The sequence below is a fragment of the Aedes albopictus genome, chromosome 2 (genome assembly GCF_035046485.1).
Source record: "Aedes albopictus strain Foshan chromosome 2, AalbF5, whole genome shotgun sequence".
Classification (NCBI taxonomy): domain Eukaryota; kingdom Metazoa; phylum Arthropoda; class Insecta; order Diptera; family Culicidae; genus Aedes; species Aedes albopictus.
The window spans coordinates 229,718,674-229,862,852 of record NC_085137.1 but is presented as its reverse complement, the minus strand read 5'-3'; the positions used below and the strand labels follow the sequence as shown (position 1 = coordinate 229,862,852).

The window sequence follows — 144,179 nt, the reverse complement described above, 5'->3', positions numbered from 1 at the left end:
GATAGAATAGACATGGATGAAACTGGAATTCCTGGCAACGACAGTCGGTGTGCAAAACTGCGTAAGCTTTCAATCAAAGTTCTATGAATCTTTACACTGGAGCCATCCATAAACCATAAAAAGGGGGGGGCGGATTCAGTGCGCGGTCCATACAAAATTAAAATTGTATGTATGAACCACGCAGGGGTGGAGGCATGGGTGGAGGGATTCAAAATATCCAGAAAAATGGCTACGTGGTTTATGAAGAGCCCCACAGGGTTCATCAGTGAAAAGTGTTTCTATTCGTATGACCCAAAAACAGTATCAATGAATATGAATATCAAAAAGCATCAACCTTTATTATTCATTTTTAACAATTATCTCCCGGTATAACCATCGGTGGCCTCCACATTGAGTGTCGCGTTCCAAATGAATACTTCGGTGCAGTCGTACCGGGTTTCAGCTCCATCAGACCGTACTGGTTCGGACCCGGTTTTGGACATTTATCTCCCATGATCGGATACGTTTGCCGCATCGTGTAACGTGGATTTCGCTTGTGCGTAACGTTCCGGTCCAAGTCGCCGTACTTGTTTGGACCAGGTCCTTCCAGAGCGTATGGTTGAGTTGTTCGCTCTCGCATACTGTAGATCGGATTGCGGTTCTTGTAAATATTCAAATCATACGCATACCGATCTGGGCCTGGAATCATATCGCGAGAAGTTTCCTTCAATCGCATTCCTAAGGAGTACGCTGGAGAACGGTTCCCTTTCATGGACGGCACTTTGTCGTTGTTGTGTGCACCAGGTCCGGGAGTATTGTCTGGTTCTGCTCAATAGTAGAAAATAATTAATACTGAGCTTTTAGGCTCTGCATACAGAAAAACTTACTGAACAATGAAAACCGTTTAGCTAGCGAGTAGCTCGGATTGTTGGGTCGACCGACGCGGGTCATTTTGCCGAGTCCGTAACGGGCTGGACCAGGGCCTAGCGTATCGTATCGAGTTATCGGTCTGCTCCGCATGCTGAACATTGGTTTCCTATCCTTGCGGACGTCATGCTCTGGGTAGCCAACCGTTGGCGGAAGTCCATAGCCCGCAGGTCCGGGTCCTAAATAAGGAAAAGCAAATAATTGAATGTTTTTTTTCACTTTTTCGCAACAAGATGACTTACCAATTCTGGACATTTGATACATGTTTATGTGGTTTTCTTAGTGGATTTTGAGACTTCAACTGGAAATTTTGCTTCCTCTCATCGGGGCCGAAAAAAACAGAATGACATATTTTCATTGGTATCCAGAATGGCCTTCTTTGTTTCCCATATAGAGAAAAAAAAGAATGCTTTGATGCAAGGAGAATACATTTTACTAAGGTGGCGCAGATAAACATTGCAAACCGCTGGTTGTCTCTTCCATTCTTCTGGTGTTCTTATGGAACTGAAATAGTGACGTCACTATTTTAGTTGCATAAGAACACCAGAAGAGTGGAAGAGACAACCAGTGGTTTGCAATGTTTATCTGCGCCACCTTAGTAAAATGTATTCTCCTTGGCTTTGATGCACCTAGGTTCAGACAAGTGAAGCCACAATTTTAATCTGAAGGAATTTTGTCTAGGAGATTCTTAGATGACCTGTGGCCGAATTCCGTCGCACAATTTCTTCGAAGAGAAGAATTTTTCTGCCATTGCTCACCAGTAAGACTGGATTCCTTGAATCAGCTCTAAAAGCCTTTATATCCATGACTGCGGCTATCATTGGTTACGCATGTTACTGCCGTTCTAAGCATAGTTGTCCCATGCTTGGTCCCATGTTACTTTTTGACGATATTGACTTGTTTGCACTAAGTGCTCTATTTTCATATATATTTTCATGAAACATCAAAAAATAACATACTTTGTTCGAAGACTCTATGAATAGCAGATCAAGTAAAATTGTCCCATTGTTGAATTTCTACACATGCCTGTCCCACAACTGAAATTCTACGCATAACAGTCCCACTATAAAATTTCTACGTAAAACCGATGCATTAAGCATTTTTTGTAACTTACTTCACCTAATAGCATTGCTATTTCAATACTGCATGGTATAACCTCTTCTTTTAAATTGTACGTATTGATTTATTTTAGACCGAAGTCGATATGTGAAATCAAATATCTCCAACAAAAGTCCGCCGAAGTAAATACGTCGGCATTCTAATTGAAGCGTCGCCGACCGTCGCCGACAAAGGCAATTCTTATCCGTCGGCGAACCCCAAATTAGAATGCCGACGCCGAACTTCGCCGAAGTTTTGACTTCCGAAGTTCCAACTTTCTCTCGCATCATCAATATTGGCATTACGCTCCAACTGGAACAAAACCTGTTTTCCAGTTATTTCTTCGCAACTTGCAGTTTCAATCTAAATTTAATTATTGTTACAATGCATAACAAACATGAACTTTTTAAACTTAATTAAGAGGCTCAAATGTCGTGAAGCATGATGAAGCCGATCCAATATAATGACAAAAAGGATGCTGAATTGCATGACTGGTATATGTGAAAATGTTCAGAATTTAAGCAAGCTTGAAATATTGTTGGTAAGTAAGATGATGAGTTTCACTTTTTTATTTCAATGTGTTATCCCAATAATTTGATTGAAATAGTGAGTCGGTAAGTAAGTTGCTTAGTAATCGCCTATTTTTCTATAAATAAAAAGACACTTTTGGGTTTTGGGCGGTTTTTTCCGCAGTCAAGTTCGCAGATTGTGAACAATCCTCGGTACCCAATTGCGTAATTTATGTTTAGTCCTTTACTGTCAGAGCTGTCAGATCGGTGTAACACGCTAAATGTAATTTACACGAAAGGCAATTTACACGGAAAAAATAAACAGTGATGAATATAATTGGGTACCGGACTGGACACACAAAATTTGATGGTTTTCTTTAGTACATCGAGGTCTTGAAATTAGTCTATGACGGTACCGTAATTGCTTGTTTTCGGATAGAATGAATATAGAACTGTAGCATTACCAACGGCATTCTGACCTTTTATATTCAAACTAGCTGTACTCGGCAAACTTTGTCTTGCCTACTGCGTTTTTTGACGTTTCAAGTCCCTAGCCAAGGCCAAGTCCCCGTTCAAAATGTATGAAAAACAGATTTTCAAAAACTCTCTATTTGTCCATGTTTTTTGCCTCATAAACCTTCCTTGTAAAAACCAACAGAACAAAACTCAGACGACCCAAATCGGACCATCCGTTCGCTAGTTATGCGCGGTCCCACGTATGCCACTACATTTTTATATATACACTAAGATTCAGATGTTCCAGCTCAGTAATTTTTTCACTGAGTTCAGTATTTTTTCCACCTTTTACTGAGTTTTCAACAGCAGATTTATCTCGGTACACTCGGTTATCGTATTTACCGTTCACCAGTAACGATATTTACCGTGTATCAGTAACTTTTGACAGTTTGTTATCTGAGCTCGGTAACTCATTTACAGAATATCCGCAAAAGAAACAACCGAGCGTACCGAGTTAAATCTGCTGTTGAGAACTCAGTAAAAAGATGGAAAAAATACCGAGCTTATCTTAGTGTGATATAAGATAAAGATACATGAGGCAATTATAAAGACGCCTGCCTCTAATGGTAAATCACTCCCAATCTTTGCTGGGGTTTCTATTCATATGACCCATTCAAGCAGAGGAAGGCATGGTGCAGAATGTTTTGAAAACTTAAGCTGTTGTATTTCTAAACATATTTTATTGCAATGATATATACATATTTCTTGTCCTTTTAAATTAATACAAAAGCTTATTCAGTTGTATGCTTTGTTGATCATTAGGCAAAATAGGTCTTTGGGCCGCAAAGGTCATTAAGGCGAAACTGGAAGCATTTTCTCATTTTTTTTTGGTTTTTGATTTTTTATTAAATAACGAAGCAATATTTTTAAAATCGGTTTTCGTGCACATGTAGGTTATGGATCAGGGTATCTTCTGATTTTTTTACGCGGTAGAAAATGTTTTTTGTTTTTGCAGAAACCATTTTTTAGTGAATTTTTGTTCAAAAATGGTTTCTGCAAAAACGAAAAACATTTTCTACCGCGTAAAAAAATCAGAAGATACCCTCATCCATACTCTACATGTGCACGAAAACCGATTTTGAAAACATTGCTTCGTTATTTAATAAAAAATCAAAAACCAAAAAGTGAGGATTTGCTTCCAGTTTCGCCTTAAGCCGAATGATTGAGGTATAGAACAAGATCATTTGGTCAAGACCTGGCCAAGACCTTTTCGGCCTAAAGACCTTTTCGGCCTAAAGACCTTTTCGGCCTAAAGACCTGTTCGGCCTAAAGACCTTTTCGGCCTAAAGACCTTTTCGGCCTAAAGACCTTTTCGGCCTAAAGACCTTTTCGGCCTAAAGACCTTTTCGGCCTAAAGACCTTTTCGGCCTAAAGACCTTTTCGGCCTAAAGACCTTTTCGGCCTAAAGACCTTTTCGGCCTAAAGACCTTTTCGGCCTAAAGACCTTTTCGGCCTAAAGACCTTTTCGGCCTAAAGACCTTTTCGGCCTAAAGACCTTTTCGGCCTAAAGACCTTTTCGGCCTAAAGACCTTTTCGGCCTAAAGACCTTTTCGGCCCAAAGACCTTTTCGGCCTAAAGACCTTTTCGGCCTAAAGACCTTTTCGGCCTAAAGACCTTTTCGGCCTAAAGACCTTTTCGGCCTAAAGACCTTTTCGGCCTAAAGACCTTTTCGGCCTAAAGACCTTTTCGGCCTAAAGACCTTTTCGGCCTAAAGACCTTTTCGGCCCAAAGACCTTTTCGGCCCAAAGACCTTTTCGGCCTAAAGACCATTTCGGCTTAAAGATCTTTTCGGCCTAAAAACCTTTCCGGCTTAAAGATCTTTTCGGCCTAGACATTTTCGGCCTAATGACTTTGCGATCTAACGTCCTTTGCGGCCTAATTACCTATTCGGCCTAATGACTTTTGCGGCCTAATGACCTTTTCGGCCTAAAGACCTAAAGGCCTAACGATGTAATCGCTTATTTCGATAATACTGTATACATATATTTCGTCGTAAACTGCGGTGGAAGAGCTATTTGAGTAAAAAAAATGAATCAATTCGCGTAATAAATACATTTAAGTATCCCCGACTTATTTGTTTGAGTGTACCACACCCAGTGACCCAGTGAAGAATTCTTCGTTTGATGGCAAGTTTTCTCAGACTGAAGCAAGAATCTAAGCCACACTAAGTGGATATCAATACGCCTAAATGACTGGCGCTGCAAACCGCATGGCCACGAAACCAATACTTAGTAACTCGTTTACTAACTCACTACATAATTCACTCACTAATGCACTCACTTACTCGTACGGAACAGATCTCACATACTCATAAATCAATATACTCACTTACTCAATATGTCACTCACTCACTCACTCACACACTAAAATTTACGGGGCAACTCCCTGTAAGCTGTAACTATCCTTAGGGCTCCCCCAAACCGACGCGACTGTCGCTGGCGTCAGCGATTTTTCAGGTGTGTGAACATTGAAGCCCTGTAGTGCATTTTCAAAGGTGCATATATTACGAATATTTTGTATAGTTTTTCTTTCGTTGCGCAATTTGCGCGCCGGGCAGTTACGCGCAGCTTCACTCCAGTTGCGCGCTGCCAATCAGGAGCAAGGAAGCAGACGACGTCGTTGCGCGCCAAAGCTACTCGCAGCACGTTTCTATTGTCTGCGACCAAAACAAACATCGACGCTCGCCCACCGGCTGATTGTTGTTGTTGATAACTGGAGTGAAGCTGCGCGTAACTGCCCGGCGCGCAAATTGCGCAACTAAAGAAAAACTATACAAAATATTCGCAATAAGTTAACTCATTATGGTCCATTTCAAGATTGTTTTAATGAAATGGAAATAAAACAATATTTTCTGGAATTGTTACTGATTCGATTGGTTGTGCCATTATTTGTTGCATTCAGTCTTGTACTGATCGAACGCGGTTGATACCGGTTGGGTGTGTTTTAAGTAATGCAAACATGGATACTGCCCATGATATAAGATTCACCCTTGCGCACAACTGACTGACAGATCGGTAAAAGTGTGAAACTAAAATTTTTCTTGCTAAGCGCAATAGGAAAAACCGAACAACGTTTCGTGCTAAAATTTTAAACGATTGATTGCTTACTGGTGATAATCAATCGATAAAATTTTCAGCACGATTCGATTTCCCAATTCTGCTGTTGAAAGTGCAAAGTTCGGCTTCAATGAAAATTCGCCCGAAACATCGCTGTCGCGGACGATAATCGCCTTGGTTTGGGGGATACTTTATTCGTAACTAACTCACTCACCAACTCACTTAATCTGGGAGCACCTCACATTCACCCTCTCACTAATTCACTAATCAGCTTCTTATTCACCAACTCACTCACCTAGTTCCTACTTACCCGATTATTAAGAAAGTGTTAAAATGTGAAGCCACTCTTATGTCGTCTTTCGGCTCCGTTTTGCATCGAGACATTTGAGCCATATGCATGAGAGTCTTATAATGTTGTGAGAGAAGCTAACATTGTTTTTTACAAAAATATAACAAAAACGTACAGAACAGACCACATCGAGCGTGAATAGAGACGACTAATTCTCATGGGACTGATATGGGTAGAGATATCGCCAATAGGACCACATTTCTAGGTATAACAATCCCACTAATCATTTTTGTGCTAAAACACTATATTTATAAAAATATTTGATTGGAAATACTTCAGGCACGAAAATATAAGCAATTTCTAACGATTCAAGAAAATTTAAATCCAATTTGTTGCACCATTCGGAAAAAAAAACAAGAAAAACCTGTTTGAAACTTGAATCGTGATTTTCTCAGTTTCAAGTTTTTCAACATGGGACAACTATGCGTAGAACGGCAGTGTGGACGTAAATGCTAAAATTTTAAGAAATTGTCGAATGACTTAGAAATTATTAGGTACAAGCAGTGCTGAAAATTTCATTTCGTCATATCTAAATTCAACCACCTACAGCTCATTTAAGAAGCTGAACCTGAGAATATGGTATATGAAAAACTTGTGCGGCTAGACCACTTCTGCAAGAAAGTCACGAAAAAATCGCTATTTTTCGAATATTTGATGTAAATGTCACGGACTACGTTTGAAAAATGCCAAATGATATTCACCGTGAATATCATTGGGATTTTTTGAAGGTAGTCCGTGACATTTACCTTAAATATTCGAAAACTAGTGGTTTTTCCGTGACTTTCTTGCAGAACTGGTCTAGCCGCACAAGTTTTTCATAAACCATATTCTCAGGTTCAGCTTCTTAAATGAGCTGTAAGGGATTGAATTTAGATATGACGAAATGAATTTTTCAGCACTGGGTACAAGGTGAGATTGGTCAACCAAATGGCTCGATCGATACCTACGTATAATATCAATAAGGGCAGTGTTGCGAAGTGTCAGTATCAACCGACATTTCAAGCCGAAATTGAGATTGATAACCACTCATTTTTCCATTTATAAATACCATCGAAATATTAATTAACTAGCCTCTGATCAGATTTGTAAATACACGCTGACCAGAAGTACCCTCATATCGAAAACTATGAAAGAGATTTATGAGTACGATCGCTTTACGAAAATGTCGTGTAGAGCGACTGTTCAATCTCTGTTTTATCTTTCAGCAAATTTTTTTTTTTTTTTTTTTTGATTGAACGTCGCGATCACCAAGGTAATCTTTGATTATTTCATTCTCAATTTCATGAAACATTTCAATAATCAGAAAATCATGGCTCACGCAGTAATCTGTTTAGTGATTCCCCTAAATATTTTCCTTTGTCTGAAAGCTTTTGAATTTATTTGCATTCCATTGAACTACAGAAGATGATTCAAAAGCTTAGTATTTCACGAGATAACATCAACATCGATCTTCGACGAATCGGCGCGTTACTCTACGATAATCCTCGGGTATGACGATCATAGCACAAGCAAGCAATCGGGGCGGCGGCGGCGTATCCACAGGGCCACAGTGCTAGCAATTAATTTTCATTAATTTCTCTCCCCATTCTCCGTATAGGTATTTTCGGTGTTTGCCTTTGTCATCGTCACCTGTGCGACGTGCGTGTACACCGTGATCAGCGTGGTCTCGATGGTTAAGACCTTTCGTAGACATCGTCCCCATCCATGCATCGTCGTATTCGATGAGTCTTCGGCTGTCGGCGCGACGACGACGCGACGGCCATGCCTGCCAGTGTTAGTTTGGCCGTAATTTTTGGTCAAATCAGATGTCGCCCTTGCCACATTATGATCGTGCTCGTGGTGGTCGTTGTGGACGAGCATGAACGCGCGAAACTTTATTGTTATTCGATCAAACGATATCGCGGGATCAACATCGGCAAGCGTGCGGAGTTTCGCGGTGGACAACTTTCGGTTGTTTGGGGAAAGCTGCGCGCGGTTCGGCGATTGCGTACTGTGACAAACGAGTTTATGTTTGGCAATTAGCAAGCCAAAGAAAGTGAATTTGGACAGGTTTTCACGCATTGCAATGAAGTGTTTAATAGCAATTTTATTTGGTTTGACGTTAATTTCCTTGATTGGATCAGGAGTGGCTGCTGTCGAAAGTGCGAGCAGGTCGAGTGTCGATTCTCTGGGAAAAGCAAACACTAAAATCAGTTATGTTGAGGACTCGAATGAAAACGTTAGAGATTACGATGATGAAGACGAAGAAGATGTCGTATACGATGAAAGGCAAACAGACGGAGAAACAAACATCAGACTGCACATTAAAAATCTTCAGATCCAGGTTCCTGAATCGTCGCTTAACACTTTCCAAAAATCCGATATGGCGACCATGATACAGCAGTCAATATTCAAATTGTTTGGAATACCGTTCGAAAAGCCCACTGACCAATCTCAGCCAAGCCAGCAAGACCTTGCCGAAGAACAGCAAGAACAACAACAGCAAACAACGTCTAACTCGATGCTGCAGGTGAACGGAAACAATCTGCCGGCAAAGTTTTTCCTCGAGATAAGTGATTTCCTGATGAACAACCGTGACAACGATGCGGTAGATGACAAGCGCGTGGAGACGAACCACAAGCAAAATGCCGAAATCTACGCTACGGAAGAGATCAAGATCGAACGACTAGAGAATGTGAACAATGTGAAAAACGAAACAATCACGATCAGCAAAAAGCGTTACAGTCAGTCGCCCCAGTCTGATCCACAAAGTCTTACCACATTTGAAATGACTCATAACAAGTTCAGCAATAATGTGACGTTGAACAACACCGAGAAGGAGGATCGCTTCCAGCAAACGCGTCCAATACGACTGGACGCTGTGGTGATGCAGGTGGAAACTGACGCCGGCGGACGGCCGAAGACGCTGCGCGAAAAGGTCATCTGGCGAACGGACGGCGACGGCAATGTTGGTGATGACGAAAATGGTAGCCTTTTGATCCGTCCAATAAACGGAAATTGATTGTATCTAAACAAATGATTCAGCATTTTTATGATAAGATTTGAATAAAATAGGCATTGTTGTACGATTAGGGGCATGTGTTTCATTCCAAAAGTGGATTCATTATTCCAATCTCGATCGAGGCGTAAGCAATGCAGCGTGATAAGTGTGAAATTGAAAAGATGATTCGATGTATTGTTGTGAAGCAAATAACGCATGACAGACGAAAATATTTCTTTTTATGTAATCGATGAAGGTAGGACCGAATATTTATTCAGAAATTTACCTACTGTTATTTATTCACTTATATTTCTTTATTGCTCGTTCGATATTTTGAAGATACCATGAACCAGAGTTCAAATTTGGACTTTGCATGAACGTTCGAACCACAACATTTTTGTATTTTGAAGAATACGTGTAAAAGAAATTACTTTGTATAATATTTTTAGAGAAACATCTTATAAAATTATTTCTTATATTCTCTTTGAGGAATTTCAACAGATATTCCACCAACAGATTATGCCAAAAGTAATTCCACTGTTGCACTATTCAATGCGTTATTAGTTGTTCATTATAAAGAGTACAGATACAGGTATTCTTCGATATAACGTACCCTCGATATAGCGTACCCTCGATATAGCGAATTCGATATAGCGTACATTTTGCTTCGATATAACGTACAACATTGATTTTTTTTACTTTTTTCCAGGAATAACCCTCAGACAAACTACGAAATCACTTAAATTAATGTTTTGTTGCAGCATTAGCCTTTTAACCAAAATTTGCGCAATTTGGGGAAAAATTTGGTGTACGTTATATAGAAGCAAAATGTACGTTATATCGAAGCACAAAAAACGAAATGAGTTTTTCATGAAAACTCATGTTTTTCATTATTGGTTTTGTGAATTTCACCGAAATCATTAATTGGGGTTAATTTCACGTCGAATACATAAACTTTAGCATAAAAAATATTAAATTTTTCTCTGCTTCGATATAACGTACACTTCGATATAACGTACAAAGAGAATTATTTCTTGTACGTTATATCGAAGAGTACCTGTAGTTGCATTACCAAACCCGAGTCAAGTTTTACGGACCCGCCTGGCCAGCTTCCCCCTGCGGGAATAATTTTGGAATTTGCTTTGGAAGTTCTTCCAGGTATCCTCAAATATTTATTTAGATTTTGTTTATTGCTGTGTGCATTCGAATTGAAAATATCAAAAGCGGGAACATCAAATGCAGTAAGATTTTCTAGCAAATAACCCGATGTCAGTGGGAGCGTTTGGATCCTAGGGTGGCGGTGGGTTTGACTATGGTTGCTAAGTTGCCTTTGGTGACACTGTGTTACCGCGTTTGAAGCGCATTTGGGCACCGTTTGCATCTTGAACGCACACAGCAATACAATAAATTGGTTAGGCAAGTTCTTTAGGAATTTCTTCGGTTATTCTATAGGGCACCGCATGAAATTCTCTCCTTCTCTTTCATTCTTACAGAAATTTTGTAAACAACAAGGCCAAGAAACGTCAAAACCCCATATAAAATCAAAGCAATGCAGTGCCCTATAGGAATTTCTTCCAGTATAATTGCTTTGAGACATTCTTGTGTAATTACAGGATGTCTACTACCTGGAAAAACCTGGAAAACCTGGAATCCTCAGGGATTTTTTTAACAGGGAAAAACCTGGAATACTCAGGAAATATCTTGAGTACCGTAATCCGGGGTATCATTGATCAGCGGGGTAACATTGATTAGCTTGACCCACCTCATGAAATGTTCAAACAAACATTTTACATTGAATCAGTTTCTGCTATGGAATGGTATATCGTAATCTGCTATCATTTAGCTATTAAATGACATGCAATTTATGAAAATTGAATTTCATAAACATTGAATTAAATCGATTTTTCCATAACTGTGTTTCGTAGCGCAATGAGATACATTGTCAAACATTCATGCTTGGCGTGAATACTTAGATACAATATGAGGTTCGAAATCACTGTATTACTTCAATATGATATCCTAGAGTTGGATTTAATAAACGAAACTTTTATGAAAATGCTATTTTTCAGTAAAATATACGGTTTATTAAAAGTCAGCTATCAATTCCTTAAGCCATTGCCTACCTTTAGGCGTTATTCGTGGTTTAGAGGATTTTAATGCTAAAATAACCTAAAAAGTATATCATTTGTAAGAATTTGGACAACATATTCGAAATCAGCGACCCCGAATTTAGTAAGTGTATTTTCAACACAAATGAACATTGATCACTGACATGATCAATGTTACCCCAAATCAACACAATCAAAAATTAGATTAAAAAACTTATTGAAACATGTTTTAAAGTTTTACAATACTTTTTCGAGTAGCTTAACACATACTCAGAGGGCCAGTACTTGTTTTAAAAATATAAAACATGTAACGTTTGCTTTAACAAGAGAATTATTCAAGAAAGATAGAAAATTCTGATCAATGTTACCCCGGATTACGGTACTCAGGAAATTTTTACTTCGATAAAAAAAACATTGGGTCGCATGAATAAAAACCTGGTAGTAAAAAATTATAAAGAAATTACGCTATAAGGATTTTTTCCAGAAATTCTGTCAGGGCTTCTTTCTGAAACTTCTTTAGAAATATCTCCTGCAATGTCTACCAGGATTACTTATAAAATTTCTTCCGCATGTTTAACGCTATTTTTTTCTTTTTCTTCTAGAAATCTTCCTAGGATTTCCTAGAATTTATCCCTAATAGTCTATACCGTCTACCCCCGTTGGCTTGAACGACAACTCATGCAAACCAACGGGGTTCATTTTTTAATTTGTACTTCAAGTAACCCTGTGGTCATCGAAAAACACAATGATGGTAACCTCTTTTGCTATTTTGTTTTGATTCTGCGTTTCGTTTCACCCCGTTCCATGACCAGAATGACGTTTGAACCATTTTTAGTTTGAACGAAGTGCAGATTAGAGGGGGTCAAATTAAAAAGTGTTCAGGGTAGATGATTACGGTATTACGGTACTCAGGAAATTTTTACTTCGATAAAAAAAAACATTGGGTCGCATGAATAAAAACCTGGTAGTAAAAAATTATAAAGAAATTACGCTATAAGGATTTTTTCCAGAAATTCTGTCAGGGCTTCTTTCTGAAACTTCTTTAGAAATATCTCCTGCAATGTCTACCAGGATTACTTATAAAATTTCTTCCGCATGTTTAACGCTATTTTTTTCTTTTTCTTCTAGAAATCTTCCTAGGATTTCCTAGAATTTATCCCTAATAGTCTATACCGTCTACCCCCGTTGGCTTGAACGACAACTCATGCAAACCAACGGGGTTCATTTTTTAATTTGTACTTCAAGTAACCCTGTGGTCATCGAAAAACACAATGATGGTAACCTCTTTTGCTATTTTGTTTTGATTCTGCGTTTCGTTTCACCCCGTTCCATGACCAGAATGACGTTTGAACCATTTTTAGTTTGAACGAAGTGCAGATTAGAGGGGGTCAAATTAAAAAGTGTTCAGGGTAGATGAGGTCAAAGCAACGGGGGTAGACAGTAAGAGTTTCTGTCGGGATAAATCATAGAATTACTTTCGGCATTCCTCATGGAAATTTTACACGATTCCTTCCAGTGTTCCTCTTGGGACTTCCCCAGAATTTCTTTCGGAGTTGCTAAAGGAGTTATTCCTGGGGTTTCTACTAAAGTTCCTCCATGGCAGGGTTCCTGAAGGAGATTTCACGAATTTACTGCAAGAGTTCCTTAAAAGATTTCTTTCATTTTTTTTTTCCTGTTATATTGCGGATTTTTAGAAAAATTTCCACTCTGCGGTAGCCGTCGAGCTCTACCGCAGCTGTCAAAGTCCTACCGCAGGCTTGAAAATCATTCTATCATTGAAGCTGAAGGCTAAATCAAAGCATGCTTGCAAGGTGAATTGAACTGAAAACCAACAACAAACAATGATCATCGGCGTCGTATCCAAGGCTATCCAAGGCATCGCTAGGGCTCGCTAGGGTAGATCGATGATACATCCGTGAAAATCAGTAGTCTGACAGCTGCGGTAGCTTTTCGTTCTACCGTAAAACGGAAAGTTTTCTCTAAATTAGCAATATCTTCAAACAATTGCTTTGGGCTTTCTTCAAGATGCTCTTCCTGGTCTACTACAGAAATTTCTTAAAAGTTTTAGCGAGGTTTATTTTGAATTATTACCTGAGATTTCTCTCGGAGTATCTCCTGGAACTTCTTCAGAAGATTCCTTCCGATGTTGATCATGAGATGTCTCTCAGAGTTTTTTTTCTCAATTTACCTTGGACTTTCTCCTAAGATTCCCCGAGTGCCTGCTGGGATTTCCACAGGAATTATTGCTGTTATTTTTCATTGAATTCTTCTCTTGCATTCTTTCAGAGCCATGCTGTTCCTTGTAGTTGTACCGGATTTCTTGCAGTGATCCACCTGAGATTTTTTTTACAGATATTCTCTGCATTATTCCCAAAATTCTTCTCGGAATCTTTACCAGAAATTGTCCCAAGATGCTGGATACTCCTATAGAGATTTCTCCCAAAGTTATTGCTGGGATTCTTCTACGGGGTTTCCTCGGAATGTCTCCTGCGATAACGTACGAAATACCTTATATTTATGAAATTCTTGGAGAAATATTCGAGGGAATTCAAATAAAATTTTGCGAGAAACTCCGCAAAGTGTTATTGAAGAAATCTCGACAGGAACTTCAGGAAAACCCTGAGAAAAAATGAGTCATCTCGAAAAAAGTTCTAGGTAATAGTAATCCCGAGAAGAAATATTAAGGACATCCAAGGAGAAATTCTGAAAACCTCATGGAATCCTGAAAGCAGCTACGGACGAAGTTCCGCGAGGAAAACGTGAGAAATATCGGAAAACTATCGGTAAAAATCCCGACATAAACTATTGGATAGCACTAAAACTACTAAAAAGACACGGACACTGGCTTCAGCCGGCGGCTGTACCGATTGAACGAAACTTAACACGGATAAAAAGCTATTCTCGTGAAAAATTTTCATCGCTCGGAGCGTGAATCGAATCTTCATCCATCCGGATTCTAACCGCATGGCTACGAGGCTAAACCAATGAAATTCTTGAAGAAACTTTGAATAGTTTTGGATGGATCTTCAGGAGGAATCCAACGATAATCTCTGGAAGTATATCGGAAAACCTTTGCAAGAAATATCGGGACGTACTCAAACAGATATCTCGTGAAAGAATCTTGCGGAAAGCCAGGAAGAAACTTTGGAAGAAATTCCAGAAATTACGCTCAGAAATCTTGAAAGAATTTATGAAGAGCAGGGGAACTTACGTATTTTCGGCAGTTTTGTTCTTTTCGTCATGGGGTTTTTTTAAACCTGCTGAACTCAGAGTTGGCATCAAATCCTTCCCAACCAAGCTGAATATGATCAAGTTTCAGGCAATTTGGCCGACATAAATCCCTCATTACGAAGATAACAAACCTGCCCATGATACCCTATGTCACCCTTTATAATTTTAAAAAAATTAGGGTTATTTTTTTAATTATAACTTTTAAATGTTCATCTGGAAAAACCTGGAAAACTCAGGGAATTTTATTTTGGATTATGACTTGAATTACTTTGTGGAACACTTCAGCATTTTATTTATGTAGAAAGCCCTACGGTATATGTTCTTATAGGGCTGTTTGCAGATCAGAAGGAATTTCTTAGCCTATCTTGATGCATGGGAAATTCCTTGCCTGAATTGCCTGAAACCGTTTTTTCTTCGATCGCAGAAGCAGTTGCAAAGAAATGACAGTTCAAATGGCAGTCACAGTAGAAATTTTCTGCCTGGAATCGGTCAAGAATATTCTTGAACGATTCCTGTTGAACTCGAAACTGGGCTTATGGAAGTTCATTAGGCAAATTATTTAGAAATTTCATCTGTAATTTTTAACGATTCTTTTGCAAATTCCCCCATTATACAGATTTCTTTTGAAGTTTCTTCGGTGATTTCTTTTGAAATTCCGTCGCCAATTTTGTCGAGATTGTCTTCGGTATTTAGTTCCTTCGGGAAATCCTTCGGCAGTACTTTAGAAATTCTGTCCGCATTACATTTTTAACAGCAATAGGACGCAATCAACCCCTAGAAAACCTTTCACATAGCCAAGAAGAATTAAAAATGAATGAAAGATGACAATTCCCAAGTAACAATATTAATTCTATTTGGTTTTATTTGTTTTTATGATAGTTTTATCGGAACATTGCATATTCTAGTTGATCTTATCGGAGTTTCAGCTGAGCACAACTATTCTTCATCAATATGTGGTTTTAAAAACACCTCCAAGAATACATGAGGTTCAGTTCATATAACCATAAACACAACAAGAACTGTTGAACTTATTTTCAGGTTTATAAGGTTCTTGTAGTTATCTTCAATCATCCGTTCTTGATCAAGAGCAACTGTTCTCGCATAAGAACAGTTTGGTACATGAAAAATACAAGAAAAAACTCAAGCATCAGATTTTGATTCTCATTGTTCCATTATTGCTGCCAATCAAGAACACCTACCCGGAAACCCAACCGCAACGCGGTGCAGTGCCAAGTTCTTCCGGTTGTAGCATTCGAAATGAGGTGGGTATGGTCATCTAGGACGTCGTTTCCCGTGCAATCGGGGTTCCAATAATCGATCTTCAAAATCAACAACTACTTACCTGTTGGAAGTGCTGACCGGAGGAATGAGGCACTGCACCGCATCAAGGCCGGTTATCGAAAAAGGTCTGCCTGGTTGGCAACGGTACCGGGCTGATAAATCAATTCATCGGACGAGATTCACAAAATCCACCGCGGTGCGATGATTTATTGTTTGTTTACAATTTGGCGTACATGTTTTATGACGTTCTTGGCGGAGTTTACATAAACCTACATCAAGAACGTTATAAACCTGAGTACTCAGCACTAGCCCCTCTCTGAAGCAATACCTTCTTGGTGGTTCCGGAGAGACGTAGGGTTTGGCGACCATAGGAATGTGTTTTAGTGGGTCGAGGAGAGAGTAGTCCTGGCTTCTACCGGCATTGTAGAAGACGGCCTTAACCCCACACTACCCTAACCTTCCTGTTAGGGTGTCTGATGAGCAGATTTATCCCCCTATGGTTTAGAAGGAAAAAAAAACCTGAGTACTCTTGAGTAATACTTCTTACTCTTGCATAAGATGAAATAAATTTAAGACGTTCTGGATGGAGGCCAACCAAGCTGCATTGAGAACGTTATAAATCCTAGTATTCTTGAGTTATGCTTTTAGCTCTGGCATGAGTTGAAAGAAATTTAAGACGATCTTATGGTGATGTTGATTAAAACCATCGATGATGGACCGACCACCGGCCTAGATTTCAATGGAAGCCATGTTGAGAAAACTCATGAACAATATTCGCATGACCAGGAATAATATTTTTAAATATTTTATTAGTGCGTTATAATGGAAGCGCGTTGCAATTTTTGGAAGTATCTTGCAACATATATACGATGAATTTTGCTTGGCATTTGGCATCCTTGTTACACTACGGAAATATTTCCAATTTGTGTAATAAATTAATCCCGATTACAATAATGTGTCATTTTCATTGTGTTTTTAATTTCAATTTTATTCACCAAACTTTTCTGTCGACATAAAAGCTGCATCAGCAATAACACTGACAAATTTATTATCGTTTTATCGTGCACTTGAAGAATTCTACAAGGAGAGAGCAATTCGCCTTGAGGACAACTTGGGAAGTACAACAAGTTTTATGAGAAATTTAAAAACAACTCTCCAAGAGCATCTTAGGATGGGCCTCTTTGATCTTATGGCGGGTTTATGGTTGAGTTGATGTCGTGTTGCAGAGCAATTTGGTTTATGCATGGTTTTATAGAACAGGTGTTGAAGAATACTTCAAAAGCATTATAAAATTAATTTTGTATTTTGGGAAAGTTATCAACAAATCACTTTCCCATGTTTTACGAAAGTGACCCTAAACATTTGACCGATACATCATTCTGAGGGGTGACCCCAAACTTTTAGTCGATGACATCAAGAGTAAATTTACTTAATAACTTTTATTCAAAGATTTTTTAGCTAAGTTTGGTAAAAAGCAGTTGAAAACTAATAGAAAATAGGTTACATTACCGCTCTCATCTTAAAATTTTGTCAACTCAATTTCCAGCGACGGTGCTGTAAGATTATATTCATTTTTTGGAAAATTTGGCAACTTTGGGTTAAGTTTACTACACATATTTTTGTAAAAGTTTCACCAAAATCATGATCAAAGTTACTTTGACCTATTATCTTTTGAATGAGACCTAGGGTTTTGAAATCGGACGCAAATTGGTGGAGATATGGGCCAAAACAAATGACATGTTTTTGAGGGCCTGACCCCAAACTTTTGATCGGTAATGTACTATTCGATAGAAAAAACTGATTCAATGTGAAATGTTTGTTTGAACATTTCATAAGGTCGGTCAAACCGATCCATGTTACCCCGCTGATCAATAATACCCCGGTTTACGGTACTCCTTTTTTATTTATTTTTTTCGCGAATTGCTTGGCAACTTTATCGACACTTCTATTTAAGCACAGAGAACAGACATCCAGGCTACAACAAATTTCATTCAGAAAGTTGTGTAAGGATTTGAATCTTCACTTGAGTAAGGATGCAATCCAATACACAATGAAAACACTAACGCCTTCAAACACCATATTGCCACAGTTAGTGATGAATTGAAACATTTCAAGTGGTGGTGTATTATATTAGCACAGACAAACAGACGTCGCACTCTACCCACTATCCATCCCAGCCAGCAATTTGGTTGCTATATCGAAAATGCAACTGAAATAGTCACACATATATAGCACCAAAGAAATCGTATTCAATGCACGAAAAAGGCATATACATTAGAGTGGGTCATCGTTTATATGGAGCGGCCCGGAATTCACATCGTTGTTGGAATCTATGCATCACTTATTGGAAGTCATCTGCAGTATATAAATAGTATGAAAACCTATATATTTGGTTGAAATTATTGCTACCATGGTTGGAATGTGTCAACATCAACAAAAATACAAATTTGAAATAAATACCTTTTTACTTTTTCTCCATCATACAAATATGCAAACAAAACCATTTACGATTTTCGAGATTGAGATTCGACTATTAAAAGTGCAGTAACAATCATATACGACCGTAAAAACGAATATACGATTGCTACGATTCCATTCACTTCGTATACGACGCAACTGTGACGCAAACGATCAATATACAACATTGCTATAGTTGTATTCGACTTCACCGATTATCATCATACCTTCAGATAGCAAGCTCGATTTAGCAGATTCATATACGATGTGAAGCGACGATTTCCACGATTCAATGAAATCATATATACGATGCTAACGGACTTGCAGCTTGACACTAAAAATGTATATTTTTTTCACGATTCTATCCGATTTTGTGCGATTCTACCGATAGTATCTCGCACCTTTTATGATCGCATCTTTTATGTTTCCCCGTATTTTTGCAATTAATAATGAAGTGCAACTTACTAAAATTACACTATTTGGCATGAGCATGAGAAGAGTCACAATAAGTAACCATTTCATTTTCAATTCGTATAGCTGTGGCCTATGTGAGTAACTGGTTGAAGGCAGGCCGACAGTAGCCAGCTACTCGTATTTTTGATTGGCTATAAAATCATTATTTCGTTGATATGATTACTTTTTAGCACCAGAATAGCTAAATTATCAGTGAGCAAAAATGTGATCATGAAAAAGCGGTTTTTCAACCAATTTGTTGCGTTCATTATTTGGGTTGATAAAATAGTTCATTGTTTTATTATTTTGCTTAGTTCTTGTTCCAGAGTAATGACTCTAGCTCAAGAATGGAAAGCTTCAAGAAGTTTTTAAAGGAGAATTAATCAGTTGAAATGCACTTGGATAAACGAAGCATAAACTTTTAATAAAATACAGAGGGTGGCCAAAATGTTTGGGATAGGCAACTTTTTTTTCTCACACAAAAACGCTGTAACTTTTCATAGAGTGTATAAAAAAAATCTCAAATTTTGACTGTTTGTTTACTTACTATATGCGCATCATTGGTACAATTTTGAGCTCGATTGGATAATCTTTCACGAAGCTAGAATTGTTCTCGTAAAACACTATTTTTAGACCACTTATATTTGAACTGTCATATCTCGGAAACCAGTGAACCGAATTGAATGAACTTTTGAACGTTTATAAACAATATATTGATGCTACTCATGTCATTAAAACGTAGCTACTTTTTGAACGTTGAAAAAAGTTATCATGGATTGAAACTTTTTGAATCTTTCTTGAAAAAATCTAAATTTTTCAAATTAATGTCATTAAATGTTAGTGTTGATATCCAAAGATTTTCTGCATCTGTTCTCAAGATATCTCTGATAAGATGTATTAGAGCTAGTATTAGAGCCTATTAGGATTGAAAGAAAAACACATTTGGTAATTTTTGTATGATATTGTTAATTTGACTTATTTTCCTCTATATGGGTGAAAATGATAAACCGGTACATATAACTTTATTCATCGTGAGAAAATATTACATTTTATAGCGTCGTATCAATATATTGTTGATAAACGTTGAAAATTTCATTCAATTCGGTGCTCTGGTTTCCGAGATATGACAGTTCAAAAATTAGTTGTCTAAAAATAGTGTTTTACCAGAACGATTCTAACTTCGCGAAAGATTAACCAATCGAACCCAAATTTGTACCACTCATACACATATAACAGGTGAACAAACAGTCAAAATTTGAGAATTTTTGATGCACTCTATGAAAAGTTACAGCATGTTGAACATTTTTGTGAGAGAAAAAATGTTGCCTATCCCACACATTTTGGCCATCCCCTGTATGTTGATGTTATGTGTTAAAAATAATTTCAAATACGTCTTAAGATTTATTATAAGATTAAATGCTCTGGTGAATCTAGTTGTTATCTGCTCGAATTTTAAAGTTAACTTGAAGACAACTTAAAACCGCAAACGAACGAAGATTGTTTTCTCTTGATAAAAACAACTACAAATGTTCCATGAATTGATCATGCTGTGATAAAGCTTCCATAAATATAATCAAATCTAAATGAAATTGTTACTTGGGATCAGTGCTGAAAAAATCATTTCGTCATATCTAAATTCAATCACCTACAGCTCATTTTAGAAGCTGAACCTGAGAATATGGTATATGAAAAACTTGTGCGGCGAGACGAGTTGTGCAAGAAAGTCACGGAAGAATCGCTATTTTTCGAATATTTAAGGTAAATGTCACGAACTACCTTTGAAAAATGCCAAATGATATTCACCGTGAATATCATTGGGATTTTTCGAAGGTAGTCCGTGACATTTACCTTAAATATTCAAAAAGTTGCGATTTTTCCGTGACTTTCTTGCAGAACCGGGCTAGCCGCATAAGTTTTTCATATACCATATTCTCAGGTTCCGCTTCTTAAATGAGCTGCAGGTGATTGAATTTAGATGTGACGAAATGAATTTTTCAGCACTGCTTGGGATGGATAGGGGATATATTTAGGTTATAGATTGTGTGTTCATTACTCGGAAAGAGAAGCGGCACAGTTCGCTTGGTTGCATTACTTGTAGGCGTTATATGATAAATTGACACCGTGCTATGAAAGTTGAAAAAAAGGAAAACGGTTTTTTAAACCCGTTTCTGTTCTAGCGATGACTATGAACTTATGAACACAGAGAGGTCTGTGTTATGAATATACATTAGTTGAAGTTTTCTTGGGATTTGCTTCAGTAATTCCTGTGGCAATTGCAGTAGATATTCCTCCGGTCCAGTGTACCATCTACCTCAAGTTATTAACTACTGGCTAGGGTGGATTTACGAGAAGTCTTTTATGAAAGAAAAAAAAATGTACGCAAGCCTTTTCATGTTGATGACAATGTTGATAGAGATTTTATAGTGTACACTCATTCTCACTGTAACTCAATTTCATAATGAAGAATATGACGTCCACCATTTTTCGAGCATTTCAGACCCGTTTTCCCCCCTCTCTCTGTCACGCTTTTTCGTATACTAAATATATGAAGGGTCAAACTTTTACAGACCCCCTCCCCCTCTAAACGATGGTCGTCATATTTGAATGACCTCTAACATGATCAGCGTAGGCACCAACAACCATGTTGCTCCATGTGTTCCTTAATCTCCTTTGAAACACTTGGCTGATGACAAAATCACCAAAACATCTTAATTGCAAGCTAGTTTTGCCATTTTCTATTGGGAAACCAAAAGAGTTTCCGTGGGTTTGAATGCCTCTGGTTTCCAAAAGGATGTTTTATACAAACATATCTTGACACCATTCACCAGTACTGCCGTGAATCGTAATCAGTCCCATGTTTGCTGGTTTTCCTATGAAAATGGAACAGTTATGCGATTCACGTAGTAAAGATCAAACCACATTAACCTTCCGCAACTCACGCGCTCATGCTGAGACAAAAAGCGGTATTTTTTTCAACGTGTTGTACAAAATACAACAGCGCGATCGCTCGAGGGATAAGGAATGATTTTATGAGTTAGGCCTTTTTTACGCCTTCAGTGCACTTTGGGCCTCCTAATTCAGAGATTTGAATCTGTGGATAGCTTTGGTTTTCAAGTGTTTTTTCCTTTCGGGCACTATCAAATTCACCCCCAACTAATTTGCCGATTCTTTTAATTGCAATTGATAACTAAGATCCCAGCACTTGTTTGACAAATGTAAAATTAAAAAAAAAATACTGTTACAAAAATACATGAGAAAGTTTTCTGAAATTAATCCTATTTTACGGCATAGTAAAATTGCTTATTTTATCGAGAAGTAGAATTCCAATTAAAGTTCCATTTTAAAAAATCGATCTCCGGCTAGTCACGAACCTCAGAAAAACCAACGAAAAGCGCCAAAATGTAGGCAACGAAATGCTTACTTTACATGGCAGGAAAGAGAATAAAGCAAAGCCCGGATATTTATTTCATCAACGGATATTGAATAGTTGGCCGTCAACGAAAGACTTTAGATGCTATTCAATGTGAAGTTCCGGGTAATGTTGATTTTAATTACCTTAATAGAGTTGGCCTTTCTCTTTTGAAAAAAAAAATCATATAAACATGCTTCAATAGAACAACTGTTATTATGGATAGGAAATTAAAAAAAAATATAGCATGAATCATGAAAAAACTCATTTTGAACAGAAGGAAATTATGTCATCAAATTTATTTCAATTAATACTGCTTACTGATAACGTTGTACGGGAATTTTGAGAGAGCATTTATCACGTTATAGTAGTTTACTGGTTTAGATTTGGGTGCAAAGTATGTTCTGTATTTTACTATACTAGTGAAAAATATTATCTTATAAATTAAGATGAGAGAAAAACCCTGGGCTTGAATTATATCTTCCAGGAAGCTTTGATTCCAGGCATGTAACCGAAGTACTTTGCAGTAATGATTGGAAAAGCTGAATATATAATCAATGGCAATGATTGATTCTTACCTAGTAGGGGTACTACAAGACCACGCGGACAATTCGATTACAGGCTTAATTGGGGATAATATGTTTTTCAGAACTGAAAGAACATTTTTTCCGGGTCGACTGGCGAGTCGGAGAAGGTAGAAGTTTCCGTTTGTTATACCTAATTGACAAAATAAATAATCGGGCTTTTTTTTCTATGACTTGCTTGGCATTTTGTGGATTATTGTTTTTTGGTTTTGGAAGGTATGCGATTCACTATTGAGCCCTAAAATTATTTAGCATCTGAATAGCATTGATATTGTCAAGTCTTTACCATCACCCTAATCCCACACCAAGATACCCGTTTCCTATCCCATGGCGTTTATGTGGTCAGCAAAGACTATTCAGCCATTACCCCTCCTTATCATCGGCTTTGGACTGACCTGCGCTCTCATTGCCCCACCAAATGCTGCAAAATGAAATGAAAATGAAAATGAAAATGTAATAAATTAAGATGAGAGAAAAACAAATGGTAATAATTGGACACGTTTGAAGAGATGTCTTTTACTTTGAAAATTGTTTGTGATTGCATTGAATTTATTGTTACTACAATTATAAAAACTGTTCAAATATTTAAGAGAGTTTAAGGTGTCTCTATGTTTCTTATTTTATCTTGCTAAATGTTTAACCTCAAGCCAGTTTATCTCGGGACCCACAGCTTTTATATGAAGAGCTCACATTTGATATCTTTCAGACATATTAAACTACTCGGGTCACCATATTGAAACAACGCAAAAAATCATCGAAACATTAAGCAAAAAAAGTATTTCCTGTTGGCCCGATTCCGCGATTTCTGTCTTTCCTTCTTCGTGAATCAAACATTAGCCACAGAGAGCCAAGTAGAAGGCACGAGACCCGTCCAACAGGTTTCCAAACAAACTTGACCTCGTTCCTCATCGTCTTGCCATTTCTCCAGGAGAAGGCAAGCGGTGTTAATTGGCGTGAGAAAAGGATGGATTTCTTTCGAAAGTAGGAAATATGGAGCTCATTACGGACATTTATGAATATTAAAGATTTAATTTAATAAATACCCTATCACAAATTTGCATGATGCTCGGTTTTACGCTAAATATGTCCGTTGCAGCATTGGCTTCAACAAACTGGCAACTCTCAGTTTATATCTGAAAATTATAAAAGAAAAACCTTGAAAACGTGAGATTATTGAAGAACGTTTATAACTTACCGCCGTTTGTGCTTGGAGGACTTCTTTGGCGGCTCTGTTTGTGAATCCGAGTCTTCCGTTGAATCGTGTTCCGCATTGCTCTCATCATCTACTGCTTCTTTCTTCAGCAAAAACAAGCTCGGTTGGCCGCCTTTTACTGGTTTCAAGTGAGACCCTATTTTGATGGGGATTTCCGCGCCTTTATTGAAGAGGAACGACAAACTCTGACCTAGCAAGTTCACCGGAACCAGTTGATCCTGGAAAGTGGGTGCGGCAGTAGTAGTCGTGGTCGTTGTGGTAGTCGAAGTAGTGGTCGCTTTAATGGGCTCCTCTTCGGAACTATCACTATCCAAGGAACCGACTTGGGAGCTAAGAATATGCAACAATGCACTGCTGGCAAGTGTGGGGATATCGGATTGACTCGGCGGCGCTGGCACCGCAATCATAATTCCATCAACCGACAAACGCACGTTTTCGGTTCCATTCTGGCGCTGATCGAAAATCACATCGTAATCATCTTCTGCACTGTTATAATCGTCATCGTAAAGCACCGGAAAGCCACAAACTAGACTTAACGCGCCCACCCAACAAAACCAGAACAGTTTACTATTATACTTGCACATTACGTTTCGCGTACGCTGTTTCACGACCAATTATGCGAGACCGCCCTCCGAAAACGATCCTACGTTGCTCAGAACTAGCGCAGAAATGAACCTCGCTGGCTGAGATCCAGCATCCCGATCGTCGGAGGTCTGCCTGTGGGTCCCGTCCCGATTCCCAATTTGCTGTCTCGCTCTTATCATCATCATGCTGCCACCGCGCACCATTTGCAGATGATGGTGGTGCTTGCTGTTGAATGTTGGTGCCTTTGGTTTGTTTTTCTCCTTCAATTGGTAAATGACTTCTTCAAGTGTTGTGCCTCACTAAAGTACCCCCCGCGAGTTCCAGCTCCAAGCAAGCACACACCCTTCCGGTTGCGAGCCAAAGTGTACACTTTTCGATCCATCTTGAACGCTGCCGGAGTTGTTTATGTGCAGTACGAAAGTAACCTATTCATGGTGTTTTAGGTCATTAGAAGCACTTCTATGTTTTACCATCTTTCTAAAGAAATGCCTTAATGACAGACATTTTCTTAATTTGTACACATGAGAAGAATCAGTGTTTAACATAGTGCGTAATAGTAGGTTGCATGTTATAAAATATATGGCGGCAAATTGCTGATTCTGTGTTATCGTGAATTATATGTTGAACTAAATAAATTAAATGAATGAATGTAATAAAATATAATGGTATCTTAATCCAGGGTCTGGGGCCATTTGCGCACTTGATGCCTTAACTCAGTCAATTTCAAACCGATTGACTTGATTTTTTTAACATGGCGTATCTGATCGTGTCTAAAAAATTAAGTCAATCGGTTCAAAATTGACTGAGTTATAGCAGCAAGTGCCCAAATGGTCCCAGACCCTACGTAGTGCTACGGAACCACATTTTGCAACTTTTCTTTGTGTTTGAGATGACATCTTTTCATTTTAAATATGTACAAATGCTGCGTGCAAGCATGTAAAATGGGTCCATGAATACATATGTTTAACCGTAACAATTTTTCTCTTACTTTTTTTTTTGTTTTCAAAACAAGTACTTGGATATTAGTTATCAATTGCAACTGGAAGATTGGATTTTTTGCCTTTCTCGTACACTAAGTGTACTGGAAGGGCTATATGTTCACTCCAAAAATGACTTTTTGGTAGAAGGCCTGGAGGGTTGAGTCACATATTCCAATCAACTTAGCTCGAAGAATTGAAGTGATGTCTGTGTGTGTATGTGTGTATGTGCGTGGACAAAAAAAACTCCTCACTTTTTGACAGTAAAGCTCAACCGATTTTAATTCGACGCGGAGTCTGGTCCCATTGTTTCCTATTGAAAATGGTTCGAATCGGTCTAGCCGTTCCGGAGTTATAGCCATTTAGGTGTTCCGGACCGGTACCTTGGAAGGGGACAGATATGAAAATGCAACAAACCCATACATGCGACACATCAAACTGCGGTATTTTCGATAACCTGATGAATGGTTAGTGAGAAAAAAGTCTCAGACCATATCTGAACCTGTATTGTTCCAGATCCGGTTCCGGCTGTCCTGCCCTAAGTGGCCAATTATAAATGCGTAAAAAATCCACGCATGCGACACATCAAATCGCTATTTTTTCGATGATCAGATGAACGATAAGCAGGAAAATAGTCTCAGGCCATATATCTGAACCGGTAGTGTTCCGGAACAGGTTCCGGGTGTCCCACCGGATGTGGCCAAATATAAATGTGAACTAAACCCATGCATGCGACACATCAAATCATTGCAGTTCACAAGAAAATATCCTCAGACTACATAAGAGACTACCGAATATTGTTCCACAACCGGTACCGGGTGTCGCACCGGAATTGGTCAAATGTTAAAATGAACCAAACCTAAGGACTGTTCATTTTATAAAGAGGACACCTTGTTTGTGCGATATCTTTATTTTTCAAAAAAGTCATTATCAGTTTTTTGCATAGCTTTCAATAGTTATTCTACAACGTTCAAAATGTTCTTTATAATGTAACTGAAGCGGCTTTCGATAAACCTCAATGAAAACCAATTTCTCAAGATTCGGCATAATTTTCCACATGCTTAACATTCACATTTTAATGAACGATTTAATTTATTGGAATCTAAAACTATTCCACTAAGGACAGAGCTCAATAGTTGGCCAGTAATAGTGCACCAAGCAGAATCCAACTTGATATAGCGACTTGCCTTCTTTTCATAGAAATTGATAAAAAAAAATACTTATTTAGGTCCAGTGAAGCAATAGCACAACAAATTCGGCTCAAAATTTGTCCAGTGTGGTAGAGAGTCGTCTTCTAAATTATACAGGACTTACCTTACCGATCAGACTAAGGCCGGGGTGGCGTCTGCTGTACATAGTAGCCGCCTCCATTCCACTCGGTCCATGGCTGTTTGTCTCCAGTTCCGCACTCTGCGTAGGGTCCGCAGATCGTCCTCCACTTGGTCGACCCACCTAGCTCGCTGCGCTCCACGTCTTCTTGTACCGGTCGGATGACTCTCAAGAACCATTTTAGTTGGGTTGCTATCCGACATCCTGATGACGTGACCCGCCCACCGTAGCCTCCCGATTTGCGCGGTATGGACGATGGTTGGTTCTCTCAGCAGCTGATGCAGCTCGTGGTTCATTCGCCTTCTCCAAGTCCCGTCTTCCATCTGCACTCCACCGTAGATGGTACGCAACACCTTCCGTTCGAAAACTCCAAGGGCGCGTTGGTCCTTTGCACGTAGGGTCCATGTTTCGTTTCCATAGAGGACGACCGGTCTAATCAGCGTTTTGTAGATGGTTAACTTCGTGTTACGGCGAACTTTATTCGATCGTAGAGTTCTGCGGATTCCAAAGTAAGAACGATTTCCTGCCACAATGCGCCTCTGAATTTCTCTGCTGGTGTCGTTGTCGGCGGTCACCAGTGAGCCCAAGTACACGAATTCTTCAACCGCCTCGATTTCATCACCGTCGATATGAATTCGGGGTGGCGGGCGCGGTGATTCCTCCCTGGAGCCCTTTGCCATCATGTACTTTGTCTTCGACACATTCATGACTAATCCGATTCGCCTGGCTTCACTCTTCAGTCGGATGTACGTTTCCGCCATCGTGTCAAATTTACGAGCTATAATATCAATATCATCAGCGAAACCAAGCAGCTAAACAGACTTCGTGAAAATCGTCCCGAAATTTCCTCCCTTCCTACCTGCGCGTTCATGTCGCCGACAACGATTTTCACGTCACGCTGCGAGCAACCATCGTATGTTTGCTCTAACTGCGCGCAGCACGCTTCTTTCTCGTCATCAGGTCTCTCTTCGCGTGGACAGTGGACGTTGATGATGCTGTAGTTGAAGAAACGGCCCTTAACTCTTAACATGCACATCCTTGCGTTGATCGGCTGCCACCCGATCACATGTTGTCGCATCTTGCCCAACACTATAAATCCTGTTCCCAGTTCATTGGTGGTGCCACAGCTTTGGTAGAAGGTAGCCGCTCGATGCCCGCTTTTCCACAATTTCTGTCCAGTCCAACAAAGTTCCTGCAACGCCACGATGTCGAAGTTGCGGGGATGTAGTTCGTCGTAGATTATCCTGTCACATACTGCGAAACCTAGTGACTTGCAATTCCATGTTCCAAGTTTCCAATCGTAGTCCTTATTTCGGCGCGTGAGTCTTTGCCGATTGTATCGAGTCGTATTTTCTCCTATATTATTCGCAATGGGGATTTTTACGGGTGGCTTATTGGACCTACGCCAACACTCCTGTCTCGCCGGAGGGCCATCGTGCCAGTTCTGTTTAACGTCCCAACCAACACTGGGACGACCACGCTGATGGGGCTACCACCTTGGATCTAGCTGGGCGTGGTGTAGCGTTTCTTACTCAGCCGCTGGATGCCAGAACAGACGTTGTTTGAGCCGCACCTCCTTGGTGAACAGATGCTCGAGACGCACCTTCTCAATCTAGCTGAAGTCAGAAGGACAACAGTGCCCAGGCTGCACTACCAGCTAAGCACTCAACTCTTAGCTGGCGGTCTTTGTCATCGCTTGACACGTGGAAGCATGAGGTAGGAACTTGTGAGGACCAGAGCTATGTTGGACGCTCTCCTTATCGACTCACCGTTTTGCAGCCCAATTAAATTAATCAAACAAATCACGTTTTTCCAGTCGGTAAAATGGTAACATGCTAACAATGTTCGTCTAGGAAGGATGCAAGTATATGTATGCGTGGATTTTCTGTATAAGAAATATTTATTGTTTCACAAAGATGTCTGGGTTGCACTGTGATGGCGTATTATGATCTGGTGGGCAAAACTAAATTGATATATTTTGATCGTTATTCTGAAATTAGAAGTTGTGCCGAGAATTGAATTCAGGTTATACCCGAAATAGACATGGACTAGATGGAAACATAATTCGAAAGACAATTTATAAATCTTATTATTTTGAGGAAATTATAGTTCTTCCACAATATGTTTTACATTATATGGTAGCTAGTTTTTGAATTACTAATTGATGCCAAATTGGCCATTAGGTATTAGGCGAGGTGCAAGAGTAATCTCGATCATTACTGATCGGTTCTTGAAGATCCCGATCAATCATTCAGTCTCAAACATTTCCTACAGTAAATATGTTGGTTTATATGAGTATCATGTAGCAATCAAATCCGATCAAACAGCGTAAGTCAAATGCATACTCAGTAAAACGCCAAAATTGAGTTGATCATGTTCCTTCTCAAATACCGTTTGATAAAACATTCAACTTGGTTCAACGCTCAATAGAAACTTGGTATACGATAGCCACTATTATAGATTTATAAATAGGTTAGCCTAAACTAAAAACTAGTTGTGCCAGCATCCAGTCCAGTGTTACGTCAAATCAATTTCTAATTACTTATCCAACCTCCCAACCCATTTATCATTTTAACGAACGCCGCAAAGTGCAACAGCGTGTTGGCCTCAATATGATTGCATACTACGAAGAGCCACATAAATTATAAAAAACGGGAAAATACGTGAGCCTACCAATCTATCCAGCACCCCAAGTGGAATGCGAGTCCAGTCCCGGGCAAATCTGGCGCATCTTAGCTAGAAACTAAAGGAGTAAAAGATGCAATCATCTTCGAAAGGTAACGATAGACACCAGCTCAGCTCCGGCCTCTGGAGGAGCTGCATTTGTATACGATCTTAAAAGTGACTCAGAAGTGGCTATTATTTAGATAGTTTAAGGTGAAACGGGACGCCGTGTTATTTTTCCTATCTTGCCTCTCTTTCTAACAATTTGCCTCGCGATTTTGAAGATGGTAATCTCAAGACCTATCGTACTGAAGATGCTGAAAACCAATCAGCGTATGCACTGCAAGTGAGCATACACAATGATAGGTTTTTGTTGCAAAATATGAAGTAGAATCTGAGATTACCATCTTAGTAGCAACAGAGCAATGGCGGATATTTTCTCGACCGTCCCGTCCGCCCTTAATGATCGAGTAAATAAGCGCGTGCGCGAGATTGATGCGCGGGAGAGAGAGGCTTCCCGGGGCGGCACAATCCAAAAAGCAACGTAAAACGAACCAATCGTGAAAGGGTCAACGAAACTAACAGTACTTCGACCAGGGAGCACCACAGCAGCAGCAGGCGGGCGAGACTGACGGATGGATGGACGTATGCTTTCTTCGGGCCACTTTTCATATCTCATCGGTTGGCAGAACGTGAGCTGGGGAATTAACACTGCGCAAAATAATTTGAATATTCGCGATTCGATGCACTTGATGTGGGCAGGCACATGTGCTCGAATAGGTTTGCAAAATGGGTAAGTATGGATAATAGGCCAGCAATGAGCATGCCGAATGGCCGGATAAGGTCAATGAATTCTGCTTGCCGGGGGCTGGGCAAACAGAGATCGGGAAGAATCAGATTATTGGAGTATTATGCATATAGGGTAGTGGCTTTTCGATTATTTTGGTTTAGGATATATTTTTTTGTATCTGTATTAACGAGATTTTTAGTCCTAGGCTAGTTCATCTCGGGACCCACGCTTTACTTCCCTTCCGAAGGAAGAACTCACATTTTGCGAGTTTGTCGTGGGTGGGATTCAATCCCAGGTCCTCGGTGTGATAGTCAAGTGTTCTAACCACCACACCAGGTCCGCTCCACGGTTTAGGATATTAAGGTTATTAAGTAAGGTGGGGCAAGAGGATGTTGGGTCATCAGACCGAAGTACGAGGTCGACCTTAGAAAATTACATATCTTATTGATGTTTGACTTTTTTTTATGGTTCTACGTCCCCACTGGGACTTGGCCTGCCTCGCTTCAACTTAGTGTTCTTTGAGCACTTCCACAGTTATTAATTGAAGGGCTTTCTTTGCCGGCCATTGCATGAATTTGTATATTGTGAGACAAGTACAATGATACGCTATGCCCAGGGAGTCGAGAACATTTTCACGACTGGAACGGGAATCGAATCCACCGTCTCTGGATTGGCGATCCAGCGGCTTAAAACAAGTTACTGTCGTGATGTGATTCTTGCATTTGCAGAACATCCAAGGCTATACTTTACCGTCATCGGTTGTTTAGGCCGCCAAAAAGAAAAAAAGCCAAAAAAGTAAATTTACCATGTTAAATCTCATAAAACTTTGATCGCGATTCGCAAAACGTAGGCATAACTGATAGTACCTACTCAATTTTTGCAGTTTTTCAAGAGCCAAAACGGAACAAGAGAAGCCTCGATCTGAGAAAACGATCACAATGACCCACTCCTAATATCGCATAAATACACATTCTCTCCGGGTCCCTAAATTTCTGGCGTTCTGGCCCACATTTTTTTTTCGTTCTCGGTTTTTAAACATTCTGTTCGTTCAACTCAATCATTAAATTTTCAGCAAATGCTCAAGCTATTTTGTCGAAATTCCTAATGGAAAATGATCACCTGAAATCTGAACGAACTTTTGAATCATGAAGTCCTAAAATATGTAGAATGAAAAATACAAAAGTGAAGATTTTTGAAATGCAAGGTTTAGATTTGATTAAAGGCTGGGTAATTCGCGCAATACAGATCCCATTGAGATCTCTAGCCTCTGCCCAGCAACTCCTATCCCTACATCCGCGTGACCGGCCTGTGAGCAGCCTTAGGGAAGATCGGTTAACCAACCCCGGTGGGAACTGTGGTCGTAGGGCGACAGGGAAGGCGCCTACAAACCTGAGCGACCGTTCTCCAGGAGAAGCGCCTCACAACAGCGTCTGATCCCCATGTTTGGAGCGGCTAATCAACGTCCGAGTGCCAGGAAAAGACTCTAAGCTCAACTGTGCACTATAGTCCTCCAGAAAGTACCACGGTACGACCCCAGCGAATAAAAATGACTTGCGATTGGAAAGTAGGTAAGGTACATCGGGGCAAGTTGAAACGGCTGGGCAAGATGAAACAGCGGGTTAACATGATGTTTTCTAATGATGATAAAGAGTTCAATCGCCATAACACATAGTTTTTGATTCAAACAATCTTTTAGCGAAGGATAAATTTCCAAATTGTATTGAAATCTATTTCAAAACTTCGTGTTTCATCTTGTCCCACCCGTTTCAACTTGCCCCGGTATACCTTATGTGGAACTGACGCACCCGTATACTAGCCGGTCTACTGCAGGGCCACGGGTTCGGCATCGTTGCGCTGCAGGAGGTATGTTGGACACAATCCATGGTGCGAACGGTTAGAGGTCATCATACCATCTACCAGAGTTGCGGAAACACACGTGAGCTGGAACCAGCGTTTATCATGATGGGCGACATGCAGAGGTGTGTGATCGGTTGGTGGCCGATCGACGAAAGAATGTGCAGGTTGAGGAAAATCAGCGCCCACTAGCTGACGAACGAAAACGGCCTACGACTCATTGATTTCACCGCCTCCAAAAACATGACCTTACCATTACATTTTTCCACCATATCACCTTTTTCAAACACAGCCTCTAATAGGCCTCTATCTAGGTGTAACGTAGAGATCACCGCAGCCAGACCATGTTCTGATTGACGGAGGGCACTTCTTCGGAATTATCGACGTCAGGACCTCTCGTAGCGCTCACATCGACTCCGACCACTATCTGGTGATGGTCAACCTGCGCCCAAAACTTTCCGTCATCAATACTGTACGGTACCGGCGACCGCCACGGTACAACCTTGAGCGACTAAAGCAACCGGATGTTGTCTCAGCATACGCGCCGAATTTCGAGGCAGTGTTGCCAGACGAGGGCGAGCTCGATGTGGCCTCTTTAGAGGACTGCTGGAGAACAGTAAAAGCAGTCATCAACTACGTAATCGAGAGCACCATCGGATACGTGCAATGGAGTCGACGAAACGAATGGTTCGACAAGGAATGCATAGCGATTTTGGAATAGAAGAACGCAGCATGGACAGTAGCGTGGCTCAAAATACCACAAGTCAAAAAGTTCGATGGGCCCCCTTCTCATTTTGTTCTGTATATGACGCCACGATGCACTGGTCAAATTTTCAGCTAAATCCGTTAACATTAGGGAACGTCCATAAATTACGTCACGCTTTTAGGGGGGAGGGGGGGTTCAGAAAAGTGTGACGACCCTTACAAAAATTTTAGAGGTCTCATACAAAAAGTGTGACATAGGGGGGAGGGGGGTTGAAAATGGGCAATTTTTGCGTGACGTAATTTATGGACGTTCCCTTAGGGTGGTGCTACACTCATTTGAAGTTTGTATGGGAGTTTATATGGGAAAACATCGCTTGTAGCATTTTTCTCATGAACGGCATTATTTTTACTTAAAACACATAATCGATTATATAGAACTATAGTCTTACATGTGCCGAAAAACTTTGTCGAGTCATCCGAGGCTTGTAAGAAAAGATATTACATGCAGACCATTTGGTGGTGCTTAACATTTAACATGTAAAGGAATAACAATAGCAATAAAATCTCATTCAATGGGTCCGTACTGTCTAGGCTACAGCTTTTTTCGCAAGTGTCTCATTACATTGCATTCTTCGACAAAGTTTTTCGGCATATCCCAGGCTATATTTCTATAGGATCTATTACGTGTTTTAAGGAAAATCTGAACCCCTCACGAGAAAATTGCAAAAAACGATGTTTTCCCATATAAACTGCCATACAAATTTCAAACGAGTTTAGCACCGCCCTAATGTTAACGGATTTAGCTGAAAATTGGAACAGAGCATCGTGGCGTTATATAGAACGAAATGAGAAGGGGGCCCATCGAACTTTTTGCTATGTGGTTTTGCCATACAAGCTTGAGCCACCCTAATGGACAGTAACACTGCATCAAGGACCCGACAGAACGTGGAACGTTACAAACGGAAGCGGTAACAGCAGACTCGCCTCTTTCGCGGGAAAAAGCGCCGCCTGGAAGAAGCGAAGTGCGAGAAAATGGAACTGCTGTGCCGTTCCCATGAAACACGGAAGTTATACAAGAAGTTCAACGCATCCCGCTTGACGGACGGACGTGAGGTGATCGAAAGGTGGAAGTAGCACTTCCACGAGCACCTGAATGGCGTGGAGGACGTTGGCACGCGAGACCACGACAACGGAGGGAACGACTACGTCAATGCAGAAGAGGACGGAAATGAGCCAACTCCCACGCTGAGGGAAGTTAAGGATGCCATTCATAAGCTCAAAACCAACAAAGCAGCTGGTAAGGATGGTATCACAGCCGTACGCGCCAACTTGTGACGTAGTTGGGGGTGGACAAAGCACTTCAAAATTTATCAAACTGCAACTTTTTCCGATAAAATTCGCTAGTTTCCACGTGAATATGCCTAATTTGGGTAAACTGCATCGATTTTGATAGTATTTCATTGATTGTGAGAGCCCTTGCCCCCAACTACGTCACAAGTTGGCGCGTATGATCACAGCAGAACTCATCAAGATGGTCCCAGGAAAGTTGCCACCTGTCTGTAACGGTTGATACACTGAAAAATATTTAAACCCAGACAATAAGTTTTAAAAACTCAAATTTGGCTAAACAGCTTTTAGTTTTTACTCAGCATTGAGTTGTTTTCTCCCTGTCTCCACACGAATGTTGTCAAAAAACAAAGAGAAAAGCACCGAAACATCCGTGCAGCTTCGTGGAAGAAGCCAAATCTGGGTTATCTTGACTAAACCCAAATTTGCGTCAAATAAGGCCTCCGTTGGGTGAAAATAACTTACCACTGGATGGAAATTTTTGCAGTGATCAAAGGAGAACTACCTAGTGACCACTATCGCTGTTTGACGCAAATTTGAGTAATTCCACGGAGGTGCGGGATTGCGTCAAAAGAACTTGAACTTGGGTTGATTTGTAGTTCCGTGTGCATCATCAGTGTAAGTCGGGCTACTACGGGCTCTAGAAGAAGCTGCGGTCTAATAAGATTCACCTACGTACCAAGTGCAGCATGTACAAAACGCTAATAAGACCGGTGGTCCTCTACGGACACGAGACATGGAGCATCACCTTTTTTTTAAGAATAGAGCTTGTAGACCTTGAAGGGCTTAATTCCAGAATAGTTTGGATGACCTAGATCATCAATTAAATGACCCTAAGTTATTAGAATCGCACTCTGAGGATCTAAAATTAGCGCAGATTATATGCCGCGAGCATTCACTGCAAAAACAATATTCTGGTATTTACAGATACATTGCGATACATACTTCAAACAGGGATGGGAACACTCACTTTAAAAGAGTTATACTCACTTGCTTTTGGTCGTATGCTTTTGAAACATACTTTCAAAACAGTGTGTGAATGACTTTCAGCTTGGAAAGGAAAGGTCACACACGCATACCAAAGTCACGAGAGGGCTATGAAGGCGCCTCTCCACGCGGTGATTGCAAATTACACTCACTCCATGGAGAGTCGATTTCATAGCTCTGTCACGAGTGTTTGGTATGCATGTGCGACCCTTACTTGATGCGGCAAACTTTTAGACATAACAACAAGTTCAAAGTCCTCCACCCAACTAACATTTTCAGCGCTATAAGCTTCAGTCATTTGCTTTCTGTTGTGTAACCATCGAATAAAAGCAGTCAACGCTGAATAAAAAGGAAGCTAGTCAAATATAAATTAAAATCATAAGCTATACACGACTGCAAAACAAGCACTATACAGCTACCAAACTCGGTTTTCAGAAATCCATCGCTTGTCACTGGGGTTGCCTTTACTCCGCTCTATTCCAAATCCGGGAGATTTCCCGGAAGATGTGAAAACTTGAACAAATCGAATAAGAGTCCCCACTAATAAAACAGCTGCTACTATACAGCCAATTCGTTATACTGACAAATCCCAAAACCAGCAGCGCTTTGAAGGCCGTTATGCGATTTCATTACAGCTAGAAGCTGTAATGAAGAAACTGTTGGCATACCAACACGGCTTGTCAAATGTAAACATTATTGTCAAAACAAACGTTAACCCTCATAACCCCAGGACAAACTTTTTATTTTTATTCGGCTGATACTCATGAACTATAAAATATAAAAATAAGTGGTTTTCACTATGATCTATGGGAAGAGTTGTACTTCTTGCAAAGATAGTTGTCAAACCGGAAGTCCATGCTTGAACCTGATTTTGCACCGGAAATAAGTGTTCCCTGGTGCAATGTTGTGGCGATAGTACAACTCTTCCCATCGATTATTTATAGAGAAAACCGCTTATTTTTATATTTTACTAGCTGTCCCGGCAAACGTCGTTCTGCACACAGCTTGTTCAATGTAAACATTATTGCGTTTGGCGATTCACAAGCTTTTGCAGCAAGATGAAGTTGGGTAAGGTTTCTTGTAGCACAATTATGAAGCCTTGTCTGGAGTAAAACAAAACGGGCTATTTTCTGTGCTATTCATATATAGCAGTGTGGCAGCGAGGACATCATCGGGACCAGTGGATACGGAGATCGGGAGTTCGATTCCAAGTAGCGGCAAGTACTTTAATTATTCAATTTTAAAAGCAAGGATTCCAGTTCCACATGTATTGCGTCACGGTATCCATAACCTAATTATATTTAATCGATCAAATTGGGGATTCCGTATAACTATTATTTAACAACTGTGAAAAGGCTGAAAAAGCGCCTTCTTAAGATATTATTCAGTTAGTGGTTACATAGGAGTCGAGAAAAGAGCTATGACTTGGTGGCATAGAAGCTGCTCGCACAGCATGTACAAGTGGATTAAGTTCGCCACATTCATTGGTATAGGGCTTGCATAGAAGCTTCCGTCCATATATACAGCACAGTAACTCAGCATCAAGCCGTATTGAGGACGCTTTGTTGACGTTTACATTCACAATAAATGTTAGTTGGGCATACACTGATTTTTGATAGCATGCTTATAAGCTGATAGAACAGCAAGTGAGTGTAACTCTTTCCAAGTGAGTGTTCCTGACTTCTAAAAAATCATAGGCATCCATCTGTATGCTAGTGGGCAATGGACATCCAAATAACAGCGCATAGAGATAGGGGAGACTGAGGAGACTTGATCCCTGGGGAGACTTGTTCCCCCCATATTTTCTCGGAATCAAAAACAGTTTTCTTCTAGCATATTTTTTCCAAAACAACATCTGGACAGACGACAATGTTTTGGCTACAATTGATTTTAATTGTGTATTGCATTATTTTTTAATGGCTGATGGTTTGTTTTCAGTCCTTAAGAAATCTTTTTGGCGATTCCGAAAAATCTCAATAACTTTGTGAAAATTAAACCAAATCGTGTCAAAATTTCACAGCACATAGTATAAATAAAATACTGTCAAACGTATTTATCCAAATAAGGCTGTTATATAAATATTTCAATTAATGTAGCTTAGTGTATACAACAGTGACATGGGGAGACTTGATCCCTCGAGGATTACACACACATTATATATGTAAAAAATAAAATTCTATTTGGAAGCCTCTATTTACTCGGATTTCTAGTATATTCAATGATAAAACGTGTCAGATAATTATTATTTTATTACACACCATTAAAAGGGGGATCAAGTCTCCCCATTTTCAAAATACCGCATATCCTTAACAATTTAAGGAAATCTTATAACTTCAAATACACCGTTTTCATCAAAAATGCAAGAAAAGTTGAAAAGAAAATGAATAGGAAGCTTCTGGAGTTATTTTCCCTTTAAATTAACCATGTGCTCAAAGGGGATCAACTGTGACCCATTTTTGAAAAGTACGTCATAAGACATGCCTCCATAAAAACACAGTTTTGAAAACTTTAACAATAATTTAAAGTCCTTCTGTTGTGTATAAACTTGCAATAGATGTTAACCTGCCATTCTGTACGAAAAATTGATCTAGTTTTGTGTTTTTTCTTTAAGTTACAGGCGAATTAAGAAAAAGGGATCAAGTCTCCCCAGTCTCCCCTACTTATATTATTGTTAGGTGCAGCAGCCGCTTAGCATAGTATAGAAGTATAAATGTGAAGTAAATACGTTCAGAGTGACTTCGCTAAGAAAGTTAAAGTCACTCCGTGGATGCTCTTCTTCCTGGGCTGGAACATATACATGAAATATGTATGTATATAGTATGGCAAATATCCTAAAGCAGTGGTCACCCAACTGCGGCCCGTGGGCCGCATGCGGCCCTCCTGTAGGTTTTGTGCGGCCCGCGCACTGATTTTGAAATAAATTAGAATGGGACCCGCTGGCAAGTTTTAAATGACAGTCAGATATTTTGCCATATCTAAATATTTCAACTACTAAAACTGCATGATTCGTGATTTTTTTTTTCAAAAGAAGTATGAATGAACCACAAAACTTTACTGAGTCAGAATAGTCAGCACTGAATGAACAAGGACTCAAAAGTTCGATAGCCAATGACATTTCTCAAAATGCTCAGTTTTGCCTACTTGATGTACCAAGCAATTTCGTCGGATCTTCACCATTTCGCAAGGATATTAAAAAGTTTTCCGAACTGTAGAAGATTCTGATGATCCGAGATATACAATAAATAACCAAATGTTGATATGTTTTCTAATTAACTGAATTTTGTTACGAAAATATTCTAAATTTTAATAAGTTCAGAATTTTAACAATTTCAAAATATTGATCATATACCTATAATAATAATGGGCTGCAATTCACAGCTTAGTTTAGCTGAAAATATTGCACTCTCCCCAAAATAACGAGGTCCATTTTTACAGGGGCTCTATATTAGACTTTAGATTTCTGATACAATTAGCCAAGAATACTTTGATCAATTCGACAATGATTTTTCTTAAGGGCCTAACTGACTTGATCGATTTCTCTTCGTCGACTCTCTCTTTCGCTAATAACTTGATAAAAACAAACAAAATCATTATTCTTTTTGTTTCTAGAGCAAGATGTAGTCGTCGTCTTCGCGTTTCAACCAAAAAATCTTTGGAAAACTTAATACACTGTCCGTAATAACACAAAGAGAGGATCGATGAAGAGAAATCGAAAATGTCAGTTAGGCCCTTATGAAGAATCAGTGTCGAATTAAAAAAAAAAAACAGGATTAATGTCATTTCTTCTGACATTCTTGAAGATTTTTTTCGTCATGGGGGGTTTTTGTGGGTTGAATTGCCTGAAATTTGGGCATATAACTCAGCTTGGTTGGGAAGGATTTGAGGCCAACTCAGAGACCAACAAGTTTCAAAAAAAAAACCATGACGAAGAGAACAATACTGCCGAAAATAAGTTCCCCTACTTTTGGAATGAATTCGGAACATATTTTTGTAAGTATATCAAAAAAAAATTAAGGATGCATTCAACAATTATATCACAATTCTGTTCCAAAAAATATTACACCTGCAATTGCTTTTAATTTTGAAAATTAAAAAAAAAAACTAGAGATACCTACTCCAAGCCACTTCTCTAGCAATATTTTCATACATTGCTACAGAATGTTGAACCAAAGCTTTGCAAAAACATAGGGTGAGCAGGGGCAAGATGGGTCACCTAAGGATGGATCACCATAGCTTTGTAAACACAAATCGTATTGGTTTGTATTCGTTCGCTACTCTTTAATATTAGAGACGAACCAGCCAAGGGCTGAAAGTCTCTTTAATAAAGACAAATCAATCAATCAACTCTTTAATACACTAGTTAGCTATGATAAAAGTCCATAAAAAGTTCATTAATACAAAATATGATGTTAAACAAGCAGTTTTAAAAAGTGATCGATTTTGCGCCACGAAAAAAGTGCGGGGCAAGATGGGCCACCTTTTAAGTAAATCACATTTTCACAATGAAAAACGTCAAAATATAAGATTTGTTCCGCATTCATATATGCTTCATATCGATACTGAGTAAACAAGAGCTACTAGTAAACATTTTATAAATTTATTTGGAATATAAAAACTTTACGATTTGAGTGGTCCTAAAGCGACTTGAAAATCGATGTTTTCACTAAAAAAATCAAAGTAATTTTATGTTATAATTTTGATCGTTCATTCCGCTTGATTGAAGTCATTTATGAGATAGTCTTGAAATAAAAAATGAATAACTTTTGAATGCTCCAAAAATACGTTCAAAATTGAAGGTGACCCACCTTGCCCCGCTGCCGTTTATATGGAGATTATATGGAATGTATCGCATAAGAAAAATGCCTAAAAACCATTTAATTTTTTATTTCCAATGAGAGTGAATAATTTTTCAATCAATGCTCCAAACTTTTGTATATTCATGTTGGTTATCTAACAAAATTATTAACATAATCGAAACATGAGTAATGCGCCCGAAAATGGCACTGACCCATCTTGCCCCGTGACCCATCTTGCCCCGCCCCACCCTACTTAATAAATCGCTTAGAAAATGGTTAAGTGAAATTCTTAGAATTTCGTTAGAAATGCCTTTTCTAGCTGAACAAAAATAACACTTTCACACTGCTGTCAAAATGATGGTGGTGATCTCAGGTTCTAATCAGTGAGATCAGGATTCTAAGTGGACAATTGATTTCTTCAGTTCCTGCTGAAGGGTGAAAATATTCCTGACAACCGCATCCGCATGTGTTTCAAAAACAGATAAAAAGGAAAAGTTAGGACATACCGGGCAATGTGCTATATACGTTTTTTTAAATGGGATTATTATAGCCTACAATAAACAGACGTAACATTTTCTCGAAAACCCATCGCTCAGTTTACATTACCCTGACTCGTGACTAACACGAGTACGGTTTCACGCAAAGACGCGGACAGCATGCACTTAGTGTTACACGCGCCTCTGGATGTGAGATTGTCAACCAAATGAATTCAGAACTATCGTTAACAACGTGTTCGATGAAAATTGCGCTAGTGATACATCTGTTTGTTTGTGGTAGAAGATTGAACATTCAACTATAGTATCTACTATAGCCATATCTGGTACAATTAGACTACATAAAGAGTAAATATTATGATTAGTCTATTTCTAGTTTATTTCAGATGATGCTAATTATTATAGTAATTGATGAAAAAAGTTTTAAAGCGAAACTGAACAATAGGGAAAGCATCTACTCATGGGAGTTTTGCCTTCACCACCTAAAAGTCACGAGAAGCAGCGCGTGTTGAACCAAGCGCCAGGTACCGAAAGCCGTTTTTTTATAATTATTAATTAGCGATGTCATGCCGTTCAAACAGCAAATCAACTACCCCGTTATTGCCAACGTGACCCATATATACATGCATTTCCCGAGAAATAAAAAGTGGCATCATTCTTGTCCGTCGTCATCGCGGTGTCGATCACAGCCAGTTGGAGCGACGCGGGAAATAAGACAGTCACGAAACACTACCAGCTTCTGCTACTGCTGCGATAACGCCAAATGTAGGTCGAATCGTATAACGGCACAAACGTAGGTAGAAGCTTGCACTACATGCGATCCATACTACAGCACCGGACGTCTCCACAATTTCTCCTGCTTCCATCGCTCACTGCCTCCAGCCCTACCCCACGCGACGATCACCGGCTTCTTTTCACGGAGATCACATGTCTCCTCCAATGTGGGATCGAAAGCTGCGCAGTGAAAGCATTCACCCATCTGTTTGCATAAGGCAGAATCCATGAACCGCTCACTTTCCTCTTGTCCAGTTTTACAATGACCCATTAGGTGGATTGGGGATTCGATTGAGCATTGACTTAAATTTTTCACACTCGCTGGGGTACTTGAGGAGGACAAATATGGTACAGAAGAGATAAACCGGTAAAGCAAAGGGCTGGTATTTGCATGAAATAAATGCGTAGTTATGATCGTTTAATTGATTTTTTGAGAATCGAGTCTTGAATTATTTTATTTGGCACTTATAATGTGTTTGACAATAAATTAATTGCGATTGATCGCGGCTGGCTAATAAATAGTTCTTAATTGCTAGGTGTTGTGCAAGAGGGACGGCAATACGCCTCAAGGCGTTACAAATTGACAAACGCCGTAGCTGTCACGCTTGCGATCGGGTCCACACTGCTCCTGAGCGCCAAGAAGCTTGAGTTCCCATTCGCCTTCACCTGCGCCTCCATCCCGTTCGTTGTCCTCTTGCAGTTGCAGTTTCATCATGTCGACGTCCGACCGCGGATATTCTAGGCTATCGAATGAAGAAGCAGGTAAGTCTAGATAAGTCCGTTGCTCCATCGTCAGGTAATTATCCTCATCATCATCACCATGTGTTTCACCACCAGTTCCATCATCCTCAATATGTTGGATACCACCATCACCATAATTGTTGTTATTGGTTAGTATAGCGTATACGGTATTAGTTCTAATTTCATCGTCGTACGTAGCTGGAGCGAGCAACGACTTGGATGCTCTTACGGTATTAGGATAAGAATTACCTGCTGACTCTGGGAAATGGACCAAGTTAGACGAGGTTGGTTGCTCAGCGTGGAAACTGTTGGGTCGGTAGACGCGGTAGATCGGCGAAGGTTGATTGAAATTGTTACTGCGGGCAGAGCTAGAAATATCCACTCTGTAAGGGGTACGACCTTCGATGAACTCTTCGTTGGCCACCCTAGCATGTGTCTGAGACTCGTCCAGCACTACCACTTCTGGAGTTACGTGGGATGACTTCTTCTGCGAGGAGTGATTTTTAGTATTCTTACGATGACCCGACTTCTTCTTTTGATGATTCTTGTGTCCAGCACGATTTAAGAGGTCCAACAATGACACCCCAGCAGACGGAGAAGACGGTACGACCACAATCACGAAATTCTCCAAATCAGCCCGAATGTTGAACTTCCCTTCCTGTCGTTGATCGAATGTGATGGTCTTACGGGGTTTATTGGTTGGCAAAAGAGGCGCAGAAGTTGTGGGTGCAGCAGTAGAACTAGGCTTCGCTTCAGTTGAAGAAGGCTCCGGATTTGCTGCCGTGCTCGAAGACTCCGATACCTCATTCAGTACTACTGCTTCCGTTACCGCGGTTGCCGTCTCAGAAACACTACTATTCTCCATGGCATTGTCCTCACTCCTGTTCAACCTTCGATCCCCAGGGATAACTGGCCCTGCCCACACGGCCGAACTCAGTAACAACAGTACTAATGTCCTCAACATGCTCGCGATCGATCCCGAATTTTGTCCGTTCAATTCAATAGCTATCCACCGGTACGTTGCTTTCTGGTTCAAGTTCAACAAGCGACTGGCCACCGGGAGATATTTTATTTACGCCAAGTTCATTGACGACGTCAGGCAAGAAGAAAAGTATAAAAACAGAAAATTGAAAAGATGCCGTTTTGCTGTTTCTTTGGCCGTATGCTATGGAAATCGACGATCACATTCTTCCTCGCTGCTCTCTGTCTCTCGCACAGGCGCGCGCGAGCAAACGAACGATCGCGAGCTCGCCTCCAACTCCAACGATCAACCTGGTCAGCGTGCGGTCTTTTGCTTTCTTTCTTTCTTTTGACGCTCGAACCGCGTGCTACTGGCTGACTCTGCCTATATTATAGCCTGCGACGTAGAGCAGCTTCTGCGGGACATTAGTCATTTCCAGAGGCCGCGACGCACCGCGGAATTGATCTCCACCATTAGGCTGTGACCATAGTGGGTAAGGTGAGATGCGATCGGATGCGATAAGTTATGAGATGAGAAGAGGGATGTTTGATAGGCCATAGTGCATGAGGTTTTCAATGAGGGTGCGCATGTTGTTTTCACATCCTTTTTCGCCTATTTCGTGCGCATCAACGACTCGCGTGATTTGATCGATGAAGTCGCTTGTATGTTGAAGCATCTTCTTTGGATGTGGGTAGTGAAATGATCGTTTTATCTTTAAGAGCGGAAAGATAAAATGCACCCGCTTTTTGTTTTGCGCGGGCCGTTTTTTATTTGCTATAACTTAGTCAGTTCTGATCCTGTTGCAATAGCAAAAACCGACCAGTTCAAAAAAAATCTGATGTAACTGTACAAGATTGAGATTATTGAATTAATTATTTGAGAAAAGAATGTATAACATGTAATTATATCCGCGTGAGCGATGTCTTTATGTATACACATATTTTTACTTTCCGAACTGGGCTGTCAGTGTTGATTTCAATTAAAATTAATATGAGAGTGTTATACTGATTTTCGGCTTTTTCGGTTTTTTATTACAAAATTTTCGGCGATATCTACTAGAAAAGATGTCTCTAATAAGTACACAATATTCATCATAAGGACTGTATCATTAATTAAGAGTACACCTTTGAGGCCCTGTATTAAAAAGACTAAGTCTTGTTTTGACAACTGCTGTGTGTTTATGTGTTGCTAGCGTTGTAAACAAAAGATAACCTTCATTAAAAGTTAAAGTTTTCGTCAAGTGGAGCAACGCGAGTGTTTACGGATGAGGAGAAGCGAAAATCGATTGTGACCAGGTACTGCTATGAAAAATGATTATCGCTAAGAAAATTAGCAAAAGTTGGAGGTGTTAGCGTTTTTTCTGTCCAAAATGCTGTTAAACGATTAGGTATGCATAACTTACTGATAGACTCACCCGGACGCGACAGAAAACCAGGTGCGTCCAAGTCAAATTTGGACAGCAAAATTTGCAAAATCTTCAAAAGAAAAAATGAGGTATTCATCATAGATTGCGCACAAAAATGTGGAACGACTATTGGTATGGTTCAGCGCACCAAGGAGCGTAATTCCCTGAAGACTTGCCCAATACAGAAATGTCCAAAAAACAGTCAAATTCTGGCGGATTATGTGAAAACTCGGGCTCGGAAACTGTACGACGATGTTTTGAGCAAAAATTACATGTGCATAATCATGGATGATGAAACGTATGTCATATTGGACAACAAGGCACTTCCAGGGGCACAGTTTTTCACTGTGAAGCATGGCACTGATGTTCCGAATTCGGAGAAATTGATTTTTTGCAAAAAAGTTGGGAAAATGTATTAGTTTGGCAAGCAATTTGTCAAAGTGGTATGGAATCGTCACCTTTCTTCGCCGTCCCAAGTATGAACGTCTAAACATACCGGAAGGAATGCCTCCAGAAACCAATTCTGACACTCATCTGAAAGCACAAAGGTCCTACATTATTTTGATCGGATTTGGCATCCTGCCACTATGCGCGTGACACCTTTGACTGGTATGAAGAAAACAATGTCCAATTTGTGGAAAAGGCAATGCCCTTCAAATTGCCCGCAAATTAGGCACATTAAGAAGTATTTGGCTTTGATGAAAGGGAAACTACGGCAAAAGGATAGAGGAGCAGTCAAATTCAAGATAAACTGGGCGTCATCAAATTCAAGAAAAACTGGGCCAACCCAAGCAAAACCATCGACGGAACGGTTGTCCAAAATTTTATGAAGAACACCAAGAAGAAGGTGCGAGAGCTGGCAAGATCCACGAAAAATTAAATATAAAATGATACCATGGGCTTTTCTGATGGTCAATAAACAATGTAATTGAACTTAAGTTTCAAAACAAATAAAACATTTTCAGATACAGCAATTTTCAGGTGTACTCATGATTAACGACACAGTCCTTATATTTGGTAAAAGAGTTTCAATTGAAATTGATGTCACACTTTTTTCGTCAAGGGATCTAGTTTTGCCTGACAAAGAAAAAAGCAGAACTTTTCAATCAGAATCCTTTTAGCAATTAAGTTGAATACCATAAAACCTTAAACCTTCTAACTTGCACATGAATAACATGCACTGAACAAACGACCATATCAAACATTGATCACTTGATTCAAATCTCAAACAGAGAAAATAAAATGTTTTCTTATACTATTTTATATGCAATGAAATATGTTATTTTACATGGTGATCGATAGACAGTATAATAAATTTTTATTACGTCTGATCCATCAAAATGCATGTCATGTGAAAAAGCATTGAGTTATGTTTAAAAACAACAACATATTAACGCATATTACCTACTAGCATTCCCAACACATTAAATCCGCATTGCTTTACATACACAACGAGCGCAATCATAAAATCCATACCCGACAAGCATTCTCTTGCGTTCTCTTGCGATCACATGCGTCGAAGCAGCTCCATCGCATCTCCGCACTCATCGCAACTCATCTACTATGTACGGTTCATGCGTTCTGCATATAGTTTCCACAGAGTGTGCTTCGACGCTAATCCGATCTCTTATCTCTTTGCATCGCACCTCAGCCACTATGTGCTCAACGTTAGGCTGGAATATGAGCGTAGGTAAGGTATACAACGACGAGGTAACACCAGCAGCATGCTGCATCTTTCACCATTTCTCCATTCTATATTTACCCGCCGCAATACTACTTTGGCAACGGACGACGATGATCGCGGGATAGGGTGCATGTACCAAAAGTTGCAAGGAGTTACAACACGATTTATATAATTATCTCTAGGTCTTTGCCTGTTTGTTTTACAGTTATTATCAGAGATCTTTCTGTACGTACTTCTAAAACATTACTTTTGTTGGACTTAATTTTCCTACGAATCGATTCCACACAGGTTTAGATAGTTTGGCCAGAAACGTGACCCCTTCATCGAATGGCGACTGTGCCTCTACTACTGACACATTCACCCTACTCCCTCTTCATAATGGAGAATTTAGTCCAAACGCAAATGAAAATTATAGTTCGCAAATCGGTGAAGTGCGCTCCCGATAATAAGTCTGGGAAAACTCAAAATAAAAAAAAACATCTGAAAACGAGGGAGAGATGTTTTTTTTCGTTCACATCTATTTCACTTTCATTTCAATTGAGGTTCGCTAATAGCTCAATTAACTTCCTCTTACTGCGTTAAAATTTAGATCAATCTTTTTTGTTTTGTATCTAAGCTTTCCCTAGAAAAAAAAACAGCTGATTCAAAAAATAGTTACAATTGACAACAGCTCTAGGTTCATTAGTTACCAGACTTCCAGAACTGATAAAAATACTGATAATTACTTACTATTTATATTTGAGCGATTCCACGAACAAGTGGGAAATTTTTCCAGTTTTTATTTTTTGTATTTTTTGATTTGCATGGAACCTTGCATACAAGTTTTTGGGGAACAAAAACGCCGTTTTGCATACTTGGTTCGCCATTTTTTATTCTAGCCTTACTTATGAGAAGGGCCTATGAACAATGCACATGATATCTTCAAAAAATTGTATCTCGAAAACGGTTTGTCCGATCGGTTTGGTGTCTTCGGCGAAGTTTTAGACAATTGTTGGTGCTATATGGAGAAAATATGCACGGTAAAAAAATATGTTTGGTTTTTGTGATTTGAATTAAAATATAGTTTTTCCCTCAAAAGTGACATGTCAATATTTTTTTTATTATCCTTATGTTATAGCTGACTGAAAATGCTTCCTAGTGCACAGTGGGTTGTTCTGGAGAAAAATAGGTTACAATGAAAAAAAAATGTTTTAAAAAATTACGGTTTTCAAAAAAAGCTATTAAGTAAAGTCAAAAAAGTTTGTCGCCCTAATTTTATGAAAGTACATCAAATTTGCAAGAAAAAAGTACTTCGGTAACATTTTTCTAAGATGCACCGTTTAGAAGATATTACTAATTTAATATTGATTTTTTTGATAACTTAATAAGTTTTAGCCCTTTTCGAATGTACTCCGTGTTTCTCCAGTTTCAAAAGTATTTTTTTTCGGAAAGATTGGAAAATTTTGAGTTAAAATGACACTGACAGCTTAAAGATTTGAGTGAAATTCTCTGCCTTAAAAGTATTTTGAAAAACAAGTTACAAAATCCCACTATCAGGAACAATGATTTCTTCCAGTGGTTTTTATTGCCTTCTGCTGAAAACGTGCTAATAAGCAAGGTTGTTAACCGATAAATTATCGACAGTTAACTTAACGCAAACTCGATAACGATAAAGGTTGCTCGATAATCTCTCGATAACGATAATCAAACGATGAATCAACGTAAAGATCATCGTGCCTTCGATAATTTTGCGATAAATCTAGTTACCCTAGTGATGGCATCAATTCAGTGAGCACCCATGGAAACAAAAAGAACGGAATCAATCGACGCCGTAATCGCTTGTTTTCGAATAGGATGGATATGGGAGCGTGAGATTACTGATGGCACACATACCCTATATATATATATAAATGCAGTGGCATACGTGGGACCGCGCATAACTTGCGAACGGGTGGTCCGATTTGGGTCGTCTAAGTTTTGTTCTGTTAGTTTTCACCCAAGGAAGGTTTATGAGGCCTAAAACATGGGAAAATTGAGAGTTTTTGAAAATCCATTCTTCATACATTTTGAACGGGGACTTGGACTTGGCTAGAGTCTTGAAACGTCAGAAAACGCAGTAGTCAAGACAAAGTTTGCCGGGGTCAGCTAGTTTATCATAGAAACCGAAAAGCAATGGATAGGAAATGAAAGGTCTTGACTAGTCCCTTTGACTTATGTCCAAAATATTAAATATTTTTAAAAGTGCAGTTTTAGGGAAAAATAACAATGTTATTCCTGGAAATGAATTTGACAACTGGTCGGCGTTAAGTCATACCGGACCATCTGTTTTTCAATGATTTAGGGAAAACGTGCTGTACGCACTAGGGATATCAAATTGATCGCATTATTTTCTGAAATACTGTAGTTCTTTTATGTAATGAAACATCTGCATAAAAATAACGTCGAAAAGTTCAGAGTTGTCGAATTTCTTCGCTTATCTTCACCACCTCAAAAAATCACGTAGTCCACTCTGACTTAACGCCGACCAACTGTCTGACAGAGCTTGAACGGAAAATCTGAGACAGATATCCTGCTATAAGCTATGTAATAATGGGACTATCTTTTCATAAATTTGGCTGACACAAATTTCGATTTTCTCTTATGTCACACCACCCTTTCTCCCCCCCGGGAAATTTCGGTCGGAATGATCGGAATTCAACATTTGGAGGGGGGGGGCACAAATAAGTTATTTAAGAAATTTTAAACTTTCAAGGTGAAATTCGAGTCGCCCAGAAAATTTCTTAACAAATCCGATAAGTTTAACAGTTTTACATAATTTGGGTATTTTTTTTTTTTTTTTGTTCAAAAAATACATTTATTAGATCATACCCCCTTCACGAATCAACGAACACTGTGACAAATTTGAAAAAAAAAAACAATTTTCAACAAGAAAAATACAATGGGGCATATTTGGTGAAGTACTAGATTTGAAGTAATGTGCTGAATCTTTGTATGGTAAGAAAGTATTCGACACATTCTACCGTGACTTTACAACGTTTTGACGCCTTTTTGGTCGGATTTTTCACTATAACTCGTAAATTCGACCGTAAACCCTCAAATATGTTTGCATATTCGGATTCTATGTAAAATTTCCACTAAGTGTGATCTGTTGAACAGTTAGTTTTCATTTGAAAAGTATGTTTAAAATGGGAATTAGTAGCGTGACGTTACAGCGTTGTAACGTCACGCTACTCATTCCCATTTTTAACATACTTTTCCGATGAAAACTAACTGTTCAATAATCCAAACTTATTGGAAATTTTACAAGAAGGAATCCGAATATGCAAAAAAATTTGAGGATTTACGGTCGAATTTACGAGTTATAGTGAAATATCTGACCAAAAAGGTGTCAAAACGTTGTAACGTCACGGTAGAATGTGTCATTTTCTGTTTCTGATATGAAATGGTGCAAAAAACGTGGGTATTATGATTCATTGCCCTTGCCTAATTTGATGCTTTTTGAGCAGAACATTGGGAACTGTGTTGTTGTATTCTCCATTTCTTGCAACTTAACCCTCTAATACCATTTTTTTTTTATTTTAATCTATAAATATCATTTATCGTCATCTAAAATCGATTTAACCTTCACGTCCGACACCCGACAACTCATTTTCAAAATGTTGGCATTTCGTCAATTTACATTAGAATTTTTTGAAGTCGCCCTCAATCGATCATAAATTGGTGCTTCTTTATTATACTCAAGTGGCCATGCAGTATCCGGATCCGGAACCATTCCGGGTTGTGCTGGGGTCAGGAGGTTGCCAAAATGGCTAAAACTGATGATTTCTCGTGTTATTAAGGACTGTTCAGTAAAGAAAGTGGACACCTTTTTTCAATAGAGAATATTTATTTTCGAACAAATTCATAAGTTTATTTTTTATAAACGGCAATCAACATACATGTGGCCGAATTCACGTGAGTTTGAACATTTACTTCGCATTTCTGAAGAACTCTCGGACTTTCCTCTTGATACCTCCCATTAGATTCTGCACAACTTTCTCCGTAACCTTTCGTTGTGCCGCAGACCAAATTTTCTTGAAGCAATCAACAGAGCTTACTTTTCTTCCATCTTTCTTGAGATGCCGCTTAATTATTGTTCAGTATCTTTCCACAGGACACAGTTAAGGGAAGTTTGGTGGATTTTGCCATTTTTCGACGAAATCGACTTTTTCCTTCTTGAGCATCTCTAGTGTAGAAGAAGCGTAAAAAGCGGATGCCAGATCCGGCCAAAACAATGAAGGATCCGTATGTTTTCGGCTGATGGGTAGAAGTCGTTTTTTTGATGCATTCCTCTCTGTTATTTTCACCGTTGATTTTTCCCGTTATGAAATATGAAGAACTCTTTGAGCCGCATGAACAATTGGCTTGCCACACCGAAAACTTTTTCCCATTTTTTTCAGTTCTGATATACCCTACATCATGCGGCACATCTCTTCCCTGCTCAGCGTTGAAAAATTGCGGTCCTGGAAGTGTACTAGTATGCCAATTCTCGAAACGCCAACTTTTATGAACACCATTTGTGCAGAATTAAAAGCTAGTCGCTAAGCTTATCCGACCCATCGCTATAAATTTCTCACTTTTTTCCGTTTTTTTTGAGTGTGTTGCCAAAGTGGACAATGTTCTTACACACTGAGCAATAATTCACATTTTTTTGCTTAGTTTTAACTTTAAACTATTGGTGAACAGATGTCCACTTTCTTTAATGAACAGTCCTTATGTTTGAATCATCGATTTTCGAAATCGATCGCGAAATTTTTGTTGTGCGCAGTGAAACACAACTGTGATAACCAGATTAGAATAAGTTGACCCATCCGGATCCTCGTGACGGGTTCCGCGGAGCCTCTTTGGGGACACCTCTGGTTTTCAAGCTAAACATGCCGTGCGACATATCAATCTTCATGATTTCGAATGACTGAGTCAGAAACGGTAGACTGAAGTCTGTATCAACTAATATGACCACTCCGGAGCATCTAGCACAGGTTCCACGGGGGTGTTATCGGGGACATTTCTGGTTTATAACCAGAAATGTTGCCGTGCGACGTATCGATCTTCAGGATTTCGAGAGAATGGGTCAGAAAAAATTGAACGATCTATGATATGGTTGTTCCGGAACAACTGGAACAGGTTTCACGGGGACCTCTCAAACACAATAACACACGAAATTATCACTTTTATCCATTTGACAAGGCACGGTAAAGGCTGGGTATGCTGCGCAATTCAGATCCCATTGTGATCCACTAGCCTCTGCCCAGCAACTCCTATCCCTACCTCCACGCGGTACCGGCCGGAAACTATGAGCAACCTTAGGGAAGATCGGGTAACCAACCCCGGTGGGAACTTTGGTCGTAGGCTGACAGGGAAGGGGGGGTTTGCTTCGGCAAACCTGAGCGTCTGTTCTCCAGGAGGAGCGGCTCACAACAGCGTCTGATCCCCATGTTAGAGGCGGCTGATCTACGTCCGAGTGCCAGGGAAGGACTCTAAGCTCAACTGTGCACTATGGTCCTCCGGAAAGTAGGGGGTTGGTGTCAGGCCCTACGAGCCAGCCGTAAAAAACCATTGTAACGGAAAATCAGCAACAGAATAATACGAACCGAGACCAACGGCAACGACCCCAGCGAACAAAAAGGACTTGCGATTGGAAACTCGGTACGTGGAACTGCCGATCTCTCAACTTCATTGGGAGCACCCGCATACTCGCCGATCTACTGAAGGACCGCGGGTTCGGCATCGTAGCGCTGCAGGAGGTGTGTTGGACAGGATCCATGGTGCGAACGTTTAGAGGTAATCATACCATATACCAAAGCTGCGGCAACACACGCGAGCTGGGAACAGCTTTCATCGTGATGGGTGATATGCAGAGGCGCGTGATCGGTTGGTGGCCGATCGACGAAAGAATGTGCAGGTTGAGGATCAAGGGCCGATTCTTCAACTTCAGCATAATAAACGTGCACAGCCCACACTCCGGAAGTACTGATGATGACAAGGACGCATTTTACGCGCAGCTCGAACGCGAGTACGATCGCTGCCCAAGCCACGACGTCAAGATCATCATAGGAGATTTGAACGCTCAGGTAGGCCAGGAGGAGGAATTCAGACCGACGATTGGTAAGTTCAGCGCCCACCAGCAGACGAACGAAAACGGCCTACGACTCATTGATTTCGCCGCCTCCAAAAATATGGCCATACGTAGCACCTTTTTCCAACACAGCCTCCCTTATCGTTACACCTGGAGATCACCACAGCAGACGGAATCTCAAATCGACCACGTTCTGATTGACGGACGGCACTTCTCCGACATTATCGACGTCAGGACCTATCGTGGCGCCAACATCGACTCCGACCACTATCTGGTGATGGTCAAACTGCGCCCAAAACTCTCCGTCATCAACAATGTACGGTACCGGCGACCGCCACGGTACAACCTAGAGCGACTGAAGCAACCGGATGTCGCCTCAGCATACGCGCAGAATCTCGAAGCCGCGTTGCCAGACGAGGGCGAGCTCGATGAGGCCCCTCTAGAGGACTGCTGGAGTACAGTGAAAGCAGCCATCAACGACGCAGCCGAGAGCACCATCGGGTACGTGGAACGGAATCGACGGAACGAATGGTTCGACGAAGAGTGCAGAACGGTTTTGGAGGAGAAGAATGCAGCGAGGGCGGTAATGCTGCAGCAAGGGACTCGACAGAACGTGGAACGTTACAAACAGAAGCGGAAACAGCAGACCCGCCTCTTTCGGGAGAAAAAGCGCCGCCTGGAAGAAGCGGAGTGTGAAGAAATGGAACTGCTGTGCCGTTCCCAAGAAACACGGAAGTTCTATCAGAAGCTCAACGCATCCCGCAACGGCTTCGTGCCGCGAGCTGAAATATGCAGGGATAAAGACGGAGGCCTCTTGACGGACGGACGTGAGGTGATCGAAAGGTGGAAGCAGCACTTCGATCAGCACCTGAACGGCGTGGAGAACGTAGGCACGGGAGCCCACGGCAACGGAAGGAACGACGACGCCAGTGCAGCGGAGGACGGAAATGAACCAACTCCCACGCTGAGGGAAGTTAAAGATGCCATTCACCAGCTCAAACCCAACAAAGCAGCTGGTAAGGATGGTATCGCAGCTGAACTCATCAAGATGGGCCCAGAAAAGTTGGCCACCTGTCTGCATCGGCTGATAGTCAGGATCTGGGAAACCGAACAGCTACCGGAGGAGTGGAAGGAAGGGGTAATCTGCCCCATTCACAAGAAAGGCGACCATTTGGAATGTGAGAGCTTCAGAGCGATCACTATTTTGAATGCTGCCTACAAAGTGCTATCCCAGATCATCTTCCGTCGTCTGTCACCTAAAACAAATGAGTTCGTGGGAAGTTATCAAGCCGGCTTCATCGACGGCCGGTCGACAACGGACCAGATCTTTACCGTACGGCAAATCCTCCAGAAATGCCGTGAATACCAGGTCCCAACGCACCACCTGTTCATCGACTTCAAAGCGGCATACGATAGTATCGACCGCGCAGAGCTATGGAGAATCATGGACGAAAACGGCTTTCCTGGGAAGCTGACTAGACTGATTAAAGCAACGATGGACGGTATGCAAAACTGCGTAAGGGTTTCGGGTGAACTATCCAGTTCATTCGTATCTCGCCGGGGACTGCGACAAGGTGACGGACTCTCATGTCTACTCTTCAACATCGCGCTGAAGGTGCGATGCGACGAGCCGGGCTCAACAGCCGGGGAACGATTTTCACAAAATCCGGTCAATTTGTGTGCTTTGCGGACGACATGGACATTATCGCTGGAACATTTGGAACGGTGGCAGAACTGTACACCCGCCTGAAACGCGAAGCAGCAAAGGTCGGACTGGTGGTGAATGCCTCAAAAACAAAGTACATGCTGGTAGGCGGAACCGAAAACGACCGGATCCGTCTGGGTAGTAATGTTACGATAGACGGGGATACTTTCGAGGTGGTGGAGGAATTCGTCTACCTCGGATCCTTACTGACGGCTGACAACAACGTGAGCCGAGAAATTCGGAGGCGCATCATCAGCGGAAGTCGGGCCTACTACGGGCTCCAGAAGAAACTGCGGTCGAAAAAGATTCACCCACGCACCAAATGCACCATGTACAAAACGCTAATAAGACCGGTGGTTCTCTACGGACACGAGACATGGACGATGCTCGAGGAGGACCTGCAAGCACTCGAAGTTTTCGAGCGACGCGTGCTAAGGACGATCTTCGGCGGCGTGCAGGAGAACGGTGTATGGCGGAGAAGGATGAACCACGAGCTCGCTGCACTCTACGGTGAACCCAACATCCTGAAAGTGGCTAAAGCTGGACGGATACGGTGGGCAGGGCATGTTGCAAGAATGCCGGACAACAACCCTGCAAAGTTGGTGTTTGCTAACCATCCGGTTGGTACAAGAAGGCGTGGGGCGCAGAGAGCACGATGGGCGGACCAGGTGGAGCGTGATCTGGCGAGCGTTGGGAGTGACCGACGTTGGAGAGCTGCAGCTGCAAATCGAGTATTATGGCGGCAAATTGTGGATTCAGTGTTATCATGAATTTGATGTTGAACTAAATAAATGAATATGGTGGGAAAAAAACGCACACAAGAAGCGTTTGCTGGTCGATGATCATGATCACGTTTTGCCATGGTAAATTTGAAAACATTTTTATGCTGGTCATTAACGCAAGCCGTCTTCCAGTGTAGCAAGGAAAAAGCTACAAAAGTTCTTCGCATCTCAAACAAACCTCCTAGACACAAGCGAGGAATGTTTACTTTTAGGATTCTCATGGATCGGGTTCAGTTTGGCAATCAAACCTAAGTATTTGACTCGATCATTAGGATGAATTTGTATCCCTCCAATCCGAAAAGCTCTTAGGTTGATCTTCCTTCTCCTGGTGAAAGCAACAATTACGACTTTTGACGGGTTGATGCTCAGGCCCTCTTTAATACACCATGAATGTGTATAGTTTAGTACCCTTTGAATTCTCTCCGAAACAGTTTCATTATACTTTCCTCTCATTATAATGACTATATCACAGACAAAACTATATCGTCTTCAAAGTCCACAACTTCGAAACCTCTTTACTCCAAGCTTCTTAGAAGATCGTCTACAACTAAGGACCACATTAGCGATGAGTAGACTCCTCCTTGAGGGCAGCCCTTTGTTGCCCTTACTGCTATCGAAGAACTTCTCAGCTCAGAGGCGATTTCTCTTTTTGCAAGCATAGTATAAATCCAATGTAATGTAAGATACATTGGCCCAAGTTTTTATTCTCCATGGCACGCTTCATAGATGAATAGGAGGTGTGGTAATCGCGTGTGGCTTGCTCGAGTGTGTATAGAAGACTGATCATTCTTGAGCGGCGCCGCGGAGCGTATGCTTGTTGTCGGCCCACCACGCAGGTGCGCGAATGCATAAGTGTGTATCGTATAATCGTTATTGATAAGGTACTTGTCACCACATCCCCCTTTCTTTAATCTACAACTGAACATTGAACATTGGTGACCTCACATAACCTATCAGACGCTAGCAGATGGTGGACCTAATGATTTTATTAATCTGAACTCATGGTATGCCTACACAATAAAAGTGTAGTCATGTCTTGCATTTCTTTTCAAATTGCGATGAATGTCAAGGAATCAGCTTCCTCTCACTTTTTCTACAATCAGATTCAATTCATAACTATGGCTAAGCCCATAGATTGACTGTTTCTTTGGGGTTGGTTCTTTGCCTCCAGAAAACCTTTCAACCTAAAAATTACGAGTTTAATTATCAGCTATTGCCACTCTTCGTTGTCTAGAATAGTAGAACATATAGAACGATCACCTCTAGTAAGTGAAGAACTCGTTAACTCACTACATTTAGTTAACATTGTTTGCAGTGATCAATGTTCTTACAAGTTTGGTTGTGTATGATAAATAAAGAAAGCACTTGCAAATCATACAGAAACAATATAGGCTTGTTTAATATCGCGAGTTGGTGACTTCATGAACAACAAAAGAAGACTTGCATTTGTATTTTTTTTTTTTTTGGAACGTGATTCCCAGTGAATCGATTTACACTTCTTACTTCTTGATTGTTATTCTTTTCTCAAGGTTTGCTGTTCTTTTATGATCAACTTGATTCCAGCATTTTCTTTCAATTTACTGTGAATGCACGAACAGCGTATTTTGTACGTTTAAGTGAATTCAATCACTTTTTATTCACTTGCTATTAGTGAACTGCTTCACGATTTCTTAATACGCTGGAAAGATATGAACACTCGAAAGATTGATTTTGTACCTAAAACTTGTATCACTTGATTTTTTTTTTCTATCACCCCAACATCGTTCAAGGCTCTATCCTATCCTGGCTTGGCAATAACTAATTTGTGATACAATTGAATGATTAAGGTAAAGCCTTCAAGTCTTTTGAACACGCTAGCATATAGTTCTCGTGCTATGTAAATAGAAATGCACAACACTTCACGGACAACAACAACAGCTCTTTTTACGGCTAGCATTCCTTACTTTCTCACCTTGTCAATCTATCGTGACATTGTCATTAAGAATTCTTTTGTCTTGCCGCACATCACCATTACTGTACTCAACTGCCTCCTTGTGCTGGCGTACGTAATGGATACCACACAGGATTTCGCATCGCTAGATCCCTTAGTAATGACGACTTCCTACAGTTCGAAGTGGCTTAAGGATGGACTACGTAGCTTTCTGGACCTTCTCTGTGTCTTGGTACTGCCGATGTGGTGACGAATCTACTTTTGGTAGGTTCTGTTCTGAAATTTACTCAAAACGGACACGGAATCGACGTAAAAACTCGGTCTACCTTGTTCACAAAATGGTAGAATTCTGTAGTCACCTTCCCTTTTGCTTTTTCCACTACTAAAACTTACAGAACTTTTCCAGCCTCTTCAAACTTCAGACTTCTCGAACTTTACAAACTTTTTTTCTAATAACTCTTTCGCTTTATGGCTCAAAACCTGAATGATAGTAAAAGCAATCATCAACTATTTAAACGCAGTTTTCCTGTTTAAAATCATATAGACGTTACGAAAAACGGTTTTACCGTTATCCAGAAGCTACGTAGAGTTGAGCGTTACATTTGCATTCATTTCGGATTTCTACTGAAAAACTGACTGTAAGCTTTTAGAAGAAATGAACGTTCACTCAACTGACATGACCTCGTTCCTCTGTCATTGCGCTATTTGACATTCCAGTTCTCAATGGCCACCATTACGTTACCTTTAATCTTTCCTAAAAAGTTTCGTCTTCCTGTTTTCTCCATGGCACAGCGTTTAATCTTAACCTTCTATAAAGCCTCAGTGAATTTAATCAAAAATCATCCAGCGAGTTTAACCATTTGTTTGTCATAGAGCTGCATTCTTGTTCTTGATGTCAGTGAATTGAATCACAACATTTTCTTCATTCTTAGTGAATTTAATCACAACTCTATTCACTCTCAATGAGTTTCGTTATCAATTTCGGGTGAACTATCCAGTTCATCGAATATAAACGGGGACTGCGACATCGCCCTGGAAGGTGTAATGCAACGAGCCAGGCTCAACAGCCGGGGTACGATCTTCACTAAATCCGACCAATTTGTCTGTTTTGCGGATGATATGGATATTATTGCTAAAACATTTGGAACTGTACACCCACCTGAAACGTGAAACAGCAAAAGTTGAACTGGTGGTGAGCGCGGCTCAAACAAAGCACATACTGGTAGGTGGAACTGAGCGAGACAGAACATCCTTCGGCAGCAACGCTAAGATAGACGGGGATACTTTCGAGATGGTGGAAGCATTTGTCTGCCCCGGTTCTTTGTTAACTGCTAGCAATAATGTGAGGAGTGAAATGCGAAGGCACAGTAGAAGTCGCGCCTACTGCGGCCATAAGAAACTGCGGTCAATAAAAAGGTTTACCCCCGTTCCATGTACAAGACGCTTATAAGACCGATGGTTTTCTCCAGACACGAGACATGGACCACGCTCGAGGAGGACATGCAAACACTTGGATTTTTCGAGCGGCGTGTGCTAAGGACGGTTCTTGGTGTCGTGCAGGAGAACGGTGTGTAGCGGTAAAGGGATGAACCACGAGCCCGCTGTACTCTACGGTGAACCCAACATTATGAGAGTGACCAAAGCTGGACGGATACGGTGGCCAGGGCATGTTGCAAGAATGCCGGACAATACCCCTGCAAAGCTGCTGTTTACTAATCATCTGGTTGGTAGAAGAAATCATGGAGCGTAAAGTGCAAAATGGGCGGACCAGGAGGAGCGTGATCTTGCGTTACCGTTGGTTGGAGAGCTGCAGCTGCAAATCGAGTATTATGACGGCAAATTGTTGTCTCAGTATTACCATGAACTTGATAAATAAATGATATAAATGAATTTCGTTTAGAAGATAACGTCCCGACTGAGTAACTCCCGCATCTCAGTTAGTGATCAATGAGCGCCTCTACAGCCACCAACTAAGAACCCCATTTGCCAACAACCACTTCGAATGAGTACACCGTGTGGCAGGCACGAAGATTCTCCATGTTCATGAAAGTAACGGACCGACCAGGAGCCGAACCCGTCTTTCTCAGCATGGGCTTGCTATCCATGCGTTTACCACTTTGGTTATATGTGCTCGATGAGTTTTGTCCTCTGCTTGGTTTCTCACTTTTCTCTATGTCAGTGAATTTAATCACAGCCTTCATTACGCTCTAAGTGAATTTAATCACAGCTTCTTTTGTTCTCAATGAATATCCTCAAAAACTTTTTACGGCTGCTTATTTCGCTACGTTATAGTGAATTTAATCACATCATCTACATTCATCTCAGTGAATTCAATCACAATTTCTATACTCTACCAATAAATTCCATTCCATAATTATGGGCTTACACACTAGTTTAACAGCCGATGTTGAATTATCAGTCAATCACCTTTCTAACGAAGAGCATCAACAAAATTGCAAATACTGGCGAGAATTCAAAGCATTTTAAGTCGACACTGACTAGAAGGATTTATAGGCAGTATGGATACTTTTAGATACTGGCAAATGCATATGATAATAACTACCTTTCTGCTGGACGCTGGTACAAAAGAGGTGGTAAGTTGCACCGAAAAAACATAGTGAAAAGGAACATAGTTTATGCTAAAAAGAAGGAACCGCGAACGAAGTGTTGTTACGCATGATTGTTGATTCGGCGTTATTTTTCAAATTTTAGAACAGTTGGCATGATGAAGAATAAATAAGAAATCGCAATTTAATATACTCTTTCACACCGACGCAGCCTTTCACAGTAGTGAATTTAATCACAGCATTCCACAAATCTCCAATTAACAGCCATAAGTGAGATTCACATCTTATTACTAACAAAACTTATTTCGAAGACAGCCGTGGAGATGCTAAAGTTTGTTTTTTTTTAAGGTTGTCTTACCGTTTAGCGGGCACCCTGCAGACACAGTTCTAGATTTTTTTTTCACTGTTCCGCCTTCATCTAATCTTTGTTACAACCATTCATCAAGTCACGCAAATACCATACACATTTACAATGACATTGTTAACACTTACTCTGCTAATGGAACAATTTAATTTAAAGTAAATTGTAATTTTATAGTGAACCTCGGGTTCAACCACCGATCAGCTACGAATTTCATTGACCAGTACTAAAGGCATAAACATTTTTTTAACAAAGCTCTAATTCTTCTGATTATCGCCTCTTCGTTCAATCGCCGATTTCATTAAAAAGTATGTACTATTACACAAAGAGTGTTTTCATGGCTCACCGAAAAAGAAAACATATCATTGATGCCACATAATTTATAAAACACCAAGGTCCAAGCGCATCATATCGTCTCACGCACTGGTAATAATTTCAAGGGAACGCTTCGCCTTGAGCGCTGTTGTAATTTTCATCACACATTCGAAGAAAATTACTTGATGTACACGGAAGTGACATCATAAAGCCTTAATTGTCAATAACTACATACCTTTTAGATGTACAAAGATGTTTGTATCTGGTACAAACCTCCACCTCACGTTTACGGCACAATTTGTTCCGCTCCGGATCATCACTTACACTTACACTTAGCACTCGGCTCTTTTCTGTTGCAAATATCTTCCGTATTTTATCTGAACGGAACCGACAAACATGACAAAACAACACGAGATGCAAGCCATGTAATTCAATCACATGTGCACTGCACCCCAATCGCTGCAGAAAAGACAAATTTTAGCTTTTCTTTCACATTCCACTTTCATTGCTCACCGACATGTTGTGACAAGATTGGCGTCACCCACTCATCCTCTTCCATTTTTTTTTTCAATTTTCCCCTATTGCAACCGGGAGTATAACACCACTTATTATGTGCATTACTAATTCACAAAACATTTGATTTGATTCATTTTATCGCTTTATTACTCGCGCGCTTTTTTTTATCCTCGTCGCCACTTGTGGTAATCGCGTGTGGCTTGCTCGAGTGTGTATAGAAGACTGATCATTCTTGAGCGGCGCCGCGGAGCGTATGCTTGTTGTCGGCCCACCACGCAGGTGCGCGAATGCATAAGTGTGTATCGTATAATCGTTATTGATAAGGTACTTGTCACCACAGGAGGCATTATCAAAAGCTCCTTCTATGTCTAAAACGCACATAGAGCTATTTCTTTTGCTAAAATCTTCGTTCCAACTAGCGAATGCAGTGCCGTAACTGTTGACTTACCAGATTGATAAGCAGATAGTCAGTCAGATATGTGAGAAGAATGGATAGAATCCTTCAATTCCTCATGCTTCTACGGGTCAATGGATGACAAAAACCATCACCTAAGAGTTGTGTGCTTGGCTGGTAAGCCTTGGGACTGTTGTCCTTTTGCCCTCAGCTAGATTGAGGAGGAACATCCCGAGCGTCTGTAACTGTACCTAAGTAGGCCAACCTACTGTTCTGGATAAGATTCCAAAAGGTGATATCAAGATCCTCATGGGCGACTTCAACGCGAAGGTTGAAATGAGCGATAACTGAGCTGTTCGCAGAGTTTTGTGGTTGAGGTCTTTCCCCATGGACCAGTGCTCAAAATGACATCGATTTCCCGTGATGGCGTCACGGAAAATCAAATCGACAACATCTGCATCAGCCGAAAATGGAGACGGAGTCTGCTTAATGTGCGGAACAAGCGTAGCGCCGACATGGCGTGCGACCATCATCGAGATCCAGCTGAACTTTGCTAGGGTTCATCGACAGGAGGAGAAAATGGGGCGCCGGTTCAGCACACGCCTACTGGAAGGCGCTGCGGTGAAAAGGTTCTTCATCGAGGAGCTAATAAGAACCTTGCTACGAATATTCCGGAAGGTGGAAGCGTAGAAGATCAATGAAGCGTCATCAACAGCCACTTGTCATCCAAATACTACCCCACAGTAAAAAAGCGAGCCAACATCTCTGACCCCCATTGTGCTTTGAACCGTTTGAACCCCATTTTGACAGCAAAATTTGTAAACAGTAAACTTTTCTGGACCAACACTTGAAAAGCGCGTAATATTTTCCACAACAAAAAAGAAAATTTTCGAAAATACTAGAAGAATTATGAAAAAATCTAATTCTCTTAGCAGAAATATGTATCAATAAATTAAAACGTGTTCAAATTAGGCCGCAATTGGGGATGTAAAGAACTTTTTTTGTTAAAGAAAAAATATCACTCGTAAACTACGCCTAAATCAAATGTTTGACCTGAAACAGATGATGACTTCAAAAACATGGCCGCATCGCAGCCGGTTGGTCATCAAGAACGCCTCCATCGCCACCGGTGTGAATAATTTGGATGTGCTACGCACTCAAAGAAAGCAATGGATCATATATGGCACCTGGAGGAAGATAGAGAAGCGAAAGAACGCCAAAGCCACGATAGAATGAGCGAAAATACGAGTAGCCAAAACCGTAGCCTGTCAGCGATATTCGGTCCCCGAGAATGAAGTGAAATGCTCCTGTAGACGGGACAAAAGATCGTGGGCGGACTCCCTAGCCGACAGAAGGTGAGAAAGCCGTAAATTCGCCTCCACTACGATATCTCACGTCGCCTCAGTGGGACTAAAGATGAATACTACGATGCCCGAAAGACACGTCTGTACAGTAGACCGGCCCACATTTGTATGACGCGAAAAAAAGTTTTCAAAATTCACGGGCACCCTCTAGAATCGTGCCTTTGGATGAGAAGAACAATCTGTGAAAGATTCAGCTCAATTGGTTGAAAACTGAGCTGGCGCAAATGAGTTGAAGGTTTGTATGGGATGTTCAGTCCAAATATATGGGAAATTGGATGACCTCCAGTCTCTCATACAGCACGCCGATTTGACGAGTCCAATTTGGCTCAGAATTGAAAGAATGGTAGTTGATACCCTAATGAACAACTTTGTGTAAGACCATATCACGATAAAACTAAATTTAGTTGCGGTTTCAGCCACTGAAAGCAGGATGAGGACATCTTCCCCAGTTTACACTCGGTTGTTACATGCAGCACGTGTTTTCCGCTCGAAACTTGCGCACTACATCATAGGCGGCTATGTTGTCCTTCATTCCCATTGCTCACGCACGTGGATGGGTATCGAGAAAATGAAGAATTACATAGCTGCCTGATGTAGCGCGCAAGCTACGACTGGCAAACACGTGTTGCATATAACAACCGAGAGTAAACTGGGGAAGATTTCCTCATCCTGCTTTCGTAGATGGGAACCGCAACTACATTTAGTTTTATCGTGATATGGTCTTCTACAAAGTTGTTCATTAGGGTATCAACTACCATTCTTTCAATTCTGAGCCAAATAGAACACGCCAAACCGGCGTGCCGTATGAGAGACTGGAGCTCATCCAATTTCCCATATGTTTGAACTGAACATCCCATATAAACCTTCAACTCATTTGCGCCAGCTCAGTTTTCAACCGATTGAGCTGAATCTTTCACAGATTGTTCTTCTCATCTAAAGGCACGATTCTAGAGGGTGCCCCGTGGAATTTTTCGACATTTTTGTATTTGGGCCAGTCTACTGTACAGTTATTGACTAACCCGGCTGACCAGCTAACGGACCGGGAATCAAACCACTTCGACTACATGGACGTGGACCAGATGAGCTTAATTTTGCATTAGATTTGCATCATATTGATAACCTCAGATTTTATTTATTACAGAAGGAAACGCCCATTTTGGGTTACCCCCTACTGTTTTAAGTGAGGAAACCAGCCCATCTAGTTATTTTAATACACCAACAATAACGAAAGGAGAATGTAGGAATAAGATGTCATGGAATAAAATATTAACTGTTTATTTATTTCTGTGGGTTACGAGTTGGCAGATTATTGTTAGTCAGAGATAAGTGTGTAAAAACAGTCTTGTGCTCGCGCGCGAGCACGCAAGAATTCAGTCTAAAAATTGATGTGTACGTGTACGGTAGTGCGTTGGTTGTGATCCGCATTTAGCGGATTGTTCCGGTGAATATTCCGTGAACCGGCCCTCGGTTCACGACAATGGTTCGGTCGGTAACGAACCGGGTGCTCCCAACTGGGAAACTCTGTGAAAAAAAGGTATGTGAAATAGTGGAAATAGTGCATTGGAGTCGTCACGATATGATGGCTTGTGTGCGATACCAGCGGTCTGATTTTTTTCGGCCACGACAAAAAGAAGAAGAATCGCTGCTGTCGGCACTCAATCCGGCACTATTTTCCAGTTGGAATCATCATCATCGTTGTCACCTTCTGAAACATGATGACTCTCGAATGGTTGTTTATTTTGTGCAGTGCGGGGCGGAATCAATTAGTTAGATTGATATTGTAATTGTGCGTGTTGGGTGGAAGAGAAAAATAATTGAATTTGTTTTGGAAGCGTTGCTCTTGATCTGTGGTTGATGGGTTCAGTGTATGGTGTAGTGTGAGGAGATTATTTTGTCGGGATTGTTTTATTGTCGTCGCAGCACTAAATCGAGGTCGCAGCTTTTACGGACATGCGAACTTGCAGATGCGAAAAGGATTTAACCGGTGCAGTTTGCTGCTATGATGGTGCGGTGCCAAACGGGGTACAAAAAGCGCACCGCTAAAGGTGCTCTAACAGGTATGTAATCATCAGATTTTGTAGACTACTGACGTGCAAACTTTGTAGGGATGATGAACAGGACAGGTCGTAAGTTCGTACCAGGGTTCGCACAATAACACATTAGATCAAATGACAACAGTGTTGATATTGATATTATACTTCTTGCTAGTACGGCACTTCCTGTCAAGTTTTCATTCATGAAATAAGCGATCAGCTGATCAGCTGATCCGAATCGGCTTGTAAAATGGTTTATTGCTTGGCTGGCTGACGCAACGATGTGATTGGCATTAGATTGGCACTATGGAGGGAGGCTGATTGGCAATCTGTCGCAAAGCGAAACGCATAGGTGGAAGTGTTGCATAAATGGTATTTTACGCGTTTTGGACATGATTACTGTATTGATATTTGCAAAATTATCATTACATTTTATGAACTGATACAAACTTCAAAGTTGGCTACGGTTGTTATATTTTTTCAACGTTTTTTTGAACAAAAGAAAAGGGATTGGTTTTTGGGTGAAAACAAAGAGATACAACATTCCCAACACATGATGATCGAACAGGAAAAATACAATAATATTTGCTCATTTGTAGATTGTAAGGGACCAAATACAGCGTGGACATGGGTATTGATCTTTGTCGCCTAATCAACGCCTAATAGAGCTTCAGATAGTGAACTGGAAGATTGCACCTTCGAGGAGGTAATTAAGAAGAGCTTATTGGGACAATAAAAAAAAGTCAGTATGGTTGGTCGGCAGTTAGACCTAGTTGGATAGAGAATTTAAGTTTAATAGTTCGTGATAGATTCGATGAAAGTACTAAGTCTCAAAATGGCTTAGTGTACGCGCAAAAAAAATGGAATCACAGACAGGTCTATTAATTTTGAACTTGCAATGAACTTGGTTATGAAAATTGATTGGAAGGCATGTATGGGTCGACTGAACATTCAAAATCCAACTCAGATGTGAGTTGGTCGGTGATGCGAATATTTTATGGTTTTGTAATTGTATTTAAAATTTTATTGTTCACGTAACGTGAGTTTTGCTGCTCATGTGGTTTTGAGCCTGGTAGGTTTAATCCAACATAGGATGCCCAAGATCAGACATAATTCGGTGAAGTGTGCTAGAACGTATAAATTGTGAACTGTAATAGAAGTTGTTGGAAAAGCACATATGGGGCAACTGAAAATTTGAATCCAACTTTCGAATAGGTTGGTCGGTGGTGCGGAGTAGCCATCGGACCTAGTTGGGTCAACTGGAAATTTAAATCCAACTTTCGAATAGGTTGGTCGGTGGTGCGGAGTAGCCATCGGACCTAGTTGGGTCAACTGAAAATTTAAATCCAACTTTCGAATAGGTTGGTCGGTGGTGCGGAGTAGCCATCGGACCTAGTTGGGTCAACTGAAAATTTAAATCCAACTTTCGAATAGGTTGGTCGGTGGTGCGGAGTAGCCATCGGACCTAGTTGGGTCAACTGAAAATTTAAATCCAACTTTCGAATAGGTTGGTCGGTGGTGCGGAGTAGCCATCGGACCTAGTTGGGTCAACTGAAAATTTAAATCCAACTTTCGAATAGGTTGGTCGGTGGTGCGGAGTAGCCATCGGACCTAGTTGGGTCAACTGAAAATTTAAATCCAACTTTCGAATAGGTTGGTCGGTGGTGCGGAGTAGCCATCGGACCTAGATGGGTCAACTGAAAATTTAAATCCAACTTTCGAATAGGTTGGTCGGTGGTGCGGAGTAGCCATCGGACCTAGTTGGGTCAATTGAAAACGTATAAATTGCGAATTGTCAAGGAAGTTGTTGAATATTTTTACTGGTTTTGCTGCTTATGTGATTTTTTTTTGAGCCTGGTAAGCTCAACCCAACATAGATGACAAAGATCAGATAGAACTCGTTGAGGTGTGTTAGAACGTATAGGTTGCGAACTATCGAGGAAGGTGTTGAATATTTTACTGGTTTTGCTGCTTATGTGATTTTTTGAGCCTGGTAAGCTCAACCCAACATAGCATGCCAAAGATCAGACAGAACTCGTTGAGGTGTGTTAGAACGTATAAATTGCGAGCTATCGAGGAAGTTGTTGAATATTTTACTGGTTTTGCTGCTTATGTGATTTTTTGAGCCTGGTAAGCTCAACCCAACATAGCATGCCAAAGATCAGATAGAACTCGTTGAGGTGTGTTAGAACGTATAAATTGCGAACTGTCGAGGAAGGTGTTGAATATTTTACTGGTTTTGCTGCTTATGTGATTTTTTTTAGCCTGGTAAGCTCAACCCAACATAGCATGCCAAAGATCAGATAGAACTCGTTGAGGTGTGTTAGAACGTACAAATTGCGAACTGTCAAGGAAGTTGTTGAATATTTTTACTGGTTTTGCTGCTTATGTGATTTTTTGAGCCTGGTAAGCTCAACCCAACATAGCATGCCAAAGATCAGATAGAACTCGTTGAGGTGTGTTAGAACGTACAAATTGCGAACTGTCAAGGAAGTTGTTGAATATTTTTACTGGTTTTGCTGCTTATGTGATTTTTTGAGCCTGGTAAGCTCAACCCAACATAGCATGCCAAAGATCAGACAGAACTCGTTGAGGTGTGTTAGAACGTATAAATTGCGAGCTATCGAGGAAGTTGTTGAATATTTTACTGGTTTTGCTGCTTATGTGATTTTTTGAGCCTGGTAAGCTCAACCCAACATAGCATGCCAAAGATCAGATAGAACTCGTTGAGGTGTGTTAGAACGTATAAATTGCGAACTGTCGAGGAAGGTGTTGAATATTTTACTGGTTTTGCTGCTTATGTGATTTTTTTAGCCTGGTAAGCTCAACCCAACATAGCATGCCAAAGATCAGATAGAACTCGTTGAGGTGTGTTAGAACGTACAAATTGCGAACTGTCAAGGAAGTTGTTGAATATTTTTATTGGTTTTGCTGCTTATGTGATTTTTTGAGCCTGGTAAGCTCAACCCAACATAGCATGCCAAAGATCAGATAGAACTCGTTGAGGTGTGTTAGAACGTATAAATTGCAAACTGTCGAGGAAGGTGCTGAATATTTTTACTGGTTTTGCTGCTTATGTGATTTTTTGAGCCTGGTAAGCTCAACCCAACATAGCATGCCAAAGATCAGATAGAACTCGTTGAGGTGTGTTAGAACGTATAAATTGCGAACTGTCGAGGAAGGTGTTGAATATTTTACTGGTTTTGCTGCTTATGTGATTTTTTGAGCCTGGTAAGCTCAACCCAACATAGCATGCCAAAGATCTGATAGAACTCGTTGAGGTGTGTTAGAACGTATAAATTGCGAGCTATCGAGGAAGGTGTTGAATATTTTACTGGTTTTGCTGCTTATGTGATTTTTTGAGCCTGGTAAGCTCAACCCAACATAGCATGCCAAAGATCAGATAGAACTCGTTGAGGTGTGTTAGAACGTATAAATTGCGAACTGTCGAGGAAGGTGCTGAATATTTTTACTGGTTTTGCTGCTTATGTGATTTTTTGAGCCTGGTAAGCTCAACCCAACATAGCATGCCAAAGATCAGACAGAACTCGTTGAGGTGTGTTAGAACGTATAAATTGCGAGCTATCGAGGAAGTTGTTGAATATTTTACTGGTTTTGCTGCTTATGTGATTTTTTGAGCCTGGTAAGCTCAACCCAACATAGCATGCCAAAGATCAGATAGAACTCGTTGAGGTGTGTTAGAACGTATAAATTGCGAACTGTCGAGGAAGGTGTTGAATATTTTACTGGTTTTGCTGCTTAAGTGATTTTTTTAGCCTGGTAAGCTCAACCCAACATAGCATGCCAAAGATCAGATAGAACTCGTTGAGGTGTGTTAGAACGTACAAATTGCGAACTGTCAAGGAAGTTGTTGAATATTTTTACTGGTTTTGCTGCTTATGTGATTTTTTGAGCCTGGTAAGCTCAACCCAACATAGCATGCCAAAGATCAGATAGAACTCGTTGAGGTGTGTTAGAACGTATAAATTGCGAACTGTCGAGGAAGGTGCTGAATATTTTTACTGGTTTTGCTGCTTATGTGATTTTTTGAGCCTGGTAAGCTCAACCCAACATAGCATGCCAAAGATCAGACAGAACTCGTTGAGGTGTGTTAGAACGTATAAATTGCGAGCTATCGAGGAAGTTGTTGAATATTTTACTGGTTTTGCTGCTTATGTGATTTTTTGAGCCTGGTAAGCTCAACCCAACATAGCATGCCAAAGATCAGATAGAACTCGTTGAGGTGTGTTAGAACGTATAAATTGCGAACTGTCGAGGAAGGTGTTGAATATTTTTACTGGTTTTGCTGCTTATGTGATTTTTTGAGCCTGGTAAGCTCAACCCAACATAGCATGCCAAAGATCTGATAGAACTCGTTGAGGTGTGTTAGAACGTATAAATTGCGAGCTATCGAGGAAGGTGTTGAATATTTTACTGGTTTTGCTGCTTATGTGATTTTTTGAGCCTGGTAAGCTCAACCCAACATAGCATGCCAAAGATCAGATAGAACTCGTTGAGGTGTGTTAGAACGTATAAATTGCGAACTGTCAAGGAAGGTGTTGAATATTTTACTGGTTTTGCTGCTTATGTGATTTTTTTAGCCTGGTAAGCTCAACCCAACATAGCATGCCAAAGATCAGATAGAACTCGTTGAGGTGTGTTAGAACGTACAAATTGCGAACTGTCAAGGAAGTTGTTGAATATTTTTACTGGTTTTGCTGCTTATGTGATTTTTTGAGCCTGGTAAGCTCAACCCAACATAGCATGCCAAAGATCAGGTAGAACTCGTTGAGGTGTGTTAGAACGTATAAATTGCGAACTGTCGAGGAAGGTGTTGAATATTTTACTGGTTTTGCTGCTTATGTGATTTTTTGAGCCTGGTAAGCTCAACCCAACATAGCATGCCAAAGATCAGATAGAACTCGTTGAGGTGTGTCAGAACGTATAAATTGCGAACTGTCGAGGAAGGTGCTGAATATTTTACTGGTTTTGCTGCTTATGTGATTTTTTGAGCCTGGTAAGCTCAACCCAACATAGCATGCCAAAGATCAGATAGAACTCGTTGAGGTGTGTTAGAACGTATAAATTGAGAACTGTCGGGGAAGGTGTTGAATATTTTACTGGTTTTGCTGCTTATGTGATTTTTTGAGCCTGGTAAGCTCAACCCAACATAGCATGCCAAAGATCAGATAGAACTCGTTGAGGTGTGTTAGAACGTACAAATTGCGAACTGTCAAGGAAGTTGTTGAATATTTTTACTGGTTTTGCTGCTTATGTGATTTTTTTAGCCTGGTAAGCTCAACCCAACATAGCATGCCAAAGATCAGATAGAACTCGTTGAGGTGTGTTAGAACGTACAAATTGCGAACTGTCAAGGAAGTTGTTGAATATTTTTACTGGTTTTGCTGCTTATGTGATTTTTTGAGCCTGGTAAGCTCAACCCAACATAGCATGCCAAAGATCAGGTAGAACTCGTTGAGGTGTGTTAGAACGTATAAATTGCGAACTGTCGAGGAAGGTGTTGAATATTTTACTGGTTTTGCTGCTTATGTGATTTTTTTAGCCTGGTAAGCTCAACCCAACATAGCATGCCAAAGATCAGATAGAACTCGTTGAGGTGTGTTAGAACGTACAAATTGCGAACTGTCAAGGAAGTTGTTGAATATTTTTACTGGTTTTGCTGCTTATGTGATTTTTTGAGCCTGGTAAGCTCAACCCAACATAGCATGCCAAAGATCAGGTAGAACTCGTTGAGGTGTGTTAGAACGTATAAATTGCGAACTGTCGAGGAAGGTGTTGAATATTTTACTGGTTTTGCTGCTTATGTGATTTTTTGAGCCTGGTAAGCTCAACCCAACATAGCATGCCAAAGATCAGATAGAACTCGTTGAGGTGTGTCAGAACGTATAAATTGCGAACTGTCGAGGAAGGTGCTGAATATTTTACTGGTTTTGCTGCTTATGTGATTTTTTGAGCCTGGTAAGCTCAACCCAACATAGCATGCCAAAGATCAGATAGAACTCGTTGAGGTGTGTTAGAACGTATAAATTGAGAACTGTCGGGGAAGGTGTTGAATATTTTACTGGTTTTGCTGCTTATGTGATTTTTTGAGCCTGGTAAGCTCAACCCAACATAGCATGCCAAAGATCAGATAGAACTCGTTGAGGTGTGTTAGAACGTATAAATTGCGAGCTATCGAGGAAGTTGTTAAATATTTTACTGGTTTTGCTGCTTATGTGATTTTTTGAGCCTGGTAAGCTCAACCCAACATAGCATGCCAAAGATCAGACAGAACTCGTTGAGGTGTGTTAGAACGTATAAATTGCGAACTGTCGAGGAAGGTGTTGAATATTTTTACTGGTTTTGCTGCTTATGTGATTTTTTGAGCCTGGTAAGCTCAACCCAACATATCATGCCAAAGATCAGATAGAACTCGTTGAGGTGTGTTAGAACGTATAAATTGCGAGCTATCGAGGAAGTTGTTAAATATTTTACTGGTTTTGCTGCTTATGTGATTTTTTGAGCCTGGTAAGCTCAACCCAACATATCATGCCAAAGATCAGATAGAACTCGTTGAGGTGTGTTAGAACGTATAAATTGCGAACTGTCGAGGAAGGTGTTGAATATTTTTACTGGTTTTGCTGCTTATGTGATTTTTTGAGCCTGGTAAGCTCAACCCAACATATCATGCCAAAGATCAGATAGAACTCGTTGAGGTGTGTTAGAACGTATAAATTGCGAACTGTCGAGGAAGGTGTTGAATATTTTTACTGGTTTTGCTGCTTATGTGATTTTTTGAGCCTGGTAAGCTCAACCCAACATATCATGCCAAAGATCAGATAGAACTCGTTGAGGTGTGTTAGAACGTATAAATTGCGAGCTATCGAGGGAGTTGTTAAATATTTTACTGGTTTTGCTGCTTATGTGATTTTTTGAGCCTGGTAAGCTCAACCCAACATAGCATGCCAAAGATCAGATAGAACTCGTTGAGGTGTGTTAGAACGTATAAATTGCGAACTGTCGAGGAAGGTGCTGAATATTTTTACTGGTTTTGCTGCTTATGTGATTTTTTGAGCCTGGTAAGCTCAACCCAACATAGCATGCCAAAGATCAGATAGAACTCGTTGAGGTGTGTTAGAACGTATAAATTGCGAACTGTCGAGGAAGGTGTTGAATATTTTACTGGTTTTGCTGCTTATGTGATTTTTTGAGCCTGGTAAGCTCAACCCAACATAGCATGCCAAAGATCTGATAGAACTCGTTGAGGTGTGTTAGAACGTATAAATTGCGAGCTATCGAGGAAGGTGTTGAATATTTTACTGGTTTTGCTGCTTATGTGATTTTTTGAGCCTGGTAAGCTCAACCCAACATAGCATGCCAAAGATCAGATAGAACTCGTTGAGGTGTGTTAGAATGTATAAATTGCGAACTGTCGAGGAAGGTGTTGAATATTTTACTGGTTTTGCTGCTTATGTGATTTTTTGAGCCTGGTAAGCTCAACCCAACATAGCATGCCAAAGATCAGATAGAACTCGTTGAGGTGTGTTAGAACGTATAAATTGAGAACTGTCGGGGAAGGTGTTGAATATTTTACTGGTTTTGCTGCTTATGTGATTTTTGAGCCTGGTAAGCTCAACCCAACATAGCATGCCAAAGATCAGTCAGAACTCGTTGAGGTGTGTTAAAACGTATAAATTGTGAAATGTCGAAGAAGTTGGATATTTTACTGGTTTTGCTGCTTAAAATAAGTTTGAGCCCGGTAAACTGAAACGAATAAAACATATTCAAGAAGAGATAGAACTAGATGAGTGGTGTTATAAAATGTAAATTGTGATGTATTAAGGATATGTTTAAACAAGGTATTTGTTAGTTGATGATTTTTATTAAGTATTATTGTAAGCATTGCCTGAATTATTGCATGTTGTATGCTTTAAATATGCTTATATGTTGATCAATATAACATTCACTAGAGAGTAGAGGTGAAGGTGAATGTAGGAATAAGATGTCATGGAATAAAATATTAACTGTTTATTTATTTCTGTGGGTTACGAGTTGGCAGATTATTGTTAGTCAGAGATAAGTGTGTAAAAACAGTCTTGTGCTCGCGCGCGAGCACGCAAGAATTCAGTCTAAAAATTGATGTGTACGTGTACGGTAGTGCGTTGGTTGTGATCCGCATTTAGCGGATTGTTCCGGTGAATATTCCGTGAACCGGCCCTCGGTTCACGACAGAGAATTCTTCAAAACAATCAGTGGAAAGCAACACCATGACTATGTAAATTTTCATATTTATTCACTTGCAGATACATGTACAAGAACCGATGCGTTACAGTACCAATTAATATATAGTCCGGAGACAATACAGTACATAAGTTCGAACAGCAATATGGGAGTACACATCTGCGAATTACACAGCGCCTTGTAGTAGGACAGCTAGCTTGTCCATTTTATTCCTGAAGCGGTGTCTAGGACGATGAAGGTGTATTTCTAATCCATGCGGACAATTAATACATATAACGATAGTAAGCGTTTGCGTTTGTTCAATAAATTAAAAAGAAGCTACTGCATTAGTAGAATACATTATCGGCAAATGATACTAGTCAAAATCTTACAACTGTTTTCGAACGTGTAGGATAAGTTTGTAGTTTTCAATTCCTGACGTGTAACCATGTTAGAATACGATCGGAAGTAGTTCATGTTTGTTTTGAGATAGAATAGATACAATTAATCGTTCTAAGACCATGCCTATCTAATATTTTTTCTCTCTATCAACCGTCTCATAACACTTTAAGGATCTTAATCACGTTGTGTCTGCTTTATCTTACAGTTTTCTTCCACAAATACTTTACATGTGTATCAGAGTAATGTTTAAAGACTTGCTAAATACGTTGGAAGCATACACTTTTTATTGTGATGAAATCAAGTTTAAAAATATACGACCTAATAAAAATACTAAGATTTGTCGATGAAACTAGAATGGCACACAAATAAATGGAAAACCGAAGCTACCAAGAAATGAAAAAGAATTAAATTAAGCTATGACGTAATATAACTTAGTTTCTGACCGCTATCGCTTCTAATTGTCGAGATGTTTGTCATGACAACTTTTCGAAAAAATATCTGTTCGTGTTACGCAGTGCTCTAATTCATCACTTTGTCTCTCACAAAGCAGCTCTTTGGAATAACATTCTATTAGTAGTAGACTAAAACGAGAAAATTATATTTTCGAGAGGTGTTCACTGTTAGCATAATTGCAATTTATGTAATATAACTTAAATCGGTGAGGTATTTCATAGCTATAAATGCAGTTTCAACATTAACTGGTTCAAACCATTAAGAACAAAACTACGGTAGTCACAAGGTAGCTGCTAAAATAAATTATGCTTAATTAAGGTGATGTTTTCTTTCCGCTTGTTTTTTTAATTTGCGTCCTATCTATACAGTTAACCATAAATTTCACTTTTTAAGCACCCACTTTGTGATGCTGCTTTGTAATTTGTATTTTTGGATACAATCCTGAGCCAACCCCTAAATTGACTTGTGAGTTTATTGTTTGATTTCCTTTGGTTTCGTTACCTTAAAGCATACCCTATTGAAGTGTTCACACATTTGTTGTACCTGAGGGGAAAGTAGAAAGAAAATTTATCAGTACTAAATTGAGTGGCAACAAAAAAGGCTACAAGTTTGATGGGGGGAATTATCGCGCGGTCACACAACTGAGCGCTGCCTACAAGATACTCTCCTAAATATTATGCCGCTGTCTATCACCGATTTCAAGAGAGTTCGTGGGGCAATATCAGGCTGGATTCATGGGTGAACGCGCTACTACGGACCAGATGTTCGCCATCCGCCAAGTGTTGCAGAAATGCCGCGAATACAACGTGCCCACACATCACTTGTTCATCGATCTTACATCGGGGTATGATACAATCCATCGAGACCAGCTATGGCAGATTATGCACGAATACGGATTCCCGGATATACTGATACGATTGATCACGGCGACGATGGATCGAGAGATGTGCGTAGTTCGAGAATTAGGCACACTCTCGAGTCCCTTCGAATCACGTAAAGGGTTTCGGGAAGATGATGGTCTTTCGTGCTTTCTGTTTAACATTGCTTTAAAGAGAATAATAAGGGGAGCGAAGATAAACACGAGTGGAACGATTTTCACGAAGTCCGTTCAGCTGCTTGGTTTCGCTGATGATATTGGTATTATAGCTCGCAAATGTGAGACGATGACGGAAACGTACATCCGACTAAAGAATGAAGCCAGGCGAATCGGATTAGTCATTGATGTGTCGAAGACAAAGTACATGATGACCAAGGGGTCCAGGGAGGAATCATCGCCCCCGCCACCCCGAATTTCTATCGACGGTGGTGGAATCGAGGCGGTTGAAGAATTCGTGTACCTACTTGGGCTCACTGGAGACCGTCGACAACGGCACCAGCAGACAAATTCAGAGACGCATTGTGGCAGGAAATTGAGATTACTTTGAACTCCGCAGAACTATGTTCGTCGCCACACGAAGTTAACTATCTACAAAACGCTGATTAGACCAGTAGTCCTATATGGGCACGAAGCATGGACTCCACGTGCAGAGGGGCCAATGCGGCCTTGGAATTTTCGAACGGAAAGTGTTGCGTACCATCTACAGCGGTGTGGCCTTCGTGGCCGAGCGATTACCGGCGTCAGTAGTTTAGGTGTCTCGTAAGCCTCAGAGTGTGGGTTCGATTCCCGCTCCAGTCGGGGAAAACATTTCATCAAACGGAAAATTCTCCTTTGGGCCACTGGGTGCTGTATGTCTTGTCTGATACCGAACGTTAGTAATGTTCAGTCTGTAGAGGCCGCAAGGTCGAAGAAGGTGTAATTGTCTTTATAAGACGGGAGAAGGCTAATGAACCACGAACTGCATCAGCTGCTGAGATAACCAACCATCGTCCACATCGCGAAACTCGGGAGGCTACGGTGGGCGGGTCACGTCATCAGGATGTCAGATAGCAACCCGACTAAAATGGTTCTCATCCAACCGGTACAAGACGACGTGGTTCGCAGCGAGCTAAGTGGGTCGATCAAGTGGAGGACGACTTGTGGACCTCGTAGAGTGCGGAACTGGAGACACACAGCCATGGAGCGACAGCGAGTAGAATGGAGACGACTCAGGTCTTAGTCTGACCGGCAAGGTGAAACATACTTACCTCAGTCAAAGGTTTTTCATAGCTCATTATATAAGTCATAAATGGTCAAAATTTTATTGCATTCGATTCATTGATTCCGCAGATATAACAACTCAAAGTTGGCTATCGGATAATTACCTTTTTCAAGTTTTGTTTTTACTTCGTGGAGAATAGTCCAATCGTTTCCAATTTGGACCACTGATACACAACTAGTTGATGAACTTACAGTGAAAATTTGAGAATATTTGCTGCACTTTTCGAAAAGTTACAGCTAGTTGAACGTTTTTTGAAAAGTGAAAATTTTGCCTATCTCGATAATTTTGTCTATCCCCTATATATTCTAATATGAATTTAAAAATACTTACCACAACAGATCCATAATGCCAATGTGCCAGAGAACTACCGATTACTAATAGATATAGTAGTGGTCGTTCAATGGCAGGCATTGAAACACTCATTAGTACTGCAATGCACAGCACTCCAGTCATCCAGTTGAATGTTTCCATAATTGTATTGGACATTTGCGACACAATAAGTCGGCACTGAAATAAAAACGATAGTTAATTGAAACCGCTTTATTTGCTTGCCTGAACACAGTTTAATGGCAATTCCTAATACTAATAGTAAACTCACACTTATGTTGCTGAAGATCGTCCCGCTGAGAATGTAAACCGCACGTGGGTCCTTATTCATAATGTCATTTGGCGATACGAACACCCACAGCAGCGAAACGAACATGAACGTTCCGTAAGTGAAAAGTGGTCGCAGGGCTTCCTTCATCGTACGCATCTTTCCGGTACGATCCTTGTACGACCGGTACATATTGTACACCACCATCGGCAGGTTGGACATGGCGCTCACATGCAGACACAACTCCATCAACTGACCGGCGGAAATGTTCCACGGTAGTTCCGTCTTCCACATTTGGTAACCGTACTGCCAGGTGGCTAGATACATCAGAACCGATCCCTTGAAAATGCGGAAATATAACACTGTTTTAGACAATTTTAAGATGATCATATAAAGTTTTCAAGAGATAAGCTATGGGTTGTAGATTTACATATTTATGTTAAGTTCTAAAAACGTCTGGTAGTGCAATGAAACTTTTGGAATGATACTGTGCTAATCCATCTATGCAATCCAATAATATTATAATACATACTTGATGAGCCTATTTCGTACTACTTTACTGTGTGACTCATTCATTAAATTACGTTTTTGAATATTTTACGAGGTTTTTGTAACTGAAAATAGTAGTTACAATCAAGTAAATAATGATTGTATTCTTCGTTGTAGCGGAAATCAGATCAACTTGAAATTTATGAGATGTTCAAAAAATCGAATGTTATCATCTATAAATAGTTGTACATCTACAACCTGAACTACTGTTCATAAACACTTATTGAATTAGAATAGTGTTCACAAATACTTATTCCCCGGATATAACTCCGCATATTTCGATACTTACCCACATGCCCAAATCGTACCCCCATGGCAGGTACAGCACGCCCGTGTTATACTTTTCCCAGTGCGAGAGATAAAAGTTGAAAAAGATCGTCCACATGATGTAGTACATTCGGATCGGTGGCACCGACAGTTCCCCTCGGCCGAAAATACTATACAAACAGGCAGGAATGAAGAACGCCGAATAGGAATCCAGCCCGTGATCAAACAGCTCCCCCAGCGGTCCGGAGAGCCCTATCCGGCGGGCCTGTTTGCCGTCGATACCGTCCAGGGTGTACGCGAGGAATATGTTTACCGCTGCCATGAGCCAGAACCAGCGGGGGATCGGTGTGCAGTTCTCGCAGTCCGTGCTGGCCCAGAATCCCCAGTCGTACCAAGAGAGCACGGCAAAGTTTAGCACCGTAAACAAGAAGCCGGCAAATGTCATCAAATTCGGTGCAACCCATTTTGGAAAATACTGTCGGAAGGGGTGGAGAAAATTAATTACATAGAGTTCGAAGTAGTTTTACATAAAATGATAAAAAAATAACAGATAAAGTTAACTTAGGTAGATCGATTTGGGAACTTCGAAGATTGGAATTTAAATTCCAAGAAGAAATATTTTAAGTTCCCAAACCAACCTTCAGTGCTGTGGGTCTTATTTCTACTTGAAGACGTACATAGAATTCAATTTTCAGTTGATGAAGAATAAAATTCCAACCGTTGACCGTTTTGGATGATCGATCGACAATACATAATCAAAAATTGTAATTCGATATCACGTTTTATTGCAGAAGCTAAAATCGAAAAACCGTCTCTTTACGTTATCATGCTGAACGACAATCGAAAGAATGTCAACGAAAACGCACGACATTGTCATCTATGACGGCACTGGTAAGAAAGTGTTTCGCTATAAGTAATGCGTAAGAGATAACGAAATGATGGCTGCTTATTTTATTTATAAATGGTGAGGAAATACCGCAATGGTAATTGGCTTTTGCCTCCGTCAAATTGAAAACTGTACAACAAAGTTATTGCAAACTTCTTTTTAATTTAAAAAAAAAAATGTCGAACTAGGTACTACCGTTTTAGATACCTACACAAAGAATTCTTCAAATAAACACTCCGGAGGGAACATATATGGTGATGAAAGTATGGTAAAACAATAATTACTAGGAAATTTTAATTTTGAATTATTTAGCTGATTTGTAGCACTTTGAATGCGATCTATTATCGAAAATAAAATTAATTTTTGATTCGTTGACTTACCTCCACTAACCAATTCCAGAATGGATGCATCACATAGATACTCAAGGGCGAAGTATCACGGGCGCTATACTGTAAGTGAAAAAAAATATATACGTGAGTATTAACATTAACAAAACATTAACAAAATTACATTAACTAAATTACATACTGATGAAATATTTCATATATGGTACGGTACCGGTTTTGGTCAGTCTTAGGAGAATTACTTTTCAAGATATAAACAACAATTCCATGCAAACTAACAATATGTTAAATGAAAATTTTCATTTGTATTATTTTGAGATCTTCTTCAAATTAAAGTGACAAGATGCAAGTATTGTTGAACTTTTTGCAATCTATCGTCTAAGTGTAAAAAAGTTCGATTGAATTTGCTTCTTGTCACTTTAATTTGCAGAAGAGAGAGTCGATGAAGAGAACTCTCTCATGTTACTTTCGTCCTAATTTAAACTCAATCTAGATATATTGATACTTAATACGACGTTATGAAATGTAATATTTTCTCACGGCGAATTAAGTTATACCGGGTTGAAATTTTTACCCATATAGAGGAAAATAAATCAAATTTACAATACCACACAAAAATTACTAAATGTGTTCTTCCTTCAATCTAAATAGGCTCTAATATATTTTATTAGAAATAACTTGAGAACAGAAGTGGAAAATCTTTGGATATCAACACTAACAATATTGTTGTTGATAAACGTTAAAAAATTCATTCAATTCGGTTCACTGGTTTCCGAGATGTGACAGTTCAAAAATTAGTTGTGTAAATAATAGTGTTTTATCCGAACGGTTCTAACTTCGCGAAAAATTAATCAATTGAGCCCAAATTTGTACCAATGATGCACATATAATAGGTTGACAATCAGTCAAAATTTGAGATTTTTTGATGCACTCTATCAAAAGTTACAGCATGTTGAATTTTTTTGTGGGAGAAAAAAAGTTGCCTATCCCAAACATTTTGGCCATCCCCTGTATATATAAGTGGTACCTCAAAAAAGTTTTTAAGTGTTTCATCCAATATTCTTTGAGATATAGAGTATTGAAATATTGTTAAATAAACGAACAAGTTTTACTACAAGATCTATGAAAAATTATTAGATCTCGCACAAAATTTCCCTAATGGAGCTTTAATTTAGAGTTTCTGATTGGTCGTTCATTTTCTATGTCAACGTAAATACTTTGAATGAAATTACTGTTCTTCAGCTCCTTCATATTCCAAAGTCTTTTTTAACTCATCTAGCGTTGTTGGATCCTTCGTCGCTGAGGCTTATCTGTTCGTCGACGCACTAACGTTCTATCCATTCCACAAAGTCTCGAACAGCTCACTTTACTGGAAAACTATCGTAGTTTCTTTTAATAATGATCAATATTTGACACTTAATATTTCAGAAAGGTTTTTTTTTTCTTAATTTTGTTTTTTATTTCAATTCTCTGTCATGAATATTTTTTTACACATCGGAAAATGTCCATTTTTGGTAACATATGTACAATTAAACCCACTATGACCAAATAGAGCAGACAGCTAGAATACCAATCAATCACTATGCACAAGTTTTGTGGTTATTGAAAGTATGGTCGATTGTTTTGGACCTGTTATGTTTCCCATTGAAATTTGTCACTGACAGAAAAACGAATCAATAAGTGTAAAAATTCATTCACAAAAAAAATATTTTATTTTGATCCCTCACATTTATTTTTAAATTCACGCTGATTGTACTCATTGACAATGAAAATTTTGTACTGTGTTCAGCATAAAGCATTCCGAAAAAAAATGGTCAAAACACATTTGGAGAAACCTGTTTTCTTTTAAGGAAATTTTACCAGGACGTCTCCACAGACCACTCCAGGTACGCAGATATCCTTTCTCGCTTTATTGGCTTCTTTAACGGTGGTAAGATGTTTCCATATTCTGAATCTGCTTGCAAAACTGAGCCTAAATCCAAATTTTCATGAATTTTGGTGCCCGGGAACCTATTTAAAAATCAATTTGAAGTTTGTATGGGAGCGATTTGATGAGTCACCCCTCGTTGGATTTTGTATTGGGCTGTGCTGTCAAACAGTTTCCCAGCCGTCAAAAGGTGAACATTTTCGTTTATACACGCTAACGCCGCTCAGCACAAAAGTGCATAATTTCCAGACTACACCAAAAATGTGTAACCCTTGCACATTCACAAAATCAGCTCCTGTGTCCGCAAAAATGTTAAATTCGCAAAAAAATTTGTACTGCGATCTAGCTAGGTTTACTAGTGACCTTGGAAAACAAAAAAAATATCAACATTTCGCATCTAGACGAGTGTACGAGCTGTTTTTGAAAATGTGTAACTGTAACACATTTTTGTGTGGTCTGGAAATTATGCACTTATGAGTAGGGCTTACACATTTTAGTGCTGAGCGGTTTTACTGTGTACTTTCTCTTAATGCTTAATTTCCAAACAGCAACCTTGACCTTGACATTATAGGTGCAACGAATAAGTTATCGTTATGAATAAACAATTTTCTCATTCTTAAAATACACAAAAATAAAAACAAAAAAAAAATTCTCATTGGTTTTCCCATGCATTGCACTAAAAAAAAGCATTCAGTCTCCAAAGATTTTTTTTTTAATTTTATTTAACGACCCGTTAAGGTCATTCAGGTCGGTATATTTTATTAACGATAAAATTAAACTTACAGTAACAATTTTTCAAACTTTTTTCCATATTTTTGTTCTCGTTTTTTATCCTGTCTTTGAAACCGTGCTATCCATCCATCAAAATCTCCAGGTTCGGGTTCTGGCTCAGTGTCGGTGTTTATATGAACGCTGCTAACGGTATCCATATCGCTATCTGTTCCATCACTCACGCATTGTTTTTCGGGCTGCTTTGTTGACGTCGGTGCTGTTGGTTGCTTGCGGTCTGCTTTTTTTCGTGGTGGCGATTTTGTTTGCACTTCACCGATTTGACTGGTGCAATAGACGATTCCCGTCTGACCTAACCCCCCTTTTTTGTATTTTTCTTTGAAAGACAATCGGTTTTCATGATCATTGCCGCTTTCAAATATTTTTTATATGTATTCCTGATTCTTATACAAATTTTTGAAAATTCGGAAAATCTCTCCAATTTGAAATAAAAATCATCGTGCGAAGTAGTGGAGCTCCACCCCTGGCCTGTGGAGATATTTTTTTTTTGAGATCAGGCTTCCGACCCTGGCGGTCTTTCTGACATGTTTACATTTTGAAATTAAATCTCCATCGCTGCTCGCTCAGTCTGCTCTTTTGTGGGCGAATCGTATTGCTCCAGTTTTGCTGGAAATATTTATTGTTTTACATACCTAATTAAAAAATAATTGTGTACATATTGAGGCTCTAAAACAAATAAAACCTTCCAAACATTGTACAGGTAAGTGCGTAGAATATATTTGAATTCTGGCAATCTATTAGAATTTGTTTTTCCCCTTGCAGTAACCCATGCAACGGAAGTTGATTTTCGGTTGACACTGGGAATGTTCCTTCGAAAAGCACCACCTGTTGCAACCGGAAGAGGAGTAACCCAGTTGAAGTCCGCTTGCGTTCCGCTACTGATTCCCATTCTATACTCTTCGAAACGCGTCACGATGTGCATCAGCAGCTAAAAACAGTTGCAGCATATGAAGGGAAGGCACTCCCAGGAAGCAAGGGAGGAAGGAAGAACACTCTTATCAGTGCTTGGTTGTGACGGATCGGAAGAATACAATGGATGACATCAGTTCGTATTTTATTCTGAAGTATTTGGCCTTCATCGGAATCTTAAACAATTATACCAAGAGCTAACTATTCGTGGATGCAAGGGGAACATTGTTCCGGAAATGCAGAAATCTAAAGGAGCACCCGGCGATCATCCGGAAGATGACGTAGAAGTTCGATGAGGACATCCACGAGTATCCACCGACCAGGCAGCCGTGGAAGTAGATGGAGTTGCCGTCACACGACCGTGTCACTATCAAACTGATGACGACGTTGGTGGGCATGCCTCTGTTCGTCAGCTTCCATAACGCCACCCGACAATACGGCACGGAGTCGGGCAACCTGCTGACATGCATCGTTTCTTTTACATCGTTAACAGGACATTGCTGGAGATTCGGGCCAGTCAGAAAAAGGATCGGGAACGGAATTCAATTATTATTATTTTAATAAGTAGGTAAATAAAACTGCTTCTTCCTATTTTATTTTTATATTTCTAAAGTAAGGGTGCGAGTACACTATTTGTCCGATTCAAAATGTATGTTCTGTGCAAACACCACCATCCGAAGTTGGTTCTTCCGACCACTCCTGCTCAACCCTTGATGGATCTACCACGTCGCCCACCATAGTTTTAACTGAAGCTTCGGGTTGCGACGTGGTCTCCCTCGGTTTTACGATCCGGTCCGGCTTTCCCGGCGGAATTCCGCCTCAAAATAAATCATAACTGCGAAATTTTGCGCGTCACTAAACTTCAGAGGATTTGGTGAACGTTCTCAACTACAAGTTCTGATTATATCTGCGTATCGTGCGTCACCAAACAACTTCAGAGGACTTGGTGAACCTTCTCAACTACAAGTTCTGATTATATCTGCGTATCGTGCGTCACCAATAGACTTCAGAGGACTTGGTGAACCTTCTCAACTACAAGTTCTGATTATATCTGCGTATCGTGCGTCACCAAAACACTTCAGAGGACTTGGTGAACCTTCTCAACTACAAGTTCTGATTATATCTGCGTATCGTGCGTCACCAAAACACTTCAGAGGACTTGGTGAACCTTCTCAACTACAAGTTCTGATTATATCTGCGTATCGTGCGTCACCAAACAACTTCAGAGGACTTGGTGAACCTTCTCAACTACAAGTTCTGATTATATCTGCGTATCGTGCGTCACCAAACAACTTCAGAGGACTTGGTGAACCTTCTCAACTACAAGTTCTGATTATATCTGCGTATCGTGCGTCACCAAACAACTTCAGAGGACTTGGTGAACCTTCTCAACTACAAGTTCTGATTATATCTGCGTATCGTGCGTCACCAATAGACTTCAGAGGACTTGATGAACTTTCTCAACTACAAGTCCTGATTATATCTGCGTATCGTGCGTCACCAATAGACTTCAGAGGACTTAGTGAACCTTCTCAACTACAAGTTCTGATTATATCTGCGTATCGTGCGTCACCAAAACACTTCAGAGGACTTGGTGAACCTTCTCAACTACAAGTTCTGATTATATCTGCGTATCGTGCGTCACCAAACAACTTCAGAGGACTTGGTGAACCTTCTCAACTACAAGTTCTGATTATATCTGCGTATCGTGCGTCACCAATAGACTTCAGAGGACTTGGTGAACCTTCTCAACTACAAGTTCTGATTATATCTGCGTATCGTGTGTCACCAAAACACTTCAGAGGACTTGGTGAACCTTCTCAACTACAAGTTCTGATTATATCTGCGTATCGTGCGTCACCAAAACACTTCAGAGGACTTGGTGAACCTTCTCAACTACAAGTTCTGATTATATCTGCGTATCGTGCGTCACCAAACAACTTCAGAGGACTTGGTGAACCTTCTCAACTACAAGTTCTGATTATATCTGCGTATCGTGCGTCACCAAACAACTTCAGAGGACTTGGTGAACCTTCTCAACTACAAGTTCTGATTATATCTGCGTATCGTGCGTCACCAAACAACTTCAGAGGACTTGGTGAACCTTCTCAACTACAAGTTCTGATTATATCTGCGTATCGTGCGTCACCAATAGACTTCAGAGGACTTGATGAACTTTCTCAACTACAAGTCCTGATTATATCTGCGTATCGTGCGTCACCAAAACACTTCAAGAGGACTTGGTGAACCTTCTCAACTACAAGTTCTGATTATATCTGCGTATCGTGCGTCACCAAAACACTTCAGAGGACTTGGTGAACCTTCTCAACTACAAGTTCTGATTATATCTGCGTATCGTGCGTCACCAAAACACTTCAGAGGACTTGGTGAACCTTCTCAACTACAAGTTCTGATTATCAGGAAGAATAACTTCAACGAGAATTGATCTTCCTATACAGTTGAAACAAATTACAAAAACATACTTATCTATACTTACTTGTTTCCTTGTCACTTCGTAAACTTAGAAGGCTCGATCCGTCAGTTATTCTTATTATCAACAAGAAACCCACCAGAGCTGCGCATTTACCCGTCTTATTCAGACATCCGAGCCCCAGGTGGAAATTCGGATGTTTAAAGTAGAGTGGGGCGAGGCAAGATGGATCACCTAAGAATGGATCATCATAACTTTGTAAATACAAATCGTGCTGGTTTATATTCGTCCTCTACTCTTCAATACATTAGTTGGCTATGCTAAAAGCTGATAAAAAGTTCATGAAATACAAAACATGCTTTTGAACAAGCTGTTTTAAAAAGTGATCGATTTAGCGTCCAGAAAAAAGTGCGGAGCAAGATGGGTCACCTTTTAGGTAATTCAAATTTTCTCAACGAAAAATGGCAATATATACAATTTTTTTCTGTATTCATATATGCTCCATATCCATATTTACTGACTGAATAAACAAGAACTACTAGTAAACATTTTAATAATTTATTTGGAAAATAAAAAAACGATTTGAGTGGTCGTTAAACGACTTGAAAATCGATGTTTTCACAAAACAAAATATCATAAATTTATGATATAACTAGCTGTCCCGGCAAACGTCGTACTGCCTGCCTACTGTGTTTTTTGACATGCAGCTCCATAGGGACTCCCCGGCGAAGTCATTTGTATGGGAGCCCCCCGTTCCAGAGACCGGAGAGGTCGCACACCAGGCTAAGAACCTTCGGGAACGTTCAAAAATTACGTCCAACATTTGGGGGAGGGGGGGGGGGGGGTCTACAAAAGTGTGACACTACGTGTATTAGGTATAGGGAAAATGCGTGACAGAGGGGGGAGGGGGGGTCTAGAAATCCCAAAAATTGATGGACGTAATATTTGAATCTTCCCTTCCCCGGTCCCCAAAATACCCACACACAAAATTTCACACCGATCGGTTCAGTAGTTTCCAAATGCATAACGGTCAGACAGACAGACAGACAGACAGACAGACAGACAGAAATTCATTTTTATATGTATAGATTTTCGGCGCTCATTCCTTTTGGTTGAAGTGAGTTCTTAGATAATCTTGTAATACAAAATAAATCACTTTTAAATGCTCCAAAAATACGCTCCAAATTTAAGGTGACTCATGTTGCCCCGCGGTCATTTATATGGAGATTACATGGAATGTATCGCATAAGTAAAATGGCCAAAAACCATTTTATTTTTTATGTCCAATGAGAGTGTATATTTTTTCAATAAAACCCTTAACTTTTGTAGATGACATACATACATAGCATAGGGGCTGTCCATAAACCACGTGGTCATTTTCTTGGGACTTTTCAAGCACCCCCCTCCCCCCCGCGTGGTCATTAGTCCATACAAAAAATTTTATTTGTCCATACAAAATGGTCATTGGCCCAAACCCCCCCCCCCCCCCCACCCCTTCATGACCACGTGGTTTATGAACAGCCCCATACATTGTATGCTGGTCACCTAACAAAATTATCAACATATTCAAAACATAAGTAATGCGCTCGAAAATGGCACTAACCCATCTTGCCCCGCCCCGCCCTATCCACAGAAACTCCCCACCCCTAACAGTAGTATTTATTAACACAGACGAAAATAATACAAATTAAATTTATCAATACGACTTAACTCTGATTGGGTCAATAGGACACTATTGCTGGCTTGGTTTAATCATTAAACTTTAAACTTTAATGTGCCCAACAGACCCATTTGTTTTGGCTAGGTGTTGTGACCCAGTTCCGGTACCAGTACCCGGACATCCAGTGACATTTTTTCGGGCAACTCACCATATCCACAGCGGTGTCAGTGGCAAAGCGTCTTGTTATGGATGAAAGGAAAAAAAAGCTGGGAAAGGAGAATGGTGAAGTCTGCGGTGAAGACGTTAAAGCCGTACAAAATGGGTTGAAAACTCTTTGTGAGAATCCCATCTTATGTCGAAAGTTGGGGAACATGACCAGGACCATGGCGATAGCCTGAGTTTTTTTTTGTTCCTTGTACATTTTGTGTTTAAATGAAAGGGAATTTAACGCGTACAATAAACAATTATTAAACAGTTATTATAAACGTCCTGTAGAATTGAACTAAATCTGCCGTTGGCTTCAGCCATTTTGACCCCACCTGCACTTGATTTACAGAAACTGTAATGTAATGTTAGCTATGTCCTCTCAGACACTTCGCATCTCCGCCGGCGCTACCGAAGGTTGTTCTTCCCCGACGTATCTACGACATCGCGCACTATCGTTTCCTCTGGAGCTTCGGGTTGCCGCGTCATCTCTCTTGGTAAGCTGAGAGGAATTCTATCGACTGAGGGAATGTGGTAAGTTCCTGCCAACGGATGTCGTGGAATTGCTTATGAAACCCCACGAACGCACCCAGATGTGGATTGCCAAGAGGGTGTTCTTTACGTCGACCAACATGATGCTGATGGACATCAACCGGGCATCGCAAGAAACACCGGTTATGGACAAGGTTAAATTGATTGTAATAGATGATCCGCAGGTGGAACCGCGTCAGCATACGAAGGTTATCCAGAAGTTGCTGGAGTACACGAAGAACTTCCGGGTGCTGTGCGTTTTGACGACTTCCGGTAAAACGTGGGCCTTCGTGGCCGTGTGGCTAGTGTCACCAAGCACTTAGTCACATCGTGCTGGGGAGCGCGGGTTCGATTCCCGCCGCAGCTGTCAGGAAAAGTTTTCGGCTGTGCCACTGGGCGTTGCATGCTAGTCCGTTGTCTAGTGTCGTGCTTCCTTCAAAGAGCGAATAGCTCACTGGAAGCACTGAACGTGTCCGTGTCTTAAAAAAAATAAAAATAAAAAAAAACGGTGGAGGCAAATCTGCTCAAGTCGTGGCTAATTTCCAACATCGAACTGCAGTGGGGCAATCCGCACGAGGCGCCAGAAGAGATTGGCTCATGAACAAGAAAGAGAATTTAATCAGTAATATCTGGACGCCGTTATGGGCCAATCGCTGACGGCACTGCTGGAGGAGTTCAAACAGGTGATGCAACCGTGCTTGCAGAAGCTACTCGCGGCCAAGCTGATTGCAAAGTGCGACTTCGATCGAATGCCGGCGGAGAACGTCCGGATGGATAGAATTCGGTACGAGGAAGCCCTGTTGTCGGACGGGGGTTTTGCGCAAGGACCATCACGAGGCGATGCTGAGCTTTCATATGGCCGAACGACTGCTGGAGGCGTACCACATTCTGAAACGGGAGGGAATTCTGGCGGTGCTGGAGTATTTCCATCGGGCGAACGACGTGGTTGTGCAGGCCGATCCGAGCGTCGAAGCCTTTCTGAACAAGCTCCGGGTGGGAGTTTACAACACGCCGCATCCCAAGTTCCGAACGTTGGAGAACTTCTTGAAGGAGTTTTATCAGGTAATTTGGGAGTGGCAAATTTTCTTCAACATACTTACCTACCGTAACGGCGACGGCATCACAGCAGGATCAGCCCGGAACTAGCAATGGTCACAAAGCTAAACTGGAACCGATCTTTCCGGCATCATCGTCTCCGGTGGCTAGCGGCGGCCAGAAGCGCAAGATAGTGGAAATGTTGGCCGACGTACCGGCCACGTACGATGTCATCAACGGTCAGACCTACGATGAGGTCTAGGATGAGGTGATCTCGCTGAAGCAACATCAGCTGGAAGTTCCTCTAAAGCTTCGGGTTGCCGCGTCGTATCTCTTGGTAACACAATCGATTCCAGTTTTCCCTCGCGGAATTCCATCTCAAAGAAATTAAATAAGATACGTTCCGTAATCCGAGCCGGACTGTTTTCGATCTGCTTTTGGAGCGGATGGGAGCAGATCAAAACAAAGAATATCAAACGTCATAAATGACAACCAGCTGATTGAAAATTCTCCGCATCTCTCCGATACAGCCGTAGAGGAGAACGGGGTTCATCGGGTTTTGTGGAAAAATATTTTATAGGAGACTATGGGGAAAAGTGCTACTTCGCAGGTTTTTCATTGTTTTTCAATAGTTAGAGGCTTCAAAAAATATGGGTTCTTTGGGAAAGTTTGCTCAATAAATTGTCGGAAAGCCGTAGAGCACATAAAAATTTTTGACGGGAATGGTCTATTAGCATCAGCGGTCCGTTTCGAAGTGTGTGGATGCTGCTTTGTTGTATCGGATGATTTCTCTTGTGTATCGGATTTCGTCATAGGTGGAGCAGTCTTATGTCGAATTCGTTTATTTGCACCGCCTGCACCGCTTTGCCACCGGGTGTAGCAAACTTGCACCGAAACCGTTCGTTTATTCGCAGGTACTGTTCTGTTTTGACACCCGATTGGCACCGGTGCAAGAAAATGCTACACCCAGTTTGAACGCGGTGTAGCAGGTACAAAGCTAGTTTTACCAATACATGCATATCGCTGAACTTGTATCGTGGTTTTGTTTTGGTAGGAATGATGATTTTCTCTTCGGCATTAGGTTCGGCAACAGTTTTCTTGGATATTCATTTAACAGCAAAGCTGTGCGTTTAAAAATTATTTAAACCTGATCGATATTATCACGTCTTTCAATCAACTTCTGAGGAATCTTCAAAATTTATCGGTAACATGAAATTACAAAGATTTGATTCAACGTATATTTTTCCCATTACTATTTTTTTTTTTTTTTTGATTATCGCAAATATGTGGATTACTTTAAATGATTTTAATCATTAGAATTTTCTGTCGCATGGTGATCTATTAATTATAAAAAAAAAATGACGTAATAAAATTTTGATAGGTCCAGAATAGAATAAAAATCTATTCATTGAAATTGGACTGAAATATTACTGAAGTAACATTTTGTAGGTACAAACAGTTTCAAAAACCGTAAATTCTATTTTCTTACAACAAATATTGAATTTTTGGATTACATTGAAAGTCAAACAAATGTCACTAAAAGATGATTAAAACGTTTTTAATATGAGTTGCGTTTCAATAACGTTATGTTCTAAAAAGCATTTATTTATTTTTTTTTAAACGTTGTAGCTAAACGTTTTCTGTTAAACCTCCTTTAACATTTTTTGTGTTAAATTTGTGCATGTAGATCGTTTACAATTGTATGTTAGAATCCTTTTTTATTAGGCAACGAAAATTGTTAAATTCTAAAAAGTTGCTTTTAATTGAAAAATTATGATATAAAGAAAATTTGAAGAAGATAAATAATGTAGGAGTGTTAAAACATTGGATAACAATTTTCAAGTAACATTTATTATTACAAATTTATCATGTACAAGTGGATTACTGAAAACTTTTAAAATTGTTAAGTTGGATATAGAAAGTAAAAAAAAAAATAATTTTGTGCATCACGGAAATCATGAAAGCATTGATTATGTTTACTTTTGATATCCTTTATTGTTTTCATTGACGCTCTCACGCGCTCTTACTAATACCATCATAAGCTGTCAACAAATTGCACCGAAACCGTTCGTTTTTCCGGTGTCAATTGCTACACCGGTGCAGTGCACCGTCGGGAATAAACGAATTCGACATTAGTCTGATCTTTAGATGATTCTTTCTTGCTCTCGGAACATGTTTTGCCGGGATGCACGTTCTGTATGCAATGGACATGTTTCGGCTGTTCGGGTCCGTATGAAGTTGATCATCAATATAAACTTCTTTTCCCGATCAGCCTAGATAGCTGTGTGGTGTCGGTAGCGGTTGTCTCAATTGGCTAAGAATATCACTACGGACCACCTGTTCCGGGGGTAAAAGTCCACTAAACAGGGAACCCAAATCCAAGGTGCCAGGCGACCCGTGCTAATGGATGAATGGTTGAGGGGGTTTAAAATATGCTCGATCTTTAACGGAGCCCGTAACGTAGGTAGATCGCCTTTATGTGTTGCGTTACGGTTCAAGATCTACCAAACCGAACCCTAGTGACATCCGGTTTGTCAAGTTGGGGTAATGGGTTTTGGTAATAAGGATTCACGGTACAAAGTCCTTGTTACTGGTGACAGTTTCTAAAATTGCATTTATTCTGCCTTGCTGATAGTTGAAGAATCGGACTTTGCCCACCCGAGACTACACTTGATGTTAGGAAAACAAACATGCTTTACGTATCTAATTGCGTATTAACCTATCAAGGACTGTTAAGTTCTGGTAATTCAAGGACTCACGTGCATTTTTATTGCAGAACACATTCTCTAATTTGACAGAGTTTTGCAACTAGCCTAAAGTCCCGGGTTTTTCTTTGTTGTCCTGGGACTAAACTAGAAGCAAGACATGGATGGGGCTAGAGTTCCGATGCATGGATAAATACCAGTACCACCGTTTTGTTTTTCTCAGAATTCAAATAGATTGTATTTGATTAGGGGCGCTCTTTCACTGGGATTTAAATCTCTATCATAACGGGACCATTTTATCGCAATCTATTTCTTGCACCTCTGGGATAACAAAACAGGAACCGTACAGAAATCGATGCTTCATTGCCTCTCAATGACAATGGAGTAGTACGCCATGCACTAAACACTAAGGATACGGGTAATGCCACAAAAGATCTAAATACTGGTCGCAGTGGCTCACTCGAACAGAGAAAAAAAAATGCAATGACGACATGATTTTACCTGGGTTTTGTAAGAGATTGGGGTCTCTTCACCGTACACCGTAACATACGATTTGATGTGGCTTCGTAATGTCATCCGCGCTACACGGACGCCGCTTGATATTCCTTTGTAGGGGAATGAGGGACCCCAAACAACTTCTTTTATGGAGTGGACGTCTCCATACTGCCGTGAATATACGGCAAGCTCTTCATTCGAAACATTTTCCGACAGATCATGGATTTTTATTTGGATGCTTTCGTCGTCTAACGCGAGACGCACAGTGTATTTAATACCTTTCACTGCTATCTGATGCTTCTCGTTGTGTGTATCAACTACACTTTCTGCTACTTGTTGGCTGGTGCACTTAACATAAGCACAGTTTCGAGCATGATTCATTTGAAGCCGTTTGACTTCATTTGAACGTAGACCAACGACGTATGAAGAAAATTATGAATATCTTCAAATGAAGGCCGCACTGGGAAGTTCGCGAAATCCACTTTAAAAGTGCTTTCACGCAATCCGATGACCGCCATGGGCGGCAACACAATATAATTGTCCCAACAATGAAGAGCAAAATCAAATACGTGTGAACCTGAACGATGTTTGAGCAGAACTGGCTCCAAAGAATAAAACTTTCTCTATGCATTGAGCAAATCATTGTATCCCATAAAGTTAGCAGCTTTTCTTTGATGTTATATTTAATCGATACTCTGTGTACATAATTACTGTAACTGTAAACCATCTGCATGCACATCATAACTTTGCCTGAGTGGCATCAGTGTGCAGTAAATGTATGTAGGCGGTGGCTTCCTCAAAGCTGCAGAAACCCTTCTTATTGATTGATTTTGTAGGGTCGTAAATTATTCTGCATCCATGATTTTACTAACACCGTCTCTACTAGATTTCTTGATTCTAGCGATTCTATATAAACAAAAACACGCTATGAATCATTATCATTAAAATTCACTTAGCTGTCGTCGTCTCCTTTACACATCAAACATACGCTCGTGTGTCTACTAGCATACACCTGAGTGAAACCCGAAGAACCGTACTCTCCTATTGCGACCGGCGAATGTTTTATCTATATGACATTGTATCCAAAAACAGCACCTCCTCAGCGGGAGTATAATCTCTATCTTACATAATTTCCGACTTTTGGGACACGGCGAATAAACATTTTCACATTGTTGCTTAGAATTAGAACCGAAGCAGTGTTCACCCAGTTTGAGTTGGATTCACCATGACCTACCTTGTAAGTATCGAATCCCGCAAGGTGCTGCTTCGTAAGGTATCCGCTAGCCATGGTGGCAATTTCAACCTGGAATTTCTGACCACCTGATTATCCAGTTTTTTCGCACCGTCCTAATGGGTGGCAAAATCACACTCCCAAAGGATTTACACACTCTTGGTACGCTAATGTCACTTCCGTTCACTCCGATGATTGACGGGTAGACCTCCGCAGGTAAGACGCAGAAGCGCAGACGAAGCTACGGGCAGCGAAGGGACACGCCGCGGTTGATTGGCAGACTGAGTGCAAAAAAAAAAGAATATCAATATAAGAACGCCGGGGCACAGTCCCAAGCGGCGGGCACACAGCAAGAGCCACAGCTTCCGGCACAAATTTAAATCTTCATTTATCACACGTAAAATAGATTGAATGATTAAATTTCCGGTACCTTTTCACTCAGATTATTTGATTTTATTAGGAAAGAAAACTTTTCAATCAAGCGCACGCGAATCAATCAACCCACTCTCGCTCACTGCTGCAGAACAGAACACGACGAACGAGAAACGAATTTTTGCTGACAACTCGATCTGTCAGAAATGGGTGTGTGTGTGCAAGGAGAATACATTTTACTAAGGTGGCGCAGATAAACATTGCAAACCGCTGGTTGTCTCTTCCATTCTTCTGGTGTTCTTATGGAACTGAAATAGTGACGTCACTATTTTAGTTGCATAAGAACACCAGAAGAGTGGAAGAGACAACCAGTGGTTTGCAATGTTTATCTGCGCCACCTTAGTAAAATGTATTCTCCTTGGTGTGTGTGTGTGTGCGTGTGGCACTTTGCAAAGTGGACATCATACAGGGTTACCAGTCCGATTGATCTTGGACAAACTGACGGTGTAATGAATTTCGAGCAGTTATTAAATTCATTAAGAGACGGTTTTGAAAACTATCCTCAGCTCACGGTGTTTGAAACCATTTAAAAGGGGTACCCACCATTTGAAAGATATAGTACAGTCATGACCCGATGGTTGGGGGTTTATTAGTTGGGTGACTTTTTAGTTGGGGCTCCTTTAGTTAAGCTGTCAGCCAACTAAAAAGTACCTGGATGTCATAATTCAATGTCAAAATGAAAATGACAACCAATCTGTAATTTCGAGGGACGAGCTAATGAGTTTTTGGTTTCTTAAACTTTACTGATAATCGAAAAGAATTTCTATTTTATATTTCTTAACAAAAAAACAATATGTACAAACAAATGCAAAACATTGGCAATCTTTATTTTGTCGATCAATGAAAGCGTTTTGTGCTTGTATTTTGGTCCGGGTGGTTTCAAAAACATCTATATTTTCACTTTACCGACTAAAAATGGGTGAAAATAATTATTTTTCGCATTGGCCATATATGTATCTTGCAAAACGTATCAGTTTTGCTCTAAATGTAAAACAAATTGAAAAATTTTATTTTTTACTTCCAACCTAAACATGATTTGAAAAAACAATGCGCACGCCCCTTGTGCTGCTGTCACTAGTGAAGCTTCACCCAACTAGCGAATCGAATTCGTTGGTTGGGTGGAGGTTGTGGCTCAACGAGCGGGTTCCGACTGTACCGTCTACCCCCGTTGGTTTGACCGCATGTAATCTTAACACTTTTTAGTTTAACCCCCTCTAATCTGCACGTCACTCGAACTAAAAATGGTTCAAACATCATTCTGCTCATGAAACGGCGGGAAATGGAACGCAGAATCAAAACAAAACCCCAAATCAGTTTGCCATTAGTGTGTTTTTCGATGCCAACAGAGTTGCTAGAAGTTCAAATTAAAAAATGAACCCCGTTGGTTTGCATGAGGTGTCATTCAAACCAACAGGGGTATACGGTACTTTGGAACGCCTACATAAGTAACCGGTGAAATACAAGTAGCTGGTAAATCCACAATACAGTGCCGATTCTTTCATTGGGGGCTCGTTAGATGGACTGTCTCGCTGGTTGGATGTTCACTGGATGGGAAGCCGTGGAGCAAATCTCTGTGAATCTTCACAGAGATCTGAGTAAAGAGTATTTACTCAGCTTTATTCATATGAGCTAGTGTCAAAATCGATGTCAAAACGAGTTTGACGTCTGACCGTCGTCGCATCGCAGCTCCTATATACAGAACGTTTGTGCAAGTATGTGAGTGTTCCGCGACGTATTTCTCGTCGCATGTGTCTAGTGCATTCTGATCAGTTGTCAGTTGCCCCAACAAACGAACAAGGTTTGCTAATTGGGGCACAGTCGTGACCTAACCAGCGAATCGAGGCTGTATTTGACAAGGAAAGAACTCAAGAAACAATATCTGTTTGACACTAAACTTTTTTAATTTTATCGAGTCAAACAAGATGTTTGAGCATTGGTTTCTTTTTGGACAAATGTTTGACCCTGTGTACTTAAGGGCTCTTAGTTTATTAATGCTATTTGGTCAAATGACCAGTCGCGGCGTTGGCATCGCTTTTGACCTTGTTTGATGTACGCTCACTAGTGTGATTCAGGTAATTTGGACAGACCGTTACGCGTATATATTTTGGACACCTCCATTTGATTTTACCGTAAGTGTCCAAATTATATACGCGTAACGGTCTGTCCCAAATACCTGCAGGTATTCATGAATTCCCCTACCGCCACAGATAAAGTTCAAGTTTGATTATTTAACTAAAATTCGAGCAGATTCACATTTGTACCAATGACGGTGTAACTTGCCAAACCCTTTACATTTCATTCCACGATGATCGATTAACAGTCATCGTCATCAATCATCCATCATCAACGCAGCTTGTTTACATGAGAAACGTCAAAATAAAAACACGCGAGTTTTGATCTTGCGAACGCATTGCTCATTCCTTGCAGCGGTTGCCTCATAATGTGGAAATTATAGTATTTATTTAAAATTGAACTCAAAATTCCAGTAATACATCGTCTAAAATATATAAATTGATATAAACATCGGTGTGCTAATCAACAAACACAATGGTGAAGGCAATGAACGGAACAATGCCCCTAAAGAAGGGGCTTAAAACAGTGCTGAAGAAATTCCGCGATCACACGAAAAATCCGGAGGTTTTCTTAACGTGAGTATCATATGATAACGTTTTTAGGGTCAATATCAACCAGTCCTTTATATTTCACCTTCAGAGCTCAAACGACACGAGCAGAAAAGATTAAGGCGTTGGTAAAATCGCTGTACGATTATGGCCAAACGCTGGATTCGAACGAGCATCTCGAGGGCAGTAAGCCCTATCTTGACGAGCTAGTCGTTGACGAGATGGACGAGGAGCAAATCTGGCAGCAGCTGGAGTTAATGAATGAGCATCTGTTGGGTGACGATCTTCCGAAGACGTCCAAGTTGCTGTCGGTTAGCGAGAAGCGACTTCAGTTGCCCTTCCGCACAGACAACGACGAAGATATCGATGGTCAGCAGGAAGATGAAGAGATGGCCAGTGAAGACGATTTGGAGGAACAGGAAGAAGTGACTCCGAGGAAGCCTAAGAAAAAGGCGAACAAATCCGGAGAAAAGAAATCTAAAAAGAAGAAATCTATTGTGGATGATGAGTTCTTCAAGCTGGAGGACATGGCACGCTTCTTGGATGAGGAAGATGCGCGTGAAATGAGACGACAGGCTGGTAAACCGGAGAAGAATCCTTTGATAGAAATCGATTACTTCAATGAAAAGGCTGGCGAAGATGAGGATAGCGACGAAGAAGACATGAAGTACGCTGACTTCTTTGAACACGACGAGGATGAGGATGAGAGCGGGGAAGAGGAAGATGATGGTTATGGACACTCCGATGGCGGAGAAAATGATGAAAACGAAGAAGAACAAGATGAGCAGGACGATGAAAAGGATAGCCAGGATAATGATTCTGAAGCTGAAGAAGTCGAAGAAAAGATAGAAGACGATGACTCCGAGGATGAAATGGAACGAAACCGACGGTTGCGGTTTGAGCTTTATAGTAACTCCGGTGATTTCATGCCTGGAAGTTATACTTCAAAACCAGATGAACCGCTTTCGAAATCGGATGAAGACGATGATGGAGAGAACGAAAAAGAGGAAGAACAAGTAAAAGAGGTTGAAAAGGAAGAACAGGAAAACGGCCCGAAGTCGTCTTTTGAACTGAGACAAGAGAAATTACAGCAGAAGATTCATAAAATGGAAAGTCAAATGCTGCAGGATAAGCCATGGCAATTGAAAGGAGAAATTTCGGCAGACACTCGACCGCAAAATTCCCTGCTAGAAGAGGTACTGGAATTCGAATCGACTACTCGTCCTGCTCCGGTTGTGACCGAAGAAACCACCATGCGTCTCGAAGACATCATCAAGCAGCGGATAAAGAACAAAGCGTACGATGATGTGGAGCGTAAGATACGCCCACCAGACAATCCTCGAGAATACCGTAAACAGCTGGTACTCGACTCGGAAAAGAGCAAGGAATCATTGGCCCAAATTTACGAAAAGGACTATCTCAAGCGGCTGAAAGATGTCAACCCTGATGCTCAAGAAACCGAAGAGGAAGAACCCAAAGAGCACAAGGAAATACGCAACATAATGAAAACTCTGCTTGCGCAGTTGGATGCCCTGTCGAACTTCCACTACACTCCGCGCCCAGCCGTTCCGGATCTAAAGATAATCACCAACACTCCGGCCATCAACATGGAAGAAGTCGCTCCGGTGGCCACGAGCGATGCCACGCTTCTCGCACCGGAAGAGGTACACAACCGACCGAAAGGCGACGTCATGGCCAAAGGAGAGCGGACCAAAACCGATAAGAATCGCGAACGGCGGTTGAAGAAGCGCTTCCAGCGGGAAAAGTTCCAACGCCAGGCGGAAAAGGAGCAGAAGCAGCTGGAGAAGGGCTACAAACCGAAGGGCAAGGACCTGCAGGAGAAGGTACTGAAGAAGGTGTCGCAGGCGAAGAACGTCAGCACAATGGCGGAAACCAAGGGAGTGTCCAAGTCGTCGACCGCATTTTTCTCGCAGTTGCAGGATGAAGTCAGTTCCCAGATTAAGAGCAAGACGGATCCGGGTCGAAAGAAAAATAAGAAGAATGCTGGAGTGCTAGCCACGCATATCAAGCTGTAAGTGTTATGTAAGTACAATGTTGATTCAATTATATAGTAGGAAGATTAAAACCCAGTAACAAGTAATTGTGATGACAGCCATCATGTCTCATAAAACCAAGGTGCTGGGAGGAGAGTTACTAGTTCGATTCCCGGATGGTCTATAGGATTTTTTCTCTATTTAAAACTTTTTTTTGGCATGGAGTAGGTAACTATCATGTGCTATCATCATACATATTCCTAAAGGACAGACCTGTTAGAATCCCGAAATGGCCGCCACAATAGTCGATTTTGGCACCTACTCACAATTTCGAGCGTACAAATCTTTACGTGAACAAAATTAGCGCACTTGATCTTCTTTATGTTAAGCTTATTGCAAGTGAGCAAGAACCAAATAATAAAAAGCACTGTTGTTTTACGCTGGCTTCAGGATCTTCTACCGACTTTTCGAACTACATATCTAAGCAGAATACCCTCTTCTAAGAAATGCTATCAGTTATGTACCGTCGTTCGTGGTAACATTGGTCACAATTTTCGATCTTTCTTGAATAATTCTCTTGTTAAAGCAAACTTTACATGTTATATATTTTTAAAACAAGTACTGGCCCTCTGAGTATGTGTTGAGCTACTCTAAAAAGTATTGTAAAACTTTAAAACATGTTTAAATAGACTTTTTAATCTTATTTTTGATTTTGCTGATTTGAGGTAGCATCGATCATGCCAGTGATTAATGTTCGTTTGTGTTGAAAATACCTTTACTTACTAAATAAGGGGTCACTGATTTCGAATATGTTGTCCAAATTTTTATAAGTTATGTACTTTTTGAGTTATTTTAGGATTGAAATCCTCCAAACCGCGAATAACGCCTAAAGGTAGGCAATGGCTTTAGAAATTGATAGCCTACTTTTATTAAATCGTATATTTCATTGAAAAAGAAAATTTATTTTAAAAAAATCGTTTTTTAAATCCAAGATCAGGATATCATATTGAAGTAATACAGTGATTTCGAAACTCATATTGTATCTAGCCAAGCATGAATGTTTGACAATGTATCTCATTGCGTTACGAAACACAGTTATGATAAAATCGATTTATTTCAATGTTTATGAAATTCAATTTTCAAGAATTGCCTGTCATTTAATAGCTAAATGATAGCAGATTACGATATACCATTCGATAGCAGAAACTGCTGCAATGTAAATTGCTTATTTGAACATTTCATGAGGTCTTACCCTGCTGATCAATGATACTCCGATTTACGGTACCTTTTAATTTATTTAGCTTATCCTTTGACAGATACGCGTATTTCGACTACCACTTGTAATCTTCTTCAGTGTCAGTTATCCACATAGAGATGAGCGGAAGTTACATATGTCGATTCGGCAGCGGCAAAAGTTTCTTTATGAACATAAACTTTTGAAAGCAGAATTAACTAAATACTACTTACTTACTTACTAATACTTACTAAATTTACATATGCCATCAAATTCTCGATAATAAAAATAAATATTTGTAATATGTTTATTGTCGATTGCAATACCGTTCAAACAACGCCTTCCTACAAACAATAAACATGTTCATTTGGCTCACACTGTGACAGTTCTCTCTGCTCGATTGGCTCACAATGGCCGCCTTCGCACATCTCTATTATGTAGGAATACTAGTTTGGACCACATTGCTTATGACCGCTTACAGTCCCATATTTGTTGGCTTTCCTATTCATATAGGACAGCTATGAGGTCATAGACAGCACATTAATTCTACAATAGTGAAAGCAAAGACAAAAGCTTTGGTGAAAGTGCTAAAAATAATATGAAGAAACTTTTCCGAAAAGATCAAATATCTAAAATCAATTATTTAGGCTTAAATTTTTTTGTCCAGCTAGAGGGACCAGGGCTGCTTTAATTGGTCTGCGTTAGCAGCAGCAGAGATACAGAATTTCCTGAAGCGCCATTTGCGATTATACATCTGCCTAGACCAACACCATAAAGCACTCGTTCTTCGTCTACCCAATTCCTGTGAAATGGTGAATCCTCGTGCTGTTTCGGATGATTATGATTTTGACTTCAACCGCTTGGTAGACTATAGGAGGCATTATTTTGCAATGCCGGAGTTAATGAAGCAGTTACAACCTACTGCAAAATAAAATGTTGTTCAGTGCAGTCCAGAGAATATAATTGTAAAAAGTACAAAACAAGCAACAAAGAAGGCGCGGCGATTACGCTTTATCCCATCTAGTAACAAATAATAACATGATTCCGAAATAGTAGTTTACGCAACAAGGTGCAGAATGAAGATTTTTACAGCACGAGTCGTACATTTATCCAACGAGGCTTGCCGAGTTGGATAATTACGACGAGTGCTGGAAAAATCGAGTTCTGCACCGAGTTGCGTACAACGTTTTTTGCAATTTCATAAATTACCGCTTGAGGATAGTTTTTAACAAAAATTTTCATCAAACTGTACACTGATGTTCATAGCCATGTTTAAGAAAGTCTGATCATAACAGGTTATACTGTGCATTTGTCACATTTTTTCAGAGCTGCGTCCAGAAATCACCAAGAAGTTGATCAAAACTGAAAACAGTGCTGTAATGGTTCATTACGCAACGCAAATCAGTGCTATAATGAACCATTACAGCACTGTTAATTTGGTGTGGGAAAGAAGGCCTTTTCCTGTCAGATTTGCGTGAGGTAAAACAGCCTATTACGATGAGAAATTGCAAAAAATTTTTTTTGCAATTTCTCATCGTAATAGGCTGTTTTACCTCACGCAAATCTGACAGGTAAAGGCCTTCTTTCCCACACCTAATTAACAGTGCTGTAATGATTCATTACAGCACTGATTTGCGTTGCGTAATGAACCATTACAGCACTGTTTTCAGTTTTGGTCAACTTCTTGATGCTTTCTGGACGCAGTTTTGAAACATTGTGACAACTGCACAGTATAACCTATTATGATCAGATTTTCTTAAACATTGGCTATGAACATCAGTGTGCAGTTTGATGAAAAAGTTTTGTTGAAAACTATCCTCAAGAATAATTTATGAAATGCAAAAAACGTTGTACGCAACTCGGTGCAGAACTCGATTTTTACAGCACTCGTCGTAATTATCCAACTCGGCAAGCCTCGTTGGATAAATGTACGACTCGTGCTGTAAAAATCGTCATTCTGCACCTTGTTGCGTAAACTACTAGTTGCGTACTTTTCAGCTTATGATCGCATATCAATCCCATATTTTTTGAGATTCCTATTCATATGGGACAGTTAGGCGATCATAGGCTGTTTTCAACTCGTCAATAATCGATTATTACTAACCCAAAATCGAAACTGTTTGATGATAGATCTTCAGCAGTCTTGTAGTGTTTGCCGACTAGAAGTTACATGTCTTCTTCTTCTTTATGGCTCTACGTCCCCACTGGGACTTGGCCTGCCTCTCTCCAACTTAGTGTTCTTTTGATCACTTCCACAGTTATTAATTGGAGGGCTTTCTTTGCCAGCCATTGCATGAATTAGTATATTGTGAGGCAAGCACAATGATACACTATGCCCAGGGAGTCGAGAAAATTTTCCCGACCGGAACGGGAATCGAACCCGCCGCCTCCGGATTGGCGATCCATAGCCTTAACTGCCTTAACTTACTATTCCTAGTATTTCCTATTATTATCGATTACTATTAAAAGTTTAGAGTTGCATGCCCCCGACAATAGGAACCTTCTTCGCCGACTTGAAGCGAATTTTTGTTAATAATCTGTCGAGCCACTGCATAAATTCGCATCACCTTATGTACGCCTACGATCTTAAGATATACCGGATCATAAGCTCGCTGGTGGATTGTGCAGTCTTGCAACAAGATATCAACGCTGCTTGGTGTGCCTCAAACAAAAAGAAGCTGAACACGATATCAAATGTAAGGTAATTAGTTTCAGCAAGTCGCAAACGCTGTTGGTTTTTGATTACAGAGCAAATTGTAGGACCGAGTGCACTTCTTCGAGGACGCAGGAGGAATTATGGAATGCAAGTTAAGCTTTAACGACCACGTAAGCTCGACAACCGCTAAATCTTTTGCTGTACTTGGGTTCATACGACAGCCCCTTGATCCGTACGCTTTGAAAAGTGTTTACTGTTCGCTTGTCTCAAGTATTTTTGGATTATGCGGTTCAAATCTGAACTCCGTACATGGAAACCCAAATCGAACGTATAGAGATGCAGCCACCGATACAACAATCGATGTCAACTTATAAGACTGAACTGGAGCCATTGCGCAAGCACCGCTTGCTTTTACCGAAGACGACTTATAACTCTGTCTTGTTATTAGCCGTCTTCGCTTTTACAAAACATACCTGTTTGCGTACGATGTGCTTAGCAACAGGATTAACTGCCCACAATCTGTTCAGCAAGCGCGTTACTTTGCACCGGCACGCCAAACACGCCAGCGAACTTCTTTCACGACAGCTCGAAATCATACAGTTTACGGCCAAATGCACTGAACGATGTGAAATGTTTCGACTGAAGTATAATAAGAAGAACTCATTTTAAGAATATTATTAGAAATAGTATATAGTTAAGTATTAAACCCAAGAATAAATCAGTCTTTTGAGTTTAGCTGAAGACGGTACAAAAAATAAATATTCCAGCGAAAAAGCTAGCAAAGTTGGAAATTCCAGGCTTTATGCAGGGTGTCTACTACCTGGAAAAACCTGGAATTATCAGGGAATTTTACTCGACTTGGAAAAATCCTGGAATTCTCAGGGAATTCTGGTGATCATCAGGGAATTTCTGTGTTTATCATTTTAATACAAATTTTCAGATAGAAATGCCTCAAAGCGAATGAAAATTTCGGCTGCGCTGCTATTAACCACCCGCACGTTAAATATTATTTATCAGTACTTTTTTCACAGCACTCTCCTATTTTATGTTTTACCTATTTCGGAAAACTGAGTCGACATGCTTTTATTGTTAGAATTTTGAATTCTCAAATCTTTCAATCTATTGCAGTGTTAAATATTGGCTTAGTGGCTTAAGTTGATTAAGCTATTTTTATTTATTTCCATGTGAATGAACTGTCTTGCAGATTTTATTGAGGTTTGCCTAACAAATTCGCAATAGCCTGTAGCTGTTGGAAAATACCTGAAGGAACTTAAAGATACATTTAGAGCGTAGTTCCTGAAACTCCTGCAGAATATTATTGAACAATTGGAACTTCTGGCGGGTTCGATGTTAATTGTTAACTAACTATTGTTAATGTTAACTAGATGACTTCTGGAAGAATTTTTAGATATTTTTCTAACCATTTCTGAAACGTTTTTAGAACAACTCATAAATAATTCTTAAAAATGTTTAAAAGAATGTTCATCTCTCTCTTTCCCATAGTTGCTTCTGAGCTCCACATATTTTAACGAACTCGAGAGAAACTATATTCGATGGACATAATGCAATAGTTTTGGAACATGATTACCAACTCATTAGTATATCTCAATTGTCAATTACTTGTTTAGAGAGTGAAACTATTGACAACCAAAACTATTGAATTACAATTTTTTTTCTATTAATTTTGAATGTAGCCCATCTCTAACAATGTGTGTTCGTATACTTTTGGTAAAACGATGTTTTGAAGTAAAGTAATCGTTCAAATTTGTTGTGGAGAAAAGAATTAAAATATTCTGAAGGAATTAAGAAATTCCTCTAGTTGCATTTATGTGGATATTTTTTAAATTGTAACTGGCAGTATCATTTCTTGAGCTCGATTTGAATAGGTCGTATGTGCTTTTGTCGATTAAAAATTCGATCAGTTGGATTCGCTTATTGTAGCGAAAACCGTTGAAATTGAACAAAGTTGATACATACAGCAGAATCCTCACAAAATAAGCTTTCCGTTCCATCATTAAAAGTCTCAAAAATATCTTCCATATTGCTACAATAACTAAAATAAACTGATCGAATTTTATATCGTCAAAAGCACATACGACCTATTCAAATCGAGCTCCAGATTTGAAGTCAATTCTTTTGAAACTCTAAAGGATTTTCTGACTGAAGTCCAATAAACATATCTATCATTGTTGCTAGCAATTTCTATAAAAGGAGGAATCGCTAGAGAGAAGAATGTAGCGAAATTCCTGAAAAATACATACTTGAGCGATTCTTTTGCGAAATCAATAACGTGCGCAATAACTGAAGATATCCGTGAAGTGTTTCTTTGAGGATTTGTTTAAAAGCGTTAGCTGCAATTTTTAAAATGTCCGATAATATTTAAGAAAGTTTGCCCAAGAAACTCTCGAAAGATTTTTTTGCTGGAACTGCCAAGCTTACCTTATACAAAAATATAGTGTAACTTCTTGTTGTTTTCTTTGCAAAATTCCTTCATAAATTAATGAACAAAATTTTAAACAAAAATTCCCCTAAAGTATCGCCAAGATTGTATTAAGAATTCCATCAGAAATTCTATCATCTCGTGCTTCTGTCCTAAATGCTGGTGGAATGTTCTCCTTAAATGTCATTATAGTTGGAACTAGAAATTTCCCAAAAAGTTGCGTTTCCACGAATTTCTAGAAATCTGAAAACATGTTGAGTTTAGTCGATTTGTTAAACCTGGAATTAATTTCAAAAACCTGGAAAAATCCTGGAAATATCAGGGAATTTCATTTTTATAATTGAATAGGCACCCTGTTATGTATGTCAACGGTGGCCTGGTTTCAGCGAGAAATACCCATGGGTTTAATTATCAAGAATACAATAATTAATCTTTTTGAAAAGCATTATACCTACAAGAGCTAAAATGGAAAATAATAAGAAAGGACGTCATCGCAGTTATTTTATTTTTGCTTTTCTGGTATAATTACCATACTGCATCAAAATCAAATATTATTCTCGTTCATTCTCCAAATTCAGTTATCGCATACACTTGGAAATATTGTTTACCTCAAATATCGGCGCGCATCTGAGTGTCCGACAGTTGAATCTTTTCGCCCGGCTTGAAAGCAGGCATCCCAAGATACGGACAGGTGGCACAACGGAATGCATCTCCCAGGTAGCACTGTAAGAAACATTCCCAACAAACATGTTACGTCAGCAGAAATCTATCACACAGTAAATACTTACGCTTCCACATGATGACTTCGCTTCTTTGTTTGCCACAGCAGATCCTTTCGTTTCCGCCTCAAGTTCCTCGGCCAGACCGCATGAGCAGTCCTTGCAGGCCTTGCGTTTGCCGGTTGTTCCGCATACTAAAGAGAAAAAGAAATCATTCATGCATAAAAATTGCTGCGCAAGTAGGTAGAGCCGCTTATTGAACCTCTCAGTGACTCGGCCGATGGTTTGATCTTGTCTTCCTCGTCCAGCAACTCATCCGCGTCTATGCGTTCGTCTTCATCGTCATCGACATCCAGTTTCCAAACGGCGGCCACCTTCGCTTTGTTGCCTCCTCCCAAGGACAGCTTGGCCGCCGATCCAATTTCGTAGTTCGGTTTTTCTCCGACAAAAACTGCGGAAGGGTGAAACGCATCCATATAGCAATACTCTTCCACAATCAAAGCTACGTGACTAGATAACAGATAACAGTAGCGTACATACCATTGCCCTCCAGTGATGTGATGTTGATAAAGCCAGACATCAGCAAGTTCGAACGGGTCGCATCGGCATTCGCTGAGTCATCCTTGAACACTACCTTGCCCTTCGGTTTCACCAACTTGAGCAAACTAGATGCCATTTCGGCGTTTTCCGATGGAACGTTCGCCAGCACCACATCAAACTGCGATTGTCCGTAACCAGCTGAAATCAATATTAAGAATATTACCGACTAATATTATTATTTTTTGTAGGACGAAGTTCTCACCAAGTAGAACACGATCAGCATTCTCTACGTTCACCTGCACGTTTGGAATGGCTTTCAGTTGGTTCACTTCCTGTTCTATATCCCCACTGATTGTCCCATTCCATATGTACAGAACGTGGTTGTTTTCCTGCACAAAGTTCATTTTTTTTAATGAGCGAAATATTTATGTTTCAAAATCAATTTTTTCCGCTTAAACAAAACTAAACTGCGCTGCACCGCGATAAATTCGAAAGTCTCCCTTTTCTGCTGGAGCTGGACCGTCTGAACTGACTGTCATCAGAGAAAATAGGTAGAGAAGCGAAGAGTGAACAGCCGTCTGAACCTAGGATAGGATACGACAACTAGTCAGCCCAAAAGAGACCAATTTGGGGACCAATAATCTTAGCAACGCGGAAAAACAAGACAGCAAGCTGTGAAATTAGACAGAGAAGTTGCAGGTGTCACATCCTATCCTAGGTCTGAACGGCAACACTTTTTCTGTTTTGATTTCGTAACTCGGATGTTGGCAACTACCGAAAAACAGATTAATCCACCTATCGAGGGTAGTGTCTTTCTCGTGTACTGCATTAGAAAATGATTTATGCTGTTGATTTATTAACAAGAAATCATCTAAAATGTATACCAAAAAGGATCAATTTTCGTCAATTTAAGGAATCAATGTTATTTACAGTAATATCCTTGATATTTAAAAATATTGGTAAGAAAATGTTTCGAATGATCGCAATACTTATCATGAATTATGCGGCAATCGTCAAGGTTTGTTGATTTTGTTCGATAGGATACCAGTTTGACGGTTCGATAAGGTTTTTTTGGCTTCACACTCTTCGCTTCTCTACCTATTTTCTCTGAACAAAACATGATCGATTTGTACTGCAGGGTTGCAGCGGTTTTTGACTTGGCTTGTCGCCGCGATGAGCTTCAAAAAGTAATGATTCGAGCAGGTTAAGGTGAAACTATACATCATATTTTGTGCTCATTCTGTATTGTATTTTTTACGAATGATCAGACTTTCATGACGAAATTGAACTCGCCCAAAAATCGTGCTCATCAGTCATTTTCAACAGCTTTTCGCCTTCCGACCCTGATCCAGGCGAAAGCAGCTGATTTTGTTATGACAACATAAGCAGCTGGTAGCAAGAGAACAATCAGGATGAACGTAAACATCGGAATACCAGCTGATTTTGTTGTGTAAACATGACCAGCTGGTAGTCCGAGAACAATGAGAACCAATGGTAAACATTGCGTCGGCGGGCGAAACCTGTCATAAAATCGAGCGAATTGCTAAAGGGTGGCAACAAAGAGCGACAGCGAAATCGATAGCGAAATCGGAGAAGGACGAAATTTATTGCACTGAAGTCTAATCAGTAAAAAAATCGCAATAAATGGGGCGACGTTACACAAGTCGAAGTCGTAAATATCGATGTCACGAATCTCGAATCGAATAAAGTGAGTCTTCGTGTAAATCATGCTAAAATGGAAAGGATTCGCTTTAAGTTGACTTTACTAGGAAAATGGCTACTTTAGAACGGCTACTAATCGGTGGAATACAAGTAGCCGATAAATCCACAATATTCGAGACACTTTATCTCTGCTCAGCCCAAACTTTGCATTCAATGAGCCATTTTACGAAGCGACAACATTGATATTGATACTGTAGTGGATATAGGGCACTGCGCTGTTTTGATTTTGAATGGGATTTTGACGTTTCTTGGCCTTGTTGTTTACACAATTTCTGTAGGAGTGTAAGAGAAGGAGAGAATTTCATGCAGTGCCCTATGATTAGATTGATTGATTTTAATTTATTGTTCTTCTTCTTTTTTTTTGGATCCACGTCCCCATTGGGACTTGGCTAGAAATCCTCTACATAGAGATGAGCGGAAGTTACATAATATGTCCAGGCCTGGATTAAGGATTGTGGGGGCCCGGGGCCCCAGCTGAACTGGGGGCCCTTCAGAGAGATAAGCATTTTTTTTCTTTATTTTCGAATAGTAGTTGAGCAATATAAAAAATAAAGTTGATGTTAGCAACCAAACAACCCAAGTAACCATTAAGCCGTAAAAGTGGCATTAATTCGGCTCTATAGTCGAATATATAACATGGTTAACAGAGCTAATAAGTTCTATATCCTCTAATAGAGCTGCTCAAAAGCCATTTTGGCGAATTATTCGGCTGATATACGGCCTGCTGAAACCATTCGTACTGAGCAAGTACCGAGTCTCTGGAAAAAGAGCTGTCAAAAATTGGAAAAAGAAAAAAAAATATAACTTGTTTATCTTTTGCCTTTTCTTGCGTCTTGTGTTTCTATCGAACTTTTTTGCTGCTCGCTTCAGGTTTCAGTCGTAGTCCTCGAGATTCCTCTTGAGTCGGCACTCGTCGTCATCGTCAAACTTCCCATCTGCACCATGGAGTTCGCTTTCTTAGAACCATATTTGAAGTAGATAAAAGTTGGTAAAATTTGATTCCATTTAGTAGAAGCGGTCGAGGGAACGATCTCACACGAGTAAGAAGCTGTTGGTATTTAAGAGGTTGCGATCGTCACTTAGTCCAGAGACCATCCCGGATGACGAATATGATAATTTTCTAGTTCTAGTGGGGTTTGATATAGGGAAGTGCAAATCGGTAGCATAAAGATAAGGCAAGAAAATAAGGGGTAATTGATGTGGAATTTGTCAGATAGATGTAGGAGATTGATCACGATTCCAGTTTAAAACATAATCCTTATGGAAACGGCTGCCTGCGTGTTTAAATGTCGATTAAATGTGCTGTTGCTCGCTGATCAAATTTATTTATTCTCGCGAATCTTTCCACTGAACTCCATTCACTTTCATTGGTCTCAGTATTGTTTTGGTTGAATTCAATTTTGATTGACACGAATGTCATACACCTCAAGCCGAGCAACAGCACTGACAACCATCTTATTCGGCCTAAAGACACAGGGCCAGCAAGCACTAAAAGTTATATACCCACATACGGCTTATTTTTGTGCTTACGGTTGACAGGGCCTGTTGGTTACTGACCAACGGTACTTTAAGGGTCAATTCCGCAATTACAATCCCCGTATTAAAACACGTCAACAGAGTGTAGTTTAACGATTGATTGTAATTTTCCTGTTTAACGATAACAAATGTACATGAAATTGGATGTTTTAGCATGTTGTATAGTAAATTAGCATAAGTTGTGTTGTGTTGCATGTTTGTTTTGTACATAGCTATAGTCATGTCAATTCTTGTGTTTTTCGTATCGTTAACTTACGTTTAGTGCCTTAGATAGTCGGTTGTCGGATTGTCTACCTTCGGTTGTAGTTTAGTCGCTAGAATTCATACGTTTTATGTAATTTAGTAGAAATTCAATTAATAGTTTTCTTACCGTGATTATGCACAATTCTAATTCAAGGTTCACGGCAGTTGTAGGTTATACCTGTAGGTATTTCAATTACAAACCTAGTTGCAAGCACTAATTCATTATTATAAATGCGCATGATACAAGTAATTCACTCTAGATTTAAGTATTTACCTAGGAGATAGTTTAGATGTAGGAAATATCACTTAATTTAGCAATAAGCTACACGTTTGTCTACTTTGTTTATCGACGATTTTTTCCTCCTACTCACTGGTTGACAGTCAGTGAGCGCTACATGCCATCGCAATGAACGCTGATGGTGTTTGTGGTCCACGGTGTACATATTAAAGGTACGCGCTGGCAGTGCCAACAGGGCCTATAAGCATTAAGACATCTTTTACAAAGCTTGTTGGCACTGAAAAGCTACTCAATGTCCTATATGTATAATGCTTATAACAGTACTTAATGGTTACCTGGGAAGGGTTTTGTGGGGGCCCCTAAAATGTGGGGGCCCGAGGCCCTGGCACCCGCCCCCCTTAGATCCGGCCCTGCATATGTCGATTCGGCAACGCTGTTTGTTTTGTTTACATCAGCTTCCAAAACTTGCCACAACGCTAGATGTTCAAATTTTTGCGTGACTTTGTTGTGGTGCAAGTTGTTTTGTTTACGTTTGCTAATTATATTTCTGGAGCTCGATTTGAATAGGTCGTATGTGCTTTTGTCGATATAAAATTCGATCAGTTTATTTTAGTTATTGTAGCAATATGGAAGATATTTTTGAGACTTTTAATGATGGAACGGAAAGCTTATTTTGTGAGGATTCTGCTGTATGTATCAACTTTGTTCAATTTCAACGGTTTTCGCTACAATAAGCGAATCCAACTGATCGAATTTTTAATCGACAAAAGCACATACGACCTATTCAAATCGAGCTCAAGATTTGAACTTTTTTTTCCCACATTTTGAAAAAGATAACAGGGCCATCGAAGAAATCTGAAATGCTTTGCAAAGAATAGCGCGAATCAAATCGGTAGAAGTGAATCAAGCAGCAGCAATGAAAGTTTTTCCGAGAAGAGCAGCTACAAAAGTTTCTTCATGAGCATAAGCTTTTGAAAGAAAATTTATTTAAATATTGTCTTCTTACTAAATTTACATATACCGAGACATATACCATCAAATTGTAATTGTAATATGTTTATTGGCGATTGCAATGCCGTTCAAACAACGCCTTCCTTCAAACGATAAACATGTTCATTTGGCTCACACTTTGACAGTTCTCTCTGCTCGATTGGCTCACATTGGCCGCCTCCGCACATATCTATAATGTATTGACCGTTTAGTTCCAAACTGTTCACGACCGTTCGAAACAGTCGCCGTTTCAAACGGTCGGTGACGGATTTGACAGCAGAAATGAGCGAGAAAGATTTTGCGCGCAAACGCGTTTTCAAAAACATTCGATTGGTGTAACAAGGACAGCTAACCGGTCGCCCTGATCAGGTGTTGCCGGCAGCCAAGCCGCCAGCTTTTTGGCGCGGAAGTCGGGGGTGATCAGATGCAATGTTCATCACTCAAAAAATTTATGAAAATACTAGCTGTACCCGACAAACTTTGTTCTGCCTACTGCGTTTTTTTTTTTGACGTTTCAAGTTTCTATCCAAGACCAAGCCCCCGGTATCAAAGCGTATGGAAGATCGGTTTTCAAAAACTTTCATTTTTACATGTTTTTTGCCTCATAAACCTTCCTTGGGTGAAAACTAACAGAACAAAACTAAGACGATCAAAATCGGACCTTCCGTTAGCAAGTTATGCGCGGTCCCACGTATGCCACTGCATTTTTATTTATAAAAATATATTTTTTTCGCAATAAATAAGTGTTTAAAATGTTTTAAGGACAAGGTATTTGGAGTACATTGCTCAAAATTTCTAGAGCACCGTTTTTTAGAACCGTTGAACGGATTCGGATGAAAATGCATCACGCTATTGACAACCACTGAACAATTAGCGTGATGCATTTTCATTCAAATCCATTCGACGGTTCTAAAAAACGGTGCTCTAGAAATTTTGAGCTATGTACTCCAAATACCTTGTCCTTAAAGTGAGGTTTAATAAGTGCAATTTATATTATTTCCAGGATAATGGATCAATGAAGCCAACTTTTCCAGCGTTCACCGCATGTAAACAGAGGTGCCACCGTATATGGACATTAACATTGTGAAAGCAGTGGAGTTATGTCAAACATACAAGGCCACGGTGGCGCTATCTGTTCTTTCCATAGCGGCCGTTTTAGTTATTTTAGTGATCCATTGCTAATGTTTGTTATTCTGAAGACATATACATTTGAAATAATGATGTGCTTGAACAAATTTGCTGATTAATTGGTTTTTGTAGAATACATCGAGAATAGGCTTCTAAAAGCCTATCTCAATTTCTGTATAATTCGATCAAGCATTGATAAAAACGACATGTTAACTCATTTTTTAAGTATTCCTATTAGGTAAAGCCCATAAAATATATTTTCAAAAATTTTAATAATTTTTGCAACACTCCTTGTTTAGCACTCAATTTTGGGTAAATTTTGTTTACCGTGTATGTCAAACAGGAACATTTGTTGTCAAAAGTGAGCCAATGTGGTGTCTTTTGCAACCCGCCGTTTCACTTTCGTTACGTCAAGGTTGACCACGAATGTCAAACAAGACCTGCTCATCATTATTTTATTTTCGAGTTTATTAACTATTCTGTTATTGTTTAAGTTCGAAAAAAATACCATTGAGATCAGAAAACCATGCTCTTTCGTGTTATGCACCAAAAGCGAGAAAATATTTTTCATTTTAGGACCCTATTCCCTCGATATTCGACGACTGTTCTGAACAGTTTCACAAACAGTCGGGATAATCCAACCTTGAACTATGAATACACAATCCACTTATCCGCGAGCGGTAATGGCGGCGGCGGGCATATCCAACCGGTTCGGATTTTGACGTTTCTTGGGGGAAAGTCAAAACAGTTTCATTCTCCTCCTCACCTCTTCACCCACCGTTCGGTGGCGCCAACCGATTGCGATCCCCAAGAAACGTCAAAATTCGAATCGGTTGGTTATGACCGCCGCCGCCATTACCGCTCGCGGATAATTGGATAGGATTACCGAGGGGGGCGACACATCCAGATTATCATATTTTTGCCAAAAATCTTACACATCTATTGCACTGTGTGTTATCTGTTTGCATCTTGATAAATCTTCTTCCATCCAAAATCCATCTCAAATCTTTTTTCAAACTGTTCACATCTTTCTACATCTTATGCGATCGACGTAAACAAGACAAACGATTTTGTTTATAAACGTCAAACAGATCGATACTATTATCGTGCCGTGAATCGCGCAACTAAAATTTGTCGTCGGGAGGCAGCAGGACCACCAATCGCATCCGGAAGAGAAGCAACCGGAGCAACCCCGTGGCCGTGTCAGAAGCGCGAGGTGACGCCCCCCAACAATCAAACAGAGATTGCCAATTTCAACCCCTATGGTCACCAGTAGCGGTTCCGAATTGAGTAGGGATATTGGACCAACAACAACAGACGACTTCATCAACAGAGGCATCAAGAAGCGACCGAGAACAAAGCCGGAAGGAGCCTCCGTAGAAAAATTGACCTATTGGACTCAGGTGGAATTCGGCGAAAGAGGTATGTCAGAATTTGAGTGTTAGTACATAGTGACAAACTGATGACCGAGCTGATGACTATTTTGTTTACATAATTTTAGACACATCGTTCGCACACCTTTCAATTCTCAGTAGAGAGTACGAGAATCTGTGACATGTAATGTGATGCCAGGAATAGTCGGTCCACCGATGATGAACCAAAGGCTTCCGTCATATGACGCAATCTTGGAATAACACCACGTTCACCGTACTAGTGCTGTTCCTGGCAGCAGCTGCCATGCCATGCATTATAAGCCATCAGCACTGTCCATCCCACGGCCACCGGCATGGATTACCACATCAATCTGATGCTTCATGACGCTGGCCACAATCCTTTCTAACAACTTGACAGACTATCCAATCCAGCCCGTTCATAAACCAGTGCCACCGCCTATAACAAGTACCTGCTGCCGCACCGGCGAGGCATCCGAGATCGGCCAACACCACAATAGTAAACGATTGGAATTGGATCAAGTACTATTTTAAGGATGCTACTGTAACCGAGACTGCAACAGCCCGCAAATAATTCAGCGTAAACTTGTTCGTGCACGCCTAGATTGCCGCGGGGATTCATCAGACAATGGAACACACACGGTGATCATCCGGAAGATGGCCAAGAAAGTTTAATAAGAACTGTTGTGTCACGCAGTGTACGGTGAGAAACGAATGAAGCTACGCTGAACACATATTCCGGATCCTTTGGAATTGATGATGATCAATCGCCCGAGCTGAATTAGATGTTGTTTCTTTGTAACAAATTATATATTTTGAATCAGAAACATGAAGCATTTTTGCAATTGATCTTAATCAGCCGTTCGATTTGAATAGGTCGTAAGTTTGCTTTGAATTCTATGCAGCAAATTCAATCATTTCAAATCGAACGCAACAAATGTTGCTTTAAAATTTTAGTTACTGTATCGGCACAATCAATAATGGAAATAACGGTCATCATTGTACAAAATCAGTACCAAATATATTTATTTTTGAATGAAATGTTCCACTTCACAAACCTTGACATTAGAACCCGTTCATCAACTCTTAGGGAAGAAAGAGGGTATGATCCTAGATAGTTACGGTTTTGAAAACCTTGTATGAACCGGATAAACTTTACGATGGGGGAGCGAGACGCATGGGATCACCAAAATTGAGTCTAAGTTGTTTATGCTCCTTAGATGCTTTTCGCTATACACCAGGTGAAGTGATACGTTTCTTCAGGATATTTTGGTGAATTCTTCCGGATATTCATACAAGACATTCTCCGGATCATGATTGTCTGAACGGAATCGCTGGTGGGTTACCCAGAGATAATAGCCGGTGAATTTTCTGGAATTGATGCAGAATTGCGGAGGGTTTCCCGGAAATTATTGATGTTGATTTTTCTGGCAAACGGCTGTGAGTTTCATCGGAAGAATTTGCTGGAGGACTTTTTGGAATGGTTGCAATCCGTAGGTAATAGTTGGATACTATTGGAGAATTTCCCAAGGGGATTGATGGAGCATTGACCGGAAAGGACTGCTGAAAGTTTTTCCATAAGGAATGGCCAGAGGTTTTTCCGGGAGATAGTAGCTGACGGATTTACACGAAAGAATGATGATGGATTGTTGGGAGCAGAGCAAAGGTTGTTGGATTGATCGGAAGGAATCGCATTAGTATTTATTTCCTGTAATAAATTGATGGATAATCCCCCGTCCGAAATTGCTGCAGGAATGCAGGATGGTGCTGTACCAAAGTCCAAATTAAGTCGTAGCACTCGGGCTCAGATTGGGTACCAACTCTAGTACTACATTTAGTCCCCGGTACCCAAATTTGACATTTGACTGAATACCTCATTTTTAATAAACTTGTGCTTTAGTATCCTATGGCAACGAACCTAGTTCAACAGTTCAACACTGAATCCAACATGAACATGTCAAATTCGTGTATTGTCGGCACCGTCTATTACTCTCTAAAAAGAGTTCATACTCTAATCTGAGCTCCCTGGTGCTCTTTATAGGAGGACTAGCTCGAACTTGAGAGGGTCGTCTCTCGAGGTCGGCTCTAAATAAGGTTTTCGGCATCGAATCACGAATACAAACGCACGTGGTTAATTTTTCTCACAAATTTATTGATTTAAATATCTGGAGTGTGTTTGTGTAGTGTTTGGTCAGCCGGAAATGCTGGGATCAAACAGGAACGGTGATGATGGAGATTAAGGGGTTGGTGACGGTAGAGATCGGGCGATGACGTCGTCAGGGGGGTCAACATAGTGACAGGGTGGCAGGGCGATTCTCACTGGATTAGCAGCGAGCGATCTCGATCTGAAGGTACGTCTCGGATGACGGAATTTCGGATGAGAGTGCGAGATGACGTCCTGCTAAAATCTTTCATAATCGACGACGACGAGGACTCGTTAACGTAGCTGCAAAGAAAAGGCTGATAAAGAATGTTCTCGATAGCGTTATGTTAGCGGGATTGACCATTGTAACTTCTTCGACCATGGAGCAGCGACGTTGAATCGAGTACGGAACCGGGCCAGCAGAAAGTATATAGTAATGAAAACTACAGTTGGTGCAGCCTTTCGATTCTCTTTGGTGATAGTTATTTAATCGAAAAGGACCCAGAGGATCATCATTTGACCAAGATGAACCAATTCTCTAATAATTCTTTATGTTTCCTAAAATAAAATAAATGTTAAATTGTTTGTAGAAAATTATCATTCAATACTCACCAGATTCTGAATTTTTCGTGTTTACATTTGTGTAAACACTAGATTGTTGCTCATAGCAACATTGGCGGAGTACTCGATTTTAGAGAGCAAGGTATGATTAAAATGAGGTATTATAGTTTTTTAATCTAGTACTTCATGAACCCCGAAATTTCACACCAATGTATGAGAGATGGACGACTTTATTTGGACTTTGGCTGTACGGATTCTGCGGAAGCATTTGCCTCAGGTAATTGATGATGAATGTTCTGTACAGTTACTGAAAAATCCTTTGGAAAAAATAGCTGGAAACTTCAGGAAGGAATTACCGAATATTTGTTGGAAAGACCTAAGCTTTCTCTAAATTAAAAGTGAAAGTTTCCGACTGGAGGATTCGCCAGAATGAAATGCTAGAGGGCTGCTCGCTGGAGGGATCCACAGAAGGAATCACTGAACAAGTTTCCAGAAAAAAACACTGGGGGTTTTTCGGAGCTACTGGAAATTTTCCTGGTATTGCTGGAGAATGTATTCTCCAGAGAAAATGGGTTCTCTGGTATTCTCCAAAGGAACTACAGGTTTTGTTCACATCTCCTTCCATCTCAACCATCTCAAAGCAGCGCTCGGCAGGATTTGAAAGTGGATGCAGTGCAAAGAAGATAGAAAAATCTGATAATTGCACACTGATCTAAAAAAGTGGATGCATCTACATCGACATCTTTTGGACGATTTAGATGTGTCGTCCCCCTCGAGGATTACTAATGAAAATCTACATAATGAATCATAGCAAATATACGACCTACACGGGGAAACGAAATAACTCAAAATTGAGATAAAAAATACCTAAAACTAAGTTCTCTCACAACTCTCCTTGTTTGGATACATTATGTTCTTAGCTTTAGTTATTTTAAACTCAATCTTCAGGTTATCCGAAAAAACTTACTTTTGAGTTATTTGATACTTGTGGATTTGAAGTTGTTTTCATTCCCGATAATGAAAGTATCCAAAATCAAGTGCTGGTGCAGTACTTGATTTTGGATGAAAAATTCAATCGAGCGCCATTTGTATTTCGGAGTTAGTGCTTTTATCGCTCAGGTGCATAAAAAACTATTTGGTAAGAGTATATTTTGATGTTTTGGTCGCTTTATAAAGAAAGTTAAAGTCGTTTATTTTACAGGATGCTGATTCGTTTGTGTTTTCAAGTGCGGAAGGCCTGTCATGTTCCAGGTTTCGTCACACCGATTGTCTCTGCAATTTTCGAATCTGATATGAGTGTCTACTAGCAGCTTATCAAATTTTAATCCACTTCCAGGTAATATTTCGTGTGACAATCGTTCGAAGTGGAATAATTTTAAGTAAAACACTTCTTTCCTTTCAGCCATACACCATAAATCCGACGACCGATAGCATAGCGAATTAAAAACTAAATTCATGACGGACCACAATCAAAACACCCGATGGATGAAGCATCCGGACAACAACGTAACAACGGAGGAATATAACCGTGATTGAATAGTGTTAAATTGTGTCGTTACCTTGCCTATGTAATTTGACTATGAATTAATAAAATGTGATTTGATGCCAAATTATTTGTTTACTTACGTGCGAATACATCAGAAACCAATAATTTTTCGATAAAATTCCCTAAATCAAAACACCTTTTTTTGAGTTTTTATAATCCAAAACCTACTGGTTTCATAACAGTTAAAATTTACGCAAAACGAAGAATGTGTGAAACAACTCAAAATTGAGTTCTTTGCAAATAACTCAAATTTGACTGGTTTTACTTAGCTGTCAAGATGAGTGAAAAAGACCTTATTTTGAGTTTTTTCGTTTCCCCGTGTATTCAAATCGAACGCCTGATTTCTGCATTAACATGTCTAAAGGGTCTAACTCGTTTTGTAAACAAACATTGTTTCTGTCGCTGTAGGGCTCATCTCGATCCACCCACGCATCTGGGGGCCGTTATCAGAAAGAGCGAAGATAGATCTTTCTGATAACGGCCCCCAGATGCGTGGGTGGATCGAGATGAGCTCTACAGCGACAGAAACAATGTTTGTTTACAAAACGAGTTAGACCCTTTAGACATGTTAATGCAGATTTTCTTTTTTTTTGCGATAGAAAACGCAGCAGCCCTGCCGTAAATAATGATCTATCAACAATCATCAGCTGTCATCTCGGCCGTCGCGCGCACACCGTTGTCTTTTTTTTTTTTTTTTTGGTTGTTCGTTCCTCGTGAATCAAAACACTCTTCACCCGCATCGGTATCCACTCGGTACGGAAGAAAAATCAATTTTCGGATTGTAATCCGCGTTTTTCGGATCTTCCCCCGTGAAGATGTTACCGTTCCTGCAGCACAGTAGTGATGCATAGATTTACGGCTATTAGCCGGGTGTGGTGCGAATCGGCTCGCCGGTTAACCGCCCATCACAGTTCACCGCAAGCCCATCAAGGACACCTACAAATCGTGCGATTGGTAATGTTTTGAAACGTGATTACACAACCAGTGCTATTTTACGTTGTTGAATCACAATGGGTGGTTTTATTATCGATTAAATATAAATTCTTGCAATTTCAGTACGTCAATAAAGCCCCAGTTGATCAGCTGAAGGTAACCGCATCGAAGACCCTACCTGACGATAAGAATGGATTGGGGAAGCAAGCTACACATGCTGTGCCATTGGCGGTTCCGGTAATCGTACCGCCCACTGCATTGGATCCCAAAGCTTTAGTCAATGAAATTTCCAAAACTATCAGCCTGGCGGCGGACTCGAAAGGCCCGAGCAAGCCAAAAGATGAAGTCGTCGCTTCTATCACCTCGTTACCCGGATTCAGTCGATTGATTTACCACTACCTTATGCTGTCCAAGATCCGGCTGACGTGTGAGTATCCCGTAGAGAATGTTTTCACGTTCACAATTTTTACTAACAGGTAAACCCTATCGTATTTCCCCCCCGAAGCTTTGGTGGTAATGACAACGATGGCCGGCTACGCCATGGCACCAGCACCGTTCGAGTTGTCCACGTTTCTGCTCTGTTCGGTGGGAACGACGCTCGTTTCGGGTGCGGCCAATTCCATCAACCAGGTTATAGAGACTTCGTTCGATGCACAAATGCCTCGCACTAGGAACCGGGTTCTGGTCAAAGGCCATTTGAGGTAAGTTTGATTGTCATGGTGTAGAGAGCATTTTTCGTTTTTATTTGGTGTCGGACAAAAGTTCATCAAATTAAACAAAAAAATGTACCGACGAGAAGCCCGTCATACATTTTCGGGAATTCCATGGAAATATCTAAGGGAACTTACGTATTTTCGGCCGTTTTGTTCTCTTCGTCATGAGGAGTTTTTTAAAACCTGAAACTTAAAAGTTGACTTCAAATCTTTCCCTACCAAGCTGAACTATATGACCAAGTTTCAGGCAATTTGACTAACAAAAATCCCTCATGAAGATGAGAACAAACCTGCCGATGATACCCAAAATCACCCTACTTAAAAAAATCTATGGATACAACAGGATATTTCACCAGAGCTCTGGTGAAATCCCGGAGCTTTAATTAAAAATTTTTCAATAATGTTCAAATCAAATTAGTCTTTGGATTGCAACGGTGCTTTGAGATTCCTGTGTGGCCTAAGGCGACATCCGGTTGATTCAGCCCCTCTAAGTTGTATGGCTCCGACGATTTCGACGGAATTTTACCATCATCAGGTCGCGGTCAGTGTCGATCTAGTGTCAAGATAGGCTCTATGATATTGAAATTTTTGAAAAAAATATGAACTGGCAATTGTTTAACAACTATTCTCTTCAAGCCCGTATAAAGCGAATTTTACAATTGAATAAAATTTTACTCTAACGATCAAAACGATCAACTCTGACTATACATGTCAATGGTTGCTCCTCCGTGATTGATCTGAACTGGTACCAATTGCACTGAGATCCAACTGAATAAAGGGCTGGGACATTCCACTTATTCTCAAAGTGTAATTTTAGCAGCTCATGCATATTTGATCAATAACGGCGCCGGCCAAGTCCTTATAGTCAGCTGGGAAGGGAAAGGAATGTTAGAGTGTACTGGTTGTTGCTACTAGAGACCGAGAGCACTCTGCGTCCCCACAACCCGCACGGACAGGGGTATTTGTTAGACGGAAAGGATGAGAGATCTGGGAGTCACCGTTGGGTCGATGATGCGATCCATGGATAGGGGTTATTTATAGTGTTCGTGATAGATTGTGTGGTGAATAAGGTGAATAAGGTCAAGCGTCACAGCACGCTTTGGTTGCATAACTTATAGGCGTTATATATATAACACTGTGCTGTGAGTGGAAGTTGGAAGGGAGGGAAACGACTTTTTTTTCAATTCGTTTCTGGTTCTAGCGATGGCTATGAACATATGCATATACATGAGTTGTATATGTAGAGAAGAGAAAGCGAGAGAGAGTGGATAGAGAGATACAAAGTAGGATGAAAAGGATGAGCCAGGGATTGAACCCATGACCTTCTGCATACGAATCAGAAGCGGTAGCCACTAGACCACCAAGCCCAAGTCACGATTGAATAAAATTTTACTCTATGAAAAAAAGTATGCTTAATGAGTTCTTCATTTTCAGCCGCCTTCACGCAGTTGGATTCGCGCTGGGCGCCAGTTCGATTGGAGTAGGAATGCTGTATTTCGGTGTCAATGAGCTGACTGCATTTTTGGGAGCTGCCAACCTGATTCTGTACACCAGCATCTACACCCCGATGAAGCGATACAGCATCCTTAACACCTGGGTAGGTTCGCTGGTTGGCGGCATACCCCCTCTGATGGGATGGGCTGCTTGCACCGGAGACCTCGGCGTCGGTGCGTGGATCCTCGCTGGTTTGCTCTACTGTTGGCAATTCCCCCACTTCAATGCCCTATCGTGGAACATTCGTCCAGAATATTTGAAAGCGGGTTACAAAATGATGGCAAACTCGCATCCAAAACTTTGCACACGGGTTTCGTTGCGCCATACTGGCTACATCACGGCACTGTCCCTGCTCGCTCCTGCCCTTGACGTGACAAACGTATGGTTCGCTGTGGAGTCACTACCAGTGAATGCTTACTTTGCATACCTTGCCTGGGATTTCCACCAGAAAGCAGACAGCAAAAGCTCACGGAAGCTGTTCCGGTATTCCCTGATCCATTTGCCCATCCTGATGGCGCTGTTCCTGCTCAACAAGAAGCATTGGATATTCTCGCAGGAGAAGAACACAGAGGATACCTTGCCTGCCGCCGTAGCAGCGCCAGACGTCACGGAGTTAGTCGAGGATGATAAGAACAAGAAAGAGGAGTACTTGGTACCAAATATTGTGGTTGAGGTGGGCAATCTTGGCGCGACTGGTGGCAGCATCAAAGCGATCGAGGATAACCTTCTGACCAACGTTGCGAGCGTCTTGCCCAGCACAACTGCTGGCAAACAGAAGCTATGATGAGTGCTGAGATACATTATATTTAAAATGTTGTAATTTTAAACACTACGAGAATAAACTTAAAGCGCGGATCCTCACTAAATAGTTTTGCTCTATTGTGTAGTATCCTTATATCAGTTCCCTTACCATACCGAATCCAAAATGTACGTTCCATGTACGTTGAGAGTACCCACATAACTGTTTCATTTTATGAAATTTTGAACCCTGTAACACAAAACCGGACTTTCCTGGGGCTACGCTGATTACGTAACAGAGCACAATACTTCCCAAGTAATCACGCAGCTCGGGTCGTAAAGCACGCACAACACGGCACAAATAAGACAAACGCTACCCCGCATGTACAACCGAAACGGAAGAGCCCCTCCCTACTCCAATCCGGCCCCAACTGGACACACAGGACAGCGCACGCCCTAAACACACCGCACTCATGCATCCATCACGACCCGAGCCTCTATCTGCATGACCTCACCCAACCCGTATCACAGGGCTTAAATTCCTCTTTTGAATTATTGCAAAGCACTGCCTCTTCCCTGTGATATCCTGATATGAGTGTGTGAGTGCTATGAATCAGTCAACATCAGGATCGGTTATTAGATGGACATCCATGGTGTGTTGCTCCCGTTGCTCCAAGTTAAAGTGCCTTTTGATAGTTAAGGATACGGATCGAGGGAAACTAATAAGATGTAGGATGCGGCATTCCCAAAAGTATGTGCGTGGTATAAATGATATCATTTAGGATAAAGAAATCGTCACCAATACAATCGCCAACACTGAGCACTCAATGATGTCGGCCATACACACGACGACTCCCTCAGTCCCAAACCCAATTGGCTTGAAAACCAATTGGCCACTTGCGCATCGGAAGCGAAAGATCTTCACCCGGGCTAGTCACTCCTGCTCCAACTTTGCCGGCTTTTCGGGCCCGTATGAAGTTGATCACCAATATTAACTTTTTTTCCCGATCAGTCTAGATAGCTGTGTAGTGTCGGCAGCGGTTAGTTCAACTGGCTAAGAATAGCACTACGGACCGCCTGTTCCAGTGGTAGGAATCCACTAATCAGGTGACCCCTAATTCATGGTGTTATGCGGCTTTACGCTTACCGTGCCTAGGAATGAATGGTTAGGGGGGTCTTATAAAAACCTAATCGCAAACGGAGCCTGTGGAGTACCAGGGCACCCTCCACAGTATTTGCCCTTACTGTGCTAACCGGAGCAATAGCGCGGTGGACCTTGTGTTTCTCCGAGACAATCAGCTGCCCTTCTTCAATCTCATACTTGAGGCTGAATAAGGGCGGGATTATTATTATTATTATTATTATTATTTATTAAAGAGGTTTTAACTTGAGTCATTCGCCTCTGCAAAAAACAAACTTAAAGTTAAGCTTAAATTCTATCAAACAACTGACATTTTTTCAAAAAGGTAATTAATTTTTCCTCGTTTGCTTCATCGTTGCTGAGAATGTTGCTGATGTCCGCGTCCAGCTGAGCTTCTATCCTTTCTGTTTCGTACTTACGACAGTTAGCGAGGATATGTATAACGGTTACCTCTTCTCCGCAAGTGTCACATATATTGCTGTCTCGGGAAAAGATGGTGCGATGAGAGATATTGGTATGCCCAATACGCAATCGGGTGATTGCTCGTCGTTCTTTGCTGCATTTCCTGTCCAGCCAGCGAATTGTTGTGCCTTTTACTCTACGCAGGAAGCTCTCGTTAGAATTTCGCCATTCGCCTTCCCAGCTGTATCTGATGTATTGCTTGACAATTTTCTTCGCGTCCATCGCCGGAATTGGTGTATTGAGTTCAGCGCCTAGGCGAAGGGCGGGATTATGAAGATGTTGTTAATTAGTTTAGATTTTCACCTATATGGTTTCGCATTATGCGTTTTACACAGTGTATTCTGTGCATCCTCGCCTTTGGCGCACTCAAATCGATACCGATCTGGCTTTATTATTGCTGTTCTTTTTTGTGCTGTGATTGTTAAGAGCTTAATCTTGCCTAGCTTGGGTAGTGGCTACGGTTAGGATAGCTCAGATCAATCTTCAGCACAAAAGAACAGCAACGATCAATCTTTGTAGACTTATGCAAAATGGTACAGCCCAAGTGGCGTTAGTCCAAGAACCTTACTTTCGTAAGGGGAATTTCTATCTAGGAAACCTTGTGAATCCGGTGTTTGCTACTTTCAGTAAAATTGAAATGGCAAACTCACGTGTCATTGTAACCGTTTGGTTCCAATATTTACTTGCTGGCTCCACCGCAAGTCCATTTCTCCCCCTTTTCCCCTACAATACTAGGAACGTACACACTCACTTGATGCAAAACACGAGTGAGTGCGTGTTCCACCTTCACACCCTACCAAGTGACAGACAATCCGAGCAGTTTGAGCTCGAGCAAAAGACCGGACAGCCCTGTTGTCGTTGTGTTCACTCACAGAGGGCACCACATGTACAACAGGGTGGGCAAACCAAAACATAACAAAATGCGAGCATAGCCGTTACAATGCAACATTATGCTAAAATGCGTGATAAAAAGGGAGTCGGGACGGGGGCTAATTCTCTTTGTACCGTGATCCTCCAAAGAATTAGTAGTGCGCGCGTGTTTAATTGTTAAATGTTGAGGTTCGAAATGTTTTATAAAACCTCATTGTTGGTGAATTGTTTAATTTATTTGTGTTGTTTCTTTATTCAATAATTTAGGATCCGTGTCGTTAGAAATGTAAAATCGTTAAAATGTTTAGGACGAAAATGTAATAGTGCCGAGAGATTGTTAAAGTGTCAGTTTGATTAGTATTTGTTAAAGTTAAATGATTCCTAAATGTTAATTGTGTTAAAATTACAGTTAAAATAACAAAAGCACGAAAACGACAAATAAGAACGAAAACGACAAACAAGAACGATAAACGAAAAACAAGATAAAATAGAGCAGAAAAAGGTAAATTTAGAGGTTAGGAAGTGGGACGTTGCTGGGTATTAATCCGTGGTGCCCAGGCCCGTGTCAATGGGCCTTTTTCTTTTGTCCTTTTTCCTGAGAGTGGTTCCGGTGATGTGCCTCCCGGACGAGCGAGCCCTGTGAACGAGTGACGGATGAGTGACCATTATAATTCCCGGACGATTGTGCAGTGACTCCGGCAACAAGATGGCCGGATTGAGCCTGTAGACCAGCGGCCTGCCCGTACACAGTAACGCGGCGTTCTCGGTCCGCCATTGCGAATCCCCGAGCTACTTCTCCAAGCCATCGCCATCTTCCGTAAACCGTATTCCAGTATAACCGTAAGTTACACCCGCCTACTTCAACAAGTTCAGGCCGAGTCGGCCAACCATAGCCATTTCCCACCTCACGGGTGGCGAGACCACCGAAAATTCCGACCACGACAATTGTTTGTAGCATGCCCAGTACCCTAAAGTGACGTCCCGAATAAAATTGTAAAAGCTAGCTTCAGTGTAGCGAATTATTGAAAAGAGCCTCCCAGAGTAATTAGGCCTTTCACCAATTTCCCTTTTTGCGTCGTCTTCCGGGTACAGAAAGGAACCGCTCAAGCCTCGTTCCTTCGAGGATCATTGTGTGCTTAGATACCCCCCCCCCCCTTTCCGCTTCTAGTTTGCCTGCCCATAGTATCTGTGTCCTCTGTGAGCCGAGCTTCCGCGGAATCTAGTTTGCTCCTGCTCGGATTGATAATCTAGATCTTGGCTATGGGTGTGATAGTAATGTCTTTAAACGACCCTGCAGATTCCAATCCCCTATGCCGTGAGCTAGCAAGTTACATCATGCCTCGAGCATGTGTGCTTGTCAACAACGCAATCGTTGCTACACTCATCTCTGAGCTAACTACTAGAGATGTATGTGCTATCACAATCGATGCATCTGTTGGAAACCTCAACAGGAAATACGTTTATTGTTCAGTTTATTTACCGCATGATGAACCATCCCCTACGGATGCTTTCAAGCAAGTCATTGCATACTGCACTTCAAAAGGCCTTCCGCTAATTGTTGGTAGTGATGCTAATGCTCACCATATAATCTGGGGCAGCTCAGACATCAATTTGAGAGGCTCCAGTTTGATGGAATACTTAAGTAGTACAGATCTTGGATTACTTAACATAGGCAACCGCCCAACCTTCATGGTATCTGGTAGAGAGGAAGTGTTAGACATAACGCTTTGCTCTAGCAGAATTAGTCATGAGCTGACCAATTGGCATGTGTCAGATGAAGAATCTTTATCTGACCATCGTTACATCTTGTTTGAACATGTGAATGTTACTTCGCAAACTTTGCGTTTCAGGAATCCCCGGTCAACCAACTGGGATCTCTTTACCGATTTGGTTGCAGCCAAATTTCATGGATACTCACCATCAATTGACACTCCAAGTGATTCAGATGATGCCGTTGATACTACAACGGCCTTCATCATGGAAGCTTTTGAAGAAGCCTGCCCTCTGCGGTCTGTGAAGACCACAAGAGGAACCCCTTGGTGGAACTCCGATCTGGCGAAGCTCAGGAAACAATGTAGAAAGAGTTGGAACAGACGACGTTCGGCTGGATCGGAGGCTTTCAGGTCGGCTCGCAAGGCCTACCAGAAAGCTCTTCGGTCTGCTGAACGATCCGGCTGGAAAAACCTTTGTACAAATGTTTCCAGTCTGAGTGAAGCCAGTCGATTGAACAAAATCCTTGCAAAATCTAAGGATTTTCAAGTGAACGAACTTCGTGTGCCAAATGGTGATTTCACTTCCTCTGATGAGGAAGTTTTGGAATGTTTAGTCAGTACACACTGTGGAAACGGAACTCTTTCAGTCAGATTATTATCAATACTTCACCGTATAACTCACAAACTATATAACTTTATTTCAATCTCGTCTCACGCGGCCCGTCCGCTCGTGTCGTACACTACAACTCTTCTGCTCTCCTACCGCGATCCCATTTTCCGTCTCGTCCCTCCTGTGCTACACTTGTACAAATGTTTGTTTGTAAATCAATAGATGCCACACTCCCCCCTTACTTACCGTTGCATTCTATCGCTGTGACGTAGTCTCGCAAGTAGCTGGGTTGCTTTTGTTCTCTCCTTTCGCGGGGTCTTGTTGCTTCGTTTGACGGCACCAACGATTCCGTAATGTCGCTTGAAAGCTCTTCAAATGACGTGTCATCTTCGTGTGGTTCTGCTCCTCTATTGACTTGCTTCAGGTGTGTTACATTTCTGTGGTATTTCTTTCCTGTTTCCAAAGATTTAAGCTCTGCATCCGTACCCGACCGCTTGACTATTTCGAACTGTTCATGGCCGAAATTGCTAGAAAGTTTGTTATCCTTTGCTATCCTCTTGGCCACCACAATGTCCCCTTCTTTCAAATCATTAGACTTCGCGCGTCGTCTCTTATCTTCTGATTCTGCCGTTGTCACCTTTTTCTCCCAATCACGATCTCGAATACTTTCTGTCAGCAGATCCGTTGACTCTTGTACGCTAGGCAATTTGTCCCTCAGTATTCGTCCAAACATCAATGCCGATGGTGCTACGCCTGTGACTGAATGAGGCGTTGAATTGTACATGAGTAAGAAGTTCCTCAAATCCCACTTCCAGTCAGATGAATTTAACTCTTCACTAATTCGGAGCCGCTTGAGGATTGTGTTATTCATCCTCTCAACCTCCCCATCAGCTTGCGGCCAGTAAGGTGTGGTTTTCTGCTGCACAATACCATATTCCCTGCAAAACTTCCTGAGGGATTCGCTGGTGAATTGCGGACCATTATCTGACCGCATCACTTCCGGGATGCCAAAACGACTAAATGTTTCGAAAAGGGCCTTGATCGTGAGGTCCGCTGTGATTTGTTTCATCACTATTACCTCAGCGAAACGGCTGAAGTAATCGACCATTACCAACAAGTTGTGACCACTTGGAAGCGGTCCCAGAAAGTCTATCGCCACATCTGACCATGCCCTTGTTGGCATCCTTGATCGCAGCATCGGTTCCGGGGGTCCTGTTGCTGACACTATCGTACAAGCGTTGCAATCCTTCACACATTTCTCAACTTGCTCATCGATTTTCGGCCACCAGACTTTTTGCCGTAGTCTTCTCTTCATGACACTCATTCCCGGATGTCCATCGTGAGCGCATTGAATTACTCTATGTTGTAGTTTCTCTGGAATTATTAGCCGATCTCCCCTCATGACGACATCCTCCATGACGTGTAATTCTGATTTGAATTGCTTGTATCCCTTAACTTTTTCATCCAAATTGTGGCCAGGGCATTGAAAAGTTCTTGGAGGACTGCGTCTTCACGAGAAGCCGCCATAACATCTGCCAATCTTACCGCTTCTGGGACCGAGTGCTCGAGCAATTGGTGTACATAAGCTTCGCCCGCTAAGTCAAATGCTTCCGGTGACCTTAGTGATAGCCGAGATAAAGTGTCAGCTAGATTACTAGAGCCGGGCTCATGTATAATCTCGTAATCGTATGACTGTAGGCGGAGCACCCACCGTTCAATACGAGGACAGGGTCGAGACCGCGGATTGAAAAGAAATTTTAATGCCTTGCAATCCGTAATGAGCTGGAACCGTCTTCCTAGCAGGTAAAGACTAAACTTTTCGACCCCCCAGACCAGCGCAAGCGTTTCGCGTTCCGTTTGAAAATATTTCTTTTCAAGTTCTGTCAAAGCTTTGCTTGCAAAAGCAATAATCCTTGTTTCCCCGGAGCAGTTTTCTTGTAACAATACCGCCCCCAAGCCATCTGGACTGGCATCCGCTATCAGCTTAGTTGTATCTTCTTTGTTGAAAAACCCCAAGTATCCAATATCCGAAATAGCTTCTTTGATTTCCTTGAACGCTTCGCGATGCTTGTCTTCCCAACGAAACACCGCACCACCTCGAAGTAATTGCCTTAGTGGTTCGGTTTTGGTTGCCAAGTGCAGAATGAAACGACCAACATATGTTACTAGTCCTAAAAAGCTCCTTAGCTCGGACACATTTTTGGGCTCCCGGAAACACCTGATGGCTGCCATTCGATGTTCTGTTGGCCTTATCCCGTTTTTATTCAAAACGTGGCCAAGCACAACAACCTCTTCCACGTTGTAAACACACTTGTCGTGATTTAGGAGTATTCCGTACTCATCCAGACGTTCGCGTAGTGCCTGAAGTCTCTCATTGTGTTCTTTTTCCGTTGCCCCAAAAAGAACTACGTCATCTAGGTACACAATGATCCCCTCCAAACCTGCCAAAATGTTCTCCATGGTTTTCTGGAATATCTCCGGAGCACAGCTGATCCCAAACATGAGCCTCTTGAATCTAGTCATAAATGTAAAATAATAGAATATAGTAATGAAAAATTGATAATTATTGCTTTTATTTATTTCCTTCCAAGTCTAATTAAAACGATAAACTTCAAAATATCTTAGCGCTTAAGTCACCGAACTTATAGACTATACCAATCTAAACAGTATTTACCTGTAAAGTCCGTTCTTCGTCACGAATGTAGTTATTGGCCGTGATTGCTCAGAAATTTCAATCTGATGATAGGCATCTTTGATGTCTATCTTGGAAAAAACCACCGCTCCGCTGACAGATCCCAACAGCTCATCCACCAAGGGTAGTGGATGTGTTTCGCGCAACACTGCCTGGTTAGCTCGTCTCATATCAATACATAAGCGCACATCTCCTGACTCTTTTAGCACCGGGACCATTGGTGAGACCCATGGAGAGGGTCCTCTTACTTTTTCTATAATCCCCTGCGCCAGCAACAGTCTTAGTTTCTCCTCAACTTTGTCCTCAAGTGCATACGGGGCTCGGCGGTACGCTTGTTGCACAGGCTGAACAGACTGATCTATGGGAATTTCCACTACAACGCCCTTGAACTTGGGAAACTCTTTGGCTGGTTCGTTCGAAATGTTACCAATATCAAACCCAACCTTAAGAACCTGTAGACGCTTTGCCGTATCGTCCCCAAGCAGACATTGCTGGCCCTTTTCAGCTACGTAGAATTTTGCCACCGTTTGCTTACCTCCACCTTCGATGGTAGACATGAAACTCCCCAGGATCTTCATTGGTGATTCCGACGCATAACAGGTGAAGTGTTTGTCAATTTGAGTAGTCATGTCCCATACCTTGATGCCTGCCTCTTTCATCTCCTTCCAAGTCTCCTTATCCACGATGTTGGCAGCAGCTCCTGAATCGATTGTCATTGGAATTTCAACGCCACCAACCGCGAACCTGAAGGTATTGTTGCCCATCGCATAAAAAATGAATTCGTCCTTCTTGTCTTCCTGACTATGTCCTTCAATCAACCTTACACGTTTGGCTGGAACTTCAGGTACTGGTCCGGAATTCGGGCGTTTCTGACACTGTCTGGCAAAATGTCCGATATTCCTGCATCTCATACATGCTGCTTGCCTGGCCGGACAGATCTCCGCTCCTTTTACATGCCCTCGTCGTCCACAGGCAAAACAGACGGGATCAGAACGGAATCCGCTCCGCTGAAAAGGAGCACTGCTGTTCATCTTTGTGGCCTCCCCAACTCTATTCTGCATCGTCTGACCCCAACGATTAGCCACCTGGCTTCTTCTCGGCTGTACTTTACCAGATCCCCAGCTGTTTACTTTCTGAACTTCGCTTCTCCCTCCGAACTCTCTTAGCTTCTTCTCGCTTTCCTCAAGACTTGTGCCCAATGCTTCGACCTCCTCCAAAGTCATATCTCGCTTCAACATTTTCTGTTTCAACTTACTGGACGAACACCTCTCAACGATTTGGTCCAGAATCATCTCATCCGGACTATCGTATTCACAGCGTTTGACTTGAGCTCGAAGTCTCAACAAGAAATCTGAGAAACGCTCTGATGGATTCTGCGATATCTGTCTGAATTGGTGGCGTTCGTAAGTCCGCCGGCGAAATGGTTCGAAATGAGCATCGAGTTTAGCTATGGCAACTTCGTAATACGGTGGGTCTTTCACCACGTGGGGTACATTTGCCGTATCTGGTAAATTATCGTAAATGTCCCTCAAATCGGAGCCGCCCAAATAAAGCAACTTCGATCTTTTATCGTACTGAGATTCGATCTTTTCCGATTCGAAAGTCTCTTTTCCATCTCGACCAAGCCAAAGGAAGTTGTGACGATTCGATAGAAGACTGGAACGGTTTAATTCGGCTATCGTTGCCAGCCCTGTTCCAAAACAAATTAAAATAAATAAAATGTGAATGACTTATGCTGAAATATTTTTAAATAATCGAAACAACAAATGCTTGCAACATTCACATTATTCATGACAGATAATTTCTGATGTTGTTGAATGTTATGTAGAGTTTGATTAATTTAAAACAAGTAATTGAAAGGTAATTTTGTGATTTATGTTTTTCTTTAATCAGTCACGTCATTCCTTATTAACTAAATAAGCTGGTTAAGTAAAACATTATTTTATAGCAGCGAATCCGCTTATCCATGACGATCCCGTCAGCTTTTGACTTAAATATTCTTTTTGGGCGAACCCGCCAACTATCGATTGCTTTGATTCTTCTATCTTATCCTTGACGAACCCGCCAACTTTAAGGTCTTAGCAATTCCGCTATCGGTGAACCTATACACTTTTTAAATCTGAGCGATCCCGCTATCTATTTCCGGCGAATCGGCCAATCTTTCATGTCTTAGCGATCCCGCTGACTATTTCTCGGCGAACCCGCCAACAACGCTTTTAGCGATACCGCAATATTTTTCTTGGGGATCCCTAAACTTTTTATATCTGAGCGAACCCGCTATCTATTTCTCGGCGAATCCGCCAACCTTTTATGTCTGAGCGATCCCGCTGACTATTCTCGGTAAACTCGCCAACAACGATTTAATTGATAGTGATACCGCAATCTTTCCTATGGCGAACCCGCCAGCACTTATTTTCATCTTTCCTAATTCGAAGGAACTATTTCACTTTCCAAGTATTTCTGGCAATCAATTTCATAATAAGCGAACCCGCTTTCCTACGACTAATTCATCTTATATCACGTCCGTAATTTTGAGAACCCGCATAATCATGGCAATGGTGACAAAATGCTTCAGGTATACAGTCATTTCTTTCAGCCACCCCTCAAATCACAACGATCACAACTTTTGCCCAAATAAAAGAAAAATCTTGAAATGCATATTCAACTTTATTTCAGTGCACCTATGTACTTTTTGTTAACCTACAGTATGCGGCAGGAAAAAATGCGAAAGTGTTTTTCAACTTCAAACCTCACTTTCGTCCATTTGACATTAATCAATCTATGTTTCAACGTTCCATGATCTATAATAAGCTAGTTTTCTAAAAAGTTAATTAAAAAATTTCCCATTTTGGTCCCTAACCTTTACAAGGCGGCGCCTGAAGATGAAGACAACCAGAATTTTCAAACCGCAGAAAATCGCACAGGTCGCTAAATTTCGCCTCTGATGAAACAAAATTTTTGATTTTCTCTACAATATCATCAAATATATGTACTTATTTCATCTGCTATATGAAACTACATGGCTCTGGATCAGTGTGGTCTGGTTGTTCATCGAATTTGAGCTAATTTTGTTACTGTTATGGTCATTTTGTTTAATGACCATTGGGCGCGCAGTTTATTGATATCCGCTTATTAGGCCTACATTATCACATGTTAAACATCAAATATGTTCATTTTTATTTTTCAGTGCTAGAATATAGACATTGACTGATACACTGTCATGAAAAAATAGTCATACATATCCCATATTCAGCGTGTAATAGTGCCTTGAACTTTTCGCATTTTTCCCTGCCGCACCCTGTACCTTGCGCCGCCGATGCTCACTCGTGTACCCACTGCCTTTCGAGCCGTCACCAGCTCGTACCGCTGCTTCTGTATAGAGATAAGTGACATTTCATCACACGAACACTAGCTTGAATTTTTCCATACACAAAAATGCACGCCAATTCAAAGGCTATTCAGATTGCATATGAAAATATTACCCAACTGATTTGGGTAAAACGGCTAAATAATGATAAAACTAACAACCGGGGTAAGAGTGCACATATTTTCCCCCAAGTTTCACTACTACATCTACAAAAGAGACACGCATACATTTGAACGTGATTACCACTATACACTTGCTTGGACACAACCATCGTCACACTTGCAGCCAAGAAATCCCCATCTCAAAACGCTTACAATTAGCGGCAAAAAAAAAATACGGTTTCGTTCCCGTTATCACCCAGGCAAAACTATCGTTATCACCTCAACTTTTAACTTCCAATTCGTCACTTCTCACCTTTCGGAAACACAAAAAAAAACTGCAATACACCACCACACTCGAACACCCGTGGAGACCGACCCGGAACCGAAACGCAACAAAACAATCTTCTCATCTCTCACACTCCCGATCGGGGCACAGTTCCCTATGCACAGCCCGCCATGTTTTTTTTTCCATTCGACGCCGATGCAAATGGGGCACGTTCGGTGTAGTACTAGATTTGTAGTAATGAGCTGAATTTTTGTATGGTGAGAAGGTCAATTCTCCGTTTCTGCAATGAAATGGTGCAAAAACCGTGGGTATTATGATTCCTTGCCTAATTTGATGCTGTTTAAGCAAAACTTTGGATAACTATGTTGTTTATGTTGCAAGAAATGGAGAAAACAACAACAATGTTGCCCAAAGTTTTGCTCAAACAGCATCAAATTAGGCAAGGAATCATAATACCCACGCATTTTGCACCATTTCATTGCAGAAACGGAGAATTGACCTTCTCACCATACTAAAATTCAGCTCATTACTACAAATCTAGTACTTCACCGATCTGTCCTATTGCGAATGATGCCAGCCATTTGGTTTCGAACGAAATATAAGATTTTGGATACATTTTGCTACTTACATTTTTATCCTCGTTGCCAATGTGGAAACGGAACTCTTTCAGTCAGATTATTATCAATACTTCACCGTATAACTCACAAACTATATAACTTTATTTCAATCTCGTCTCACGCGGCCCGTCCGCTCGTGTCGTACACTACAACTCTTCTGCTCACCTACCGCGATCCCATTTTCCGTCTCGTCCCTCCTGTGCTACACTTGTACAAATGTTTGTTTGTAAATCAATAGATGCCACACACACTTCCCCGGATGTGTGGATATTACATCTTCGGATGAACCTGATGTCTTTTCTTGTAGTTATGATTCTTTAGCTTCGGCTCGGAGTATCATAACTTTAGAATCGATTGAATGGGCACATAATAGCTTTGCTCCTTTCAAATCTCCCGGAGCAGATGGGATTTATCCTATTTTGCTTCAGAAGGGATTTGATCATTTCAAACATGTTTTGAAACAACTACTTGTTTGCAGTTTTGCTACAGGGTATATTCCTAAATCCTGGCGGGATATTACTGTGAAGTTTATTCCGAAAGTGGGTCGCGCGTCGTATGAAGAAGCAAAGAGCTTCAGACCTATCAGTTTGACCTCTTTTCTTCTGAAATGCTTAGAACGCATAGTCGATCATCACATCCGTGATGTTCATCTGGCCACTGTGCCTCTTCATGTGAACCAACATGCTTACCAATCTGGAAAGTCCACTGTGACTCTTTTACACAAAGTTGTTTACGATATCGAGAAGGCATTCGCTCAAAAGCAATCCTGCTTGGGTGTTTTCTTAGATATCGAGAGTGCCTTTGACAACGTGCCTTTCGATGCCATATTGGAAGCCGCACGGGGTCATGGTATATCTCAAATGATTTCCAATTGGATTCACCAAATGCTCAAAAACCGACATCTCTTCTCGACATTGCGTCATGCGGCGATTAGGAAATTGAGTGTTTGTGGATGCCCCCAAGGGGGAGTCTTATCACCACTTTTATGGAATCTCGTAGCAGATACGCTATTGAAGCAACTCAATAATAGCGGTTTTCCTACTTATGGTTTTGCCGACGACTACCTAACATTGTTAGTCGGTATGTGCATCAGCACCCTTTTCGATCTGATGCAAAACGCTCTTCAGGTAGTTGAGGGTTGGTGTCGCCAATATGGCCTTTCGGTAAATCCGATTAAAACATCTATTGTTCTTTTCACGGAAAAGCGAAACCGTAATGGTGTTCGACCTTTACGTCTCTTTGATTCTGAAATCAATGTGACTGAACAGGTAAAGTACGTTGGAGTCATTCTTGATTCCAAGCTTTCCTGGACACCTCATGTTGAGTTCAGAATCAAGAAAGCTTGTATGGCCTTCGGGCAATGCCGGCGAACCTTTGGTACAACTTGGGGTCTAAAACCCAAGTATATCAAATGGATCTACACAACTGTTGTTCGGCCAATATTGGCCTATGGATGTCTTGTGTGGTGGCAAAAGGGCGAAGTGAGAACGGTCCAATCAAAGTTAGGCCATCTCCAAAGGATGTGCTTAATGGCGATGTCTGGAGCGTTCTCTTCAACTCCCACGGCAGCGCTCGAAGTTCTCTTTGACGTTGCCCCACTACACATTCATCTCAAACAAGAAGCACTTTCTTGCACTTACCGCCTATGGGTACTCGGTTTACTAGAAGAAAACTCCTGTGAACCGCAGTTCAACACACACCTCGTTGTTTCCACTTTTGGTGAATTGGGACAAAGTTGTCCTTGCTCCAAGTGATCTGACAATTGCTTGTAATTTTCCATATAGGACATTTTTCACGAAATTCCCTTCCCGGGAAGAGTGGATATCTGGTTATCTGGAGAGAAGTATTTCAGACGGCATCGTATGTTACACTGATGGCTCCCTTCTCGAAGGTCGAGCAGGTGCTGGTGTTTATTCTCGTGAGCTAAGGCTGTATCAGTCTTATTCACTTGGCAGACACTGCACCGTTTTTCAGGCCGAAATCTTTGCTCTTATGTGCGGAGTGCAATCAGCACTTCAGCAGCACGTAATGGGCAAAATAATATACTTCTGTTCAGATAGCCAGGCTGCTATTAAAGCACTTGCTTCGGCCAACTCCAGGTCGAAGATAGTTATTGCTTGTCGAACTCAAATCGAGGATCTGAATTCAGCAAACGCTGTTCACCTTGTATGGGTACCTGGCCATTCTTCCATCGCTGGAAATGAATTGGCTGATGAGTTAGCTCGCACTGGAGCATCACATGACTTCATTGGCCCTGAGCCAGCTATTCCGGTATCCAAGTGTTGGGTGAAGCTTCAGATTCACTTCACACCTGGGCTGCCACTCAGCACAAACAATACTGGAACAGTTTGGAGTCATGTCGTCAAACAAAATTGTATTGTACTGAGCCATCTCTAGGGGTGGCAAAGTATCTAACAAATCTGTCAAAGCAGAATTGCAGCATGCTGGTCAAAGCATTGACTGGCCACTGCCGACTCAGTTATCACATGGCGAATATTCAGCAAGCTGCTTCATTTGCCTGTGATAGCTGTGAATCCGATTATGGAACTTCGTATCATTTAATATGTAACTGTCCAGTTTTTGCGCAATTGCGTTTCCGAGTACTCGGGAAACACTTATTAAGTGAAACTGACTTCAGAAACCTGAATCTTCAGGACGTTCTGTTGTTCTTGACCCGCTGTGGTAAAGAGCCATAGGCTCTCTTTACGCTTTATGCATTATCACAGTGCCCTTCTCAGGGCGCTGTTCGAACCCATTGTGGCACGCTTATGCGTTATTACAGTGTCCTTTTCAGGACGCTATGTGAACCCATTGTGGTACGCTTTTGCGAGTATGACGATCCTATTCCCTTACCTGTCCTTTCCCATGTTCTATCCTTTTTTCCTTCCCTTCTCCGTCAGGTAAATGATGAATAGGCTCGTGTTCATGGCGATGGCACAAATTTCCCGAATGGAGGAGAACGTGCCTCTAGAGCCGACCTACTGATACCTGATACCTGATACCTGGTCCAACTTGATCGTTCAATTTTGAACCATCTGTATAGAAAGCTGTGGGGGCCACCCGATCCCCATAGGCCCATGCAAAGTTTACGTTCAACGTTAATCACTTGATATGAACGATAAAAATTGTATTTTTTTCGCCATCCAATCAAGGGATTAACATTAAATGTTCCTCAAATGTTGAGATGACCTACACGATAGCCAGCAAAGAGGTTCACTGATCTTTCAATCCTTAGAGCACTCTTTTCAGCTGCTAATACCACAAATTTATGTGATGGAAGCGAGTGAAGCAAAGCATTCAGTGCTTTCGACGGCGTACTCCTTATAAGACATATCGATGAAGTATTAGATTTGTAGTAATGAGCTAAATTTTAGTATTGGTGAGTTTTCTCCGTTTCTGCAATGAAATGGTGCAAAAAGCGTGGGTATTATGATTCCTAGCCTAATTTGATGCTGTTTGAGCAAAACTTTGGGCAACAGTGTTGTTGTTTTCTCCATTTCTTGCAACATAAACAACATAGTTATCCAAGGTTTTGCTCAAGAACAGCATCAAATAGGAGGCAATCAGTGAAGTACTAGATTGAAAGTAGTGAGCTGGATGTTTGTATGGTGAGATGATCGATTCTCCATTTCTGCAATAAAAAGGTGCAAACAGCGTGGATTATATGATTTCTTGACTAATTTGATGCTGGTTGAGCAAAAGTTTGGGTAACTGTATTGTTGTATTATTTATTTCTTGCAACTTCAACAACGCAGTTACCCAAACTTCTGCTCAAACAGCATCAAATTACGCAATAAATCATATGACCCACGCTGTTTGCACCATTTCATTGCAGAAATGGAGAATCGATCATCTCACCATACAAAAATCCAGCTCACTACTTTCAATCTAGTACTTCACTGATTGCCTCCTATTAGGCAAGGAATCATAATACCCACGCTTTTTGCACCATTTCATTGCAGAAACGGAGAATTAACCTTCTCACCATACTAAAATTAAGCTCATTACTACAAATCTAGTACTACACCGAAGTGCCCCATTGCATCAGTTTTTAGATGTTAATAGAGCAGATCGGTGAAGTACTAGATTTGTAGTAATAAGCTAAATTTTAGTATGGTGAGAAGGTCAATTCTTCGTTTCTGCAACGAAATGGTCCAAAAAGCGTTGGTATTATGATTCCTTGCCTAATTTGATGCTGCTTGAGCAAAACTTTGGATAACTATGTTGTTTATGTTGCAAGAAATGGAGAAAACAACAACACTGTTGCCCAAAGTTTTGCTCAAACAGCATCAAATTAGGCAATGAATCATACAGTCAGGTTTTTTTTTACGCGGGGGATACATACCGCGTAAAAAAAAACCGCGTAAAAATAAACCGCGTTAATTCAAAAATCCGCGTAAAAATAAACCGCGTTAATTCAAAAATCCGCGTAAAAAAAACCGCGTTAATTCAAAAATCCGCGTAAATGAAAACCGCGTTAATTCAAAAATCCGCGTAAATGAAGACCATGTTTTATAACTTTTAACTGAATAATTTCCTTCTTGATTTTATATTAAAAATTGAACTCAACGAATTATTTTAAGACAACATTTTAAGATTTTTGCCTGTCACTCAACATTTCTACATGTTACACAAACTGCCAAGCTATTGTTTAAAGGTTTAAAGCTTTTACCATCATTGATGACGTCAAACCCGACATCAACCTATCATTCACCTATTTTTATTTTGGCGTTTGGCCACCAAACCCAACATGGACCCAATACTTGGTCGATGTTGGCCCAACAGTGGATCAACATTCGATAAAAATTGACCCAACTTTGATCCGACATTCGATATTTTTTCAGTCTGGCGGAATTTTGCAGGGTTTTCTCGTGTTTCATGCCCAGCTACTCATTCGAGTAACAATGTATTCAATTGACAAGGATTCGCTTCTCATTTGATAGGTGCTCTGATTGAATGAAATCGTTTTGAACATGAATAGAAGGAAAAATGTTTAAAAAGATTTGTTGGTTAATGTTCAAATCAATGAGATGAAGTTTTGCAACACTGGTTTAAACCGGATCGTTGTTAAGACTCCATCTCACATTTGTCGCATTAGTGTCGAAGTACAGGCAGTAAATCATGTTCACTTAACCATCCGTAACTCGCGCGGTTGCCCACCACCATCAACACCACGCTAATGCTGAACACGAAAAGCAAGATTATTTCAACGTGTTGTACAAAATACAACAGCGCGATTGCTCGAGGGTTGATAGTTAAAGGTCACAAAGCATTCTTAGAAAATTTTGGGATATTCCAGGCAATCCTAAGTGTTCTGGAACTCAGTTTTGAAAGTCTATGGCTATGACAGTAGTTTCTCAAGCTAAAAATAGTAACTATACATAATAAGACAGGGTTTGAATCAATAATTATTCCAAAATAATTTTAAAATATTCCAAATCAGCCCATTGAACAGCCAGAAATGGACATAATAGACATAATTATCTGATAGATAGATATAATAATAATAATCTCTGGATATAATAGATTACAAATCGTAGATTTGTACAATGAAAAAAGTTCATGTAATCTCAAGAACGGTTCGGATGTCCTTAGACATCTCAACAGATCTGATGCTGTCTATTAAACTTTGAGATGTTCAGTAAGTCATGAAAGATTACATGTCGTTGCTTTGTATTATGAATGAAGTTACCGGTACAGCCGTAGACTTTAGGATCTAAACTCCAGAATAGTTTGGATGACCTAGGATATCCCGACTGATTTGAAACTGTCCATTGAACTTTCAAAAGACTTACTGAGCATAATAGATTACAAATCGTTGATTTGTATGATGCAAGAAGCTACCGCTGCACCCGTAGAATATGGGATTTAAACTGCAGAACAGTTTGGATGACCTAGGATATCCCGACTGATCTGATACTGTCTATTGAACTTTCAAAAGACTTACTGGGCTTAATAGATTACAAACCGTTGCTTTGTATAATGCAAGAAGTTACCGTTATAGACGTAGACTTTAGGATCTAAACTCAAGAACAGTTTGGACGTCCTTGGATATCCAGAAAATTACTCTGCATCATATTCCACCTTTTTAATGCTGTTAAGCACCAAAACTACAGAAATATGTAGAAAAACTCTATAATAATGCTTGGAAAAATTCCGGCTTAAAATTAAAATCCACGTAAATGAAAACCGCGTTAATTCAAAAAACCGCGTAAAAATAAACCGCGTTAATTCAAAAATCCGCGTAAAAATAAACCGCGTTAATTCAAAAATCCGCGTAAAAAAAACCGCGTTAATTCAAAAATCCGCGTAAAAAAAACCTCGTAAATGAAAACCGCGTAAAAAAAACCTGACTGTAATACCCACGCTTTTTGCACCTTTTCATTGCAGAAACGGAGAATTGGCCTTCTCACCATACTAAAACTCAGCTCATTACTACAAATCTAGTACTTCGCCGATCTGTCCTATAGGAGGCAATCAGTGAAGTACTAGATTGAAAGTAGTGAGCTGGATTTTTGTATGGTGAGATGTTCAATTCTCCATTTCTGCAATGAATTGGTGCAAACAGCGTGGGTTTTATGATTTCTTGACTAATAGGACGTAATCAGTGAAGTACTAGATTGAAAGTAGTGAGCTGGATTTTTGTATGGTGAGATGATCAATTCTCTATTTATGCAATGAAATGGTGCAAACAGCGTGGGTTATATGATTTATTGGCTAATTTTATGCTGTTTGAGCAAAAGTTTGGGTAACTGTGTTGTTGTATTATATTTTTTTGCAACTTCAACAACACAGTTATCCAAACTTTTGCTCAAACAGCATCAAATTAGTCAATAAATCATATAACCCACGCTGTTTGCACCATTTCATTGCAGAAATGGAGAATTGAACATCTCACCATACAAAAATCCAGCTCACTACTTTCAATCTAGTACTTCACTGATTGCTTCCTATTAAATTTGATGCTGTTTGAGCAAAACTTTGGGCAACAGTGTTGTTGTTTTCTCCGTTACTTGCAACATAAACAACATACCCAACTAACATTTTCAGCGCTATAAGCTTCAGTCATTTGCTTTCTGTTGTGTAATCATCGAGTAAAAGCACGACTGCAAAACAAGCACCATACAGCTACCAAACTCGGTTTTCAGAAATCCATTGCTTGTCACTGGGGCTGCCTTTACTCCACCCTATTCCAACTCCGGGAGATTTCCCGGAAGATGTGAAAACTTGAACACATCGAATAGGAGTCCCCACTAACAAAACAGCTGCTACTATACAGTACAATTCATTATACTGACAAATCCCCAAACCAGCAGCGCTTTAAAGGCAGTTATGCGATTTAATTAAAAAAGACACTACACCGTCTTCAACCAGAGGTTGTACAGACTGAACAAGCACTAACATATGACAACGGACAACACACATAACACCCAGTGGCCCAGTGGAGAATTTTCCGTTTGACGAAAAGTTTTCTCCGACTGGAGCGGGAATCGAACCCACACTCCGAGGCTTTCGAAACGTCCAGATGACTGACGCCTCTAGCCGCACGGCCACGAAGCCCACGGCTAGAAGCTGTAATAAAGAAACTGTTGGTTTACCAACACGGCTTGTCGAATGTAAACATTATTGTCAAAACAAACTTCAAGCGGGATATATAGCTACTACACCATTTCTTTACAGCTATTCATGTATGTGCTGTGAAATTATTTGGATTGCTTTTATTGCACTTTAATTCAATGCCGGAAGATTTGCCGGAAGATGTGCAAATCGAGTAAGAGTCCCAGCCACTACAACAGTTGCTTTTATACAGTACGTTTTGTAATGTTGCCAAAACACAAAACAACAGCGCTTCGTAGCCGTTTAAAGAACACTCTTTCAGCTAGAAGCTGTGAAGAAGAATCTGTTGGCGCAATCACACAGCTCGTTCAATGTAAACATTATTGCGTTTGACGTTTCACAAGCTTTTACAGCAAGATGAAGTTGGGTAAGGTTTCTTGTGGCACAATTATGAAGCCTTGTCTGGAGTAAAACAAAACGGGCTATTTTCTATGTTATTGATATATAGCAGTGTGGCAGCGAGGACATCATCGGGACCAGTGGATACGGAGATCGGGAGTTCGATTCCAAGTAGCGGCAAGTACTTTCATTATTCAATTTTAAAAGTGATAATTTCAGTTCCACATGTATTGCGTCACGGTATCCATAACCTGATTATATTTAATCGTTCAATTTGGGGATGCCGTAAAACTATTATTTAACAACTGCAAAAAGACTGAAAAAGCGCCTTCTCGAAATGTTATTCAGTTAGTGGTTACATAGGAGCCGAGAAAAGAGCTATGACTAGGTGGCATAGAAGCTGATCGCACAGCATGTACAAGCTGATTAAGTTCGCCAGATTCATTGGTATAGGGCTTGCATAGAAGCTTCCGTCCATATGTACAACACAGTAACTCAGCATCAAGCCGTATTAAGGACGCTTTGTTGACGTTTACATTCACAATAAATGTTAGTTGGGTAGTTATCCAAAGTTTTGCTTAAATAGCATCAAATTAGGCAAGGAATCATAATACCCACGCTTTTTGGACCATTTCATTGCAGGAACGGAGAATGGGGCACGTTCGGTGTAGTACTAGATTTGTAGTAATGAGCTGAATTTTAGTATGGTGAGAAGGTAAATTCTCCGTTTCTGCAATGAAAAGGTGCAAAAAGCGTGGGTATTATGATTCCTTGCCTGATTTGATGCTGTTTGAGCAAAACTTTGAATAACTATGTTGTTTATGTTGTAAGAAATGGAGAAAACAACGACAACGTTGCCCAAAGTTTTGCTCAAACAGCATCAAATTAGGCAAGGAATCATAATACCTACCCTTTTTGCACCTTTTCATTGCAGAAACGGAGAATTTACCTTCTCACCATACTAAAATTCAGCTCATTACTACAAATCTAGTACTTCACCGATCTGTCCTATTAATCTTCTCACCATACCAAAATTCAGCTCATTACTACAAATCTAGTACTACACCGAACGTGCCCCATTGTGACGTGCTGGAGCAAATCTGAGCCCGGAATCGAACTCAGCAGCCAAAAATCTGTCAGAGACACATAAGTTTGCTCTTGAGACAGACCAAAAGTTAATTTTTGTTACGCTGTGTTATATAGAGATTTAATAGGAGGCTATCAGTGAAGTACTAGATTAAAAGTAGTGAGCTGGATTTTTGTATGGCGAGATGATCAATTCTCCATTTCTGCAGTGAAATGATGCAAACAGCGTGGGTTATATGATTCATTGACTAATTTGATGCTGTTTGAGCAAAAGTTTGGATAACTGTGTTGTTGAAGTTGCAGGAAAAAATAATACAACAACACAGTTATTCAAATTTTTGCTCAAATAGCATCAAATTAGCCAATAAATCATATAACCTACGCTGTTTGCACCATTTCATTGCAGAAATGGAGAATTGATCATCTCACCATACGAAAATCCAGCTTACTACTTTCAATCTAGTACTTCACTGATTGCCTCCTATTATTTAAATATAGTAAATGTTGTTTCTTGAAAATCTTGTTTATTTTTATTGGATTGTGATATTACTATCAATTAATCTCGCAAATAATATTATTTTTTAAACAAATAAATTTGGTTTTTGAATTTAAAATGTGTTTTTTTGTTTCAAAAACAATTTTTTTTTAAATAAAGCAGTAATATATTTGTTTCAATGAAATGTATCCTTTTTGATATCCTTATTTCTTCTTTGTAGGTAGTGAGGGACTCTTTGTACTGGGCCAACTGCTGTGTTCGCTTAGCCTAGTTGAAAAGCTTTTAGCTTTTGACTTAGCTTAGTAGTGGCGCAAATTTGATTAAAAACATATCTAATAACATTTGAAATTTGTTTAGAACTCTCTTCAAGTTCTTTACATCAGTTCTATCGCTACCGCCGTTTGATACAGACGTAGCGCATGTGCGCTCTGTAAATCGGATTTTTCTTTGTCGTCAGCTTGCGCTGCTTTATTCGCTATTTAGCAAGCGCGCTTTGTTCTCGGTTTCGACTGTACACATTTGCTACAGTTATCGGTGGTGTTTTTGCCGCTCAACGACATGTGTGAAAAGGCTATCAATACCATCCAGCAGTGGCGTAGCTAGGAATTTGGGGGCCCGGTGCGGAACCAAATTTGCGGGCCCCCATGAAAATTACAGATATACATATTTTACAATGAAAAGTCTATCCTTCTAACTCTCAAATGATCACGCCGTATTTTGTATTTTGTACAAAATGTTGAAAAAATCTCGACTTTCGAACTCAGTACTAGCGTGATGCTGGCGGTGGTGGCCAACTGACTAACGGAAGGTTAAAAATTATTTTCTATATTCTTTTATGAATTTCTTCGGGGATTTCTGCAAGGGTACATCCCGGAGTTCCATCAATGAGCGTAGGTTTATTTTCTAAGAATAATGTCGAATTTATTAAGAAATTTTATCAAGTAATCCCTTTGGAAGCCCTTCAAAGATTGCGTTTCAAAGATAACGTTTTCTTAAAAAAAAAATCCCTTTCTGAATAAACAATTGTCTTCAAGAATTTTTCAAGTGGTTAACGCAAGTGTGTCATTCAGTATTTCACTAAACACTCCATCAGGTATTCTTACAGTGTTGTCTCCGAGCATGTTTTCAAAAGTACTTTAGAGTACTTTGGAAGATCCATGCAAAGGCTTTATCAAGTATTTCTCGAATCATTTGTTCAGGAAGTCCATCAGGGATTCAATAATATCTCTGAGGATTCATCTATAAGATCAAAGAATTCTTAAGAAATTTTAGAAAAACCACTACAGAAGTTTTCCAATGATTTTTTTTGGAATCAGATATTTTTCCAAGAAATTACATTGGAATTCCGTCAGAGGAAGAGAAGTCCTTCCAGATTTTTTTCAAACATTCCTCCATGGTTTCCCTTAAATTATTTTTCCACGGAAGTCAAGCATTTCTCCATAGATATATCCGAGAATTTATCTTGGCATTTAATTCAGCATTCATTACTTATCTTCCTTAGAAGATTTCTTAGGAATTTCTTCCACGGATTTCTTTAGAAATTCCTCCAAGGATTCCTCTAAAAATTACTGCAACGCTTTTTTTTTCAAAAAAAAAAATCTGCAGGGATTCTTCAAGGAGTTTCTCTTATGTTTTATTAAGAGATTCATCCTAGATATCCTCCAAGAAATTTGCAAAGAATCCATTGGATAATAATTTTTAAAAAATCCTCCAAGGATCCCTACAGAAGTTCCTCTAAGGAAATTCTTAGGAACTGTGGTAGAAATTCCTTCCAAAAATACCTCTTAATGGGGCACGATCGGTGTAGTACTAGATTTGTAGTAATGAGCTGAATTTTAGTATGGTGAGAAGGTCAATTCTCCGTTTCTGCATTAAAATGGTGCAAAATGCGTGGGTATTATGATTCCTTGCCTAATTTGATGCTGTTTGAGCAAAACTTTGAATAACTATGTTGTTTATGTTGCAAGAAATGAAGAAAACAACAACACTGTTGCCCAAAGTTTTGCTCAAACAGCACCAACTTAGACAAGGAATCATAATACCCACGCTTTTTGTACCATTTTATTGCAGAAACGGAGAATTGACCTTCTCACCATACTAAAATTCAGATCATTACTACATATCTAGTACTTCACCGATCTGTCCTATTTCTTCCAACGAATTCTTTAATTTCCATCTACTCTAGGAGTTTCACCAAGGATTTCTTTAGGAATTTTCGCTAGAATTCCTGTAGGAGATCTTCTAAAAACACCTTTTGGTAAGACTCCTTAGAAATTCTTTCGCAAATTTTTTGAAAAACCATTCTAAGTTTCCATCAAGCATCTCAGTCAGGAATTTCTTCAGGATGTATGATTGATTCCTCCAGAAATTGCTCCGAAATCACTGAGAATTCCAAGTAGGGTCAACGTGCCTCAATCATACAATCTCAAATTCATAATATTCGAAAACAAAGCGATTACCGCACCGATTGATTACGTAATATTTGTAATCATTCGTACCTACTTCTAACAAAAATCAAAAAAGCTTCATTCCTTTGTTTTCAGTAGAATGAAAATAGTAAAGGAACAGGTACCTGATTTGATAAGATAAAATCGAATAATTTCTTCAGAAGTTTCTCCAAGGATTACTGTTTTGCCACTTTCTTCTAGAATTCTTTAAGAATACCTTGAAGCATCTTTTAAGTGATTAATGGAAGT

At 40.5% G+C, this 144,179-nt stretch overlaps 7 protein-coding genes and 3 long non-coding RNA genes across 11 annotated transcripts; 4 read left to right on the top strand and 6 right to left on the bottom strand.

Moving 5' to 3' along the window:
• Positions 1-311: 311 nt before the first annotated feature.
• LOC109401355 (ciliary microtubule associated protein 1A) lies at positions 312-1,287 on the bottom strand. The gene is made up of 3 exons (XM_019673866.3): positions 1,149-1,287; positions 867-1,085; positions 312-804 (listed from the first exon to the last, which is right to left on the bottom strand). Exons 1-3 carry the CDS (start codon positions 1,168-1,170, stop codon positions 350-352), a joined length of 696 nt encoding a protein of 231 aa, XP_019529411.1. The 5' UTR covers positions 1,171-1,287; the 3' UTR covers positions 312-349.
• A 22,650-nt stretch (positions 1,288-23,937) lies between these two features.
• LOC109412398 (uncharacterized) lies at positions 23,938-25,341 on the bottom strand. Its single transcript, XM_019686040.3, has 2 exons — positions 24,133-25,341; positions 23,938-24,070 (listed from the first exon to the last, which is right to left on the bottom strand). Exons 1-2 carry the CDS (start codon positions 24,732-24,734, stop codon positions 24,010-24,012), a joined length of 663 nt encoding a protein of 220 aa, XP_019541585.1. The 5' UTR covers positions 24,735-25,341; the 3' UTR covers positions 23,938-24,009.
• A 16,525-nt stretch (positions 25,342-41,866) lies between these two features.
• On the bottom strand, positions 41,867-43,504 carry LOC109412371 (uncharacterized). Of its 2 annotated transcripts, XM_029856730.2 has the most exons (2): positions 42,443-43,495; positions 42,051-42,195 (listed from the first exon to the last, which is right to left on the bottom strand). In XM_029856730.2, exons 1-2 carry the CDS (start codon positions 43,155-43,157, stop codon positions 42,191-42,193), a joined length of 720 nt encoding a protein of 239 aa, XP_029712590.2. In that variant the 5' UTR covers positions 43,158-43,495; the 3' UTR covers positions 42,051-42,190. The 2 variants fall into 2 exon arrangements, with proteins under 2 accessions (XP_029712587.2, XP_029712590.2); XM_029856727.2 differs by having other exon boundaries at positions 41,867-43,504.
• A 29,076-nt stretch (positions 43,505-72,580) lies between these two features.
• LOC109412372 (ethanolaminephosphotransferase 1) lies at positions 72,581-92,644 on the bottom strand. Its single transcript, XM_029856716.2, has 7 exons — positions 92,506-92,644; positions 92,079-92,356; positions 78,195-78,263; positions 76,951-77,403; positions 76,116-76,451; positions 75,848-76,024; positions 72,581-73,922 (listed from the first exon to the last, which is right to left on the bottom strand). Exons 2-7 carry the CDS (start codon positions 92,130-92,132, stop codon positions 73,851-73,853), a joined length of 1,161 nt encoding a protein of 386 aa, XP_029712576.2. The 5' UTR covers positions 92,133-92,356; positions 92,506-92,644; the 3' UTR covers positions 72,581-73,850.
• On the top strand, positions 81,147-82,374 carry LOC134287956 (uncharacterized). The gene is made up of 2 exons (XR_009997662.1): positions 81,147-81,574; positions 81,637-82,374. It is a non-coding gene; the product is annotated as an uncharacterized LOC134287956 (long non-coding RNA).
• A 2,232-nt stretch (positions 92,645-94,876) lies between the features above and the next one.
• On the top strand, positions 94,877-97,214 carry LOC109412374 (U3 small nucleolar ribonucleoprotein protein MPP10). Its single transcript, XM_019686028.3, has 2 exons — positions 94,877-95,155; positions 95,220-97,214. Exons 1-2 carry the CDS (start codon positions 95,055-95,057, stop codon positions 97,162-97,164), a joined length of 2,046 nt encoding a protein of 681 aa, XP_019541573.3. The 5' UTR covers positions 94,877-95,054; the 3' UTR covers positions 97,165-97,214.
• A 6,768-nt stretch (positions 97,215-103,982) lies between these two features.
• Positions 103,983-105,220, bottom strand: LOC109401408 (anamorsin homolog). The gene is made up of 5 exons (XM_019673960.3): positions 104,974-105,220; positions 104,712-104,909; positions 104,434-104,622; positions 104,241-104,365; positions 103,983-104,175 (listed from the first exon to the last, which is right to left on the bottom strand). Exons 1-5 carry the CDS (start codon positions 105,113-105,115, stop codon positions 104,062-104,064), a joined length of 768 nt encoding a protein of 255 aa, XP_019529505.2. The 5' UTR covers positions 105,116-105,220; the 3' UTR covers positions 103,983-104,061.
• An 8,870-nt stretch (positions 105,221-114,090) lies between these two features.
• On the bottom strand, positions 114,091-114,868 carry LOC134287041 (uncharacterized). The gene is made up of 3 exons (XR_009996972.1): positions 114,715-114,868; positions 114,464-114,660; positions 114,091-114,405 (listed from the first exon to the last, which is right to left on the bottom strand). It is a non-coding gene; the product is annotated as an uncharacterized LOC134287041 (long non-coding RNA).
• A 624-nt stretch (positions 114,869-115,492) lies between these two features.
• LOC109400175 (uncharacterized) lies at positions 115,493-116,273 on the top strand. Its single transcript, XR_009996971.1, has 2 exons — positions 115,493-115,999; positions 116,066-116,273. It is a non-coding gene; the product is annotated as an uncharacterized LOC109400175 (long non-coding RNA).
• Positions 116,274-116,880: 607 nt separating this feature from the next.
• On the top strand, positions 116,881-120,215 carry LOC109432862 (protoheme IX farnesyltransferase, mitochondrial). Its single transcript, XM_019709208.3, has 4 exons — positions 116,881-117,163; positions 117,266-117,569; positions 117,648-117,843; positions 119,290-120,215. Exons 1-4 carry the CDS (start codon positions 117,053-117,055, stop codon positions 120,131-120,133), a joined length of 1,455 nt encoding a protein of 484 aa, XP_019564753.3. The 5' UTR covers positions 116,881-117,052; the 3' UTR covers positions 120,134-120,215.
• The last annotated feature ends 23,964 nt before the right edge of the window (positions 120,216-144,179 follow it).

Excerpts from the sequence above, each read along its gene's own strand:
- LOC109401355 (XM_019673866.3), bottom strand. The coding sequence starts at position 1,170 with ATGTATCAAATGTCCAGAATTG. Across the intron at positions 1,086-1,148 it reads GTATCAAATGTCCAGAATTG|GACCCGGACCTGCGGGCTAT; the intron begins GTAAGTCATCTT and ends TTCCTTATTTAG. Across the intron at positions 805-866 it reads TAAACGGTTTTCATTGTTCA|AACCAGACAATACTCCCGGA; the intron begins GTAAGTTTTTCT and ends ACTATTGAGCAG.
- LOC109412374 (XM_019686028.3), top strand. The coding sequence starts at position 95,055 with ATGGTGAAGGCAATGAACGGAACAATGCCCCTAAAGAAGGGGCTTAAA. Across the intron at positions 95,156-95,219 it reads AATCCGGAGGTTTTCTTAAC|AGCTCAAACGACACGAGCAG; the intron begins GTGAGTATCATA and ends TTTCACCTTCAG.
- LOC109412371 (XM_029856727.2), bottom strand. The coding sequence starts at position 43,157 with ATGTTGAGGACATTAGTACTGTTGTTACTGAGTTCGGCCGTGTGGGCA.
- LOC109412398 (XM_019686040.3), bottom strand. The coding sequence starts at position 24,734 with ATGTGCAAGTATAATAGTAAACTGTTCTGGTTTTGTTGGGTGGGCGCG. Across the intron at positions 24,071-24,132 it reads TCCTCCAAGCACAAACGGCG|ATATAAACTGAGAGTTGCCA; the intron begins GTAAGTTATAAA and ends TATAATTTTCAG.
- LOC109432862 (XM_019709208.3), top strand. The coding sequence starts at position 117,053 with ATGCATAGATTTACGGCTATTAGCCGGGTGTGGTGCGAATCGGCTCGC. Across the intron at positions 117,164-117,265 it reads ACCTACAAATCGTGCGATTG|TACGTCAATAAAGCCCCAGT; the intron begins GTAATGTTTTGA and ends TTGCAATTTCAG. Across the intron at positions 117,570-117,647 it reads GTCCAAGATCCGGCTGACGT|CTTTGGTGGTAATGACAACG; the intron begins GTGAGTATCCCG and ends TCCCCCCCGAAG.
- LOC109401408 (XM_019673960.3), bottom strand. The coding sequence starts at position 105,115 with ATGAACTTTGTGCAGGAAAACAACCACGTTCTGTACATATGGAATGGG. Across the intron at positions 104,910-104,973 it reads TGCTGATCGTGTTCTACTTG|CTGGTTACGGACAATCGCAG; the intron begins GTGAGAACTTCG and ends TATTGATTTCAG. Across the intron at positions 104,176-104,240 it reads CGAAGTCATCATGTGGAAGC|TGCTACCTGGGAGATGCATT; the intron begins GTAAGTATTTAC and ends TGTTTCTTACAG.
- LOC109412372 (XM_029856716.2), bottom strand. The coding sequence starts at position 92,132 with ATGGCTAGCGGATACCTTACGAAGCAGCACCTTGCGGGATTCGATACT. Across the intron at positions 76,452-76,950 it reads GGTACGATTTGGGCATGTGG|GGATCGGTTCTGATGTATCT; the intron begins GTAAGTATCGAA and ends CGCATTTTCAAG. Across the intron at positions 76,025-76,115 it reads CGATCTTCAGCAACATAAGT|TGCCGACTTATTGTGTCGCA; the intron begins GTGAGTTTACTA and ends TTTTTATTTCAG.